Consider the following 144,179-nt stretch of genomic DNA (forward strand, 5'->3'; position numbering starts at 1 on the left):
CGATGAATAGAGCTGTACAGTTAGTTATTCTGTGCGTTAATGAGGTATACATATGGTCTTTGTTTATTTCGTCTGCTAAATTTAGATAGCCATGACTGGCTAAATCTTATTTTAGTATTCCAGTCACCTTGGTACCTTCGGAGAGTGTTTTCTGCCGCGGGAAATATAGTTACCATCAAAAGATTAAATCTGAATCTCGACACGGTCGACCATCTAATATTGCTACGTAAGGTTTTAAAAAACAAAAAACTGTACCTAGTTTGAGCCAGTAATCAATTAAAACTTGTTGTTTGAACAGTTCATGTGTGTTTCCTTCATATGGTGACATTTGTTACGGCTTGTTATATAAAACTTTTTGTGGTAAAGTTTTCCTCACGATAGTTTGTTTATTTTAAGCTACCCCTGTCTTTGCAATGTCGGCATTTTCTTACGCGGTCACGGGTTATTTTTATAAATAAAAGAATTGATCATTTCAAATAAATTAGTTCTGATAAATAAAGTTAAAGAAAACTCAAGAAATGATTTTCCTTGTTATTTAGACAATGTTTCAAAATAAAACTGTTCTGGGTATAAAAATTTGACGAAAGCCTTCTCCTTCTCCACATACAGCCATATTTGTCCTCCGCCTTTCGAAGAAAGCAGGGGACTATGAAAATGGGTACGTCCGCCTGTCTGTCTGTCTGTCCGTCAGTCCCTCACACTTTCGGGACACAATAACTCTCCTTCTAATTGAGCTAGAATGTTCAAACTTGGTGTAGGTATTTATTAGGTCAATCACTTGATGGAGTTCGAAGATGAGCATTTTCTGCTTATGGTAAACAGAGATAAGCAATTTGATTGGTTGATGCTTTGGGACACGTGTAACAGAGTGATTTATACCTGAAGTTGACGTTTATATTATGTTCATTATTTATTGTCCCCCGCCTTTCGAAGAAAGCAGGGGACTATTAAAATGGGTTCGTCCGTCTGTCTGTCCGTCTGTCTGTCTGTCCGTCTGTCCGTCACACTTTTTGGGACACAATAACTCTCTTCCTAATTGAGCTAGAATGTTCAAACTTGGTGTATGTGTTTATTAGGTCAATGCCTTGATGGAGTTCGAAGATGAGCATTTTCCGCTTAGGGTAAGCAGAGATAAGCAATTTGATTGGTTGATGCTTTGGGACACGATAACTCTCTTCCTAATTGGGCTAGAATGTTCAAACTTGGTGTATGTGTTGATTAGGTCAATGCCTTGATGGAGTTCGAAGATGAGCATTTTCCGCTTAGGGTAAGCAGAGATAAGCAATTTGATTGGTTGATGCTTTGGGACACGATAACTTTTAATTGAGCTAGAATGTTCAAACTTGGTGTATGTGTTTATTAGGTCAATGCCTTGATGGAGTTCGAAGATGAGCATTTTCCGCTTAGGGTAAGCAGAGATAAGCAATTTGATTGGTTGATACTTTGGTGCACGATAACTCTCTTCCTAATTGAGCTAGAATGTTCAAACTTGGTGTATGTGTTGATTAGGTCAATGCCTTGATGGAGTTCGAAGATGAGCATTTTCCGCTTAGGGTAAGCAGAGATAAGCAATTTGATTGGTTGATGCTTTGGGACACGATAACTTTAGTTCTAATTAAGTGAGATTGATGAAACTTGGTGTATAGTTTCATTACAGTAATACCTTGACTAAGTTTGATAATGAGCATTTTCTGCTCAGGGTAAGCAGAGCGATACGCAATTTGATTGGTCGAGACTTTGGAAGTAAAGATATACTGTTTGATTGTTCAATACTTTGTAAAAGATAATTTGTGATAAATTTATATGTGTCCTCTAATTATTTTTCTATTTCGGCGGGGGACATCATCCTCACTGTTGGCTTGTTTTTAATAAGTAACCTGGTGTGACAAAACTGATCTATAACTGAAGTTGACGTTTAAACTCTCGACAACTTCTTAATAATCATCTCGTTTATTCAAGATGTTCTTTAACAAGCTACACATGATCCGCGTGTAACACTAGACTGAATTTCAAAGAGAATGTATTAGTGGTGATTTCATTATACCATGACCTGACAATGACTTTCAAAGAAATATGCAGTTTAATTACAAACACCATAATTGATAATAAACAATACCATATATGATTATCACTCTTGTCCACCTCAGCTAATTGTTAGAGGCTTTATAAGCAGACGTTTACTGACAGCAAGTCAGACTTGGAATAGAGCTCCTCTCGATTTATGTCTATTTCATGTTCTCAATAAAGGTCTTCTAATTATGCTGATATTCTGTTATCTGTAAGAGAGTGTTACACACGATAACTTTAGTTCTAATTAAGTGAGAGTGATCAAACCTGGTATATATTTTTATTACATCAATACCTTGACTAAGTTCCTTAATGAGTATTTTCTGCTCAGGGTAAGCAGAGTGATAAGCAATTTGATTGGTAGAGACTTTGGAACACCATAACTCTGATTCTAATTTAGCTAGAATGTTCACACTTGGCATAGGTGTTTATTAGGTGAATGCCTTGATGAAGTTCGAAGATGAGAATTTTCTGCTTAGGGTAAGCAGAGATAAGCAATTTTATTGGTTGATGCTTGACACGATAACTTTAGTTCAAATTATGTGACAGTGATGACACTTGGTGTATAGTTTTATCACATCAATAACTTGACTAATTTCGATAATAAGCATCTTCTGTTCAGGGTAAGCAGAGCGGTAAGCAATTTGATTGCTCGAGACTTTGAAACACCATAACTCTCCTTCTAACTGAGGTAAAATGATCAAACTTGGTGTGGGCGTTCATTGGGTGAATGCCTTGATGGAGTTCGATGATAAGCAGAGAATGATAAGCAATCCGATTGGTTGATGCTTTGGGGCACGATACCTTTATAGTTTTAATTAAGTGAGACTCCCAGTTAGGTTCATTATATCATTACCTTGACTAAGTTCGATGATGAGAATTTTTTTCTGCTTAGGCTAAGGAGCGATAAGCAATTTGATTGGTCAAGACTTTGGAACATAACTCCTCTTTTAATTGAGGTAGAAAGTTTAAACTTGATGTAATGTTCATTAGGTTAATGGCTTGACTGAGTTCAGTGATAAACATTTCGACCTAAAGCTAGACAAAGCTAAGCAATTTCATTGGTCGATGCCTTGGGACAAGACAACTTTGATTTAATCTGATAGAGAGTAATGAAACTTACTGTATGGTTGATTATCAGTTTGATTGCTTGATACTTTACAGAAATATAAATATGTGTCATCAATTTATTTTGGGATTTCGGCGGGGAACATCAGCATCACTGTTGGCTTGTTTTGACAGTAAATTTGACATGGGCAACCATATATGGTCTATCTGTAAATCAACAAATTTTCAAAATTGGCCGGATAAGAAACTTCATTAACATTGAAACTAGCTACAAGAACGTAGCTAAAAACGTTGAGATATACTGATGTGTTTGTTTTTAGCTACGATTGGATGCCTTTAGTTCCAAGTGACAAACTCAGTTTCTTTATTAATGCATGCACGTAACATCTTAAAAAAAAAGGTAATTTTATACTATTATAACGAATTAAACTTACAGAGGCACAACTATCGCCTAACTCCAAATATTCGCGTTTAAATTAATGAAGCGTTGTTTTTATCCGACATACACCGTCATATAAATCTGGTCTGCCCTCTGTTTGCCCCCCCCCCCCCCAATAATTTTAGAAAATAAAAAAAAGTATTTGTGATATGTTTCAGTAATCAATACCTTCTACGGTGAATGAATCCCACATCCCCACTCCGTCATAGACTTGCATCTTGTAGAGTATTTCCGACAGTCTATTTTTCAAAATAGACCCCCACAAGGACCTGCTACTTTGGCGCTCACAAGGGGAATTCATTGAGGTTCGGAAGTCCGTTCGTTTGACATTTTCTCTGGTCGGATAAACTAGTGATCAGGCGACGGGCGGTATCTGGTCAGATCTATTTATCTCAACGATCGGTACCTGACTGAATACTGTCAGACAGCATTTCCATCAGTCTATTTTTCAAAATTTTCTGCGGGAGCCCCCCCCCCCTCATACCCTCCGTAAGGACTCTCTACTTTAACGCCGTGAGTGGGCTTCGTCGAGGTTCGCAAGTCCATTCGTCTGACACTTTACCTCAACGATCAGTGCCTGAAATACTGCCAGGCTGCATTTCCGGCAACTTGTTTTTCAAAATTTTCTAGGGGAGCCCCCTATACCTAGTTGAAGCTCGTCCCTTTGCCCCCTTAACCTTGGACTTGCCCCCTTAACCTCCAGCTTTGCCCCCTTAACTTCCAGCTTTGCCCCTCAAACCACCGACGGCTGGCGCCGCCACTGTTTGCTACGTGAAACTACATGTATGGATAGGACCATCTCTTATCTCGAAACACGGAAGGTTGAGAGATGAGGTTTGTTATCTACAATGAAACTTGTAAAATGCTTGTGAGCAGGGGCGCGGAACGGCGCGAGGGCCAGGGTACCAAAAGGTAGGGGGGTCCGGGAGTCTCCCCCCGGCCTCTAGAAAATTTTGAAATTTGTCAATTCTGAGAACGCTGTTTAGAGCGCATCTAGCATTCCAACATAAAACCCTTTAAAATACATGATAATAAAAGAGACAAAAGCCGGATTATTCACAATTTTCGTATCATGAGCAAATTTGACATTCAATACACCAATGTTCATCAAGAAAATAGAATAAGCTTTTTGAACGAGACAGCTAGTATATTTAAAGACATGATTCTTGCAAGAGCTCATATTCTGGAGCTAGTGTTGACGAGACAATACAATGAGACTATAATCGACCGAAATAATTGATGCCAGGCAGGGGCGCAGATCGGTAAAAATTAGTGGTGGGGACAGTCCATGCGCGGGCGACTATTGGCAGAGAGTGGGGTTCGGGGGTCCTCCCCCGAAATTTTTTGAAAACTAGACGCGTGGGTATTTTCAGCATCATTTTCTGGCAAACAATTCTAATCCCTCAGGCAGCAAATGATACGAAATCTAATCTAAAGACAAATCTTCAAGCCACCGTTCACGATTTATTCTCTCATGTACACTACAAGAACTAGAAATACATGTATTTACACTACTGAGATTCCAGCTCCGCATCCATTACCAGTAGTGTTCGATCCCAATAATAACTTAAAGAATATTTTCTCTAGAAATTTATAAGCGTTCATATAGAGTCGGGCCCGTAGGCTGGAAGCAAGGTGAGCGGGTTCGTTTGTGAAATAAAAGGACCGACTATATAACCAAACGCCAGTGCTAGAGGTGGGGTGGGGGGGGGGCTTACAATTTTTTGAATTTTTGTTGCAAAATGGTGTCTAAATATGCATTATCAGCGATTCTGAGGAGTTTTTACCAATAACAAAATAGTTCAGAGAGCAATTTTTTAATAGAAAAAAACATTCAAAAAAGTGTTTAATATATTTAAAACTAAAGAACAGTAGGCCTACACTTATATCCACTCTGTCCGGTTCTTTTCGCTTTGTCTTCTTTCTCGACGGCCCATGACAGGTTTTAAAAAATGTCTTTTCCGATAAATTTCCTAAATTTCTAATCCATCTTCATAACAGCAAAAACATTTCACTTACTTGTAATAATAAGTACACGATTCTTGGCTCAACTTACTGTACTTCTCAGTTATTCCTTAACCCTTTAATACCCAGCGTATCAGATATGCACACCTACATGATATACATATTATAATCCCTATGGAATATTTTAATTATTTACTGTTATAATACGAATTATCACTTATTCCCTGTTAAATAAAAATCGGTCACCGGGTGCAGCTGTACAACTTCAAGGACCCTGTCCTCAAGTGCCTGGGACCAACTCTACACTTTCTGAAATGTCAATAAAAGCTCTGGAATGATTTCAATTTAAAAAAATAAACAGTAAGCAAAACATCGGAAATAAGTGGTGGGGACCGTCCCGGTGTCCCCACCGGGATCTGCGCCCATGATGCCAGGCGCGGATCCAGGATGTTTTGCCGAAGGCGCTAAACGTTCTAACGGGGGGTTGGGGGGGACCTCCCCCAGAAAAATTTGGTAAATTAGATTCAATTTGATGCATTCTGGCGTATTTCCGGAAGGTAAATTCCAAAATTACAGGTCTAAAAATCGCCAATAAAATCGCATAAAATCTCCTTAAAATAAAGAATGGGGAATGCTCCCTTCACAGGTGAGGAACAAAATATCTTCAGATACCATATTATCGTTGTTCTTAAAGTAGCTAAGTCCGTAACTCAGTATCATCCAAAATCTTCGACATTGAAAACACGAATTTTTTTGCAATTTAAATCAGCATTGGTGTTGTGATCTTACCTGGAAAAGATGGGCTTCTGATATCCAATATTTAAGATAAAATAAACATTTTACCATTGGTACACGAATCGTGTACCATAATGCGTTTCAGCGCCATTTGTAACAAGGTGCTCAAAGAATGGGGCTAGACATATTCCACAAGTCATGTCAAACGGTGATATCATGTTCTTATTTGGAGAGCATGCGCAATAAATAATATCGATGTTGACTGGAATAACCAGACGCTAGAAACTGACTTGCGGTTGAGACTTCTGGCGTATTACGCCGAACATAACTGATGACAATTCACAGTAAAACGGACACGATTGAATGTAAAACAGTTTATATAAATTCATATTACATTATTATATGTGTTGCGAACCATTTGTGCCAATTACTTGGTCCAAAATATTAGCGATTTAGCTCCTTTAACAAGCTTTATTAGCAGTATCAATTTACTATTAGAGTAACCAGTCCATTTAAGTATAGGAAAGTTGGTCGGGGTTTTCCAGAGCACAAACTTTCACAGACGAAAAGTCTATAGACTTGGTTTACTGTTTTTACTTTCAGCGCATAAAAATAAATAATATAGCTTTCAATAGTTGCTTTGTGTACGAGAAAAAGGAGAAACGAAAGGAAGGGAATTCGACGGTTAGGATCCTTGACAATAAGGCTAATAAAATAAATCGATTGATGATGAATTTAGTTTATTGTTAATCTCTAATTACCCGATTTTAAACACACGTGGTCTTTAAATTTCAATAAACGTATATTTTCATACAGTACGGTATTTAAAAATTGCCGTCGTCAATAGGCGATTTGCCGTGGGGTCAATTAATCCCGACGGCAATTTATGCTGTACACGTTTTTGGCTAATTGCCAGAGCTGTATGTGACTATTTGTTTTTGCCCACAATGGAATGAAAGTCATGACTCAACTCAATGTATACAAACTCGCAATTTTTGGATCAGATTTAGGCTTTTAGATTTAAGTTTCTCGGACCCTTTAAATTTTGAAGCCTGAGCGGGGGGGGGGGGCGCCCCCCCCCCCCTCTGGATCCGCGTTTGGATGCGCTGATCAGATTTCACAATAAATTCAGATAATATTTTCACAATGTCTATTTCTTCCATTCTCAACTTGTGAATTTTGGCAAATAGTCGATTGTTCAGAGAATTCTGAGATATTGTGGACCTAGTCCAGGGCCCTGTTTCTCGAAATCTTAACTAAAGATAAAATCCATATTTTAGTAGATAATTTTGATTGGCTAAGCACTAAAATCAGTCTAATATTATCCAATCAAATTACTAAAATCTGGATTTTATCTTAGTTAAAATTTCGTGAAACAGGTCCCAGGTTTTTTAGATGTCGCATCTGGCCAAGGCGTTCATAGCTGATAATGAGAGTTCGCGACCGACCAGACAGCAATTACATATCTATCAGTTAAAAATGAATAGACTAGTAAAAGTTGAAAACTTTCATCATTATGGCATGGGTATACATGTATACCCCAGAAAACCCCAGAAAAGGGCAGGGTACCATTTGTATACCCTGGTACCCGGTTCCGGCGCCCCTGCTTGTGAGTACTCTTGGAATCTAGTAATTTGAAACGGTTATTTATCCGGCCCAGATAGGTAAACTAGAAGTAATTAGTTGTGTAAAATTACAATTTATAGAAATTCTAATTTGTTTAAATGAGGGGGGCTGCCAATTTGCTATTTTATCGGTAAGACATGAATTTGGAATTTCGCATTTGGAATTTGGAATTTCGCATTTGAAATTTGGAATTTGGAATGAGCCTTATGGGCTTTCGCACGATCGAGGCGTTATGCGAGAATCTGCTCCAAAATACAACGAAAGCATACAGTTCCTATTAACACTAATCAACACAGCTCACCAAATATTCCTACACCGTCATCCACGAATGAAGGGCAAAAGTTATTTTGAGTCTTTCTCCCCCCCCCCCCCCGGCACTTTTGCATGGCGATTTTTGTTGACTTATTGGTGTAGAATCGAAGAAAAGGGTTTGAAAATACATTTTCTATTATGATTTTGAGGCAGAAGGATACAAGAGTTGAGAGGATAGTCAGTTTGAAATTTGGGTCGGAAAATTGCATGTTTAGGCCACATGTTGCTCCATCTGTGGCAGAAAGAGTTATACCCAACGAAAATTTGGGAAAAGGTTAGTGCCGGTCTAAGAGACGAGAATTAACATTAAAGTCAATATAATGGGGAAATCGTTAGTGATCTGTGGTCAAATGGAGGCAGACCAAAATTTCACTGTCTCAAAATTTCACCAATTGTAGTTCGTCTATTTATAGCAATTCTCTCTCTGTCTCTTTTCTCCCCTTTTGCACGCTAATTTTTGTTGATTTTTTGGCTTAGAATGGACAAAGAGGGTTTGAATTAACATTTTCTGCCTGGTTTTGGTACATTTTGAGGCGGAAGGATAACAGAGTTATCAGGTGATATGACGGCAACTACATGCTTCTTCAAGTTTGTGTGTCTCAAAATTTTGGTGGTGAACCTCATACAAATGTTAGTGCAAAGACATGACCATTTTTTCCTCTGTCTGTAGTGAAAAGCATTCAGCCCAATGAAAATTTGGGGAAAAGTTGGAGGTGGGCAGAGGCCAGAATTAACATTGAAGTCAATGGGGAAATTAATGGTGGTCTGCATCCAAATCACATACACGAGTTATCTCCCTTCACGCTAAACAGACGTGTCTTCAGTTGTTAATTTGTGTTTCCAAAGTCAGCATTTTGAGTTATTGGGTGTTAGTTTGGAGTTATTGGGTAGTTATTATTGTGCAGATCTGTATGAAAATAAGACTGAACTAGCTAATCGCACTGATCTCTATATATAGAGATCAGTGGCTAATCGACACTGTATTTTTAGTCGGCCGGATTTCCTCTCACACCACGTGACAAGGATGGGCTTGTGGGTAGACACTACTGGCACCCACTGCCTGGAAGTTTACTATTTTGTACGTACAATTTGGTATCTTTTGGTTGACTTTTTGCAGTAATTGATATTTTGTAGTCCTGTAATGTTCTCGGAAACTAAAAGGGCATATAAGGCAAACTTTGGCTGATATTCCTACGATTGATTGTGATTTTTTTGTTTTTGTTTTTTGATATAGAATCTAGCCTACTAGTACGAGCGAATAAGTTACTAGTAGAACTTCCATCATCTCATCTCCCTGTGGCACAGCACCGACATATAATTATTTCGAGTGCCAATGGTGGACAGTGTGAAGTACAGTAGAAGAAAATTTCTTATGGTCGTTTTTGTTTGGAAAAGTTAAATTATGTGATGTCTATTATTATACTTAATACGGGTGAGTTTCTAGCGAGTTATAGTATAGTTTGGGCCGGCTTAAAAAAAAGTTTGTTCAATTGTTGATGCCTATTATTATTATAACGTTCCAGAATGGTATGGTACAACTCCTTGAAAGAATCATTATTATTCTAGTTAGGCTTTTGTATCAGTTCATGAAGGAAATAAATGTCACTACCGTTATTGTTCAGGTTGTGCCTAGTTCTTATTAAAGCCAAAGGACAATATTGGTGGCAGTCATTATCCCATTTGTGATAGAGCTGGTTAAACACATTCTAAATATAATTTAAACACAGAGATCATTGCTACGATAGCTGAGTAATACAGGTTTCCTGAATCGGAAGTGACAAACGCCAAAGGAAAACACGAGTCATACCTCTATATAACTGACTGATGTGACGAGTGATAACAGATACACGGCTGAATTTCTGCTCACTAATAATTCCTTCGAAGACCAAAAGTTGTTATATGGGACTGTAAGAGGATACCTGACAATTCAATAAAGAAATTGAATGTCATTAGATAAGAGAACACAAGAAAAATGGAAATAGTCTGTACATTCCCTTGTTTATATTCATTCTATACCTTATAAAAACATGGTAATGCACAGACTTTTCTGCTTTTCTTTCGTGTTCTCTTATCTAGAGGCAGTCAATTCTTTTTATGAATTGTCAGATATCCTCTCACAGTCTCACAAACAACTTTTGGTCTTGGAAGGAATTATTAGTGAGCAGAAATTCGGCCGTGTATCTTTTATCACTCGTCACATCAGTCAGTTATATAGAGGTATGACTCGTGTTTTCCTTTGGCGTTCATCACTTCCGATTCAGGAAACCTCATTATCCTTGTCTTTAGCACAGTTCTCTGAATCAAGTTCCGTTTGTTTTTTTGTTTTTTTCAGTAAGTTGTGATATATAATAATATTTTTATTACTTAAAAATTTATATAAAGCGCCTGACTGTAGATATTTAAGATATGCTATTAGTTACTATACAACTTGGCTATTTAGTTTCAGTTATTTAATTAGTAAATTTATATCACATGACTATGTCACGTCACTGAAAATGATTAAATTTATAAATTCAAATTCAGTTGAACTCCCCCCTCCCCCTCCCCCTCCCCCTCCCCTACTGTTTAATTTTTGTTTGCTTGTTCCCACAATGTTAGTCACTGTTTCAACTCAGCGTCTTAGTATATTTCCATTAATCAAATATTTATATTTTTTGTATATGTACTGCATACATGTGTATTGGTTACTGTTTCAACTCGACTATTTTGTCAAAGTTGATTAACTATTACTTTGTAAAATATTTTGCATCGAGTGAATGTGTCACTAAAATTGACTAAACTTATTAATTCAAACCTCTAAAAGTATTAAGGTGCATTAAGCACAATTTCAAACTAATTCATCCTAAGTTACTGTGTTTAGTTTCGAGTGTTGTGCTGGTCTTTAAAGTAAATGACACTCAAGTCTTTTAATTGGCACAATACACTAGCATGTATACTTTCTGATAAAAAATATGCTCACTCACTCAAAAACCAATTCTTTTAATGTTGTAGATAAAGTCTTTCTACAAAAAATGGTAAAACTAAATATAGAATTTCTTATATTTTTAACATACATTTTTAATTATTTTTTCCCTCTACATTTACTTAACAAAATGTCTTTGGTACCTAAGAAAACATGGTTCTTTCAAGGTTATTGTCTGTTATTAACAAGTCATTCTCTTATATTACATATTAATTTAAAATTTAAGAAATATTTTAATGAGTAATCACATAAAAATAATAACAATTAATACTCAAGGTCTAGGATCAAAAAGTAAAAGAAACGATGTTTTTAATTTTTATAAACAACACAATTATAATATAATCTGCTTACAAGACACTCATTTCAGCACACAAGATGAAACTCAAATTGAATTACTTTGGGGTTATAAATGTCTATTTAATTCTTATTCCACTAATTCGAGGGGTGTTGCGGTACTTTTCAGAAATAATTTTGAATTTACAATACATCGATCCAAAAAAGATGAAAATGGTAACTTATTGGCAATTGACCTTAATATTGAAGGAATACGACTGAGCCTTTTAAATATTTACGGCCCTAATCAAGACCGCCCTGATTTCTATGACGTGGTAAGAAGTATTATACTAGAATTCGGAAATAACTCTAATATAATTTGTGGCGACTTTAATCTGGTTTTAAAACCGGAAATAGATACTGACAATTACTTACATATTAACAATCCTAAAGCAAGGTCCTGTATTTTAAGCGTAATGACGGAATTTAATTTACTTGACTACTATAGAATTTTATACCCTGACTTAAGAAGATACACTTGGCGAAAAAAGAGTCCAAAGAAACAAGCCAGATTAGACTTTTTCTTAACTTCAGAGAATCTTACTAATTTCATAGAAAATATTAAGATTAACGCGGGGTATCGATTGGATCATTCAACTGTAGTTTTAGAACTTTCAGTAAGTAAATTTGATAAAGGCAGAGGGTTGTGGAAATTTAATAATACTCTTTTAAAAGATGAAAACTATTCAAATATTATCAAAAATACAATTAACCAGGTTAAACAACAATACGCCATTATTATTTATGACAGAGACATGATACCTAATATTGACGAACACGACTTACAATATAGTATCTCGGATTCAGATCTTTTGTCAATTCTAATTATGGAATTACGATCAAATTCTATGTCGTATTCTATACACAAAAAAGGTGAAACAAAAACTAGAGAAAAAAATTTGATTGATAAAATCTGTAAATTAGAATCTCTTTCAGACCAAAACAAACTAAAATCAGAAGAACTAATGAAACTAAATGAACATAAAAATGATCTTGAAAATATTCGGAATGACTATATGAAAGGCGTTGTAATTCGATCTAAAGCTCAATGGATTGAGGATGGTGAAAAACCTTCAAAATATTTCTGCAATTTAGAACTAAACAATTATACGAATAAAACAATTCAAAGGGTGGAAATGGGAATATTATTACAGACCAGAAAGAAATTCTAAAACAAGTCAGGCACTTTTATGCCTCACTTTATAATGATCGTGAATTAGTGCTAGATAATTATGACCTTAACGAACTGCTGAAAAATTTTAATTATACTATTTTGGACGATACACAATCGAACAGTTTAGAAGGACTAATCTCTGAAGAGGAATTACTTATAGTTTTGAACAAAATGAAATTAAACAAATCACCTGGGTCTAGCGGATTCCCGGCTGACTTTTACAAGCATTTTTGGGGTCAGTTGAAACCCTTTATCCTCAGAGCTGCAAATGACATTTATGACAAAGGAATACTTCCTATTGATCAGCGATTTGGAGTAATAACTTGCATCCCTAAAGGTGATAAGCCAAGACATCTTCTTACCAACTGGCGACCCATAACCTTACTAAATGTATTTTATAAACTATTATCTGGTGTCATAACAAATAGAATAAAATCGGTTTTAAATATTTTAATATCCAATTCTCAGACTGGTTTCTTAAGAGGGAGATACATTGGGGAAAATACTAGGCTTTTGTTTGATTTACTTCACTACACCGAAAATAATGACATACCGGGACTACTAATTCTTATTGACATTGAAAAAGCTTTCGATTCAGTTGCTTGGTCCTTTGTTTATAAAGTCCTAGACTTCTTTAATTTTGGCGATACAATTAAAAATTGGATTAAGATTTTTAACAATAATATCATATCCTCTTACACAATGTGGACATCTGTCTGAATCCTTCAATGTTGAGCGCGGTTGTCGACAAGGTGATCCCATTGCCCCTTACATTTTCATATTGTGTGCTGAAATTTTGTCCATTTTAGTTAAAAATAATAAGCTCATTGGAGGAATAGTTATAGGAAAAACAGAACATGTCATTTCGCAGTATGCCGATGATACCACTCTTTTTCTAGATGGATCAAAACAATCATTTCGCTCAGCATTAGATACCCTAGACCAGTTTACAAGCATATCTGGCTTAAAAATAAATAGCTTCAAAACTAAGATTGTGTGGATAGGTTCTAAAAAATACAGTAATCAAGTCTATCATCATGATAAATGGAAATTATATTGGAGTTCTACTTCCTTCTCTCTATTAGGCATAGACTTTTCTATTGAACTTAACAATATCACAACGTTGAATCTTGACAAACAGCTAATTAAAATTAAAAGCTCAATAACACAATGGAACCGGCGAATTTTGAGTCCGATAGGTCGAATCACTGTTATAAAAACTTTACTACTACCAAAGTTAATACATATATTTATCTCACTACCAAATCTTCCTATTAATATCATTAAGGCAATAAACACTGACTTCTTTAAATTTTTATGGGGTTCTAATGTCGATAGGGTTAAAAGAGATGTACTTGTGACGCCATATCAGTACGGAGGTTTAAAAATGACGAATCTAAATTTATTTATTATGGCTCTAAAATGCACATGGATAAGACGAATCTTACTTAATTTTGATACTCCGTGGCTTGATATTATCCATGCATGCTACGGAAATAACTTTACTAAACAGTTAATAGATTCGGTGACCAATTTTTAGATTCGAAAATAAACACAACTAATCCATTTTGGAAAGACGTTTTTACTTCCTGGTCACATATATCTCAAAATATAATTAACACTGACTTACCCAAATCTCCTCTTTGGTATAACTCAAATATTGAAATTGATAACAAACCTATATATTTCAAATCATGGTACAATAACGGAATTACAGTTTTAGGCGATCTGTTCAATGACAATGGTACAATACTATCAAAAATTGAATTGGAAAACAAATTTAAATTACCTCAAATTTGTTTTTTGAAATTTCAAAGCCTACATTCTTGCTTAAAAGAATTTTTAAATAAAAATGAAATAGACACTTTAGGTATAAAATTAGAAAGGCCGTATGTTCAAACAATTGTTCAAAAATTACAAACAAACCTAAAAGGATGCAACTATTTCTATAAACTTTTACTAAATACAAATGTTATTCCTACTTCAACAATAAAATGGCAGGAACTTTTAGATTTGGAACCAAACGATTGGCAAACGACATTTAGCAATGTCTTTTTACTAACAAATGATACAAATTTACAGTGGTTTCAGTACAGACTATTGCATCGAATTTTACCTCTCAACTCTTACCTAAAAAAAACTAAAATAAAAGATACAGACCTATGTTCGTTTTGTCAAGATTCAACGGAAGACTTAATTCATTTTTTTACATCCTGTAAAATAGTCCAAGAACTATGGGAAAGTCTAAAACTATTAATTAAAAATAATCTTAATATTGAAGTTACTTTTGAACCTAAAACTATTCTTTTTGGATTACACACTTACAAATATAAAGACGCCCTGAATTTAATAATACTTCTATCTAAATTTCATATATATGTTTCAGCAAAGAAAAGCCAAACTTTGAACCTATCCTCACTGCTATCTTATTTTGGGTACCAATCTGCTATAGCTCATTATACCTCAAAAAAATTAGAAAAATGGTCAGTAATTGACTCTCTATTATCAGACGAATATTAACTTTTTAACATATTAACAGAGAATGACTACTCTACTTCTTTTATTATTAAAGTTTAGTGTTACATACATACGGTTTGGGGGGTCCTTGCTACCGTCCTGTCATGATGCCCCCCCCCCCTCGTGCCTAAATGTCCCGGTTTTTAAATCCGCTGTTTTTCAATTGAAAATAATAACACAAAACAAAACACATAAACTAGTGCTTAATGTACATGTATACTGTATGTGACTCATGCTTCATTATAAAACATCTGATCCCAAAAAAAAGTTCAGTACATAATTCTACAGGCCTAAAACTGGAATATCGGATTGTGGTGCCTCTAGAGGTCACAATTATTATCTGATTTAAAAAAAAACCAACGTTCGAATATATTACCCTTACACCGTAATGTTGGTTGAGTTCGAATTTTAATCAAAATCGGACCAAAACTGCCGGACAAAATGGACGTCCCTTGTATGCAAATAGTGTAATCATATGGTATATCAAGATTGTGGACCCTCTAGAGGTCACAATTTTGATCCGATTTTGATGAAATTTGAAATACATGTTTATAATAACCCAAAGATCTTGGATTGTAACTTCCTGAATTATGGCCCTTGATTGTATGAAAAATCACTTTTTAGCTTGTGTTCCCTCTAGAGGTCACAATTTTTATCAGATTTAAAAAAACATGTCAATATGTCACCATTCCACCAAAATGATGGTTAAGTTCGAATTTCGTGAAAATCGGACCAAAACTGCATGAAAAAATGGCAGCTCCTCGTAAGCAAATAGTGTAAAAGTTAAAAGTATGTCATACCAAGGTTGTGGACCCTCTAGAAGTCACAATTGTTATCAGATTTTGATGAAACTTAAAATATGCGTTGTCCCAAAGATCTTGGTTCCTTTCGGTATTTGAGCATATAAGACCGTAACTTCCTGGATTATGGCCCCTGATTGTACGAAAAATCATGTTTTTTTAGCTTGTGGATTAGAGGTCACAAATTTTTATCTGATTTTAAAAAATGTTTAAATATATCACCATTCCACCATAATGAAGGTTGAATTCGAACTTCGGAAAAATCAAAACGAAACTGCCTAACAAAATGGCTACTCTTTGTACTCCCTTTCAATATTTGAGCACTTAAGACCATAACTTTCTGGATTATGGCCCCAGATTGTATGAAAAATCGATTTTCATTTTAGCATGTTCTCTATCCATCTCTTGCAAAATGTGGGCGTATCTTGCCTGATAAGCGCTGGCAGTTAAGACTTGTGAAACAATCACAAAATGGCAGAAAACGCATCTTCTGGCTTCTAGAAATGAAAGATTTCTGGTTAATTCGCACACTTATAATGGGCACTCCAGGCTGAATTTTGATATTGTCTGATCATGATAACAAATGTCCCAGTTTCTTTTATTGATAATTTGGTAATCCTATATTTGAAATTTTTACATTGCAGATTAACTTAGCATTGGAGTATGGAAAATTGTACAATATATTTAACAGTATTGCTGATATGGCTCAGTGCTAAACATGAAGTCAAAGCTTCCTATTGTCCACATGGTGAATTCCTAAATGCAATACTTAACAAATGCCTCAATTGTTCTATTTGTCCTGATAACCAAATCTTCCGAGTCCCTTGTACCAACATTTCGGATACTGTTTGTGGTCCGTTTGAAGAATTTATCCATTTTAAACATGGAGATCGAACACAAGTTGGTGTTTTTTTAGATGAAGAACCAGGAATAGAAGTTGAAGGAATACCAACAAAGAGTTCAGAGGATCATTACTGGAAGAAATTAGCTTTTGCTTTAATTGGTGTGTTATGTGTGTTGATTATAGTTGCTACTATGGTGGTATGGTATGCTTGCCGTAAACTACATACATCAGTTCAGAGGAAGAGAGCAGACGATGAAGATTCAGGTATGTGTGGAATGTGGTAATGTATTTTAAATTTTCAAACTGTCATTTTTTATGTACACAAGTTGTCATGGTGTAACATGCCTGTAACGGCTCAGATGCCTGTGTGAAGGGATTCTGCATGTGCTCTCGCACAACATGGTGGACTTGTCACCTTGTGGTAAGCCTTGGTCTACCAGTTTGGAAGCGATAATCTGTAGTGTTCCAAGTGCCTAGTTCCTCTGAGCTGTCGTGAGTTGTGGCATGCTGCCGACATTGTAATGTGAATGATTCAACCAGATATGGGGGTGCATTTTATAGGGCTGGTCCCGGTGAACAGCACGTGCAGCATGAGTTACATGAAAATCATGGAGAACACATTACCATCTCAGAAGTCAGGTTGCGTTTTTGAGAACATTTCCTGGGTTCAATTCTGTGTTTGGGCCTTATTGCTCAGGTAAAGTTGGAAATGTCACAAATATACAATAAAAACATTTGGCTAGTTTTATGCAATGCGTCTATTTAGAGTAACATACCAACCTGACGTTTATTTTGCTATATGTAAATATTGTGGTGTGATGGTCAAAATGTTTGGAGATATTTGGAACTACCTACATGTATTTATGGTGAAGCATCCTAACATGTACATGTGTAGAAGACAAATTCATTCTATTGTTGCAGAAATATTTTAACTTAAACATTGTAATTACAGATGATGCTGATAATGGATATGTAGTTATACGTTCAATAAGACAAGCTCCTTACCCTGTAACAACAGAAACAAATGGGGATGGTTGTCTAAATAATACAACGTATCAGTTATTACACCAACAACGCCTTGTGCGACCTTATCGTCCTAAGAGGAGACTCTTAAATGAATATGCAGATGATGTTTTTGAGTCAGAAGATAGTGCTGGATCAAAAAGTAGTCGGCGTGTTTTATCCTCTATCCCAGAACATACTGAAACAACAAACAATCTACCCATTGTGTAATTCACCATTACTTCTTTATTTTAATTTCATATAAACAAATACGTGTTCATTATCAATGTAGCCAGACATGCTTCTATTTTGGAGAACTTCTTCTACCAGAAAGTATATGTAGCATGCTGTGCTTGCTTTTCGCAGTATATAAATACAGTAATGGAACACCTATGGTTTGGGGACAAAAGCTTGTTGTCTGTGTTAGCATCCCCGTCCAACACTCATTTCATTATAGCGTCTAGTCAATTTTAACTGCCCACTGATAAAATTAACATCTACATGTAATTAAGAACCAAAATCACCAAATTACAGTTTTATCCTGTACTGGTACATGTATGTATATTGTTTTTAAAGTGGAATAGTCTACACTAATATGTCTACTAATATTTCTTTCAGAGGAGGGTCCAGAAAGCTCAATGACAATTATTGATACTTGATAGAAATTTTATCTTTACATTTGGTACATGTTTTTTGTATGTATATGTAAATTTATAAGTGAATCTCATTTCATAGAAATATTATATACTTGATATTATTATTTTGTGATAGATTACTTGATAATTATTGACAAACAATTAGATTATGATGTCTGCAATATGTTGATTAGAACATTTTGGGGTGAAATCTAAAACGTGTAAAAATGAATCATCTAATCATTATGGAATATTCATTTCAACTACTGGTTGTCGTATTCACATCATTTATTCTTAAAAAAATGTGGCTCCTAATTGTTAAGAGTTTCTTCACTTTAATGGATTACTGGTAGTCCTAGATATATTTAAGGGAACAAGCATTTTGAGAGTACTGCTGAAGAAATACATGTCCCCTACCGACCACTATAAAATTTCACAATGCATGCATCTATACAAGATTGATACCACAAATATATTTCTGTGAATATATAATCCAAATACGTATTGATGGAATAAATTCTGTAAACCTGAATTTTCACTAAATTGGTCTGTGTAGCGAGTGCACTAAATTTCTATCAAATACCTCAAAGTTAAACCTTAAACAGAGCTGTCCCTTGGTTTTTTATAGTCAATACGGTAAAAGAAAATGAAACCACATGAAACACATATTTGATCTGTAACTCTGCAATATATAGTATTGTACCAACCTTCAATCAAATAACTGAATATTAAACTAAAGTACTTAAGGAAAATATCATTTTCATTGATTTTGATACGGCCACATGGAAATGTGGACATATATTGCCGTCCTGTCCATCCGTCGGTCTTTCCGATCCTGGTCCACAATTTCTTGTGAACGCTCTAACGTCAAAAGTTGTCATCCAATTGTTTTAAAATTGATATATGTTGTTAACATTAATGAGATGAAGAAGCCTATTTAATTTCAATAATTTCCATTTACATGTATTACGTCTAGAGTTAAGGCCCTTGTTTCACTTGCCAAAAGTTAACCTCCGATCTTTGTGAAATTTATATGCAATATTTAAATTAGGGAAACGAAGAAGCCTATTGAATTTCAGCAATTTCCGTTTATTACTTCTAGAGTTATGGCTCTTGTTCCACTTTGTTGCACCTTGTGAACGCTCTAACATCAAACGTTATCAGCCGATCTGTATGAAATTGTATTGTAAATGCCCCCAATTACTTACGAAAGAATAAAATATGCAACAACCCTTGTCGACTGCTCTGACGATTTAGCTGCTGTGGGCGTATGTTTCGTTGCCTGGCAATCTATCTTTTGGTGAACAAAGGGACATAATTCAGAATCCAATGAAGCTCGAATCGACTCAGCTATATCTGAAATTTGAGTAAAAATTATTTCCAGATAACAGAATATGCTAATATTTAGCATAGCACATACATTAGAACAGCCAGAAATATCTATACATTACGCAGTAAATGCTGGACTGTTTCTTTAATGGTATGAAGGTTATAGCTATTATGAATACCAGGGAAAAAAAGGTATCGTAGACCATGTGTATGTGTTAATATCCATTATGGACCAATATGGATCTGAAAGAATGGAAATGTGAAAACAAATCTTCTGCTCAGTTTTTTCCACAGTTATACTATCTTGTTTTATATATTTAGATCGTTTGGTTAATTAAATAGTTCTTTACGAACTACGAGTCTTAAAATCAGGTTTTTCTGGTGCATTCATACTTTACTGTTAAAACTCCTCATTGTGCTTGTGTAATTAAGGTATATTTATCCTGGTAATAGATGTTTTAAATGATTTGAAATATAGATAAATCCTGTGTAATAACAGTACATAATTTTACAGACTGTTTCTCGCTAAATAATATTTACTTATAGACAGTGGTTCTCAAGCATTTGTATACAAAAATTGTTTGTATTGAAGGTCATTTAATGTACTACTTACATTATTACAAGTCTTCCTCTGACGACATTATCAAGAATTGTACATTAAAATAATTAAATTATATTTATGTAACCTTGCTTTGTTAAACTTGAAGTCCAACATATGAGCTACTATTCATTCACACCATTCTTCTTTACATCATATGTTTTTTTATTTGTAATGTTTGATGTAAATTATTTGTACGTTGAACTCTTATCTAAATCTTGCAATTAAAGGTAATTTTTTATATATAAAACAGTTCCATTTAATTTCTCCCCCTTCTTCTAACAAATCTTTTAATGTCCTACTTGCATAACCGTTTATTGCAACATATATGCAGGGAAAACATTATTTGTTTCTGAAAACAACATATCTAACTGAATACTACATATATTCTATTTAAAGTAGCTAAGTCTCTAACTCAATATCATCCAAAGACTTACACGTTGAAGCCACGAATTATTTGTCAGGCTTCCGATATTCGATATTTAAGACAAAATAAACATTTTACCATTGGTACACGAATCGTGTACCATAATGCGTTTCAGCGTCATTTGTAACAAGTGACCAAAAAGAATGAGGCTAGACATATTCAACAACTCATGTCAAATGGTGACGCCATATCTTATCTGGAGAGCATGCGCAATAGACTGGAATAACCAGACGCTAGACTTATGCCATATTTCGCTGGACATAACTGATTTGAAATAAGAGTCAAAATGGAAACAATTGAATGTAAATAAGTTTATATACAATCAGTTTACTTTATTATATGCGTTGTGACCCATTTGGGTCAATTTCTAGGTCCCAAATATTAGCGATTTAGCTCCTTTAAAATTGGACAAGAAGTCATAATCGCCCATGGGCTAAAATGAAGAATGAAGAGCCTTCCCACTTACAAACTGTTTGATTTGATGATATAATTAGACTAAAAATATATTCTAAAGTTTGCTTCAAATTCAAAACATTTTAATTGAAAGAAAACAACTCCAACCTATTTTAAGCAGCCTTGATTGAGGGAAGGGTCCATTTTCAGCTTGTACACTTTATCATTACTCACTATCCATTTACCATAAATATCAAAGTCTAATAAATTCTTAAACACTAATTTCATTTCCTATGTTTAATCTCAAAGTCTACAGTACGTTTTTTTAGTTTCTCACTGTTCTCAACATTTCTAGCCATGCGAACAACAGAACCAAATGTTCCCTATGTTATTCAAGCAGACAACAAACGAACAGGCTGTCTGTTAGTGATCCCATTATGTTTTTGTCCTGTTTGCACTCCCATCAGTTTTTTTTTTCAGGGAATCCAGTATTTTTCTCTGGTTGAACGTGACAAGGAGTAGGGTCGCCTGTCCAACCTCGTGGGTTTTCTCTGTGTCCTCCGGTTTCCTCCCACTGCTAAAGACCCTTATGTGCAAGCAATTATTAAAATAAAATTGAACCATATATTAGTCCCGAAATGACCTAGTTTGTGTCGAGCGGGCATTAAACACCATTTCTCTCCCAGTATTTTACTAGTAAGATTGGGTGTCTCTACATATATTTTTATTGGAAATAAGTACCCTATAAATACTTTCGTAGGAATGTGTCTCAAGTCATATTCATATTAAAGATTTACAGATACTAATCAACTATGCTACTGGACAGCAAATAATTAATGAACTGCATTAAAATTATGAGAACTTATGGAAGAGGCTAATATAACCATATAGCAATACTGGCTCATTTCAGGTTACATGCACCTCTTAATTTCAATGCCAAAATTAGTTTCCTTTTCCAAGGCATTGAATTTGAAGTGGTTTATTATTGTGACAATTACATGGAAATATGTGTACTGAAATGCTGATTCAGAACAAGTAGAAAACATAACAAATTAAAGAGCAAATACTGTTTTTTATTAATGTAGTTTAACAAGTTTTTTTAAATAAAAATATTTTAAAACTTCATTATCTATTGAAGCCGTATATTTATTTGTTTTCAAAACATAGCTGCAGAATAACAAACTTTTACAAGAGTTGACTAAAAGGTGTACCATGGACAAAATGAGTAGAAAAATACTGGAGAATAATATCTTCAAATGCATATTGTTTTCTTTATATAGATAGGCAAAGTTATTGTCTAATGAAGCTGTATTCAGTCACAAATTGCTGGCGTACTGCAGATAGTTCAGGAACTAGAACAGTTTAAAAGCAATGCATCAAAAATGTTAATATTGGATGTGTTAATATTACTCTACTCCTTAAATAATAAAGCTAAAAAAAAAAACGTCTGTACAATCAATTATGTTCGGTTATAAACCTTAAAACAAAATACACTAAATTCTACACAGATATGAAATGTTAAAGAATCCCCAAAAGTTCTTTATCACACCACTGAGTTAAAAGCTGATTGAATCTCATACGTCCATCACCATATATATTATTTAAATCATTCTGAAAATAAGCCTCTGTGGCTCTCTATAGTTATAATTACCATGACATACCCAATTAATAACTAAGACACATTGCAAAGATTTAAAAACATTTCTATACATCACGACTGTTCATCACTACTATTGTTCAGTTCATTTGTTTCATGAGCACTGGAATGTGGAGAATCAGATTCTTGTAAAAGTTGGATTTGATTGCGAGCACTTTCCAAAAATAAATCTAAGCTGGCAAGGTGCCTTTGGCGAACTCCTGAATGAACCTGAAAAAAATATTCTTAAAAATGATTAATTTTATCATGAGATTATATAATTTATTAATCATGTACTACTGTCTGATCATGGCAAATAGTAAGGTGGAATACAGATGAGTCATATGTAAAAATAGGAAACATCAGAAAATGTTTTCACAATATGCCCCTTGTTTGTTTTTATACGCCCACATTTTCATGTGGACGTATATTGTCGTCACCCCTGTCCGTCCGTCGACAATTATTTGCGAACAGTCTACAGATCACAATTTTTATCCGATTTCAATGAAACTTGAAATATAGGTTTATCACCCTAAGATCTGGGTTCCTTTCGATATTGGCATGTATCGGACTGTAACTTCATGGATTATGGCCCCTGATTGTACGAAAAATTACGTTTTTAGCTTGTGAACACTGTAGAGGTCACAATTTTTATCCGATTTGGTTTAAACTTGACATGTATGTTTATAAACCACAGATCTTGGTTCCTTTTGATATTCGCGTATATCGGACCATAACTTCCTGAATTATGGCCCCTGATTGTACGAAAAATCGTGTTTTTTAGCTTGTGGACCCCGTAGAGGTCACAATTTTTATCCGATTTAAAAAACCGTTACAATATATCACCGTTACACCCTAAGGATGGTTGAATTCGAATTTCGTAAAAATCGTACCGAAACTAACAGACAAAATGGCCGCCCCTTGTTCGCAAATAGTGTCAAAATATGGTGTATCAGGGTTGCGTACCCTCTGGGGGTCACAATTTTCATCTGATTTTGATGAAACTTGAAATGCATGTTTATAACCCACAGATCTTGGTTCCTGTAGATATTTGCGCATATCGGACCATAACTTCCTGAATTATGGCCCCTGATTGTACGAAAAATCACGGTTTTAGCTTGTGGACCCCATAGAGGTCACATTTTTTATCCGATTTAAAAAATCGTTTGAATATATCACCATTACACACAAAGATCTTGCTTCCTTTCGATAATCGCGGATAACTGAACTTAACTTCCTGAATTATGGCCCCTGATTGTTTGAAAAATCGCATTTTTAGCTTGCAGATTCTCTAGAGGTCGCAATTTTTTTCCGATTTTAAAAACCCTTTAAATACATCACCATTCTGCCATAATGAAGGTTGAATTCGTATTTCTGGAAAATCGAAATGAAAATGCCCGACAAAATGGCCGCTCTTTGTACACAAATTGTGTAGAAGTGTGTAATATGAAGGTTGTGGACCCTCTAGAGGTCACAATTTTTATCTGATTTTGATGAAACTTAAAATATATCTTTATATCCCAAAGAACTCTGTCCCTTTTGATATTTGCACATTTCAGGCCATAACTTTCTGGATTATTGCCCCTGATTGCACAAAAAATCCTGTTTGTTTTTAGCTTGTTCTCTACCCATCTCTTGCAAAATGTGGGTGTATCCTGCCTTGCAGCCGCTGGTCATGCATACAGGGCGACCTTTGGTTATCGTGATTTCTTGACTGGTCGAACTGACTCATTTAACCTGGATCATAGTCCGAAAATACTGAACCATGCTATTGTGGCATGTCGGAGTAGTTCCAAGATGGTGGGTGTCGATGAAAGATAAGTGTAGAATAATTAGGAAGAATCTATTTTTGTTTAGCATATGATTTTAGGAAAGAATTTCAAATGGTTGCTACTTCTATGAGCAGATATTTTTTGTCTCGTATGTTATATCTGAATTTATGTAAGTCTAAATATTACGCATTATTTCAATATTTGCGCTATGCAAACAGTAGTCAAATTATAAGGAATTTTGTTGTCTCTGAAAATTAATTTGAGTCGCGCAAGTTTAATTTCATGGAAGTATTATTTGTTTATTAAACTATATAACATCATAAAGCATAGTGATTCATTCGCCTCCATAGAGAGATGTATACCTTCATTGAGCTTAAGTTTGTTTGTGGACAGTCTACAGGTCACAATTTTTATCCGATTGTAACAAAACTTGAAATATAGGTCTATCTCCCAAAGATCTCGGTTCCTTTCATTATTGGCATGTATCGGACCATAACATCATGTTTTTAGCTTGTGGACACTCTAGGTAACAATTTTCATCTGATTTTGATGAAACTTGATATGCATATCGGAGGATCATAACTTCCTGAATTATGGCCCCTGATTGTACGAAAAATCACGTTTTTAGCTTGTGGTCCCTCTAGAGGTTACAATTATTATTTGATTTAAAAAAAAACTTTTAAATATATCACCGTTACAACGTAATGTCGGTTGAGTTCGAATTATATGAAAATCAGACCAAAACTGCCAGACAAAATGGCAGTTCTAATTTTGATCCGATTTTGGTGAAACTTGAAATACATGTATATAACCCAAAGATCTTAGTTCCTTTTGATATTCGCGTATAGCGGATTGTATCTTCCTGAATTATGGCCCTTGATTGTACGGAAAAGCGCATTTTTAGCTTGTGGTCCCTCTAGAGGTTACAGTTTTTATCCAATTTTAAAAAACATTTAAATATATCACTGTTACACCATAAAGTAGGTTGAGTGAAAATCGGACCAAAACTGCTGGACAAAATGGCCCTCCCTCGTACGCAAATTACTGTAAAAACATGGTACAACAACGTTGTGGACCCTCCAGAGGTTACAATTTTCATCTGATCTTGATTCAACTTGAAATGCATGTTATTAACCCAAAGATCTTGGTTCCTTTCAATATTCGTCCATATCAGATTGTAACTTCCAGAATTATGGCACCTGATTGTACGAAAAATATATTTTTTAGTTTGTGGATTCTCTATAGGTCATAACTACATGTTTCGGACCTCTGGTCGAAACACGTATTGTTTTCAGAAGAGTTTTTATTATTATTAGTACTCCTTCGGAGTTCTAGTTTTTATCCGATTTTTAAAAATCATTTAAATATATCACCATTCCACCATAATGAAGGTTGAATTAGAATTTCGGGAAAATCAAAATGCAACTGTCGGACAAAGTGGCCGGTCTTTCTACACAAAATTTATGTAATACAAAGGTTGTACGAAAATTGTGTAAAGGTATGTAATACGAAGGTTGTGGACCCTCTATAGGTCACAACTTTTATCCGATTTTGATGAAACTTAAAATACATCTGTATATCCCAAAGATCTCAGTTTCTTTTCGATATTTGCGCATTTCAGATCATAACTTTTTGGATTATGACCCCTGATTCTACGAAAAATCACTTTTGTTTTTAGCTTGTTCTCTATCTATCTCTTGTAAAATGTAGGTGTATCTTGCCTGGCATTGAATAATATGCATATAAAATATACCTGTCTTTGTTCCCTGATAAATTCAATCGAATTTTGACGAGCTTCCTGCATAACATTTGCCATGGCAACTCGACTACTTTCTTGTTCCCTACTCATTCTTTCTTTGAACTCTTTCTGTAAAATATAGAGGTTTAAGTCACATTCACAAGCATTCTTAATAAAACATAGATATGTACCCAACAGCAACAAGGTCGACCACTCTAGCTCTTAAAGTCAATAACAATTTTCCTGACCAACTCTTAAAAATTGGATTACATCATAATTGTACTATACTAAAAAAAAATTAATTATGGAGATTATTCTGTGGTTTACTATCACAGACAAATGTTTGGGTGTTAAGGCCTATTGGAAACATTTATCTTCATTGAGAATGTAATTTTCATTGCTTTAGCTTCAGAGCATATTCAGTCTTAAGAATTATTTAATTTACTGTACTGTACCTCCATTTTCTCTTGCTCTTCTTCTAAAGCAGTTTGTATTTGTTTGCTACACTCTGCTTGTTGTTCTTCTAATTGTTTTTTAAACTGTATGTGCTCATCTTCTAGCTTGGCTGCAGCAACATTTTGAGTTTCTTGTAACGCCAAATCTAATTTCTCTTTACTAGCTTGTCTTTCAATCTGAAATAACACTAGTAATATGACTGGAGCTGCTGTATAAATGATTGCTATAGTTCAAGCTGTATTATGTATGGTATGACAATGAAGCTGGCTAGATGCTAATAAAGAGTGTTATGTGATTTTATTAATATATTTTGATAATTGGATGGTAACAGGTAAATATTTTACCTACGTATTGTGGGAATAGAAGTTAATTTTGCTGCAGACCATACCATACATTTGCAAAATATTCACTATATATCACACTATTTATATAATTCACACTCTTTGTGACAAATCGACTGGTTCTATTTTATTTCGATAATTCTCCTGCACTTAGGGGTCTTTAGCAGTGCCACTTGACTCAATAACAGATCTTATGATCTAAATCATACAGAAGCAACACATATTATGGTCATATATCAAATAATTGGAATCAGATTGGTGTGAAATTTGTGTAAGGTATATATAATCACACTTGTTTCAAGTACATATCACTTTTATATGGTCATATTTTGTGCTCTTGAAAGGTTTGTTAACACTTTTTTTATTTTATTTTTCTTACAAGCCTTTTTAAGTAAACTGCATACTTAAAGATACATTATGGGAGATAAGATAAAGAGATGGCAGTTCTCGCTATAATAGTTAACAAGCGGTTGCCATGCAAGATACGCCCACATTTTGCAAGAGATGGACAGAGAACAAGCTCAAAAAAAGAAGTGATTTTTTCGTACAATCAAGGGCCATAATTCAGGAAGTTATGATCAAATATGTGCGAATATCGAAAGGAACCAAGATCTTTGGGTTATAAATATGTATTTCAAGTTTCATCAAAATCGGATCAAAATTGTGACCTCTATAGGGTGCACAACCTTGATATACCATATTTTTACGCTATTTGAGAACGAACGGCAGCCATTTTGTCTGTCAATTTTCGATCCGATACATGCCAATATCGAAAGCAGCCGAGATTTTTTTGGGATAAAGCTATATTTCAAGTTTCGTCAAAATCGGACAAGAATTGTGACCTGTAGAGAGTCCACAAACAAATTGTGGACGGACGGATGTCCGGACGGACAGGGGCGACGACAATATACGTCCACATGAAAATGTGGGCGTATAAAAACTACATAGTGTAAAGGTAATTTGCTGAAAATTTCAGTCAAATTGATCCACTATGAGCCGAGAAAGAAGCGGGTGAAATTTTTGCATAGTCTCGGTCATCATTACTAAAATCATTAATATAAACAGCATAGTCTCGATTATCCGCTTTTATTGATTTAATTATCAATAGCCGTTAGCGGCATATAGGAATCTAATCCAGCCAACATCGAAGGCTAGCCTTGACATCGAGAGTTTATTATGGTCTAGATAAGTTAATTAATGTCTGATTGATAATTTAGATAACATTTCAGGCCTAAAGAAAGACTTGTAATAAGCAGATTTTGCTCTTGCATAATGCATGTTTAAATGCTTTCTCCTTTTTCAGATTTTACATATGAATTCATAAAATTATGCAAATTATACCTCTAATGTTTTCCTGATTTCCTCCCTATGGTTTTCTCTTTCTTCAGCTAATGCCTCCTCAAATTTTTTCTGTAAAAGAAAATCTCACTCAATCACCTTCATAAATTTGATTATATTGTTCTCTATGTTATCCAATAAACCTCATGCATATTTTGACAGACTGTTTCGATATATTTCATATTTTAATTAGAGATAGAGAAATGGGATTTAAAGTCTACTCAACACAAACTAGATCATTTCCGGACCAACATATGTTTCAGTGAACTATATTTCAATTATTCGCTTGAGCGTAGGTTTGTATTTGCAGTGGGACAAAATTAGATGACCCAGAGAAAAATCATGAGGCAGGCAGGCGACCCTACTCCTTGTCACGTACAAGCGTGGGATTGAAACTATGCCACTTGACTCAATGACAGACCTTATGATCTAAAGCTTATGCATTAGACCATTTAGTCACCCAAACTCCCTACCTTGTTTAGACAACATGGATTTCTGGCTGGGTAATGTAGTGATTTCAAAATTAAATATATCAATACTATTCTTATTCATTGAAATAAACTGTGCAGGTCTATATCTGGGGATACAAGAAATGTAACTTATGTTTCTCTTCCCAGATCCATTAGTCATCTCAAACTAAATACAATGCTCAACACAAAAAACCCATACGTTTTGGCATTTGTGGTTTCCAAAACCATCTTGTTAAACTGTGTACAGTGGACGCTGTCACATCCGACCTCTGAATACTCTGGCACTCTGTGAAATCTGACATCATTATCATGTCTCGATTTATTTCCTTATTATTTCAGCCAAAAAATCTTTGAGTAATCCGTACTTTGAATATTCTGAATTACGACATCAATCAGCCGTCCCGTCACATTATTTCCATTGAATCAACACTGTATAATCCGGCCTTCAATAGGTGGGTGTGAAGCCACAAAAGATTAACAAGCAATCACCAATCAATTATCGATGAGATTGAAACTCACTGGCGTAGGTCTTTGTTGATTACTTTGATAATTTTATAATCTCTTGTAAGACAATTGTGACAAATACTCAAGAATACCCACGAATTTTCCCACGAATTATTCACAGTCGTAAAAATATTACTAGCACCTGTTGGAAACATTCGTTGCGCATGCCGATTGATCCTGAATACCTAAGTTTTTCACCCTACAGATCTACCCGAACCGTGTGGCGACGACCTGGACATAGAATGACAGACTATCAATGAACAGGTGACACCAAAGACAAGTGTGCGATCAACTGAAGACGATGAAGAAGATAAATTAACGACAGACTTGACCTATTCTAAATGCCTACGCTGTTAAATGAAATAAAAATTAATGTAATAAAATTTTGAATGGATTGAAAGGTTTATCATTTTTAAAGGGAATAACATTCTGGGGATTCGAAGCTAAATTATAATAACACTTCCGGTTTTCGAAGTTACAATAATACTACCGGTTTTGAGAAAACTGAGTATTCCGACACTCTGCGTAATCAGACATATTGTAACGATCCCGTACGATGTCAGATTTGACAGAGTCCACTGTATATAGTAAATACATAAAAATACCTGTTGATCCTGTCTATATTCAGCTATAGCTTCTTTTATCCTTGTTTCTTCTGATGCTTTCTGAGATTCTAGTTGTTGTGTAAATCCTTCATTTCTAGTCTTCATCATTTGATGAAAATATTCTGTAAATTCTTTTAATTTTTCCTGTAAATATCGTGACGAGGTTTCTTGCTGTTCTAGAATGGCTGTTTTGGTTGTTTCCTATATCAAGTATTAAATATATCTTTCACTTATTTAATAAATGTGGGATAATAATTTAAACTCCAGTAGATCACATTAAATATGTATTATCTTTAAACATGTATGGTGCAGTAAAGCCAATTTTATAAAAATAAAATATCCCATAATGATCACATATATATATGTGAAGTATGTGCTTTTCAAACTTGAACAGAGCTAAAATATACCAAAGATATCATGTATAACGCAACTGAACAGCAGCTATTCTGAATAAACATTTAATCTGCCAGTAATATATAGTAGAAAATCAGAATCATAAAAATAAAACCAAATAAAGATACAATTTTAATCAGATTGCTATGAGACTCAAACTAGCCAGAGAGTGTACAGAGGTAAAAATATTCCTACCAAATTTAGAAAGAATGGTAATATAAGAATATTAATGGTTAGCAGTTTTAATATTATATAGATACACACTGTATGCAGTTTTTTTTAACATAAAAAAAAATTAACTGTTTTTAAAGATGAATATTTTTATACCTTATACTGTTCAACTACTACAGCTAGAGTATCATGACCCGCACTGCGTATATTTTCCAATTCACTTGAATGCCGCCTCTATAATACCACAAAAATTATTACATTTAAATGAATTTTGGTAAGGGAGACATTGCTTGGACTTATATTGTATCAAACAAACCACTAAAGTTTAAAAAATAAAAATTCATTGAAAACTCTGCATGGCACTGCATTTATAAAAGTCAAAACATTAATAGCGAAAATCTGAATTTAAATGTAGCAGACCTCAATATCAATAAATCTTTGTCTTTGTTGTTCTAACTCTGTTCTACTTCTTGATAACTCTTCCTCTAATCGTCTACTTAAACTTCTAAGAGTCTGAAGTTCCTATAATAGATTGAAATAATATATACAATAGATTGAAAGTATATAAAATAGATTGAAAGTATATAAAATAGACTGTTTCAATGGCATTTAGTAATTGAACTAGAGTATACAGGTCACAATTCTATGGAATACAATTACTGCTTTTTACTGAGCGACGTTTCGACTAGGCTTCTCTAGTCATTATCAAGCTATGATAAAAAATGAAAATATGACAGGACAATATATACATGTACACCACAATGCTAAGTTAATGATGACAAACCAGGGATGTAACTTAATTACGTGTACCTAATGGTAATCTGGTTTAATTGTACGCTAATAAGTAATAATACCAATTAACCTAAAAAATTGACTAATTGATTAATGGATAAGTATACTCCACAACAACTTATCCATTAATCAATTAGTCAATTTTTTAGGTTAATTGGTATTATTACTTATTAGCGTACAATTAAACCAGATTACCATTAGGTACACGTAATTAAGTTACATCCCTGGTTTGTCATCATTAACTTAGCATTGTGGTGTACATGTATATATTGTCCTGTCATATTTTCATTTTTTATCATAGCTTGATAATGACTAGAGAAGCCTAGTCGAAACGTCGCTCAGTAAAAAGCAGTAATTGTATTCCATAGAATTGTGACCTGTATAATATATAAAATAGATTGAAAGTATATACAATAGATTGAAAGTATATACACTGGATTAATTGAAATTATATACGAAAGATTAAAATTATATACCAAAGATTGAAATTATATACAATAGATTAATTGAAATTATAAACACTAGAGTGAAATTATATAAAATAGATGGAAATGATATACAATAGAGTTTAATTGATATAAATATAAATAGTACTCATGACAGATAACTGACAACAGAACTTGTTGCCATCCAACAAAACATACGCCCACCAGCAGCTTAGTTGTCCAAGCTGTTGTGAACTAAACAACTTCAAAAAGATCAGATAATAATTTAAACTCAAGAGATTTCTTGACTAACTCTGAAAGTTATTATCAAATATCATTTGAAAATCAACAGGATTCTTTCTTTCAATAGGATAGATGATTGCAGCCTATAAAGTTCTCTCAAAATATTGTAACAAAGAGGCATAACCCTTGAGGTGATTGTTGAAACATGGTGAATATTAATAGACATGGATTTTTATAGCTCTAGTGTACTAATGAGAAATGAGTCATCACTATGGAAGTTAACACAAAAAAAATAACTGAAAATAAAAAGGATTCTTAACTTGATCGAGTTAACCAACTCACACAAATTTCAAAAAGATCTGATAATAATTGTAGCCTATGGATTATTATAACTTCAAGTGTATCAATGAGAACTGATGGATGCAGACTTCATAACAAAGGGACATAGTTATAAACTTTATTGAAAATCACTTGCGATATATAAGCTTCTTCCTTTGAAGATTTAAACAACACATTTAAATTTTTTAAAAACCAGATGATAATTGGTACCTTAGTCTGGAAGTTTTCAGTGAAAAAAGTTTAAAATGAAAGACCACCAATATAAGTTGTAGAGAGATAGGTTGATAATTGTAGGGCTTACATGATTTCATTACAAGGTGGACTAACTCTGGAGGTCATCATTGAAAAATTTTGAAAAATAGTTATGATTTTTCCTCTATTGTGTTAACAAGAAATGTGAATGACAGACCAAAGGAAGGGAAAGGATGGTGGTACCAAATGTTTACTCTAACTGGAGGACTGCATTTATTTTTAGAAAGGATGCATAAATAGTGAACTTTGCCTTATAATCAATTGAGCGGTAAAAATAAACTATGAACCCAATTGTTAACTTTTCTATTTAAAACAATATGTACTACTAGCGGATAACCAGGCGCTGCTTGAATTGTGCCCACAACTCAGAAACAGGAAGCGGTAAGCCAATGCCACATAGCTTATGTTATTCCCTGTCCGAGCTACCACTATACACCAAATTTCAGCCTCGGGACAGCCCTAGTGTAGCCATCAACTCTGAACAAACGAACATCAAAGACAGTCACAAATATTACTTAATTAGTATAGATTTTACCTCTGATTCTAGATTTTGACCAGTAATACCATTTGGTGGTAGTGAAATAGATATATCACCGTTGTTACTCGCAGATTCTCTCTCATTATTCACACTATCAATATTGTTCACATTATCATTTACAACAGCTTCTAAACTATTTGTATTTGTCTCTAGATTATTGTCTGTCCTATCAATACTTGTAGCCAGTAGAGATGATCCTCCTCCTACACCTAAATCAGGTAATACAATAGAAGGTTCTCTTGCTTCATCTGTATTTAAACATATATCAGCTGGGTTACTTGTTCTCTCTGTACCTGCTGCTAGATCTAAACCACGAACACCAGCTGCTAGTGTCCCATCTAAAACATTCTCAGCTTGTTGCCTCACATCATTCTAAACTCAACAAATAATTAATATACTTTTTATACAAGCAAGAAATTAATACTTTCTATACAAGCAAGAAATTAATACTTTCTGTACAATCAAGAATTTAAATTTTTTATTACAAGCAAAAAGGTAAATGAGACCTTTATGGTCTGTATTGAGTTGTAAATCAGCTGAAATGTTAAAGACAACCCTCAAAGTAATTAAATATAAACTCCATAGCAATGACTGATAGCTTAGCAGGCAGTCATTTCTTTTGTTAAAATTATAAAAAGACATTTCGTAGGTGATATGTCATACACTCATTTGCATTAACTTTAATCAGCATTTATGTTGGACCTCATTAATATTATGATGTATAAATTTCTTTTTATGAGCCATTTTTAAAACCAGTATAGTAAAAATATACTTACATGATTGTCTATCTGATCTCTACTAACAGAATCCTGATCAATATTGGGTACATTGTTGCTGTTGACACCACTAATTATACCAGATGGATCGAGATATGTTGGAAAGGTATTCTGTGCACAAAGCAAATCTGGTTGAGATTGTGGCACAGCTGGAAAAAAAAAGGAAAATAGAATGAAGAGACAACAGTCAATTCTACAAACACATCAATCTAAAGCTTAGTTCTCTCAAATTGTGTTTATTTTGTAGAAGCAATGGTACATCAGTAAATATCACTTATTGCACTTGTTCTTTCTGATAATTTTTCAAATAATACAAATCAAACAAGTTAAACAAAAAAAAAAAACCCAAATAGAACCTATAGATTTGCTCCAGTTTAGTATGGGAAGATTTCCAGTAAAGATTCAGTCGACAAAGAATATGTAAAAAACAGTTTATCAGAATTTTAAGAAGATTGCTATTAAAACAACATAATAGCCATTTATGAAAGAAGATTATCCATGTTGAGGCATGTCAATAAAAAAAAGCTGTATTGCATGCTTGTAAAAGTAGAACATGTTTGGGTAAACTTTTATAATTTGTGAATCATTTATTAGCACTGACTCTTTGGAAATGAAATAAATTTTTCAGAACCAAACAGGCTCATGAAAATGATTGATTCTTTGGATGTGAACAAGGTACATGATTTTCTATTTTGGATTAAACAAATATTAATTTTAGCTCTAAAGAATACTGAAATTTAACAATCATCAATTTCACTATATATCAGATAATAAATTTAACTTCTAAAGATGCACCCATATTGTCAGGACCATACCCTGACAATAGAAAATTATTAGAAAATTAAAGAAGAGTCATGGGCTTCTAGCCTTCACAGATGCATACAATATTTCAAAAACACTGGATGAGTATTGTTGAAGGAAATCTGGATAGACCTACTCAAACCCATAATAATATAAGTTTTTATCTTGTTAATAATATTTTAATATTATGAATCATACTTTAAATTATATAAAAAGTGAAGACAATAAAAGAACAATAATATTAAAATAAAGAAATGACTGTGTCTACCAAAACAAATTAGTTGCTATATAACAAAATATTAAACAACAGTTGAAAAATAAGATTTATTTACCAGGAGGAAAGACAGCCCATGGTGATGCTCCTGCTTCTACACCAGCAGCTGGCACAGCATTTTCATCAGCACCCTTTAAATATAATTTATAATGGATAAATTACATGTAGACAGTCCATTCAGTTCTATATTGCATGTAGTTTAAAACTTATAGTTACGAGAAAGCAGACCAGTCAGTTTACATAACTAACCATTTATATCAAAATAGCTGAAAAATATACTACACTAAAAATATGAATATATCTATGGTGATTTAGTAGAACACATCAAAAAGCCTCAATTATAATAGTCAGTACATTTCTACTATGTCGGACACCACATACATGCATCAACAAGCTCATGCTTATGCCCCTAGAAATTTCGATAATGCTTACATCCCTAAAAATTTCGATAATATAAGGTATTTGAATAACCAACCAGTGGCTGCCAGGTAGGATACACCCACATTTTGCCAGAGATGGATAGAGAAAAAGCTAAAAACTCGATTTTTCGTACAATCAGGGGCCATAATTCAGGAAGTTACGGTCTGATATGTGCGAATATCGAAAGGAACCGAGATCTTTGGGTTATAAACTTACATTTCAAGTTTCATTAAAATCAGAAGAAAATTGTGACCTCTAGAGGGTCCACAACCTTGATATACCATATTTTTACGCTATTTGAGAACGAGGGATGGCCATTATTTTGTCTGTTAGTTTTGGGCCGATTTTCACGAAATTCGAACTCAGCCGTCCTTAGGGTGTAACGGTGATATAATAATACGTTTTTTTAAATCGGATAAAAATTATGACCTCTAGAGGGTCCACAAGCTAAAAACACGATTTTACGTAAAATCAGGGACCATAATTCAGGATGTTACGATCCGATATGCGTGAATATCGAAAGGAACCGAGATCTTTGGGTTATAAACTTACATTTCAAGTTTCAACAAAATCGGATAAAAATTGTGACCTCTATAGAGCCCACAAGCTAAAAACTTGATTTTTCATACAATCAGGGGCCATTATCCATAAGTTTCGATCCAATACATGCCAATATCGAAAGCAACCGAGATCTTTTGAAGATAAACCTATATTTCAAGTTTCGTCAAAATCGGATAAGAATTGTGACCTGTAGAGTGTCCACAAACAATTGTGGATGGATGGATGGACTGACGGACGGACATCTGGCTGGACAGGGGCGACGGCACTATACGTCCACATGAAAATGTGAATCCAAATATATAAAGAGAGAGGAATCCAAAACCATTTGAATAACATAAACTTAGATGGGATCTAAGTCATAATAAACTTGATACGGTGACACCAGTAGTAGGAGTGGTTAAAAACAAAGTTATGGATATCACAAAACCATCTTTTATAGTATCTATAGTAGGTTTTTACACTTACGAAACGTTAGATACTATAAAAGATGGTTTTGTGATACCCATGACTTTGTTTTTAACCACATGGAAATGTGGGCGTATAAAAAGGAATATTTCATTAATAAATAATTATTATACTTTATCACCCTATAATACATTCTACAGTAGATATCGCTTGTGTGATATATTTCATATTGTTTTACATGAATTTGATTGGTCAATCAAAAAGGAACTACTTTTTTTATTTTCAAAGAACAGTTCATTTTTTATTAAAATTAACTTATTTCTTATTAAAAAAGAAATATTTTTATTGAATTGACCTTGATGGAAACACTGGGTCAATATAAAGGACTTTGCAATGGTTGAATTGCTGTCAAAAAATGTATCACTACGCCGTAATGTAATCAGGTTCAGTAAAAGTGAAATCTATAGCAAAGAATTATATTTATTTATTTGTGCATGTAAGAAGGGATTGTGTGATAAATAAAATCGCTTACTTGTCTTTTTTGATATCAAAAAAGACTCGTAGGAGATTCTCTATAAAATCTAATTTCTTAGTTGAATATATACATTTTTTGTGTACAATACTGACAAAGTGGCATAGATATGTGAATTCATGCTACAGTACCATAAATAAAAACATGAGATGTGAATTTAATTTGCAACGTTTCCAGGGGTTATCAAAAATGATCGTCATTCAAAATTTGGAAGTCGAAGCCCTGATTATGACCCTAGTTTCTCAGAGACGGTGGCTATGGTGGTCCCTAAATTTTGGGGGGACATTTCATTTTCTACATCTTGTTAAGTTCTTAGTAGTAAAATGTTTCAAATTAATCCAAAATGTAGCTCTAATTCAATAACCTACATATTATGGGGGTGACCAAAATAGGTCACACAGCAGGGCAGAATGAATTTCATACTATAGGGTCACATTAGGCAACTAACTTGTTTACAAATTTATAGAAAGAGAAAATGGGGTTTAACCTCTAATCATATTCAAGATGTCAACATGTAGCTCAATGTCAGGAAGCTAGATAGTGCTAAGCATCAAAACAAATCTACAGAAGCTTCAATCGTTTTTGTTGACATCCATTTAGTAATCAATAAAAAATGTGAAAACTTTCAAATCTGTGCGTTTCACATGCAAGTCATTAATAACTAGATATATGAACCAATAGGATAACCAAATTTGTGTGAAATCATAGCTGTATATTAGGTGAAGTTGAAACAATAGTAATAACTATAGGCAACACTAAATGACATCAGATATGGGTTAGAGCTGGCATTTTTTATAGTTGGACACATACATGTACTTGTAGGCTTACATGTTTATGGTTATTCCTTAATATTATGAAAATCTTTCAAAACAATTACTGCTTTTTAGTGAAAACTGTTACTTGACACATGTCACTACAGGCATATTCTTTCAAACATATATCTAACAGTTACAGGGTTGTTTTCCTTGATATATGTAAGCTTTTAATGGTACTTCGTTATAAAGTTCATTGGTAATCACACTTGTATGTGATACTGTTAAGGATTACGGCCTCTATCCAAACCTCTCTGGATGGGACGAAAAAACGAGGTCCTGTGTATACATAGGTGTGCCCGTAAAAGATCCCTTGGCAGTTGGAATTCGATATAAGAATAGGTCATAGTGTTGCTGCCCGGGCAAAATGTCCCTCATAGCACACTGTATGGTGTATCGCCATATTCAGTTTCCTAATACAGTCAAAGTCTGCTACGTGGAAGAAAGTAATTGAAATAAAATTGAATCATATGTTAGTACCGAAATGTCCTAGTTTGTGTTGAGTGGACATTAGACTCCATTTCTCTCTCTCTTTTGTTAAGTAGTAAATACATGTAATAGGATTTATTCACACCACCTGTTGGACATACATGTACTATGTTATGTTTTTATAGCCTACCATTGATCAATATCTATTGTAAACACTCATAAAAAGGCATTAATAAAAGCTACTGACAATAGTTAATTAATTTATCAGATAATAGAGAATTGTTTTCCCTCTGCTGTGTGGCCTAGAAATCAACCAACCTGATACTGCCATTGGAAGTTAAATGATCATAAACCATAGTAAATATTGTTATTAAAGGGTTCCCGCGGCTTCGTCAAACATTTTTTCAAGGATATTCAAGGATAAATATACGTCAAATTCAAGGATTTTCAAGGACATTTTTTAGCCTAAAGTTACAATTTTTCATCTTATAAAAATAACCAAAACATTACCAACTATCGTTATAATCTCATATTTAAAAGGAATTCAAGACATTTGAAACAAAATTAAGGATCTCAACTGAAATTCAAGGATATTTTCCTATTTCCGCGAAATTCAAGGATATTCAAGACCTTGAAAATGAAATTTTAAATTTAAGGATATTCAAGGATTAACATATCTGCTTAATAATGAAGAGAAATTTATATCGTACCTCAAAACCACCAAAATCTCCAAAATCATCATCATCTTCCATATCATTTGTTCTAAAATGCAACAATTCCTCAAATACAGATTATTACGTCTGAAATAAAAATCTTAGTTCAGAAAGGTTTTTTTTTCATTAAATGTTTATTCTGTGTAAAATCACCCCCCAAAATTTGAAAAAGTAAACTGTATCCCCTTTGATCTTCCTGTAATTGGATATATATGCTCCATTGCTCCTGTTGGCTGACAAAGTTGATATGGCCCATCGAAATATGGCGATTTTAGCAAAAATGGGCGTGTCTCCTTCTATTCAAACCGAATGGCCAAAATTGCTGAATTGTCAACATCCAAGATTTCCTTTCAGATAACCTGCTGTCTATGACCATATTTTCTTCCAGACAAAGATGCTGTGTGGGAGTATTTCTATGATTTGTGTGGTTATCTTTATACACAAGATGTACATTTACAACTGACGATTTTAAAAAAAAGACCTGTTGAAAGACTTTTCTTTTTTGAAAAGACAGGGCCAGAAATCCAGTGTACTGCTATTTGTATATTTCTAACAACCCTTCGCAATGTAATTCTCAGCACCTGGTTAAAATCCTTTCCATCACTCTCCATAACTCAAATCACAGAAATCGAATACAGAAAAAAAAGTATTACTGTCACAAAACAAATGGGCAAATTCTACTTCACCGGACATTTTTAATGGAATGCACCAAATTTGTGGACCACCTTTCTACCCCTAAGTGATATGCAAGAGTCCAAATTTAAATAGGTGCAGTGGTAATGTTTCAATTCTTAACATTAGACAATGTCAAAATATGTTAAATTAAGTCTCCACAAAGAAAGAGAAGGGGTGGCAATTCCAGGTAAGTCTCTCAGTTTTAGCCATCTTAATTAAATACTGAGCAATGGCAAGACATTTTCGAGTAATAATGTCACCTGGAATGTTTATAAAAAAGATTAGGAGGGAACGAAATTAAGAACGAAAGCACGTTTGAAATACACTTCATAACTTCTGCTGTGAGCTTTATTTTGATTGTAATATTAGTTTTAAAGATTGAAAACTTTTCTTTTATCTGGTATCTCGTCCATCAGAGATACATCAAAACAAATAATTTAGATGACTGATGAACAATTGTTTCAATATAAATTGCATAATTAATACATGTAGTCTTAAGTTGTATGATTTTGTTGTCCAAACTTCAAAGACAAAAGAATTGATGTTTGTTTTTATTGTAAGACATGTTGTCAAAATATGACAAACTTTAGCCCACAATTACATCTTCCATTGGTTTTGTTAAACTCTGTCAAAACTTAAAAGATTAGCTTACACTGTGACTGTAGTATAATACAAATTGATTTTTCAAACGGTAACTTCTGTTATCCCTTTGAATAACCTACATCGTAATGGATTTTATTTTACAACAGGTGATTTCAAGCATATGCCATATGGGAAAATATTTCAATAAGTATAGTGTCAGATTAATATTACGTCTTTAATATGATTATTCTCATTATGAATGAACTCTATTATTTAATAACTATGACTATATGAGTATATGAATACTTATACTATGATTTACTCTTGACAACTTTGTCAATAATAGGTAAAGCATAAAGACTTGGTAAAAAAAAAGAAAGATTGGGGATTAAGCTAGGCTATAATTGGGACTTATCAATAAGTTATAAATATTCAATGACAAATGGGAATACCCTTATGGAAATTATTGCTCCTTTCCTTGTCAGAGGAGCCTAATTCATTTCTAAACAAAAACAACTATGGAGGCTGACATGATGAATATTGCATGATGGGTAAACATTTGCTAAAAAAGTAATACTGATGATAATTATGAGAGAACATATTAATATAGTTTTATTTTTTGAAAAAAATACGAAATAAATTGGTTATAAAATAATTGAAGAAGGTAACCGATAAGTTTAACATTGATGACGTATTAGTTCCACATCATCCACCAATAAAATTGTGCGCACCGGTGCCTGCAACAAAAAGAGTCTTGATGATTAGGACTATTCCTTAACTCTTTCGGAGGCTGCAAAACGTTGACGCTCTAATAGCTGCGGTTTTATGACGAATAAATGCAATGATCTAAGGATATATTCAGTTTAAATGGTATAAATATAATTTGTCAATCAGTCTCTGATGATGTCATTTTTTGTTGAATATTATTAATTATCACAATTGTGAATTTGTCAGCTTTACAATAGATCTACCATTCCGGAATCCTACTATTTCCTATCATTTTGCAATACATCCATGATACAACATTACAAACTGCACAAGCTTTATATTATTCTAAGCGAACAATCAGTTTTTAGTTGCTGTACTATTTTTAATGTTTTGAATGTTGATTGAAGTGGGTTTATAACCCAGTCCCCGAAAGATAATATATTGTTTTAAATTACAATGGGTAACCATCTTTGAAACCGTTATTTTATGGTCATGGGTCCTCAACTCCAAGCCAGGAGGGGTGGATACAGGAAATTAAAAAGGAAAGGAGGAGAGGAGGGTAATATTGCCAAAGAAGGTGTTATCTTCATCCAAAGCTTTCAATTTTTTATATCATACATGTACATGTATTTGTTGTAGACTTAAAGATAATATCAAGTACAACAAGTCCTATGGGATGGGCTATAATGTACTATTACAAGTAGGATGTTACACCCAATTTAATATTTTATGCCAATTATTTTTACATACTGCTGTCTTTTTCTTAGCAAAACTACTTCTCGGCCAATTTAAAGTTAAATTTTGTTTCATCAACTTTTCATACCTTGTTCAGATTTGATTGACTACTTCAGTGGAGTAAACTGCAAAAAATGAAAATATTATGAAATTAACAAAACCTGAAGTGGAATGCAATCACCTGTATACATGGTGATATACATGTAGTTAGTGAGGAAGGAGGTCTAACTAACCAGGAAAGATGTCCTGGTGTTTGCTGAGAAATTTTTCCAGGTTTCCCCATGTCAGTGGTGCATGACAGAAGGCCTGGCAAGGAACAGTGTTTAGTCATTTAGATGGGATGGAAAACTGAGGTCCTGTTAACACATTTAGATACAATTTAAAGAATCCTTTACAGCTGGAATTTGATAAGAAGTAGGGGTAATGCTGCAGTCCTGACAAAATTTCACACAACATGGAGTTGTTGTGTCATTTCATTAGCCCCGTTAGTGCACAAAAGTAGGATAAACTCTATTTCATTTTAATTTGAACATTAAGTAATACGTCATTTAGCAGATAATGTCATCATTGTTACATGTATCTTATCAACTACACATTGATTAATCTGTCATCTGATAAATTACAGCTGATTATTATATTGTTTAAAGGGTGTTACAAGCGTATGTTTGAATGATAGAAGCACTGGTTTCAGGTAACTACTATATACTTAAGAGCTAAATCGCTAATATTTGGACCTAGAAATTAACAAAAATGGGTCGCAACGCATATAATAATGTAATATGAATGTACCGGTACTTGTATATAACTTGATTTATATTCAATCGTTTCAGTTTTTACTCTAATTTCAAAGCAGGTATGTTCAGCGAAATAAGCCAGAAGTCTCAATCGAATGGCAATCTCTAGTGTCTGGTTATTCCAGTCTACACCGATAGTATTTATTGTGCATGCTCTCCAGATAAGAAAATGGCGTCACCGTTTGACATGACTTGTGGAATATGTCTAGCTTCGTTTTTTGAGTCCTTGTTACAAATGGCATTCTCTAGTGTCTGGTTATTCCAGTCTACACTGATAGTATTTATTGTGCATGCTCTCCAGATAAGAATATGGCGTCACCATTTGACATGACTTGTGGAATATTTCTAGCTTCGTTCCTTGAGTCCCTTGTTACAAATGGCACTGAAACGCACTATATTTTGTCTTAAATATTGGATTATATCAGAAGCCCATCTTTTCCTGGTAAGATCACAACATCAATGTTGATTTAAATGGACAAATAATTTGTGTTTTCAATGTCAAAGACTTTGGATAATATTGAGTTAGTGACTTAGCTACTTTAAATTACTTCATTTAGAGAAATAAATGTATTATAATTATATATATCTTGCTTGAACTAATTTTTTATTTAACACTATTGTGTATATTGTATATGTTTTTAAGTGTCATAAAATAGAAACTTCAATTATGTTTTATCTTTTCATCAGTGGAATTATCAAATTTTAAAGAGACATTATCATTTGCATAAAAAAATAAATGTTGTTTTGTTTATTAATATCATAGTTAAAGTTAACTGATGCTCATCTTATATTTTTTAATTCTGCTAAAAGAAATATATTTTAGAATGTGAAAATTGACAGTTTAAAGACGCAATATGTAAGAGCTAAATTTGACTATTATTGCAAGTAATTTTTGTCTTTTGAAATGTTATGTAAATTATTATTTAGACATTAACATAACAAGCCTATAATCAACTCTCTGGGACATCGGATGACTCTGAATTTAAGTAGATTAGAACATTAAAGAGTTCAACGATAAAATAGTAATTGAGACTTAAAGTAATTTGACTGAACTTTTCAATATATTCATTTTTCATTACTTATTTTGGAAATATTATAGCAAGAACAACCACCTCCTTATCTAAACCTTACATACATGATATCTTTAAAAGATATTATGGCATTGGCTCATTAACCAGGAGGACCAGGGTTCTATCACACAGTGTTGGCTGAGAAAGTACTTCAGAATTTCTCCTTGTCAGTGATGTAGGATATAGGGACAGGAAAAGTGTCTAGTAATTTGTATGGGAGAAACACAAGGTCCTGTGTGCACATAAAAGAACCCTTGGCAGTTGAAATTTGAAATAAGAGTAGCCATAGCACTGTTGTAGGGTCAAAATTTCCCTTTTAGCTTACTGCATGGAGTATGACTGTCTTCATTGCAGCAGAATAGTAGGACATAAAGCACCATTTCATTTCATGAATTTTTTTCTTAATTTCAAATTGTCAGATAGAAAATTGTTTCTTTAATTCATATAGGCCTAAACAAATACACATGTAATGGATGTAATATGCAAATAAAAAAGTTGAAAAGTTGTATGTCGAGCTAATCATAAAATCACAAATACAAGGTAAACTAATTATAATGTATAGTTGTCTACTTGAAATTATAGATTGATTTAGTGAGTTACTTTTAGTCTTTAACAGGAATTAAATGTTTGGTCGATTAACCAAATGATAACTTAAACAAGCTTCTAGAATAGTTTAATACAAGTGAGGTGATAACAATGACCCTGAATATATAAAAAATTCCTATTTATATAAGTGTACTTGTATAACTAGAATGGCTGAAATTACAATTGAAGGTGTATTGAACAAATATGAAATATTAAGGCGATTAAAAGAAAATCATATTCAACATGATGTAGCTCAGGAAAAGTAAATACTTTATGCGATATTTCACTGAACTATTCTGCCATCATGTGTGTTTAGTATTTTGCCCTGAAGTAGACCTATCATGCAACAATTATTATCCAGTCGTAAATCTTAATAGGAAATAACATCTTCTAGTTTCTGGGTTAACCTTTCTGCCTACTTCATGATGTCCCAGGAAATTTTTATACACCCAAATTTTCATGTGGATGTTTATAGACCCTGTACTGTCCATCCACAATTTGTTTGTGGACACTCTACAGGTCACAATTCTTATCCGATTTTAACAAAACTTGAAATATAGGTTTATCTCCAAAAGATCTCGGTTCCTTGCGATATTGGCATGTATTGGATCAAAGCTTCATGGATTGTACGAAAAATCATGTTTTTAGCTTGTGGACACTCTACAGGTCACAATTTTTATCCGTTATATGTCACCGTTACACCATAATGATGATTAAGTTTGAAATTCGTAAAAATCAGACCGAAACTGACGGACAAAATGGCCACTCCTTGTATTCAAATAGTGTAAAAGTATGTAATACCAAGGTCACAATTTGTATCTGATTTTGATGAAACTTAAATATATGTTTATATCCCAAAGATCTTGGTTCCTTTCAATATTCACGCATATCGGACTGTAAGTTACCGTGTAACTTCCTGAATTATGGCCCTTGATTGTACGACAAATCATGTGTTTAGCTTGTGGACCCTCTAGAGCTCACAATTTTTATCTGATTTTAAAAACCGTTTAAATATATCACCATTACACCATAGTGGTGGTTGAGTTCGAATTTCGTAAAAATCTGAACGAAACTGCTCGACAAAATGTCCGCTCCTTGTATGCAAATAGTATAATAGCAATGTTGTGGATCCTCTAGAGGTCACAATTTTTATCTGATTTTGATGAAACTTAAAATATGTGTTTAGATCCATATGTTCTCAGTATTCACACATATTGGACTGTAACTTTCTGGATTATGGGCCCTCATTTTACGAAAAATCACTTATTTTTTTTAGCTTGTTCTTTATCCATCTCTTACAAAATGTGGGCATATCTTGTATGACAAGCGGTTGTTTGTATCACACTCTGGAAATTACCAAAATTTATCAAGGAATGTTGATAGCTTTAATGTACATGTATGTAAACGCTATACTGTAAAAGATGGGCAGATATTGTGATTGATTGAATTGTTTAAATTGTTTTATACCAAACATGAACTAATTTCCCGCCACTGTAGGTCTGTAATGGAGGTGTGGGTGAAGCCCCCATCTATGGTTTTATATTGCAATAACACCACATGGGCACAATTTTTGGAATAATCCTTGACCAGTACGTAGGTCTTAATGTAGTTTTTCAATCTTTTTCAGATCAATGATTTTCTGAACTGATGATGGATGGTAGATGGACAAGAAGTATGGATGTGGACTTGGATGTAAATAACTTGGCTAACGATGGTTTAGGTATTGACAGAGGTTCGGTACCAGGATTTTATAGTGGTAAAACAATATTTGTCACTGGAGCTACAGGGTTTGTTGGCAAAGTGTTAATAGAAAAACTTTTACGTTCATGTCCAGACATTGGTGTCATCTACATTTTGATCAGACCTAAAAAATCTCAAAATATAGAAGAAAGAAAGCAGGAACTAATGAAATGTAAGGTAAGAAATTTAAATGTGGATTGGAAGCTATTGTAACTTGTATCGTAAGTAAGGACAGTTGCCAAAATGGCTTGCTTATGTTATACACCCTAAATTACTGAACAAATATACTTTAATCTAAATTAAAGAAACATTAAGGGAGATCAGATAAAGAGCTGGCATTTTCACTATAAAAGTTAAAAACTAGATAATGTAAAGGCAATTTGCTGAAAATTTCAGTCAAATTCATCCACTATGAACCGAGAATTGAGCGATTGAAATTTCGGCCTAGCCTCGATCATTATCACTAAAGCCTGTAGGATAAAAAACATAGTCTTGATCATCCATTTCATGATTAAATTATGAATGGAAGTCGAGCAGCAAATGGGATCATAATCCAGTAAATGTCGCAGGCTAGCGAGATGATTATGGTCTTGATAACTTAATGATTGTCTAATTAATAATTTAGATAACATTTCAGGCCTAAAGAAAGACCTGCAATTGGCAGATTTAGCTCTTGCATAATGTATGCTTAATGTTTTCTTTCATTTTATTTTATTTTTCAGTTATTTGATAAATTAAGAAAAGAACAGCCAAATTTTGAGAGGAAATTACAAGCAATAGAAGGAGATATAGTTTTACCTGAATTAGGCTTATCAGAGAAAAATAAACAATTACTGATAGAAAAAATAAATGTGGTATTTCATAGTGCTGCTACAGTTAGATTTGATGAACATCTACGGTAAATATACTTTTAACATCAATCTCACTGATACACGTCTAATACGTTTTAGCACATTAAATTTCTAACTGTCGTCATTTGCATGATATTCACCCTGAATAATCAATCCTGTAGAAATTATCATGATATTGATGTGGGGTAAGATTGAATAAAGGTGAAGGAAAAAAAAAGACAATATGGTCATTTTCCATGTCCATATTGTTAAGTCATTTTTACAGCCATTGTTTTCTTAATTTAACTGGTGAACTGTAAAATACTGTCATTAATATGCAATAGTCAAAAACACTCTTAATTCCTTTTATTCACAAGTCAGAGGTAGTGAAGAGTACAACTTAGAATTAGGACCTTTTAATCTTCAATCTACAATTACACAGCGGCTTTTGATCTTTGTGAATAATATAAACTAAAATATTGATATTACGGAAAGCAATTTTTAACTGCAAGGTGCTTGAAGAAAAATCCTCTCCTCAATCAAGATTTTGGGGCTCAATTACTGGCTTTACACTGCTGTGTTTGTATCAAACTCAAAAACATTCTGATGGCATATATGTTGCATTTTAATGTCAATTTCAGTAATAGTGTTTCAGTATATCGGTCAGGGAGCCACGGTGGCTGAGTGAGTAAGATGCTGGCTCGCTAGCCTGGAGATAGCTGGTCGATACTGGTGTTGACTGAGAAATTTTGTCAGGATTTTCCGGCGTGGTTTTGCCTTGGCTTTGTGCATATTCTCCCCTTTTTGTACATTGTTACAATACGTATAAAGTTAGCCTATAACGTAACATGTGTATTATGTATAACTTATTGTGGTTATGAAGCCAAAGTTTGAGCTGCACAAAGTTTTATTTTTTTAATCTCATTCTCTTTGGGTGCAGTATTTGAGAAGGGGTTTGCTGGGTCCAAAATGACAGAGGACCTGACAAGGACAGCTGCGTAGTCGTTCACGTAAAAGATCCCTTGGCAGTTGGAATTCAATATAAGAGTAGGCATTAATGACGCTGTCCGGGTAAAATTACCCTCATAGCAGTACAGTAGGACGTTAAACCATATTTCATTTCCTATATCGGTCAAAAAATAAGCAACTGATGGTAGTGGTAATAAAATTTATATGGTATAAAATACTGGTTTATGATGGGAAAAGATAAATTTAACTGTAATAGTATCTTGGTAACCCGAGTATTATTCTGCATTTCAGGACGGCTGTAGAGTTAAATGTCCTTCCAGTTAGAAAAATTATCCAGTTATGTCGACAGTTTAAATGTTTGATGGTAAGCCATTCTGTTATTTATTATTCCTTAGATTATAACTGTATTATAGAGAATCCACAAAATATTTTGGGCAATGTGAATTCCAAAATAAAATTATCTATTAATGAAACAGTTATCTTGCCTACAGTACTTGTCTTATACAAATTGTACTCCACACAAATGAAAATGTATTTCTTACTTGTAGGTTTTAGTACATGTGTCTACAGCTTACGCAAATTGTGATCGACCTTATATAGAAGAATCCATCTATGAACCTCAAGTTCAACCTCAGAAATTAATTGATTCTTTACAGTAAGTTTCTCATTTTATTTCTCCAAACAAACTTTTGGTGGTCTCCTTTCCATACATTCTGTAATTCAAGCAGGGTACCATATTGAGAGATATGGTTTAAGCCTTTACTTGTGTTTATTGTTGGAAATAAAATAAATTGCATGGAATCAAATAATCTTCATCAACAACAAAAGGTTTTATATTGAAAAGGATAAGATATACAGTGAACTCTGTCACTTCCGACATCTGAATACTACAGCATTCTGTGAAATCCATCATCATTATCATGTCCCGATTTATTTCCTCGGAATTCTGATTATTCTGAATTAAGACATCAATCAGTGGTCCCTTCTCATGATTTGCGTTCAATTAACATTGGATAATCCGGCCTTCAATCAGTGTGTGTTAGCCAACAAGCAATCACCAGTCAATTATCTGTGAACATAGAACATGTGTCGGTCTTTGTTGATAACCCTGATAATTTTATAATCTCTTGTTAGAGAGCACATGGTATTTGATTTGAGTTAAATTGCCTAAATGAAGAACCACTGTCATTATAATATTGTGTTCATAATGTGTGATCGTCCTGCAAAGCGTGCCCCTACGGATTTGACATCGTATGTCAAGCAGCAAATTATAGCGTTATCATATTTTAAGTTCTGGGTGTTCAAGGGTGCATTATAAGAATACTTCCAGTATTCGAAGGCACACTAATACTTCCGGTAAATACTTCTGGTATTGAGGCAATTGAGTATTCTGATATGCTGTGTAATACGGCATATTGTATCGATCCCGTATGATATTGGAATTGACAGAGTCCACTGTATATTATATCTGGGGTGTGTAGTGTTTACAAACTGCTGTCTGTTGCAATATAACATTGGCATTTGTGGTTGCATTTATTTACACTTGAATGAATCACTTTAAATTTAAAATTGAGCCAAAATTGACAACAGCATGAGGACAGAGTAACAACAGTGTCATTTTTTTGAATGACAGGACCCTTTAAATTGATGACTGTAGCATGGTACCAGTGTGAATGAAAATGAATTTGTAACGAATGGGACAATTTTGATTGAATATCATTTGCCATGATCACCCCAGAAAACAAGTAAAGTTAAACTCGACTTTGGAAATGATATACAGGTTCAGAAATGTTCTTTCTCTAAAAAGTTGAACTGTTGTATAGGTGGATGGATAATGATATGGTTGAAGCTGTTACACCCAAGTTGCTGGGAAACAAACCAAATACATACACATTCACTAAACAGTTGGCAGAAGCCATGTTAAAAACAGAGGGAGCAGGGTTACCTATAGCCGTAGTTAGACCATCTATAGTAGGAGCAGCCTGGAAGGAACCCGTTCAGGTACCAAAAAGTTCATCATTTTTATACACCCACATTGAAATGTGGTCGTATATTGTCGTCACCCCCGTCCGTCCGTCCGCACGGCGTCCACAACTGCTTGTGGACGCTCTAGAGACTAAAGTTAATATCCGATTGACTTTAAATTTATACACAGTGTTTAAGGTCATGAGACAAAGTAGCCTATTGATTTTCAGCGGTTTCCGATAATGACTGCCAGAGTTATGGCCCTTGATCACTTCAAAACATCTTGTGGACGCACTAGAGGCTAAAGTTAATATCCGATTGACTTTAAATTTATACACAGTGTTTAAGGTCATGAGACGAAGAAGCCTATTGATTTTCAGCGATTTCCGATAATTACTGCCAGAGTTATAGCCCTTGATCACTTCAAAAATTCTTGTGGACGCTCTAGAGGCTAAGGTTAATATCCGATTGACTTTAAATTTATACACAGTGTTTAAGGTCACGAGACGAAGAAGCCTATTGATTTTCAGCGATTTCCGATAATTACTGCCAGAGTTATGGCCCTTGATCACTTCAAAAAATCTTGTGGACGCTCTAGAGGCTAAAGTTAATATCCGATTGACTTTAAATTTATACACAGTGTTTGAGGTCATGAGACGAAGAAGCCTATTGATTTTCAGCGATTTTCGATAATTACTGCCAGAGTTATGGTCCTTGATCACATTCAAAAATCTAGTGGACGCTCTAGAAGCCAAAGTTAATATCCGATTGACTTTAAATTTCTACACAGTGTTTGAGGTTATGGTCCTTGATCACTTTGAAAAATCTTGTGACGCTCTAGAGGCTAAAGTTATCATCCGATTGACTTCAGATTGATACACTGAGTTTAAGGTCTTGAGACGACAAGTATATTGATTTTCAATGAATTTTTATGACTTGAACAACTAAATCCATGATGTTAAAAGTTTCGTATACTAAACATTAGCATGGGGCAGAACTTTATAAAAACCAAACAAATTCTAATGGTTTTCTGATAATTACTTAATTAGTTGTTACTCTTAATCAGATTTTAATGTATTATAAATGTTTAATTACCGAAAAAAGTAAAAATATGCGACAACTCTTGTTGACTCCCCGGACGATTTAGCTGCTGTGGGCGTATGTTTCGTTACCTGGCAACCTATCTTTCATTCTTTTCTTTTATATATATATTCACTGGATCAGCATGCAGACAACAGAACTATTTAACAATATTTTGAAATATCTTAAAAATGGTTTCATAGAACATAGCTAAGTTATTAGAACTTTACTTATTGGTTTGTTCCAGTGTTTTCTTTGAACCAATAGCAAACAGGATTCAAAAACAGTAGTTGTATTATAATTTTATATTTTACATGTATCAATATGATTGTGTATTTCAGGGATGGATAGATAACTCTAATGGTCCTAGTGGTTTATGTATAGCAGTAAGTTAGTTTTAAAGTGATAATTATATTTTTTTTAAGTCATGTTTAAGATATGTTAAAATAAAGCCTTAAAATGCATGGCATCTATACACAGTTCTACCCTGTTAAAGAATAATCCTATTAATCCAATAATTCACTAGTGGGGGATCACGTGGGTAAGACGCTAGCTCGCTAGCCTGGAGGTCGGGTGTTCGATCCCTGCATTGGCCGAGAAAGTTCATCCAGATTTTCCGGCGTGGTTCTCCCTTGTCAGTGATGCAGGACGGAGGGGCTGACAAGGAAAGCTGTCTAGTCGTTTGGATGGGACGAAAAACCGAGGTCCCGTGTACACATTGGCGTGCACGTAAAAGATCCCTTGGCAGTTGGAATTCGATATAAGAGTAGGCCGTAGTGCCGCTGTCCGGGCAAAATTTCCCTCATAGCACACTGTATGGCGTATGCCCGTCTTCATTAGCCCAGGTTAGGAGCAGAACAGTAGGACGTTAAACCCCATTTCATTTCATTTCATTTCAATTCACTAGTGTCAGTTGAGAAATTAACAAATATATCATTTTCGTGTTGAAAGTAAAACGTTGACTTGAAAGTATCATGTTGGACCTCAATACAAGGGAGGGTTAGGTTTGGATCAACCATTATGTAGACTTACATTTCCATTGAAAAATGATCAAATTTCCAAGTAACTTGAACAAGTAGAAAATAGTTCAAATTTTTATGTAAAATTATAACTTTAAATGTGTATTAATTATTATATTGGTAGGCTGGTAAAGGATTATTACGCTCTATGAAGGGTGATTTCAAAGCTGTAGCTGATATAATACCCGTAGATATACCAGTTAATATGATGATCACAGTAGCCTGGTATACAGCTTGTTTTAAACCTAAACAAACTTTAGTATATAACTGTACTACAGGTGCTGTTAATCCAATTACATGGGGTGATTTACGTAAGTACAGTATATATCTATAAAATTTACACTCTTTATTCTCTTTATTATAACTTATTATAAGAAAAGAGGGACCACTTGCAATCAGAATTTTTAACTTTTTTGACTGAATATCTTTTTTAGTCATCTCCTGTTCTAGATCCTAGGCTTTGGAACATTATGCACAAAACACCTCTTAATAATGACTTTAATTGGTTTCAAGACAGACCTCTTGATATTGAGAATATTTCATTTGTAAACCAAATAGTTACTATGTTTACTTATTGACTTCCAAAGCTCATAAACCTACTACAGAAACAATTGAATAAAAAGGCTTTGCCGGTTCATTAGTTTAGAAATCAAATTACCACCTTAGCTTACTCACTTACAAACAGAATTCTTATATTTTGCAGAGGAAAAAGTCATGGATTTCTTCAAGAAAACTCCACTGGATGCATGTTTTAGAAGACCAAACACTTCTTTTACTTGCAATGAGTAAGTTTTGACATAATAAGATTTGTTTAGTTCATCCAATTCTTTAAATGTTAAATCATCCATTGTATATCCACAATTTCTTGTAAAATTCTCTTACTTTTATCAAATTACCATTGATTGTTTATTTAGTCGTTGAATTTTACAATTTGCAGAGTTATCTGCCCCTTTCTTCAAATTTATGAAAGCTTGTGAATAATGTGATACATGGGAATTTTCTTGACAAAATGTTTTAAAACCTGATGGGATTGCTCATTAGGATATAAGGAAGAACATTATGAAATTGTGAATGTTTTTTGTAGAGTTATCTTTTAAACTTTTTAATATGATGCAGAACAAGAAGAGTTTAAAACATGTTATTTTAAAACTTGGTGAGATTGTTTTGTGGGCATAAGGAAGAACTATATTTAATTTCAAAATTTTGAGATCTTAACTTTCCAAGAGTTATCTTTATGTTCAGATTTTTATTTGTGACATAGTTCATCTTGAATTTAAAAAACCCAAACAATCTGTGGGATTCGTTAACTGTGATTTAAGAGGATACATATTTCAGGGTCTGGTACGGCTGAAAAAAAAATACAACATTATATATAGTTTATAAAGGTTATACTATAAAATGAATATTCTATAAAGCTATGTAAAATAACCAGAAATAGAATGTTTTGAAATTTTGAGAAAGAGCAATAATCACTTGTTTATTGTTCATAGACAGGTGACTTTTGAAAACCACTGTTCTAAACAATCTCAGATTCGTGTCGCGGGAACTAGAATTCGTGAAAATATGAACATGATTGTTACTTTGATATCTGTTTCAGAATGATGCATGACTATTGGGTGTTTGTTAGTCACATGTTACCGGCATATGTGGCAGACGTTGGTTATAGGTTGATTGGAAGGAAACCAAGGTAGAATTTTAATTATTCAAATAAATACAATATCCGAGGAAATCCAGGATTGGAATAATCTAAATGAATATACCATACTGTAGTTCTACTCTACACTTTTAGGTTGGGGGGGGGGGGGGGAAGTAGTTGAGTCATCTGAAATGTGTGGTTTAGAAAAAGGTCTCTCATGGAGTTAAGTGGCATTGTTTCGGTCCCCAGGTAGCTTGTAGGTGCCAAGGAGTAGGGTTTTCTCTGGGTTCTCTGGTTTCTTTGAGAAAGCAAATTAATTATATGAAATTGTACCATGTGTTGGTCCTGAAATGACCTAGTTTATGTAATTTGGGGTTAAATCTCTCTCTCTCTCTCTCTCCCCCTCTCTCTCTCTCTCCCCCTCTCTCTCTCTCTCCATTCATTATATGTGTTTATTTTACACTTAAATCTAATGTAATTAATAGCTTGAATTGTTTTATTTGTATATATATTTATAAATCTTTCAGGATGGTAAAAGTTTATAACAAATTACATCGTTCTATGGAAAGTTTGTCCTATTTTACATCTCATTCGTGGGAATGGACAAATGGTAACCATGATTTATTAAAAAGTCGGCTATCAGAAGTGGACAGAAAGGTAAATATCTTTTTAATAATTTGATGCTTAATAGATTTAATACACATATTGAAATATATTGCTACATTTCATTTGATATTTAATATTGTTTAATAGTAAGTAAACACTAAGTAAAGGGGGACCGCACAACAAATAAACAATTACACAAGACAAACCCACGAACAAGACACAATATACACAGAGATTTCAAACAATGAACAACAAACGTATATATCAGATCAAGTGAATCAATCCAGGTTCCAGCCATAAGCATCCATTGTGCTGTACAGTGATACAGTTTAAAACTTAGTACTTGTCAAATAATGGTCTTCTGAACTCTTGTCAGTACTTTGTGTCATAGATGTCTTTTATTTTTAAATGAATTGTATGTCTAAAAAAGCTACAAATTAACTCTGTATCATCCAAAGTCTTCGACATTGAAAACTCGAATATTTGTCAATTTAAATCAACATTGATGCTGTGATCTTACCGGGAAAAGATGGGCTTTTGATATCCAATGTTTAAGACAAAATAAACTTTTTTATCATTGGCACACAAATCGTGTACCATAATGCATTTCAGCGTCAATTGTAACAAGGGACTCGAAGAACAAGGCCAGACGTATTCCACAAGTCATGTCAAACGGTGACGCCATATTCTTATCTCGAGAGCATGCACAATTAATACTATTGATAAAAAAATGGAATAACCAGATGCTAGAGATTGCCATTCGATTGAGACTTTTGGTGTATTTCGCCGAACATAACTGATTAAGTAAAAACTGAAACGATTGAGTTTAAATCAGTTTATATACATCATATTACAATATTATATGCGTTGCGACCCATTTGTGTCAATTTCAAGGTTCCAAATATTAGCGATTTAGCTCTTTTAACATAAAACATAAGAATTTCCCTTGAAAATTCAAAAAAGGAGTTTGAAAAAAGAAAGAATGCATTTTAATCATATTTTTGTTTGAAAAGTAACAGAAATACCATATCTGTTTGTTTTATTGTAGATGTTCTTCTTTGATCCTCGACAAATACATTGGCCAACTTATATAGAAGACTTTTGTTATGGAGCCAAACATTATGTTTTAAATGAAGATGAATCCGGATTACCTGCTGCTAGAGCACATCTTAAAAAGTAAGATATATTAAATACAGAATCATAGACTCTTAAACCCGTTTTCATTTCATTTATAACTAACATTATGTAACACTAGATTTTCAGTCAGTTGTTAACCCAGTCAGTCTATTTAATAATTAATTTTATGCATTTCCTCTATCACTGAAACCTTGCGAACATGTAAACACTCTACCTATCAGAATTGTGGGCCCCTTTCTCAGAAAGTTTTCTGGGATTGTTGCTGATTATTATTGCCCTAGCCTCAGCAACCTTGTAAAAGCTTTGCAGGAAAGAATAGTGTAGATTTTTTCTTTTAAATATGCAGTTCTGTTCACAAGGGGGAATGCAATCAAAATTCAGATTTGTGCATCTATTTTATGCATCAATCTTGATTCAGATCAGTACATTTTGGCTTAATTTTATTTTGTTCCTGTCCATGTAGATCCTTCTACAGACTTAACATTTGTATGTTATTTCTACAATAAAGAGATGTTTCAGCAATTTTTGAAAATAGCTTACAGAGTTCTTGAGCTTTTCTACTTTTCTTGTGGGACCAAGACTCCTATCAAATGTCAACAATTTCAGTTGATTATATATAGAGTTCTTGCCCTTGATTTCTTTGAAGAATTTTATGAATGCTTTAAATTTATCAGCAATTGGTCAGTTATTGATTCGAAGAATCCTATCGAATTTCATTAATTTCTCTTTATTGTTCTTGATTACATCTAGGCGGTACTCGATTGAAAGTTCCGGAATTGGATTATCTCAATCCCAAAAATAGTGAGAATCGAGTGAAAAGGGGTATTTGGGGCTACAATGCATGCATCGACTGGATAAGTATATATCTCAACCAACCATGCAGCCGAAACGCATTTGTTGTGTTTGATTACGTGTCACTCGTGTCACTCGATTGCAATTCTGTCAATTCGAGCATCCCCCTAGGGTCACTGCTCTTGATTACATGTAGAGTTATTGCTCTTTATTACATTTAGAGTTATTGTACTTGATTACTTTTTAGAATATAGCGATCATAGGAAATTCATCCGGGCAACTCCCAGTGGTACAGATTCTGGTACAGGCCTATAATGCGTTTGCTAAAATTTCTATTTCTAAACAAAAACAGTTGATTAAAATGGTTCGTCAATCGTGTGGCCTATACCAGCATTTGTACCACTGAAAGTTGCCCAGAACATGTTCGTGTTACATCACACCATCTTTTTCTAAAATAGCTATAATGGATATAAGTCATTATTCATGTGTAGGATTGGCAACTATAAATAGAACTTTCACTGGCATTGTTAGGTTCCAGTGAAATGTAAAAATTATGTATGTGCTCGAACAGCTAGTAGTGGGTAAAGCCTGATATATAGTATTCAGTTATAGACAAGGATATATAAAGAATTATATTTCAGTGTTTATTATTTTGAATGTAATAAAGATGTGTTCTTATTTTCAGACTGAGAAACATTCGATACATGTTTAATACATGTATTGCTGTGGTGTTCTGGAGAGTTCTAATTGCCCGGTCCCAGATAGCTCGCAATGTGTGGAACCTTATCCTCAGTCTTGTTTTCAAGTTTGTTCGGTATTTCAAAATAACCAGCACAATTCAAAAGCCATAAAATAGAAATTGTTGGTTAAGCAATTTTAGAAAACTCTTTTAGTGTAATGTTTTTATATGATTATTCCTACATGCATTAATTAAATATGTTACAAGAAACATTTTTATAAAAAATATCAAATGGATTCAAGATTAACATGTGATAAGGGTATGCATAATATATGGCACGTTATAAATAAGTCCTGACAGTTGTTAAATTATAATTGATTATCAGATAGGCATACATTTAAATCCCAGGACTATTTTGAAAATTCCGTACCTTTTATTTGATAAAGATGATGGAATGATCATCTAAATGTCATTTGGAATAATACTGTTATTGTGTAGGTAATTTTATCTTTAATAAATATCACAGTTACTGAGAAAACATCTTGATAAATATAGGAATTCTGATAGACTCCGGTTTTACTTGATAATATGAGTTTTGATAAAGGAGGTTGGGCTATTTTTTTCATGAACTTCTTTTACTATGTTTCATATTGTTGTGTCCTGCCTTTCGAAATGGGTTAGTGTGTCTGTCTGTCCGTATGTCTGTTTCTGCTTCTAATTGAGTTACCGGTACAATGTTCAAAATTTGGTGTAGATTTTTGTAAGGTGAATATCTTGACTGAGTTCGGTGATGACCTTTTTTCTGCTTGGCCAAGCAGCTGTCTGTCAAACCTTTTGGAACTCAAAAACTCTGCTTCTAATTTAAGTAAAATATTCAAACAAGGTTCATAGATATTTGACTGGCTATTTCTAATTGTGGAGAAGTGATAAAATTTGGTGTACAGTTTCATTACGTCATTACCTTTAATAAGTTTGATAAGCAGCATTTTCTGCTTCAAGTAGTAAATAAGTAGATCACACCATACTTTATAAAAAGATAAATGTGCAAGTAATTAATGAGTGTCATCTATTTATTTTGGCTTCGAGGCAGAAGACTTTAGCCTCACTGTTGGCTTGTCCATTTTGTAGAATTTTCATGTAGTTATTTCATTTATATTTTCTACTTCTGTCTTATCATCAATAGACAATTATTTATTTGTCTTTAAGCTATTCTAATTTGTTGAAATTATTAATGCATGAAATGCTTATGATATTCATTAAGCTCAAATTAAGAAAACATTCTAAGGCTGATCATACAAAATGATATTTTTTTTTTTTTTTGTGCTTTATTTTATGTTTCACCCTACCATGTAATTTGATTTTTAATTGTGTGTAAAATTATTTTTTAAATTATTGACATCATAATTAAAATCCTATTTCATTTTCATTATTTTTCTGAACTTTAATATTCATATTTAATGTTATTAATTTTGAGTACAATTGGCTAATGACTGGCATTGGGTTGAAATCTAGTAGTAAGTTACACTGATTACTTCAGTCTGTTTTCTTATTTAATTATGCAAATTATTTGTTATAGTTATATGAGTTATTTATGTTAATGATTTTTTTATTATCCAATTATTATTATTAGTGATACTTATCTTATTACTAGTAGAATATTATTACGTTGAAGATAATGTCCCACATTAGAAGATGTATTATTTGAATATTACAAGTATACATATTCAACAGCTATATTAGATTGTTGTAGGTCACTAGGTGCTGCCACCTATAGATTAAGATAATAAACATCTCTAGCTTGTGATTATTTTTGATAACAAAAATTGTTTCATTGTGGTCTTCGCATATTTCATGAAATTCATTTTTATACGCCCACATTGAAATGTGATATACAATAATTAATAGAACACAATATCAAAAAAACAGCGTTTTATCCAGTGTTTCGTCAATAAAAATACTAATATTTTGTGTTTAGTTCTTCATCCCTGAAAAATTTAGTATTTTTACGAACGAAACGTTGGATAAAACAACCGTTTTTTGATATTGTATTCTATTAATTATTGTATATCATCTTATGTGAATATCAAATACACAGTGTTTAAGGTCATGAGAAGAAGAAGCCTATTGATTTTATCCGATTTCCGATCTTTACTGCCAGAGTTATGGCCCTTGATCACTTTGAAAAATCTTGTAGACTCTCTAGAGGCTAAAGTTTTAATATCCGATTGACTTTAGATTTCTACACAGTGTTTCAGGTCATTAGACGAAGAAGCCTATTGATTTTCACTAATTTCCAATAATTACTGCCAGAATTATGGTCCTTGATCACTTTGAAAAATTTTGTGGACGCTTTAGAGGCTAAAGTTGTCATCAGATTGACTTTAGATTGATACACAGAGTTATTAAATGTTTCGTATACTAAACATTAGCACGGGGCAGAACTTTATAGAAACCAAACAAATTCTACTGATTTTCTGAAAATTACTTAATGAGTTGTTAATCTTAATCAGATTGTAGTGTATTATAAATGTTTCATTACAGGCAACTCTTGTTGACTGCTCGGACGACTTAGCTGCTGTGGGTGTATGTTTCGTTGCCTGGCAACATATCTTTTCATACTTAAGAATCATTATTTCATTGCACATTTTTACCTCTAGTCATATTTATATCACTTTGCTGACAATTTTTGTTGTACTTTTGCATTAAAGTTCTTTAACAGGCTTTTGATAGATTCCGTGTCAAAATTGTGTTAATGGGTAGTTTCGAAAAGTAGAGAAATCAACAAGTGAAAATATTTTATTTCCATGACAGAATTACAAGCAAATCGAAAGTAGTCATTATTGTTTTGTGCATTTATATAGTCATATACATTATGTTGATAATAACATGTTAATAATTAACTAGTCATTTATGATTTTGTTTAGTGGAGTATTTCCTGCTTCTATTTAACTCTCCCAAGCTACGCAGAGAAGTGTGCTATTAAATGGGTTTGTCCTTATGTCATTCCATTGCACCATTGGGAACCATAATTCTGCTTCTGTTAGCAGTAGAATGTTCAAACTTTATGTAGATGTCCATTAGGTGAATTTCTTGACTATTCATTAGTTGCTGAAGTTAACAGAGGTAATACAACTTGGTGTTTCATTGCATCAGGACATTGACTGAGTTCGATTATGAGCATTTATAAAATGATGAATGTGCAAGTAATTAGTAACTGTCATCTATTTTTGGATTGTTGTTCTGTACATAACCTCAGTGTTGGCTTGTTTATTTTCTGTTACTTTCTGTATAAATGTTTAAATGTTTTATGTGTGTAATTTGATAATACAAGAACTAATTAAAGATACTATTAACTTAATTTATACATGTATAAATAAGAAGCTTTTCCTATTTAATTGAACATTTATTATTTGAAACTAAGAATATTCTAGACTCATTGTTTTCAAATAATTTTTAAAGCATACCTTGTATATGATCTGTGTTTTATGCTTGTGTTTGGAAATTTGTTGACTAAAATGATCAGATTAGATACTATTATGTTGGTATGATGATTTAAATAAAAGGTAAAACATATCCCGGTAATATTAACAAATTCTTATTATAATTTTGCCTTGCTCAAACTAGTGATTTATAGTTATTTGATGTTTTCCATTTTCCATTGTTCATATAATTGTCCCCCGCCTTTCGAAGAAAGCAGGGGACTATTAAAATGGGTTCGTCTGTCTGTCTGTCCGTCTGTCTGTCCGTCACACTTTTTGGGACACAATAACTCTCTTCCTAATTGAGCTAGAATGTTCAAACTTGGTGTATGTGTTTATTAGGTCAATGCCTTGATGGAGTTCGAAGATGAGCATTTTCCGCTTAGGGTAAGCAGAGATAAGCAATTTGATTGGTTGATGCTTTGGGACACGATAACTCTCTTCCTAATTGGGCTAGAATGTTCAAACTTGGTGTATGTGTTGATTAGGTCAATGCCTTGATGGAGTTCGAAGATGAGCATTTTCCGCTTAGGGTAAGCAGAGATAAGCAATTTGATTGGTTGATGCTTTGGGACACGATAACTTTTAATTGAGCTAGAATGTTCAAACTTGGTGTATGTGTTTATTAGGTCAATGCCTTGATGGAGTTCGAAGATGAGCATTTTAGCATTTTCCGCTTAGGGTAAGCAGAGATAAGCAATTTGATTGGTTGATGCTTTGGGACACGATAACTCTCTTCCTAATTGGGCTAGAATGTTCAAACTTGGTGTATGTGTTGATTAGGTCAATGCCTTGATGGAGTTCGAAGATGAGCATTTTCCGCTTAGGGTAAGCAGAGATAAGCAATTTGATTGGTTGATGCTTTGGGACACGATAACTTTTAATTGAGCTAGAATGTTCAAACTTGGTGTATGTGTTTATTAGGTCAATGCCTTGATGGAGTTCGAAGATGAGCATTTTCCGCTTAGGGTAAGCAGAGATAAGCAATTTGATTGGTTGATACTTTGGGGCACGATAACTCTCTTCCTAATTGAGCTAGAATGTTCAAACTTGGTGTATGTGTTGATTAGGTCAATGCCTTGATGGAGTTCGAAGATGAGCATTTTCCGCTTAGGGTAAGCAGAGATAAGCAATTTGATTGGTTGATGCTTTGGGACACGATAACTTTAGTTCTAATTAAGTGAGATTGATGAAACTTGGTGTATAGTTTCATTACAGTAATACCTTGACTAAGTTTGATAATGAGCATTTTCTGCTCAGGGTAAGCAGAGCGATACGCAATTTGATTGGTCGAGACTTTGGAAAACAATAACTCTCCTACTTTGATTGTTAGACTATAAGTAAAGATATACTGTTTGATTGTTCAATACTTTGTAAAAGATAATTTGTGATAAATTTATATGTGTCCTCTAATTATTTTCCTATTTCGGCGGGGGACATCAGCCTCACTGTTGGCTTGTTTAGTTCTATTATTTTGTTATATGTTCATCTATTAATGACGGTTATTGAAAAACTTTCCATTAAATTGACAGACATTTTTATTTTCAAAAGTGTTGGTGAACCGACTGCATATTGTTTCATGTAAAACTTTTCTTGCTTTTAGTTTAGTTGAATCTAAGAGCATAAAATTTTGTATGTGAATCAACGGAGTAAAATAGATCCACACTTCTGTTTAAAAGAGATTTTGTCAACATGTAGTTAAACTTTTTTATTTATACGCCCACATTGAAATGTGGTTGTATATTATCGACGCACGCGGAATTGTGGACGCACTAGAGGCTAAAGTTAATATCCGATTGACTTTAAATTTATACAGTGTTTAAGGTCATGAGACGAAGAAGCTTATTAATTTTCACCAATTTCCGATAATTACTGCAAGAGTTATAGCCCGTGATCTCTTTGAATAATCTTGTGGATGCTCTAGAGGCTAAAGTTAATGTCCAATTGATATTAAATTTATACAAAGTGTTTAAGGTCATCAGACGATGAAGCCTATTGATTTTCACCGATTTCTGATAATTACTGCCAGAGTTATGGCCTTTGACCACTTTAATATTAAATGTTTTGTATACTAAACTTTAGCATTTGCCAAACAAATACTAATGATTTTCTGATAATTACTTAATGAGTTGTTACTCTTAATCAGATTTTAGTGTATTATAAATGTTTCATTACCGACAAAAGTAAAAATATGTGACATCTCTTGTTAGCTGCTGTGGGTGTATGTTTCGTTGCCTGGCATCCTATCTTTGTTGATTTTATGATCAGCAGAGCAGAGTAATATAAATAAATATATTATCACCACATTCAATTAAAGAATTTGTAGTCTCCCGCCTTTCAAAGAAAGCAGGGGACTGTTAAAATGGTTATGTCTGTCCGTCGCTCTTTCTGTCCGCCTGTCTGTCATTACACTTTTTGGGACACGATGACTCTCCTTCTAATTGAGCTAGAATGTTTAAACTTGGTGTAGGTGTTTAGTTGATGAATGCCTTAATGGAGTTTGAAGATGAGCATTTTCTGCTTAGGCTAAGCAGAGATAAGCAATTTGATTGGTTGATGCTTTGGGACACGATAACTTTGATTCTAATTGGATGAGAGTGATGAAGCTCAGAATATAGATTCATTACATCACTACATTGACTAAATTCAATGATGAGAATTTTCTGTTTAGGCTAAGTAGCGACAAACAATTTGATTGGTCAAGACTTTGGAAGACAACAACTCTGCTTTTAATTGAGGTAGAATGTTTAAACTTGGTGTGGGGAAGGGATGGCTGAATGGTTAGCCTGGTTTTCATTCCCCGGTTGTTCGAGACAAGGAGTAGGATCGCCTGTCCAACCTCGTGGGTTTTCTTCGGGTCCTCCGGTTTCCCCCCACTTCTAAAGACCCCTACGTGCAAGCAAATTATTGAAACAAAATTGAAACATGTTAGTCCCGAATATGTGGAGTGGAATTTAAACCTCCTCTCTCTCTCTCTCTCTCTCTCTCTGGAGCTGAGGTGCCATAAAACCACATTTCATTTCATTTCATTTCTCACTCTCTCTCTAAACATGGTGTAGATGTTCAATAGGTGAATGTCTTGACGAGTTCAATGATTAACATTTTTCTCTAAATAAGCAGAGCTAAGCTATGTCATTGATCGATGCTCCTTTGGAAGAAGATAACTTTGATTCTAACTGATGAAAAGTGATGAGACTGGGTGTAAACTTTCACTACCAGATACTTCAAAACCTTGACTGAGTTTGATCTGAACATTTTCTGCTTAGACTAAGTATAGATAATCAGTTTGATTGTTCGATACTTTTCAAAAAGATAAATGTACAATTAATTAATATGTGTCATCTATTTATTTTGGTGGGGGACATCAGCCTCACTGTTGGTTTGTTTCATTTTATTATAGTTACTCAATTATAATGACTTATTTTCACATTACTATATTTACCATTTGTAATTAACAGTTTAATAATTGTCTCTTTAACAGAACTTGGTTTAGGGAGATTACAAACTTTCCATTCACTTTATGTTTTCTAGATTGTTAAATAATTTTTAGTGCTGTTAAATAATTTTTAGTGCTGACAATATTATTTATATTCATTATTGATTAGCTTATTTTATAATCAGTAATTTATTTATTAATTCTGCAATATCTTCTGTTAAATGTCTGTTTCTCCTTATTTCTAAGATATGTGTTTTTATGACGTAATATCCGGTGGCCATTTACATTCAAATTCTGACTGAACTATAGGTTTGTCCAATTATTGAAAAAGATACATACTGTGTTTATATAATCAAGTGGAAGATATAAATACTGGGCAGTTGTAATCCAAAATATATAACCTTCCCTTTAAAAAAAAAATACCAGAATTTTCTTGCGATGAATGTATTAGGTATGTTACTATGAATTATAGGATCGGTTCAGAATAAATTCTACAATGGAACCTGTAATTGCTGAAGAAACACATATTTTATAAACTGTAGTCAATAACTACTGTACATTCTATGTATAATAAAGGGATTATAAGGATATAATTGTTTTGGTTTTTTATACGCCCTCATTAAAATATAGTCGTATATTGTCGTCGCCCCCGTCCGTCTGTCGGTACTCCGGTGTCCACAATTGGTTGTGGACGTTCTAGAGGCCAAAGTTAATATCTGATTGACTTTAAATTTATACACAGTGTTTAAGGTCTTGAGACGAAGAAGCCTATTGATTTTCAGCGATTTCTGATAATTATTGCCAGAGTTATGGCCCTAGATCACTTTTAAAAATCTAGTGGACGCTCTAGTGGATTTTCAGCGATTTCTGATAATTATTGCCAGAGTTATGGCCCTAGATCACTTTTAAAAATCTAGTGGACGCTCTAGAGGCCAAAGTTAATATCCGATTGACCTAAATTTATACACAGTGTTTACGGTCATGAGATGAGGAAGCCTATTGATTTTCAACGATTTCCATTAATTACTGCCAAAGTTATGGCCCTTGATCCCTTTGTGATGCTCTAAAGGCTAAAATTATCATCCGATTGACTACAGATTGATACAGAGTTTAAGATCTTGAGACGAACAAGTATATTGATTTTCAATGAATTTTTATGTCTTGAAAAGCTAAATCCATGATATTAAAAGTTTTGTATACAAAAACAAATAAATTCTAATGGTTTTCTGAAATTACTTCATGAGTTGTTGCTCTTAATCAGATTTTAGTGTATTATAAATGTTTCATTACCGAAAAAAGTAAAAATATGCAACAACTCTTGTTGTTGTGGGCGTATGTTTCGTTGCCTGGCAACCTATCTTTTAAAATATGGTAATTTGGTGAAAATTCCTCAACTTAATAGTATGTAATATGTTGATTTATTTAAAGATGGATTCCCAGAATAGTATTTATCGGGTGGTTATTTCCAATAAAAGTATGGCAATTTTGGTATATATGGAAAGTAGAGATATCCAATCTTACTAGAAAAATACTGGATTCCCCGAAAAACACTCATGGAGCGTATACAGGACAAAAATGTAAGGGTTCCCCTAATCAACAGCCCGACGATTAAGAACTTCTGCACGCGTGATGTCAAAGGTCACAAGCGAACATTGAGCACTTGATGTACAAGTAGATAAACATTATGAAGATTTAAACGTACAATGCTTTGAGATAAAAATGACGGAAAAAGACGCGGGTAGTGGATAATCCGAGAATTTAATTAGGATTCGATATTTGTAATAAATAGTAAGCGATTAAAGACAACATCGTCTTATGTATGCAATGAATTCTCCTCTGACTCCCAAGACATGACGTAAACATGACCTGGTTTGATCGAATTTTAATAGCAGGGCTTTCCTTCGCAATTACAATGTTTGGGACGGATTTGAAGCATAATTATGACAAATTAATTAGTTTGAATATGTTTTTGGTCCATATACACCATTAAATCACCGAGTTTGTACGCGGGAACCCATCTTTAAAGCCTGGAGTGTCCATTCATAAGCAGCTATATTGTACACTTCGGGAAAAGGTCACATACCACACTCGTTCAAAAATGTGGCTCTTTGTGCCAATTCCTGCAAGTAACAAAAAATTATCAACTACATGTATAAAGCAAATAAACTTAGATTCTACATTAGTTGATTACCTTTATGGAAGATTTTCAACGATTTTTGTTCAATGTTACTTTTTCTACCCATGAGCTACTAATGGTTTTTAAAGCAATCCATGTTTCTTCTCAAGGTCATAAAGCCGTGATTGATTCTTTTGTTTTTCAGATTTCTTCTCACCCATACCCGGTATTTGGGTGGGTTCTGGCCATGCTATAGCCATACATGGAAACTTGTGGTTTGCCCCCATCTTCATGTCATCGACGCATGGAATTATACGGAGCACATCGTATGTGTTGATCTAATGGCTAGCAGTTGTGGGAACATTGAGAGAATAAAACGTCCAATTCGGCGATTAAACGACAGAAAAGAAAGTTGGCCGATTATAATCAAAGAGTTTACTTGGGCTTCGATATTTATGGTAACAACAACTACGACAAATACAAGCTAAAAATTGATTCTCCCTCAATCAAATCATGTGACACACAAGACTGCTTGAAATTGATTCTTGCGGCACGGGGTAGTCTTCTGGCGATTAATATGTTTTGAGAGGGATTTGAAGCTAACTTTGGATAGATTAATAATATTGCATGTTTTCGTCCAAATATATCATCAAATCTCACAATTTGTATGTGGGAAGGTATCTCTAAGATATGACTAACTTACCATATCAAATATTGAAATTGTGCTCCGTAATAGTGCCTGTAAGGTTTCGTCAAAACTAAACTTAAAATCGCAAAATAGGATCAACTTTTTATGATTTCAAATTGTCATACACGTCTCCTTGTAAACCATGGTTAATTATGTTTTCTGGGTTGCAATGCCAACATTCGCATAACCAATTATTGTAAAATATATTGTGGGTGTTTATTTTTTTCTTTGTGTCTATTTAATTCCTTTAATTCAAATTGATATAAATTACCGATATTCACATTCATACAGCATTCTAGGATAACATTTCATTTCTAGAACAATCACTCACTCGCTGTTAATGTAACTTTCCAGTTTGAACGTTATGTAAAAGCTAACTTTGCCGTTAGCTGGGCGGCTTTTCTTATTACCATGTCAATCGTCCAACACGTTTTATGGCGATAACTTGGTGAAACTTTGTGTATAATTTCATTACATCAATGCCTTGACTAAGTTCGATAATGAGCATTTTCTGCTGAGGGTAAGCAGAACGATAAGCAATTTGATTGGTCTAGACTTTGGAACACAATAACTGTCCTTCTAATTGAGCTAGAATGTTCACACTTGGTGTAGGCGTTGATGGGGTTCGATGATGAACATTGTCCGCTTACGGTAAGCAGAGATAAGCAATTTGATGATTGGTTGATGCTTTTGGGCACGATAAACTTTAGATTTAATGAAGTGAAAGTGATGAAACTCCGAGTATAGATTCATTATATCATTACCTTGACTAAGTTCGATGATGAGAATTTTTGCTTAGACTAATGAGCGATAAGCAATTTGATTGGTCAAGACTTTGGAATATAACAATTCTGCTTTGAAATGAGGTAGAATGTATAAACTTGATGTAGATGTTTATTAGTTGAATGTCTTGACTGAGTTCAATGATTAACATTTCGAGCTAAAGCTAAGCCATTTCATTGGTCGATGCGTTGAGACACGATAACATTGATTCTATCTGATAGACAGTGATGAAACTTAGTGTATAGTTGATAATCAGTTTGATTGCTTGATACTTTGGAAAAAAATAAATCTGCTATTAATTAATTAATTGTGTCATCTATTATTTTGGGATTTCGGCGGGGGACATCAGCCTCACCGTTGGTTTGTTTTATCTATTACTAGCAGGATAACCGGATTCGCTCGGGGGTCATAACTCCGAAATCGGAAGTGGTAGACTAACGCCACCTGGCCTATGTTACTCCCCGGTCCGAGCTACCCCTATACCCCAAATTTCAGACTGGAGATAGTGTTGAACTAGAGAAGACGGCCAAATAGATTCTTATATACCTGGGTGCCGTATCAAGGATGTGCTAATTACTGACTTGTTTCCAAAGGGAGAAATTTGGGGATAGTCTATCCTATACATCCTTAGATGTTATTGATACAAATGGCGCGAGTTCGTCCCAAAGCTTGTACGTGAAAATAGAGTGCAGACATCAGCTTAATCTCGTGGATATTCTCCGACTGCCATAGATCCGGCTGCGCAAGCGAATAATCGAAATATTATTATTTTTAAAACGGGCTTCGTGCAATAATTATGCCATATACAATAAATCTGAAAGTTAATGTATCGACGGGTGTCATTGCCCATACGGGGTTCTCTCTCTCGACAGTATGATTCGATTGACTTGAAATTTCAGTTGATTGTTTTTTGAGATGAAGATGATTATATTACTGACAACGATTTCCATTTTTGAATTTATATACTTTGTTAATATGTCCGACGTGGTTTCCCCTTGTCAGTGGTGCAGAACGGAGGGCCTGACAATGACAGCTGTCTAGTCCTTCGGATGAGACGAAAAACCGAGGTCCCGTGTATATATTGGAATGCACGTAAAAGATCCCCTGGCAGTTGGAATTCGATATAAGAGTAGGCGATAGTGCCGCTGCCCGGGCAAAATTTCCCTCATAGCACACTTTATGGCGTATGCCCGTCTTCATTAGCCCGGTATAGGAGCAGAACAGTAGGACGTTAAACCCCATTTCATTTTGTTAAATATGCATTATGCAAGAGATAGTTCTGCATATTGCAGATCTACCTTTTGGCCTGAAATGCTATCTAAAATTAGACAATAATTAACTTATCCAGACTATAGTCATCCCTCGATGCCATCGTTAACCTGCAATATTTACTGGATTTGAATACATTTTGTGATGGATAATTTAACGTAAAATTGGATAATCGACACTTTGTTTATTATCACACCAACGTTAAAGTAATGACTAGCCTAAAATTAAATCGCAAATATCTTGGTTTAGAGTAAAGCAATGGAGTTTAACGTCCTCTCGACACAAACTACGTCATTTCGGGACAAACAGACTCGGGCAGACCTAGTGTAGCCGCCAACCCCGAACAGTCCGGCTTCGCTCGGGGGTCATAACTCCGAAACCGGAAGTGGTAGACTAACGCCACCTGGCCTACGTTACTCCCCGGTCCGAGGTACCCCGATACCCCAAATTTCAGACTCGGGGCAGACCTAGTGTAGCCGCCAACCCCGAACAGACAGACAAACAGATACCCGCGGCTTCGCTCGGGGGTCATAACTCCAAAACCGGAAGTGGTAGACTAACGCCACCTGGTCTATGTTACTCCCCGGTCCGAGCTACCCCTATACCCCAAATTTCAGACTCGGGGCAGACCTAATGTAGCCGCCAACCTCGAACAGACCGGCTTCGCTCGGGGGTCATAACTCCGAAACCGGAAGTGGTAGACTAACGCCACCTGGCCTATGTTACTCCCCAACCCGAGCTACCCCTATACCCCAAATTTCAGACTCGGGGCAGACCTAGTGTAGCCGCCAACCCCGAACAGACAGACAGACAGATACCCGGCTTCGCTCGGGGGTCATAACTCCGAAACCGGAAGTGGTAGACTAACGCCACCTGGCCTATGTTACTCCCCGGTCCGAGCTACCCCTATACCCCAAATTTCAGATTCGGGCAGACCTAGTGTAGGCGCAAACCCCGAACAGACCGGCTTCGCTCGGGGGTCATAACTCCGAAACCGGAAGTGGTAGACTAACGCCACCTTGCCTATGTTACTCCCCGGTCCGAGCTACCCCTAAACCCCAAATTTCAGACTCGGAACAGACCTAGTGTAGCCGCCAACAGACAGACAGACAGACAAACGACAGTCACAAATATATATAGAGATAGATAGATAGCAAGAATTGGCAACTCATTTATCTATGATCTTGCATATTATTGTATCTTAAAGATAGGTTCCCAGAAAATTATTTATCGGGTGGTTATTTCCAATAAAAGTATGGCAATATTGGTATATATAAAAATGTGGAGATATCCAATCTTACTAGAAAAATACTGGATTCCCTGAAAAACACTCATGGACAAAATTGTAAGGATTCCCCTAATCGACAGCCCGACGATTAGGAATACCTGCACGCGTGACGTCGAAGGTTGCACGCGAAGATTGAGCGCTTGGTGTACATGTTGATAAACTTTATAAAGAGTTAGACGTACAACACTTTCTCAGATAAAAATCACGGAAAAAGACGCGGACAGTGGATAATCCGAGAATTTAATTAGGATTCGATATTTGTAATAAATAGTCAGCGATTAAAGACAACATCGTCTTGTGAAAACAACGAATTCTCCTCTGACTTCGCCCCCGTTGCTATAGGTACCGAGAGAGGTAAGTCACGTGACACAAACATGATCTCATTTGATCGATTTTTATAGCAGGATATTCCTTGGCAATTACAATGTTTTGTGAAGGATTTGAAGCAAAATTATGATAAATTAATTAGTTTGAAAATGTTTTAAATCCAAATATATCATCAAATCACCCAGTTTGTACACGGGGATGTATCATTAATTTTAATAATAATATAAGTATTACTAATAAAGCAATTTATAAGTAAAAATAAACTGTAACGATTGTCGTGTACTTTTGTCATACCAAATGGCATGATATATGTATAATGTTTATTTCCCTCAAATGAAACGCATACAACAGCTGTAATGTGTGCAAAGTCCGTATGTACCAGTTTTAATGTAATTTTAATAACATGCATGTCTTTTAAACGGTCGATTGATAATGATTAAACCTCACCAACTTCATAAATTTTAATAAAGTGTCAGCATAGATTTGTATGCAAACAGTGCAATAACCTATTAATCACAAGAACGCATTTTTATTTTATTACATTATTTATTTATTATTACATTATTTAATAGACAAAATCATAATATGGAACACAATACTGTTTTAATCAAAACGATGAGGGTTCTCTCAAGGCTATCAAGCAAAGTATGTTTTTTTTTGTTTATTGTGTGCCAATTGATAATTGCCACTCAAAGAAGACATTATTTTTTATTACATCATTTATTATTACACTATTTTCAGAGTATTTAATAGTATTTATTTGATTATAAACTCTCAATATTATGACGATCTCCATCGACTGTGCTAGCGAGTGTGGTACTTTCTTTCCAAGAATTCTGTATGTTCCTAGGTTCTGACGCCCCCTGATGTCGGTACCTGCTCCAGTCGTTAAACATACATTAATGCAAGAGCTAAATCTGCCTATCGCAGGTCTCTCTTTAGGCCTAAAGCCTAAAATGTTTTCTAAATTATCAATTAGACATTAATTAACGAACCAGACCATAATCAACTCTCGATGTGATCGCTAGTCTGCGATATTTACTGGATTTGAATACATTTTATGATGGATGAATTAACGTCAAAATGGATAACCTAAACTTTGTTTTTTTATTGTACCGACTTTAGTAATGATGATCGAGGCTAGGCCTAAGATTCAATTGCTAATATTATCTCGGTTCAGAGTGGAGCAATTTGACTGAACTTTTCAGCATATTCTATTTACGTTATCTATTTTTTAACTATTATAGCGAGAACTGCCAGCTCGTTATCTAATCTCCCATGCCACTTTAAATTGTTTTCGGATACTGGTAATATTGACTGTAGGACAAGTGGGACACTAAAATTTTCTCATACACCAACAGTCAATAATTGGCCTTGAGAACTCTCAAATGTTTTAGTAGCTTGTAAATTTGGAGATAGTGTTGAACTAGAGAAGACGGCCAAATAGATTCTTATATACCTGGGTGCCGTATCAAGGATGTGCTAATTACTGACTTGTTTCCAAAGGGAGAAATTTGGGGATAGTCTATCATATACATCCTTAGATGTTATTGATACAAATGGCGCGAGTTCGTCCCAAAGCTTGTACGTGAAAATAGAGTGCAGACATCAGCTTAATCTCGTGGATATTCTCCGACTGCCATAGATCCGGCTGCGCAAGCGAATAATCGAAATATTATTATTTTTAAAACGGGCTTCGTGCAATAATTATGCCATATACAATAAATCTGAAAGTTAATGTATCGACGGGTGTCATTGCATAATGCATAATTTAACAAAATGAAATGAAATGAAATGGGGTTTAACGTCCTACTGTTCTGCTCCTATACCGGGCCAATGAAGACGGGCATACGCCATAAAGTGTGCTATGAGGGAAATTTTGCCCGGGCAGCGGGGCACTATCGCCTACTCTTATATCGAATTCCAACTGCCAGGGGATCTTTTACGTGCATTCCAATATATACACGGGACCTCGGTTTTTCGTCTCATCCGAAGGACTAGACAGCTGTCATTGTCAGGCCCTCCGTTCTGCACCACTGACAAGGGGAAACCACGTCGGACATATTAACAAAGTATATAAATTCAAAAATGGAAATCGTTGTCAGTAATGTAATCATCTTCATCTCAAAAACCAATCAACTGAAATTTCAAGTCAATCGAATCATACTGTCGAGAGAGAGAACCCCGTATAGGCAATGACACCCGTCGATACATTAACTTTCAGATTTATTGTATATGGCATAATTATTGCACGAAGCCCGTTTTAAAAATAATAATATTTCGATTATTCGCTTGCGCAGCCGGATCTATGGCAGTCGGAGAATATCCACGAGATTAAGCTGATGTCTGCACTCTATTTTCACGTACAAGCTTTGGGACGAACTCGCGCCATTTGTATCAATAACATCTAAGGATGTATATGATAGACTATCCCCAAATTTCTCCCTTTGGAAACAAGTCAGTAATTAGCACATCCTTGATACGGCACCCAGGTATATAAGAATCTATTTGGCCGTCTTCTCTAGTTCAACACTATCTCCAGTCTGAAATTTGGGGTATAGGGGTAGCTCGGACCGGGGAGTAACATAGGCCAGGTGGCGTTAGTCTACCACTTCCGGTTTCGGAGTTATGACCCCCGAGCGAATCCGGTTATCCTGCTAGTAATAGATAAAACAAACCAACGGTGAGGCTGATGTCCCCCGCCGAAATCCCAAAATAATAGATGACACAATTAATTAATAGCAGATTTATTTTTTTCCAAAGTATCAAGCAATCAAACTGATTATCAACTATACACTAAGTTTCATCACTGTCTATCAGATAGAATCAATGTTATCGTGTCTCAACGCATCGACCAATGAAATGGCTTAGCTTTAGCTCGAAATGTTAATCATTGAACTCAGTCAAGACATTCAACTAATAAACATCTACATCAAGTTTATACATTCTACCTCATTTCAAAGCAGAATTGTTATATTCCAAAGACTTGACCAATCAAATTGCTTATCGCTCATTAGTCTAAGCAAAAATTCTCATCATCGAACTTAGTCAAGGTAATGATATAATGAATCTATACTCGGAGTTTCATCACTTTCACTTCATTAAATCTAAAGTTTATCGTGCCCAAAATCATCAACCAATCATCAAATTGCTTATCTCTGCTTACCGTAAGCGGACAATGTTCATCATCGAACCCCATCAACGCCCACACCAAGTGTCAACATTCTAGCTCAATTAGAAGGACAGTTATTGTGTTCCAAAGTCTAGACCAATCAAATTGCTTATCGTTCTGCTTACCCTCAGCAGAAAATGCTCATTATCGAACTTAGTCAAGGTATTGATGTAATGAAATTATACACAAAGTTTCACCAAGTTATCGCCATAAAACGTGTTGGACGATTGACATGGTAATAAGAAAAGCCGCCCAGCTAACGGCAAAGTTAGCTTTTACATAACGTTCAAATTGGAAAGTTACATTAACAGCGAGTGAGTGATTGTTCTAGAAATGAAATGTTATCCTAGAATGCTGTATGAATGTGAATATCGGTAATTTATATCAATTTGAATTAAAGGAATTAAATAGACACAAAGAAAAAAATAAACACCCACAATATATTTTACAATAATTGGTTATGCGAATGTTGGCATTGCAACCCAGAAAACATAATTAACCATGGTTTACAAGGAGACGTGTATGACAATTTGAAATCATAAAAAGTTGATCCTATTTTGCGATTTTAAGTTTAGTTTTGACGAAACCTTACAGGCACTATTACGGAGCACAATTTCAATATTTGATATGGTAAGTTAGTCATATCTTAGAGATACCTTCCCACATACAAATTGTGAGATTTGATGATATATTTGGACGAAAACATGCAATATTATTAATCTATCCAAAGTTAGCTTCAAATCCCTCTCAAAACATATTAATCGCCAGAAGACTACCCCGTGCCGCAAGAATCAATTTCAAGCAGTCTTGTGTGTCACATGATTTGATTGAGGGAGAATCAATTTTTAGCTTGTATTTGTCGTAGTTGTTGTTACCATAAATATCGAAGCCTAAGTAAACTCTTTGATTATAATCGGCCAACTTTCTTTTCTGTCGTTTAATCGCCGAATTGGACGTTTTATTCTCTCAATGTTCCCACAACTGCTAGCCATTAGATCAACACATACGATGTGCTCCGTATAATTCCATGCGTCGATGACATGAAGATGGGGGCAAACCACAAGTTTCCATGTATGGCTATAGCATGGCCAGAACCCACCCAAATACCGGGTATGGGTGAGAAGAAATCTGAAAAACAAAAGAATCAATCACGGCTTTATGACCTTGAGAAGAAACATGGATTGCTTTAAAAACCATTAGTAGCTCATGGGTAGAAAAAGTAACATTGAACAAAAATCGTTGAAAATCTTCCATAAAGGTAATCAACTAATGTAGAATCTAAGTTTATTTGCTTTATACATGTAGTTGATAATTTTTTGTTACTTGCAGGAATTGGCACAAAGAGCCACATTTTTGAACGAGTGTGGTATGTGACCTTTTCCCGAAGTGTACAATATAGCTGCTTATGAATGGACACTCCAGGCTTTAAAGATGGGTTCCCGCGTACAAACTCGGTGATTTAATGGTGTATATGGACCAAAAACATATTCAAACTAATTAATTTGTCATAATTATGCTTCAAATCCGTCCCAAACATTGTAATTGCGAAGGAATGCCCTGCTATTAAAATTCGATCAAACCAGGTCATGTTTACGTCATGTCTTGGGAGTCAGAGGAGAATTCATTGCATACATAAGACGATGTTGTCTTTAATCGCTTACTATTTATTACAAATATCGAATCCTAATTAAATTCTCGGATTATCCACTACCCGCGTCTTTTTCCGTCATTTTTATCTCAAAGCATTGTACGTTTAAGTCTTCATAATGTTTATCTACTTGTACATCAAGCACTCAATGTTCGCTTGTGACCTTTGACATCACGCGTGCAGAAGTTCTTAATCGTCGGGCTGTTGATTAGGGGAACCCTTACATTTTTGTCCTGTATACGCTCCATGAGTGTTTTTCGGGGAATCCAGTATTTTTCTAGTAAGATTGGATATCTCTACTTTCCATATATACCAAAATTGCCATACTTTTATTGGAAATAACCACCCGATAAATACTATTCTTGGAATCCATCTTTAAATAAATCAACATATTACATACTATTAAGTAGAGGAATTTTCACCAAATTACCATATTTTAAAAGATAGGTTGCCAGGCAACGAAACATACGCCCACAACAACAAGAGTTGTTGCATATTTTTACTTTTTTCGGTAATGAAACATTTATAATACACTAAAATCTGATTAAGAGCAACAACTCATGAAGTAATTTCAGAAAACCATTAGAATTTATTTGTTTTTGTATACAAAACTTTTAATATCATGGATTTAGCTTTTCAAGACATAAAAATTCATTGAAAATCAATATACTTGTTCGTCTCAAGATCTTAAACTCTGTATCAATCTGTAGTCAATCGGATGATAATTTTAGCCTTTAGAGCATCACAAAGGGATCAAGGGCCATAACTTTGGCAGTAATTAACGGAAATCGTTGAAAATCAATAGGCTTCCTCATCTCATGACCGTAAACACTGTGTATAAATTTAGGTCAATCGGATATTAACTTTGGCCTCTAGAGCGTCCACTAGATTTTTAAAAGTGATCTAGGGCCATAACTCTGGCAATAATTATCAGAAATCGCTGAAAATCCACTAGAGCGTCCACTAGATTTTTAAAAGTGATCTAGGGCCATAACTCTGGCAATAATTATCAGAAATCGCTGAAAATCAATAGGCTTCTTCGTCTCAAGACCTTAAACACTGTGTATAAATTTAAAGTCAATCAGATATTAACTTTGGCCTCTAGAACGTCCACAAGCAATTGTGGACACCGGAGTACCGACAGACGGACGGGGGCGACGACAATATACGACTATATTTTAATGAGGGCGTATAAAAAACCAAAACAATTATATCCTTATAATCCCTTTATTATACATAGAATGTACAGTAGTTATTGACTACAGTTTATAAAATATGTTTTTCTTCAGCAATTACAGGTTCCATTGTAGAATTTATTCTGAACCGATCCTATAATTCATAGTAACATACCCCAAACAATCAAAAAACAAAAACAGATTTATTGACATGTTGCCATTGATCAGTACAGGAAACTAAGTGCCGCGTCGCTGATACGGGTGTATGTTTCGTTGCCTGACAACATATCTTTAGTTTAGGTAGATAGCAGTTATTTCATGTACTTTATTTTATGAATGATAATGATTCATCATATTCTGCATAATTGTTCCGTTGTAGTATTCTATTACAACAAATTCATTTTGATCCTCCAATAAAATTTACTTCTACGTGATTCAATGGCTTGTCTACAAATTCCAAGTTTTCAAAAAGGTCTAACCTAGTTGCTGTTTAAGCCAAAATTAAACGACTATTATATTTTTAAAGCCAACATTCCTGTTGTACTGTTTGTTTATCGATGTCAATCTCATTAACGGTCACAGCGTATACGATTTGTGCTCAATACAGCTATAGAAACCATAATAGTCACACAAATTCAATACCTCTATTCTTATACGGTTTATTGATACTTAGTATAGAAGGTGTTTAAATAATAAAAGGCACTAGAGAAAAACTATTTGTCAACAAGGCCATGTTATAAACATGTCAAGTGGCTGTGTCATGGAAGGATTAGTATCCACCGTTTGCTTACTTTTTCTACTAATTGGAATACAAAATGGAAAAGCCGAAAGTAATACTACTTTATTTTTGTTTTTGAATTTACTAGAAATAGTTTTCTTTAAAGTCGTATCTCAGTACATGTTTGACATTTTGACAAAGTGGTGTAATACGGACAGGAAAGCAACGTAGCTTACACCATACAAACAATTTTTATATCATTCAATAGCTGTATACTCAGGATTGATATTATATTAGTTTTACATGGATGGATTGAGTATGGTGGACCCGGGGTTCTAGTTTGGGAGACTTTTTTTTCGTTGAGGACCATTTTCTTAGGTTAGGGCCATTTTAGTCTTGAATTTACCTCGTTTTGATGTTCATTATCTGGAAACTTCAGAATATACTCAACAGTAAGTTTTCCAAATTATTCTCGACCCAGGAGGTAGAGAACAGTCTATCCCTCTATATTTATACAACTGTAAACTGCAGTAAATAGTTATAATAATACATCTTTAAAATACCAATATCCACTGCTTTCTTTTTTACAGAACACTTTGGGAATATTAAGATGCTGCCCGAGCATGAGGATTTATTACTAAAATGTAAATTTCCTGATATTTTACCTCTTAAAATGAATTTTCAAGATAAGACATTGGATATAAATCTGTTAGTTAATCACGCGGTTTCAGCAAATGTACCTGTGTATGTAATGTCTGAAAACGGAGAAGCTGTTGAGGAGGATTTACGTACAGATGAGGTAAGTTTAAACAAAAGTTGCCGCCCCCCCCCCCCCCAAAGAAAAAAAATTTCACTGAACAGAATAGCATACTAATAGCGACATGGCGTATAGAACACGTTATTGTTCGTATGGTTCAACGTCCGCTTCCACCGATGGTGATATTGAAAACAAGTTGTCTTATTTTAGTATACGCTGGGAATTTTCCTGGGTGAGCAAACCCACTAGGTTGAGAAGGCTCACTTATGCACAAGTGTAAGAAGATTGGTAGAACTTTTGTTCCTTAAATTAATAATATCATTATATTGTAGAGAAGTCATATCTCACGCACTCAAGGTAAATGAGTGATAGGGTTATACACAAAAACAGCTTAAATTTAGTAAACATTTGTTTCTGGATTGAAAACAAGGTAACACTCCAGCTGGTGGAAAGTTTCTACCGTCCATATACGTCATTAGGCTTAGTAGCTAATCATCATAATTAATTACGTAATATTTGACCAATTAGATAATTGAAAGCCGAAACCCAAGGGTAGTTATAGGCCAGAAGCTGGGCCAGATTTTATTACTTTTTGTTTCACCCATCGGTTTTGTGGCTAAAACTACTATTAGAAATTCAATAAATTATCTAAATCGCCGAAACCAGCTCAAACCCGCGAAAATCCTGCAAAACAGATATCCAAATTATTTTCTTAATTTAGTATTTTATTTTTTCGCGGATTCAGTGATGACAACTGGCAAATAAATGCTGACCGATTTATCAGCCAATGATATCGCTGCAATTTGCTATAATACAGAAACTCTATTGAATACCATTATCTATTGTACTGGACCATTAACACATTTTGAATTCTTGTTATTAATGATTGTGAGAATAAAGTAATCATTATAGTTTATAAGAATAACGCCATGCTTAGTTTGTATGAAACCGAAAAGTTTTAAATGTTGCCGTTCTTGTCTTTTGAGATATGGTATTAGCAATGTGAAATTGCAAGTAAAGTTACACGAAACGATGGGTGGAACAAAAATCTGGCCCAGAAGATAACTAGAACAAACTTCGATGTTCACTTCAAGAAATACAAACAAATTTTAATTTATCATGCGTAGGGGTGGCTCCAGCAATGAGATCGATCGTGTAAAACGCCGAATGACGTCATCAGTGTGCAGCAGAGTAACTCGAATTCTATTACGAAAATCGTGAACAGAAATATGCATCCCATACCCGATTGATTCTATTTTTCTAGTCAATGGTTGAACTCTTCTTTCATAATCAGTAACTTACTGTCCTCGTTTTGAAGGCGTGGAAAAATATCGTCATTCCCTACCGTATGGGCTGTCGCTGAAAAGTAGTAGGCCTACTCCCGGAATTTGAAATGTGTCGCTGCGCGATTATGGCTACTCGCCATGTGGGGTAAGGCGTCCATTCGACGGTGCGGTATGTCTGATCACACTTTAATTTGCTGTCCCTAATCTAGTGGCTGACTGGGTTTTACAACCGACCCGCGTATCTTTCACCTATTAGGTTTAGTATGAACATCGAACAAATTTAGAATTTTCACACTTCTGCCTAGCAACCATCGTTATGAAGTCGTTTGGTGTCGCCACTGCGTGCTCATTTGGTGATTGCGGACCTGGTCGGGCCCATTATTCATTATGTTGATAAACGACTCGCTTTTCGTCTGGTAGAATGGTTGGACGGTGTGCTAAAAATGAAAACAATATCGAACGTAATAATATGGTTGGCAAATACTATTTAAAAAATATAAGCTAAACAATGTTTGTTACGGTGGCTGATAAGGGACGTGAAAAATAATATAATTTGTTTTTTTGAATAGCCTATTCACCCAAGTCAATTTTAATATAATTTGTTTTTTATAATTTTCACCCAAGTCAATTTTAATATAATTTGTTTTTTTATAATTTTCACCCAAGTCAATTTTAATATAATTTGTTTTTATAATTTCACCCAAGTCAATTTTAATTTCCACCCAAGTCATTTGTAATTTAATTTGATTTTTTATAATTTTCACCCAAGCCAATTTTAATTTCCACCCAAGTCAATTTTAATTTTCACCCAAGTCATTTGTAATATAATTTCAATTTGGAGAATTTCATTTGATATTTTTTTTACAGTTTAAGCCAATATTAAATATTTATATACAGTTATCTGTATTCTATTACTGCCTTAACAAAAATATCACTAATATAATGATAAACATTTTCTTGCAATGGTTCAAAGACATAAATTTGGAGTCTGTTTATGTGGATCGCAATGAAGTTTCTATTTCTGATGTTTTCATTATGATAGGTTTTTCCCACTAAATATTATTCAAGTTGGATTAAGCGATACAGAATTTTATAGATAGTGATGTTCTTGACGAAATTAAATCAAAATGAAATGGGGTTTATCGTCTTACTTTTCTGTACCAAATGGGCAAATGAAGACGGACACCTTGAAATTTTTTGAGAAATATAAGGTCTCTATCGTCATTTTGGCGTATAGACATACCCACTGAGCTTTTTAAAACGAGAAATCCAACACCCCGTTTGACGTCAATTTTTATTATGAATTAATACGATGACATTGTGATTCAATTTCATTCATTCATATCATTAATTGTGATATCACATATGCCTATATCATTAGCTCGCGCTTTGAATGCCCATCCCACTCCATCACCTGACGTTAAAGGATAAAGCATACGACCTGACACTTTTCTCATAAAAAGTGTTGATTTACAAAAAAAATATGTGAGTGGGAGTGTGTGTGTGTGTGGGGGGGGGGGGGTATGCAATGTTGTTTTCAATTCTAACACTCCAACAAACCATCCAACCTGACGAAGAGTGAGTCATTTGGATCAATGGTCTCATTCATGCATGGCGGTATATAAGATTCAAATTTATATCGTGCTATCGTGTAATTTCTAATCTATGTATAATCAAATCTTTTTGATTTGTTTTGCGTAGAATAGGGCTTCTAATCTTTCAATTTTTATTCTATTTCATGTTATTTTTTATTATTGTAAAGAAAAAACTATCCTCTCAACTACGCTTTACATGTTTAGAATAAACATCGAACAAGTTTACAATTTCGATACTTTCACCTAGCAACCATCATTGTGACATCGTTTGGTGTCGCCACTGCATGCGCATCTATTCCTGCTATTACGGAGAACGCTAGACCATCGATATAACTCTGGGCCGTAGTGCCGCTGTCCGGGCAAAATTCCCCTTATAGCACACTCTTTGGCGTATGTACGTCTTCATTAGAACTATATATACCTATCATTTGGGAGCCACGGTGGAGGTCGGGTGTTCGATCCCTGCATTGAAAGTTCATCCAGATTTTTCGGCGTGGTTCCCCCTCTTAAGTGGTGCGGGAAAGACGGCCTGGCAAGGGACAACGTATAGTCGTTCGGATGGCACGAAAAACCGAGGTCACATTGGCGTGCACGTAAAAGATCCTTTGGAAGATGAAATTCGATATAACATTGGGCCGTAGTGCCGCTGCCCGGCAAAATTCCCCTTAAAGCACACTGTTTGGCGTATGCCCGTCTTCATTAGGCCAGAACAATAGGACGTTAAACCCTATTTCATTTACCTGTTTTTGAAATTGGGCTTGCAAAACATATGTATAAAGAAACAGATTAGTAATAAAATGGGACACAAGATTGCCTGCCCATGAACAAAATATGTTACGTCTTTGACACTTTGGGTAGCATGATAATTAGTGCGTACTTTTGTTTTCTGTATTTTACTTTGAAATTATTAATAAATGATGTTTGTACATTATAATATATAGTCCACGATGGCTTATCAAGACAGAAACAACATGGCGGCAATGGTAATCACATGTTCCCAATATCATCTTGCAAAGAAACCATTATCAGTGGTAAGTTTAATGTATCTGTCTGTATCTGAGTGGTTCTTTACATGAAATAAACGAGACCAACGTATGGGATAATTAATTTAAAGATGCATTATGTAATTTTTAAATAAAAAACAAAGAACTAACGGGTCTTGCTATAAAAGTTCAGAAATGGAAAATAAAAAATGAATACATTGAAAATTCAAGTTACTTTATGCTGATCTTAGCGAAGTTACTGGTGTTTGAAGTTTTGACAAGATAGTATCGATTGTCAAGAGTTATACCATTGCATGGATAATAAACAAAATCTTGATTATCAATTCTAACGTTAAATTATTAAATGGCACAGGTGTTCTAATCCTTTCAATGTTACAGCCATCCGATAATCTAGAGAGTAAATGGATTTGTCATGCAAATAAATGCCTAATTAATAATTTATATAACATTAGAAGTCAAATTTGCACAGCGTGTCTTTAATTGAAGGATATTGGGCCATGATTTATCCTTATGTTAGTTTGACATTATATCCATCATTTGTTTCCAGGAAGGAAAAATAATCCATAAAGGAAAAGCCTACAATGTTGAACTTGTTGATCAAGGCAAAGGTGAATATGTTTTTACCCCATCCAATTCACTCGACGAAGTAGATTCTGTTACATCTTTGGGTGAGTAAATAATATAATTCACCACATAATAATTCACTCAATTAAATATTATTACTACCTAGAAGGGTACATTTTATAACGAAATAAATCGTCCCACGAGGAGGTTAACGGCAATCCATTGTACTGTTCGTAAATTTATAATCTTCATTATATGGATTGCCGTATGTGGATCGAACCGTATGTGGTTTGTGAGTCAGCGCCTTACTCACAGTTGCCAATTCTATCACTGACGAGAATAAATAATTACAAGTGATAGACGAGTGTCCAAAATTGACTAACTGCCAGATTGCAATATATATCTAAACGTATATATCGCAAGGAGCCGGTCACCAGACTAAAGTTACAGTAAAATGTAGAAACTTTAATTAAAGGGCATGTGGCTCTGTTTTTTAGAACATTGAAATAGAAGAAAATAGGTCTGAAAGCATATATTAATGTATAAATATGCATGTATACTAAGATGATTTACATACAATTGTTAGCATTTTTATTGTAATTTATAACTAATAATTATGTTCGAGAAAAAATACGCGAACAATCCAAATTGAACGGCAGTGGTTTTAGCCTGCTTATTATTTTGTCGTTTGTGAATTAGCCATTTTAATTACTATACGCATTCTGGCATATGTTTTTCTTTCTATCGTTACAAATGGTGCTCGAAATCATTCTGTCCATAGACTACACAGGACATCTTGCACTGATTTTGAATTGTACATTATGACTAAAATACTGGATATTAGGATCCCATATTTTCAAGGTAAAATAACAACGCCAATATTGATTGAACTGGAACAATATTTTTAATTTTGAATATTATGGATAATATTAAGTGAGAGGTTATCTGCTTTAAGTATAAACTCAAAGCAGTTTAAAGACATAAAACATTATAGATAGATACCACTTCGAACTTTTGAACTATAACTGAAATTGAATAATAACTAAAATGCCTATAAAGATACACTGTAACATTATCGTAAAATATGTACGGGCTCGGTGTTGGTGGGGGCAGAACCTGAAATACCCCAAAATATTTCGAATTACAGACGGCGGCACCCTAAGAACATTTGAGAAATGAGTTTTCCTGCTATTCCAACCCTTGAATACAGCAACTTGAAAGTGATCTAATACAGGCTATGGTAGCTGACTCGAATTCCATACCTTAGGTGGCTTATCTGAATCAAGAGAGAGAGAGAGAGAGAGATGGGGTTTAACGTCCACTCGACACAAACTAGGTCATTTCGGGACTAACATATGGTTTAATTTTATTTACATAATTCGCATGCGCGTAGGGGTCTTTAGCAGTGGGAGGAAACGGGAGGACCCGGAGAAAACCCACGAGGTTGGACAGGCGACCCTACTCCTTGCCACGTACAACCGGGGATTCGAAACCACGCCAGTCGACTCAATGACAGACTTTATGATACAGCGCGCGCACGCTAACCATTCAGCCATCCAACCCCCCTATCTGAATCAAAAACAAAAACAACCAATCAATCGTCTCCTGGAAAATTCTGACCCGACCTGAATTCCTATCACCCTGTTGCAGCTACATTCACAAATATTAATCGATGCCCGAAAAATGTCGCACAAAGTAGAGTGACTCAAGACAAAATGTTTTAATCCAAATCAATTCAGTACAAATTTTTGGTATTAAAAAATTAAAGTTGAGCTTTTATCAGATTTCGGAAACTTTATGGAAGCTCGAAGACGATTTTCATTTATTTGTTTTAATTTCCTGTGCAATAAAATTTTCAACGGGGTGAATCTTACCACCATCTGTTAAATGTTACTGTAATAAAAGAATAAAATAACATGATATTTGTTATATTGCTATTCAGTCCACCGACATATAAAGAATCCAGAGATCAGATCACATAGACGATTTAAGAGAAACACAAGAGAATATTTAATAGATGTACTTATAATGACAGATTATACAATATATGACCAGTAAGTATTTATATGATCAGCATGTCTTGCAATTTTCTTGGATTCGTGTATTGGTACAGTATTGAACAAGTTTGTATGCTCGTATACACTAAGATAATTGTGGACAAGATTAAAATTTGAGCCAAAAATGTTTTTTACAAACGTTGACCCTTAGACTCATGAAACGTATGGCTTGACACAATAATTATTGTCCAAGAGTTTGAATTCAATTTAATTCGGACATCTTCGGTCATATCATTTTACCTTACTCGGTAAAAGTTCGACCTTCAGTCATTTTCTCTTACGTATTGTAGTAGAGTGATCCAATAGTAAATGTTTAATATATCATGCTAATCCGCACAGTATTACTTTTTTCAGTAAACTATATTTTAATAGATCTTAATCCACCTTAATTAGCCCCCATTTATATCTATTTCATATTGTCTTATATATTTCCTTAAACATACATTATGCAAGAGCTAAATCTGCCTATTGCAAGTCTTTATTTAGGCTCCAAATGTTATAGAAATTATTAATTAGACTTTTATTTACACGACAAGCTCAAAATCAACTCTGTAGGCCCGCGGATGGCTTGGATACAGTTTGGATTTAAAAAATGGCGGATCAAGCTAACCTTTACCGTTAGTCGCTGATGTCACTACCGGAAACTGGCGACGAAAGGCCTGTCAAACCAGGCTACCATAGCCATTGAGCATGTTACTTGATAATCGAGAATATGTGGGTGGAGTTATCGTCTGTCAATCAAACGATCGTCAATTCTCATAGACGGTGCAGACACAATTGATGCCTATTTCTAGCCCAAACTTCCAACAGTGACAATTCCGTTCAGAACAAAGTAATTGGACTGAAATTTTCAACATTTTCTCTTTTTTTATCATCTATTTTTGAATCATTATAGCAAGAATGGCCAACTCTTTATAAAACTCTTGTCCTGTCTCCAGTATTCTTTGTTTTAAACTTTAAATTGATCTTATGAATTGTAATTATCGTCTAAGGGCTATAGCGTTTTAGTTACCATGGTATATTGTTTGTATAGACGATAAATTTATATAGGATTAATGCCATAGGCGATGCATGGGGATATATAGACCCAAATGACAGAATTAAAGGCGACCACGTGTCATTTGGGAGATCAAGTTAGATCACATTCCTAAGGACAGAAGTTTATGTCAATTCCCATATCCATATTGGAGTTTATCTAGTATTAAGCATTGAACCAACATTTGTTACATTAATTGTTTGCTGTAGTTGATTATTTGTTAACCAAAAAATATAGTGATATTAACAACAAGATTCCTGTCTTCATTTAGTCAACAACGAAGATTCACGAAAATACACGTTTCCACTTGTACATTATAAAATACATTATTCCCTTTAACACTTTTAAATATCTGGGCTCATAATTAATCAACAACAACCACCGCAACACTACCCTCCTATTCCTTGGGTTCAACTCTCATTGGCCAGTGATTGATATTATATTTTTGGTCATGGAACTTTTCCAACCTGGCAACCTCTACCCATCTTTTTCTTGTTTTAGGGGTGACGCTCTTCGAAAACAGAAAATATGATCGACATGAAACTTACCAGTACGCGAAGGCTGTGATAACGCCATACTGGTCTTGCGCTGATACTTGTTTAAACAAAACGTTTGATTCTATTTCAGGTGGTTCAGCATTGGTGGTCATCCTAATCCAGTGATAAAAAGAATACAAACTTTAGCTAATATAAGAAAATATTATACAGTCTCGTATAACTGGGTTTGTATATTTTCACGTGGCGGAGATATCTGATAAAGTATGCAGTGTTTACTACGCGCCGCCAAACTAAACTGGTTATTAGAGAGATGTAAAATTATTTTCGGATATAACAGACTTTAGATGATTCTCCTTTTCCTTAATATACCGGACTATAAATATACGTACTATATCAATTCGTCATATTACAGTGCTGATGAGCCAACCACTGCATACAGTACGAGACCCCAATTTCATTATATTTAAAGCCTTGATTCGTCATTGGTGCTATAGGAATCACTTGAGCAAACTACAATATTGTGAAACATGAATCTGTAATATGAATACCAGTTAAAAAATGGTTCAATTCCGTTCTGTATTTACAAGGATATTATGTAGAATGGAAATTTCATCGATCTATGCTGCTCGCTATGTAATAAGTTAAATCCGATGCCGGGACATTGTCTGTTATAGCGATGTCTTTTAATGTTGTTTTCTTAAGGATTCATATGTATGATTTAGATAAAGAACTAGTCGTTCTTGCTATAATAGTTCAAAACTAGATAATGCAAAATTAATATATCAAATTTTTTATTCAAATTACTTTATTCTGAGCGAAGTTTCCACTGTTTGAAGTTTTGATAAGATGTGACAAAGACTGTCTATGATCGTAGCAACTGTATATTTATTAATTAAATTATTAAATGGAGATCGTGTTTCAATCCTTTAAAATCTCCGCCATCCGATGAACTAGCTACTTGATTATGGGCTTGTCATGTTAATAAATGTCTAAATAATAGTTTATATAACAATTGAAGCCAAAATAAAGACCTACGCAGATTTAACTCTTACAAATGCATCTTTAATTAAATGTTAAATAATCAACCGAAGTAAATATTACTGTGGACTGGGACGTGAGAAATTTGATTTTTAGCGAAAAATGCAAATGACGAATCGATAACGAAAGTCAGATAGGATTATAGTGAACACTTACAATTGACGTATTGTTACCAAATTCAGACTTACAAAGTAATCAAAGTAATGGCGGGTTAACAACTTAGGCCCTAATACCCAGAATATTTCGGCACTAATTTCGAGAGCCTATCAGATTCCTCGATCATCGCGATCATCAAGTCTCGCACTTTCCAGCTAAAATGTCTACCTGTGATAATCGAGTTGCAAAGTTCAAGGTTCGTTTAATGTCAAGGTTTCCGTGGAGTTCGCTATATTTGATTTGAGTGTGTTTGTGCCACAACCTCTGATTGGGCGCTACTGTTCAATTGTGTGCCGTAAATGGAGATAACGTAGCTATAAGTAAGGGCATTGTAAAGCAATCTAGCAACGTACAGATGTGGTAGTACTCGCAGTCGTTGCTTCAGGAACATTTTATTTTTGTCAATACCGAATTGTGTTAAACAAGCTTTTGATTGATATTCTTAGTAGATTCAGTCATCGCAATATTGATGTTTGCAACACTCCCTCAAATGACATTCACAGACTTCATGAAATATTAATTATGTTATCGATTGGTACATTATCACTAGGCCCGTAGTCAGCTTGCTAGCTTCGGAGGGGCAGTGAAGTTTTTAGGGGGGGGGGGGGGGACACCCGGCACAGTCTACAGTAGGTATTTTAGAGCTATGGTCGGCAAAAAACATTTTCGGGGGGGGGGGGGGGGCTACGGGCCTGATTATCACACTATTAGATTATTTTGCTTGGGGGATCAACACGAAAACCTGTGCAGCGTTCGACAGGGTATTATTTCACTAATTAATGAAATTAATGTTTATTCGCTTTTTTTTTGAGAGATACATGCCGGTTATTTCCCTTTTATTTTATTGTAGGTCAATCTCATCTTTCAAAATTTTCCCGCCAGGGATTTCCAGATAACAGTTTTTGTGACAGGTTTCATCATTTCTGAGGTTAGAGTTCAATGTATTTAGAATATTTCTATGTATACATAGTGAGTCGCAATGGGAGAGAGAGAGAGAGAGAGTTTAACCTCCACTCGACACAAACTAGGTCATTTCAGGACTAACACATGGTTCAATTTTATTTCAACAAATCGCTAGCGCGTAGGGGTCTTTAGCAAAAGGAGGAAACCGGAGGACCCGGAGAAAACCAACTCCTTGCCACGTACAACCGGGGAATGGAAACCAAGCCAGTTGACTCAATGATAGACCTTATTATGATACAGCGCGCACATGCTAACCATTCGGCCATCCACCCCCCACCCCCTAGTCGCAATGAAAACGCACCACTAATTTACTTGGACCTACCGGCGAGACATAATGTGTGTTGGTTCGTTGCTTGAGTTTTACGTCCACTTCCACAAAGGGTGATATCGAAATGTAAGTTTTATACACCCACATGGAAATTTGGTCGTATATTGCCGTCGCCCGCGCCCGTACATCCACAATGTCTTATGAACACTTTACAGACTATATTATTTATCATCTGTTTTGAAATTGATATATGTTGTTAAAATTAGTAAGATAAAGAATCCTATTTAATTTCGTTAATTTTCATTCATTTCTTCTGGAGTTATGGCCCTTGTTTCACGTTTTTGAACCCTGGAACGCTCTAACGACAAAGGTTATCATCCGATCTGTATGAAATTTATATGCACCATTTATATTAGTGAAACACTGAAGTCTATTGAATTTCAGCAATTTCCATTATTTAAGTCTAGAATTATGGCCCTTGTTTCACTTTTTTGAACCTTGTGAACTCTTTACGACAATAATTATCATCCGACCCGATCTGTATAAAATTTATATACTCGTGTTTTCCTTTTGCGTTCGTCACTTCCTATTGTTGAAACATTGATTACTCATCTATCGTAGCAATGATCCCTGTGATAAAATAATATTTGGAACGTGTTTAACCAGTTCTATCACATATGTGATGATGACTAGCACCAATATTGTCCTTTAAACCATCTACTGAAACATTTGGAAAAGCCAAACTGGAAAACTGTGTGGCTGAAATTCGTCACTGGATGAAATCAAACCTGTTAAAACTAAATAACGATAAGACTGAACTTATAAAACTTGGTACCAAACATATTTTAAATCAAATCGGCGACGACGGTGTTAATATATTATATTATTATTATTATTACAAAATTTATATAGCGCCCCTTTCACAGATGTGTTCAAGGGCACTTTACAGTGTAACAAAAACATACGTTCAAAAAGTAAATAACATCAATATGTTAAAAAATACATTAAAAAAGCAATTATTTCTAAAAATACATACAATAACTACAATAGACAAAATAATGGGTGTTAAAATTTGTTATAGGCCTTTAAAAATAAGAAAGTTTTAATCTGTTTTTTAAAATTAACCAGTGATGATGCAATTCGAATATTAAAAGGTAATTGATTCCATAAAATAGGCGCTTGATAACTAAAAGAACGTGCCCTGTAACTAGAAATATTTACAATTTTTTGCTTTAAAAGTAATTTATCAGATGAACCTTGGGTTCTGTCTGGGGTGTATAATTCTAAAAGTTCAGATAAATTCACTGGTGCTAAATTATGAAGGCATTTAAAAGTTAAAAGTAAAATCTTAAATTCTATTCTATATTTAATGGGCAACCAGTGCAGCTGAAAGAGAACAGGGGTTATACTTGTATATTTATTCGTCAAGGTTATTAATCTCGCAGCAGTATTTTGAATTCGTTGGAGTTTGTTAATAAGTTTAAGGGGTAAGCCAGCTAAAAGAGGGTTAAAATTATCGAGTCTTGACGTCACAAGGGAGTTAATAAGAGTTTTTGTTGCATCTCTTGATAAATAGTTCCGCATTTTACCAATATTGCGAATATTAAAATAACAAACTTTAGATATATGATTAACTTGCGCTTCCATATTCATAAAATTATCGAACATCGCACCAATATTTCGACTAAAAGCAGTAGAGTTAATCTCACAATCACCTATAACAATGGATAAGTTAGAATGTACATATTTATTTAATTGATATTTCGATCCCAAAAGAAGAAATTCGGTTTTATCGTCATTTAATTTAAGAAAATTCTTAGACATCCATAGTCTTAATTCACTAATACAGTCTTCAAGTTGTTGTTTAGATAGGTTAAAAGAAGATGGATATTTGGAGTTAAAAGAAATATATAGTTGAGTATCATCAGCATATAAGTGAAATTTAAGGTTATATTTATCAACAATATTGCTAATAGGTGATGAATATAATATAAAAAGTATCGGGCCTAAAACCGATCCTTGCGGAACACCGAAAGATAAAACAGTTTCTTTTGATAGTTTGCCATCTAATAAAATAGATTGTGTCCTACCCACTAAATAACTTTCTAACAGTTTCAATGCATCACTCTGTATACCAAATCTAAAACGTAATCTATGAAGAAGAATAGAATGGTCAACAGTGTCAAATGCTGCAGATAGATCCAATAAAAGCAAAAACACACACTTCTTATCATCTAATTCAAGAAGTATATCATTGGATACCCTAGTTAGGGCAGTTTCAGTACTATGGAACTGCTTGTATGCACTTTGAAATGGCTCACCTAAGCAGTTGTCTTCTATTGGAGACTGTGCTATACCCGTCAGTAAAACTGTTAAAAACCTTGGAGTCACATTTGACAGCACTCTTTCTATGCAAGATCATATATCAGCCGTAACCAAATCCTGTAATTTTCATATCTACCAAATTGGCAAAATCAGAAAATACCTAAACCTCGAAACATCGAAACTCCCAGTAAATGCACTTATGACCTCAAAATTAGATTACTGCAACTCACTTCTGATCAATCTTCCGGCAAATTCTCTTCGACCATTAAAATTTATTCAGCACAAAGCAGCAAGAATTGTTTCCCGATCAAAACGGCCCAGTAGTATAACACCTGTACTCAAAGAACTGCACTGGTTGTCCTTAGAGTATCGCATTAAATTTATAATCTTATGTTTCACATACTGCTCCCTTTACTCTACTGAATTCCCTGTACATATCCACACTGCTACAACAATACCAACAAACCAAAAGCCTTCGCTCAGAGAACTAGAACCTAGTAGTTGTACCAAAAGTAAAAAGTAATCTTGGTCTCCGAAGCTTCAAAGTCGCTGCTCCGACACTATGGAATGAGCTTCCATTTGAACTGAAAAGTGTGGACAACATAAACATTTTCAAAAAGAAACTAAAAACTCATTTTTTTAACGAAGCTTTCGTGATTCCCCGGTGCGATTTTTAAACTTTTCCCCATCATTATGAATATTGTAACAGCGCACCAGAGCAGGTAATCTATCCGGATGTTGGCGCTCTATAAATGTCCATTATTATTATTATTATTATTATTATCATGTGGTGAGGTCGTGATGTCGACAGCGGTGTTTCGCCCTGTCGATAGTGCAGGAGAGGGTGTCTGGCCAAAAGGTGTCTAGTTGTTTAGATGGGACAAAAAACAAGCTTCTATGTACATATTGGCGTACACATTAAAGAACCTTTCACTCTGCTTCTAGCTCTCAGTACGCGCAGAAATAAAGATCTGTAATAAGCAGATTTAGTTCTTACATAATGCATCTTTAAGGGAGCTGAACCCTTTGAAATAAAATAACCTTTGTTTTTGCGATTAATGATTAAATTTTTATTTGGAATGGTTAAGGGGAAGTAAGTCTTTACAGATTTCATTTTCATGTTCATAAAATCCAATGAAATAGACAATAATCATTTCTTATGCAGATCAAAATAAAATTATTTTAAATGTATATTCCTTAAATTGAACACATGCTTTCATATTTTTGTAAGCATTTTTTTTTTACAATATTTCTAGAATAAAACCTCTTCATTCTTGACAGAACCTTATAGAAGTGGTAGGTATGTGTATGGAATGAATGTTCTAAATGCTATGAAACTCTGGATAAAAAACAGTACAGAAGGGCAGATACCACCACATGATCACATTCAGTTGTATTCAAGGTTGGTGTCATTATCTTAATCAGATCTAATCCACTTAATAGCAGTATTGCGAATTAAACTAATCCATCTACTATACGTATTGTGACTAATATTCACATAATATTAGGAATTGACTAATTCACCTACTAGGAATATTGTGAATTAGACTAATTCACCTATTAGGAATAAAGTGAATTAGATTTATAATTTTGCTTCATTATATCTATTTTATCAATTTGAAAAACTTCCAGAATGTGAGTTGACGAAAGAGTTGTCTGTGTGATTTGATTTTATTTCTGACCATTACCCGTTTATTGAATCATTATTACGACAGTTGTTCTTCTTTGCACATGTAAATTAACGTTTCAAAATTAAAGATACATTATGGGAGATTCGATAACGAGTTGGCAGTTCTCACTATAATAATTAAAAACTAGATAACGTAAAGGCAATTTGCTGAAAATTTCATTCAAACTGATCCACTATGAACCGACAACTAAGCGAATAAAATTTCTGTCTAGCCTCGGTCATCATTACTAAAGTCAGTACGTTAAACAGCATAGTCTCGATTATCCATTTAATCGTTTAATCGAGAAGGAAAGTTATGCAGTAAATCTGATCACAGTCCACCTAGCGATGCCATCTAGAGTTGATTATGGTCTGGATAAGTTAATTAATGTCTAATTAATAATTTAGATAACATTTCAGGCCTAAAGAAAGACCTGCAATAGGCAGATTTAGCTCTTGCATAATGTATCTTTAAGCATTTTTCTTTTTTTTTTATCAGAATGGATTTTACTTCAGACGCAGCGTTACGATTAAATGGAAATAAAGGTATATTAAGTTATCTTTAATGACATATTTACACCTTTTAGAGTAGTTGAAAACTAAAGTAACGGTGCGTAATTGCCCACGACTTAATCCACACTGTAGTCAGATAATTGAATATTAATTAAAGATACATTATGGGAGATCAGATAAAGAGCTGGCAGTTCTAACTATTATAGTTAAAAACTAGATAATGTAAAGGGCATTTGCTGAAAATTTCAGTCAAATTTATCCACTGTGAACCGAGAATTTAGCGATTGAATTTTCGGCCTAGCCTCGATCATCATTACTAAAGTCGGGACGATAAAAAACATAGTCTCGATTATCCATTTCATGATTAAATCCTGAATGAAAGTTGGGCAGCAAATCGTATCCTAATCCAATACATATCACACACCAGCAATGACACCGAGAGTTGATTATGGTGCAAACAAGTTAAATGACTAATAAATAATTTAGGTAACATTTCAGGCCTAAAGAAAGACCTGAAATAGGCAGATTTAGCTCTTGCATAATCTATGTTTAACATTTAATTAAGGAAGAAAATTTCACTGCTAGGATTCAGTCGGATATAAGACAGGCCCATCAATATTTTTCACTGCAAATATAGATGGTGCGATATCACCTATGGCGGAAGCATGAATCAAATAAAGCTATTCACCATATATACACATGGGTCCCGTGTATACATTGGCGCGCACGTAAAAGATCCCTTGGCAGTTGGAATTCGATATTTGAGTAGGCCATAGTGCCGCTGCCCGGGCAAAATTTCCCTGATTCCACACTGCATGACGTATGCCCGTCTTCATTAGCTCAGTCGGAGCAGAACAGTAGGACGTTAAACCACATTCCATTTTCATTTCATTTATTTAAGATATGACTGATTGATATACACAGAACTGTCACTGATCGGGACTATCAATGTTAATAGAATGTGTGTAAGAAGTCTAAAAGTAAGACAAAAAAAAAGAGTGGGAAAGAATGTAATAAGAAAAATAAGAGTAAGAAAGAATACAATGTAGTGTAAAAATAATATAAACAAATAGAAATGGAAAGCTAATAATTATTAAGTAGATTGCCAAAATAATCAATCAACAATCTCTGTTTGCGACAGGTAGAGCGTTTACTGGCACCGTTTGTGCTGGTTCTTCGAGTGTGTCATATGTGGAAGAGATGGGTGGATTTAATTCAGCAGATGTAGCAGCACATGAATTAACTCACAGGTACACCCTTACATTACTGTCTCCATTAATTCGCTTTATCACTGTAAATCTTAAATAATGTCATATTTTGTTATTTAGCTTTTTTATGATTATTTTTTATTTGAATTTTTTTTATTTGGATTTTTTTATTATTATTTTTAAGTTGGATTTTTGTTTTAGTTTCTTATCCACAAAATTCTTCAGTAACATTGCGTTGTGTACGGAAGCGTATAAGGGTCATGCAAAATTTTGTAGAAGATCTCGAGATCCTGTGGACCTGTGATACTTTCTCGAGATCCTCTAAAAATGTTCTCGAGATCCTCTAAAAATGTTCTCGAGGTTCTCCCATCCTGTGTTAACGATCTCGAGAATTCAAGTTAATATTCTCGGGATCTTGACATCCTGTGTAGTTGTGGTAATCCCGGCTGTATAAACTTTTCAAACGACTTTTTTACTATAGCAATATTATAATTTCTTACTACGAGCTATAGCTTTGCCAAATATATCAATAATATTATCTATATCCATCGCTTTGGCGTCTACATTTTCGATGATAAAATGGCTAATTCACTCAAGTCTTTCTTGTGACATGGTCGACCGCAAGTATGTCCATGGTATGTCTTTATACATGTAAGTTTCGAGTAGCAACGATTACGGGTAAGACAACAAACAATGCACAAACTCGGGCATTGAAGACATTAACCGAGAAGAAATCAAAAGTTCTCAAACGGCAGTACATCTTTAAATATAACTTCATCTTATTGTTCACTTGATTGATTACGGGTATGAACCTTGTGATTGTTTGTACATTAAATTCGGTGGAAACGCCTAGGAGGTCCGAGGCCCATGGTATTTTACCACCCTCGCCCAATGGGTATGACACCATTGTCCCCCCCCCACACCCCCCCCAAAGTATTTCGTTTCGATGGTCGTTCTATTGATTAGCCATTGAAATTTGTCTGTTTCGTCCATCAACAGACATGTGGATAATATTATGTCCAAACTTCTGTACTGTTATGTCTGGCATGTGGGATTTCAAACATACTCTTTGGAACGGTTCGGAAACACTACGCCATTCATCCTATGGAGTGAATGGGTGCTATTAGGTGTTTTAGAAGCATATCCTGTCTCATGGGGTCACCAACAGGGTGCTGTAAATATACTAACAAGCGGTTGCCATGAAATTTACGCCCACATTTTGCAAGAGATGGAATATGAACAAAAAAATAAAATAAAATAATAACTAACGATTTTTCGTACAATCAGGGTACATAATCCAGGAATTTACGGCCCATTACGCGCAAGTATCGAGCGGAAACCAGATCTTTGGGATATAGGCCTACACGTGTATTTTAAGTTTCATGGAAATCGGATAAAAAATGTGACCTCTATGGTCCACAACCATGGTATTACGTACTTTTACATTATTTTTTTTTAAACAATATTTTATTCAGAAATTGAAAGGGGTTGAGGAACAGGCACACCCTATATTACATCTCTATATTATATTATTTTGTCGAACAGTAACTGTTTCTGTCCGATTTTCACGAAATTTGAACTCAACCGTCCTTAGAAGTTTATAGTGACACGGTTTATTAAATCGGGTAAGAATTGTGAGTCACACTTGTGACCTCCAGATGGTCCACAAGCTAAAAACATAATTTTTCGTAAAAGGAGAGGCCATAATCCGACAGGAACCGAGATCTTTGGGTTATAAACATACATAAGTTTTATCAAAATCGGTTAAAAATTGTGACCTCTCAAGTGTCCACAAGCTAAACATGATTTTTCGTACAGTCCATGAAGTTGCGGTTCGATACATGACGAAAGGAACCCAGATCTCGGGGTTATAAAGCTGTATTTCAAGTTTCGTCAAACCCAGATCTTATTTTAATTATAAATGACCTGTAGAGAGCGTCCACAAACAAATTATGGACAGACGGGCGTCAGGATGGATAGAGGCGACGACAACATACGTTCACATGTGATCTCCCAACTCATTTCTCAGTCAATTTTGAGCATTGTACAGTTTTAATCAGCGTTAAATACGAGTATAAAACGTTTCTCTTAGTTTTGGTTCCGACCATGATGGTGAACAGAATTGGTGTGACTCTGCTACCCGGCAGTTGATGTCAAATATATTTGATCCTACTGTAGCACGTTCTAATCTTCCATCAGACTGTACTATTTATTTTGTGAAACAGTACATGAGAAACCAAGTTAGGAAAACGTAAGTACCGATTTATTTAAATCATAATGTCTGTCACAGAGTCAATGGGCGTGACAAGAAGTACTGTCGCCAGTATTATTGAAATATTGTACCACATTATATAAGTCTCAAAATTACACAGTATGTGAATGTTAAAATCCATTTTGTCCCTCTTTTTAATTAAATTATAAGTTTAGTAAATATTTTTATATTTTATTACCTAGAAACAAAGTCCAGTTGATGGTAATTATGACTGTAGGATTTCTTCCGTGACTTTTGAATTAAGAAACAACTGTTTGTGACAATGTTCCTGTCAAATCGTTTTAGTTTGACATATCATTATTTCTGTTCAGGCCTGACTGTGTGCTAAAGCGATTAAACACGTCAGCAGACGTACCGAACATGGAGAATAAACTTCCAGGAATTGTTTACGAAGCAGACGCACAATGTCAACAGGTCCATGGGGCTAAGTCGTTTCATTGCAGAGTGAGTATATACTTTATACGTACACCTAATTTGACGGCCTAGAGAAGTATCAAATCATTTATAAGTATATTGTTAAAGTAGCTAAGTCTTTAACTCGTATCATTCACGGTCTTTGTCATTGCAAACACGGCTTATTGGTCAATTTAAACCAACGTTGATGTTGTTATCTTACCGTGAAAAGATGGGCTTCTGGTATCCAATATTTAAGACACAATGAAAATTTTAAACTTGGCACACGAATCGCGTACCAGAAGGCTTTGTAATGAGCGACTCGGCGAATGAGGCTAAACGTATCCCACAAGGGAAGACTACCGGAGTAAACTGAAATACACAGACGCCAGAGGCTGCCATTTAATATGCACTTTTCTCGTATTTCGCCGAACATAACTCAAATAACTGATTAGAAATTAGAGTAAAAACAGAAACGACTGAACGTAAATCAGTTTATATAGATTCATATTACATTATTATATGCGTTGCGACCATTTGTGTCCATTTCTAGGTACCAAAGAATAGCGATTTAGCTCCTTTAAAATATTAGAGCAGGAGCCCAGGGGGGTAACCTAGCTGAAAAGTGTACCAATTTTCTCCTATATGGTATCAATGTATGTATATCTGGTATCATCAGAATGTAAGTCTGCCGGGTTTCTGGTGGTGGGTGTGGTATTCCACGCCCAAAACGCCATGCCCCCCAACTAGTCTAGATTAGCTCAAAAGTGTACCACGTGAAAATCGCACAGCAATGTACCATACATCTTAAGGTATTACAACCAACGGCTGCCAGGCAGGATACGCCCACATTTTCGAGAGATGGATAGAGAACAAGCTAAAAAGAAAGTGATTTTTGGTACAATCAGGGGCCAAAATTCAGGAAGTTACGGTCCGATATGCGCGAACAACGAAAGGAACCAAGATCTTTGGGTTATAAACTTATATTTCAAGTTTCAACAAAATCGGATAAAAAATTGTGACCTCTTTTGGGTCCACAACCTTGATATACCATATTTTTACGCTATTTGAGAACGATGGGCGGCCATTTCGTCTGTCAGTTTTGGGCCGATTTTCACGAAATTCGAACTCAGCCGTCCTTAGGGTGTAACGGTGATATAATAATACGTTTTTTTAAATCGGATAAAAATTAAGACCTCTATAGGGTCCACAAGCTAAAAACGCGATTTTTCGTACAATCAGGGGCCATAATTCAGGAAGTTACGTTCCGATATGCGCGAATATCGAAAGGAATCGAGATCTTTGGGTAATAAACTCACATTTCAAGTTTCAACAAAATCGGATAAAAATTATGAGCTCTATAGGGTCCACAACCTTGATATACCATATTTTTACGCTATTTGGGAACGAACGGCAGCCATTTTGTCTGTCAATTTTGGGCTGATTTTCACGAAATTCGAACTCAGCCGTCCCTAGGATGTAACGGTGATATAATAATACGTTTGTTCAAATCGGATAAAAATTATGACCTCTATAGGGTCAACAAGCTAAAAACATGATTTTTCGTACAATCAGGGGCCATAATTCAGGAAGTTATGGTCCGATATGCGTGAACATCGAAAGGAACCGAGATCTTTGGGTTATAAACTTACATTTCAAGTTTCAACAAAATTGGATAAAAATTGTGACCTCTACAGTGTTCACAAGCTAAAAACGTGATTTTTCGTACAATCAGGGGCCATAATCCATGAAGTTACAGTCCAATACATGCCAATATCGAAAGGAACTGAGATCTTAGGGTGATAAACTTATATTTTAAGTTTCATTGAAATCGGGTAAAAATTGTGATCTGTAGACTGTTCACAAACAATTGTGGACGGACGGACGGACGGACAGGGGCGACGACAATATACGTCCACATGAAAATGTGGGCGTATAAAAACACGCTGACAGACATTTCTAGTGGTAGGGTACCCCTGACAGAGCTATGTAATTGCCAGACATTTGTAGTGATGGAGTATCCCTGACAAGAGTTATCTAATTTCCAGACCAAAGCTAGGCTAGATTAGTTCAAATCTGTACCACCTAAAACAGCTTTGCAGTTGTTCAGTACCATCACAGGAATCATGAATGGCCACTGCCAGACAGTTTGTGCGGTGGGTTGCCCCTAACAGACACGCCCAAAATAACACGACCCCCAACTAGGATAGATTAGCCGGCACTGTTCCTGTGGTCCAAAAAATTAAAAATTGTGCCAGGATGTGTAGAATACTAATACCTAGCACATATGGAAGAGGCGATAAACTGTGGTTGTAGGAACAATTTTATTTTTCAAAAACGCATTTTTAGCCCCATAAAATGTTTTTTGCCCAAAAATCAATTTCTTGCAATCGCAGTTTATCGCCTCTTCCATACGTGCTAGGTATTAGTATCCTACGCATCCTGGGTAAAAATCTAATTTTTTAGAACACGGGAACAGTGCCTGCGAAGCTAGCCTAGTTGGGGGCGTGGCATTTTGGGGCGTGTCTGTTAGGGGTAACCCACCGCACAAACTGTCTGGCAGTGGTCATTCATGACTCCTGTGGTGGTACTGAACAACTCCAAAGCTGTTTTAGGTGGTACATATGGAAGAGGCGATAAACTGTGGTTGTAGGAACAATTTTATTTTTCAAAAACGCATTTTTAGCCCCATAAAATGTTTTTTGCCCAAAAATCAATTTCTTGCAATCGCAGTTTATCGCCTCTTCCATACGTGCTAGGTATTAGTATCCTACGCATCCTGGGTAAAAATCTAATTTTTTAGAACACGGGAACAGTGCCTGCGAAGCTAGCCTAGTTGGGGGCGTGGCATTTTGGGGCGTGTCTGTTAGGGGTAACCCACCGCACAAACTGTCTGGCAGTGGTCATTCATGACTCCTGTGGTGGTACTGAACAACTCCAAAGCTGTTTTAGGTGGTACAGATTTCAGCTAATCTAGCCTAGCTTTGGTCTAAATATTAGATAACTCTTGTCAGGGATACTCCACCACTACAAATGTCTGGCAATTACTACATAGCTCTGTCAGGGGTACCCCACCACTAGAAATGTCTGTCAGAGTGTTTTTGTAATATCTGAAGATGTACCGTACACTGCAGTAAGATTTTCGTATGGTACACTTTTGAGCTAATCTAGCCTAGTTGGGGATCATGGCATTTAGGGCGTGGAATACCACACCCACCACCAGAAACCCGGCAGATTTACATTCTGATTATACCAGATATACATACATTGATACCATATAGGAGAAAATCGGTACACTTTTCAGCTAGGTTGACCCACTGGGCTCCCGGTCTATATCGCCGTAACGCGACATTCGTATTTTAATTAGGGTTGTTATATCAGATTTGCCAAAAACTGTCCGCCGAAAAAGGCAACACTCATCTTGATTTTGATGAATTGCTGTCAGTGTTCATTTGACAAACTTATAAAATACTTGTTGTGGATTTCTAAAGAATCGGATATACCCCCTTTTTCATTGGCAAGTTTATGGAGGATAATGGAAACGTTTTTTATTTTGATTAACCATGGCGGTATGTCATATACACTTGAATGGGATTAACACTGTTTACAATTATTATCATTATACACTTGAATGAAATTAACACTGTTTACAATATTATTAATATACTTTTGTCGCTAGTTTATTGTTCAGTTGTGTATAAATTATAAGTGAGAAATCTGTGCATTCACATAAACTATTTTTAACTGCATAAATAAAGAAAACGCATTCCGTAAAAAATTGCTTTTCATACATCTTTTCTGTCAGGAATGGGTGGGTGGGTTGCGGAATGGTTTTGATCATATGGTCTATCATTGATTCAAGTGAGTAGTTTGGATCCGACACTTGTACGTGGCAAGGGTTAGGGTCGCCTGCCTAACCCAGTGGGTTCTCTCCGGGCCCACCGGTTTCCTCCCACTGATAAAGACCCCTATAGTAAGCGAATTATTGAAATAAAATGGTAACATTTGTTAGTCCCGGAATGACCTAGTTTGTGTGCAGTGGACGTTAAACCCCATTTCTCTCTCGCTTTCTGTCGAATTTTCAATGGTTACTGATTTATTATCTTAGAACAGTTATGTAGATAGTCCAGATGCTTTTTGTTATGAAGACCTGTACTGTTATGATCCTATCCAAGATGTATGTGATTTTCAAGTACCAGCACTCGGGACACCATGTGATAATAAAGCTGTACGTATCATTCAGTTCTTCTAAATACTTATAAATTTTAAATTGTGTTTTGGCCCGTTATCCTGTTGCAAGGAAGACCGATGTGAAGATTGGTTATAACTTATTGCCAGTATGTCCCCATCCTTGTCGTAGGTGGTGAACACAGGTATACAACAGCTGAGGACAATGCTTTCCACAGGCGCCTAAAAAACACGGAAAACGTCTTTCAAGAACCCCCCCCCCCCCTTCCAATTCAGGACAAAAAAAACGTCTGAAACTAATTCTGTATCATATAGAAAGGTAAGAAACCCACTGACAAAGAAAGTTGCGGAAGGGACTACCTAAGAGGAGAATCTTTATTACAATGTTTTGAAATAAAATATTCCCCTTTTCTCTACAGTGGTGTATGGATGGAGAATGTCACTATGATGACAGAGCACCAGAAAGAGACAGTGAGTTCTTACTCATCTTATTATTTACGCATCAACTTCTAAGTTAAGTTGGAGCCACGGTGGCTCAGTGGGTGGGACGATGGCTCGATAACCAGGAGCTCTCGGGTTCGCTCCCGGTGTTGACTGAGAACGTTTCTCAACCAATTCCGGTGCGGTTCCGCTTGCCAGTGGTGCAGGGCGGAAGACTGGCAAGGACAGTGTCTAGTCGTTTGGTAGAGATAGAAAAAAAGCAAGGCCCTGTTTACACCTTGAAGTGCAAGTAAAAGACCACTTGACATTTGAATTCGAAATAAGAGTAGGGCCGTAGCGCCGCTGTCCGGGTACATTTTCCCTGATAGAACATTTCATTAGCAAATACCATTGCTACGATATTAAACGAAGTCTGGATTTTCCCTTTTAACGAAGATATTGTATAATCTACTAGAAATCTCAGTTACCGGATAATCTAGAGGGTAGATTATTCGTTTGCCATGTAAATCAATGTCTAAATAATAATTTGTAGAACATTTGAAGCAAGAAAAAATATTTGCAGTTGACAGATTCAGATCGTACAACAGGCCCGTAGCCAGCCTGCGGAAGGGCAGTGAAGGTTTTTTAATTTTTTTTTTGGGGGGGGGGGGGGTATATGAAATCGACCTGAAATTGTGGTCTGTGGAATATATCCCGGGCGGGAAATCATATACTTGTTCTCTAAGCAGAAAAAACTATCCTAGAGAGGGAACAAGTGAGAAGGGGGTCCCACTGCCAGTCCGGGCCCGATGATATCGATTTTTGTCAAGTCAGCTGGTTGAGTGACAAACGGGAGCCTGACGGAAATATTGGACAATTAACAAGACCGCTACCTGTCAACCAGAAATAATATGGAAACATTTCTGATATCTATAACCTAATAATTTCAAAACTCGGGCACTATGTTTCACGATTTTTGGGAAATGGATCTTCATTATTTTTTCTAAGTAATATAAAAGAAATATTATTTTGACACCAAATCGTCGGATCCGGGCCAAGGCATTTGCATCTGTTGCCCTCGCCATGATCCGTCACTGCTCCTCCACCGGAAAATACTGAAAATTTGACGGCCGCAAATGCGTTTTCCAGCCCAGAAAATCGTTCTCTAGCAAACTCTGAACAATGAACATAGTGACAAGACAGGGACCGTACGACAGTGTGCCATTGGGAAAGTCAGTACAAAATATATGGCAGATAGATGTCAGAACATAACCAATAGGCTAATATGAGACTGGGTGCAAGGTGCCACGTCCCCAAATCAATACTCCACATGACCATCCCCGACTGCTGTCTATTATTACAAACAGTAGGTATTTTTTTTAGAACTATGGTCGGCAATATTTTTTTTCGGGCGTGGGGGGAGGGTGGGGGGTCATTTTGGCTACGAGACTGTCTTACAATATACATCATTAACATGGTTTCTTTAAAGAACAGTATTGGTGTCAGTCATTATCACATATGCGATAGAACTTGTTGAACACATTCAAAATATAATTTTAACACAGAGATCATTGCTACGCTAGATGTGTAACGAAGATTTCAAGAAACGGAAGTAACGCAAAAAAATAGAAAACAAGAGTTATCCTTCTATCATTATAACTGACTAGCGATAACAGATACACGACCGAGTTTCAATCACTGATAATTCCTTGAGAGGATATCTGACAATTCAAAAGAATAATTGAATGTCACTAGATAAGACAAAACAAGAAAAATAGAAAAGGCCCGTACATTCTCTTGTTTTTATTCATTCTTTAATAAACACTTGGTAATGCACGGGCTTTTTCTTTTTTTTTTTATTTTTCTCTTATCTAGTGAGTCAGTTCTTTTTATGAATTGTCAGATAACCTCTCACACCAATATTGTCCTTTAAACTCCTAGATAACAACTAAAACAGTATATATTTGTTATTAATTAAAACTAATTATCGAGACAAGATGTTTTGTATGACAAGCGTCTGAAGCATCTACATACCGCAAACATAGAACTATATCTGTTCTCAATCATGTGTATACTATAAAAATACAGCATACGTTTAGACGAAGCGTGCATTTAAGCCAATTCTCAATAAAACTGATGTATATTTTTTAAAGGTGATTGTTTATTTGGTGATACGCCCTCTGGTTATTATAATATAACAGACACAGGAGAATCATGTGCACAGAGAATTCTATCAGCACCCTATGATTGTTATGATCATTTCTTTAGCTCTGTATGCTGTAAATCCTGTGCAAAAATAAAAAGAGACGTTCAAGGTAATCTATTAATTGTATTTAGTTGTTGAGGATTTTTATTTCTTACGTGATTACAGTAGGGCTAACTCTAGTAAATATGGTGACATTTTCATACTATATTATATTTTCATATAAAAAACTATATTAATAAAACCATGCCATTTCTATATTTATTTTCATATGCTTTCATTAATTAACAAATGTTAGTATGGGGACCGTAAAATCTAGGGGCTTTTTCTAATTGGAATAGGCTACTTAGTTCTTCTTAATATGCCATTATGTAAAGAGTATAGTAGATAGCTTAGTCAGATACAGTGCAATGGTAAGGATAGGGTGGATTATAGTCAGTTACTCTAGTTCCTTTCTTTATGGCGATCAAATACAATCGGACGATACACTTGCCTGATCCCTATTTGCGGAATTATAGTCTTGAGGCGAACTGATATACTCACATTATGTATGGATCACTTAATATTCATGGTTTAAAGGCGGAAGGATAACAGAGTTAATATGTTGGTTACGGATGTATACGGCGGATAGTTACATGTTTTCAGTATGCTACTTTTAGTTTGTGTATCTCCAAATTTTAGTGAACAACATCATACAAATTTTAGAGCAAAGACATGGTAATTTAATGCCCAGTCTGTAGTGAAGAGCGTTCAGTCCATCAAAAATTTGGGAAAACGTTGGAGATTGACAAGGAGTCAGAACAAATATTGAAATCAAAGGGGAAAAAAATTGTAGTCTTCCACCGAACGGGTTAACAGTAGTTGTTTCCCCTGTAGGCCTATGTTTTCCGGGTCCATTTATCTATAACATTTATTGACTTAATTTGACTTAGTTTAACTTTCTACAGGTTGTGAATATGGTGATCGACTTTTTGAATGTTTTGATAATATTTGTGGAAAATATGTCATTTTGAAGGGTGTGTCTTTCCTTTATGACATTAAATGTTGTGAAACCTGCAAGAATCGGCAACATGGTGTAGAAGGTCTGGGTTTTAAAAATGGTGATAACAACTCAAGCCAGGAAAACGTTGTACCTGTATGATTGCCACTCGTTTCATTAACTAATAAATAAAATATTGAATAAAATGATTTAATTAAATACTGCGTATGTCAACACCTAAAATGGATTTCGTCATTATCACGATTTTCTATAGTTCACTAAAGTATGCACTAATGCAACAATCATAACAATACACCTATTTACATATGTATAGAATTAGATTTCGACTGCCGCCGTTACAACTCTGCGAATAAATGAAAATGGAATGTGGTTTAACGTCCTACTGTTCTGCTACGATTGGGCCAATGAAGGCGGGCTTATTTCATTTATTATGCCATACAGTATGCTATGAGAGAAATTTCGCCCAGACAGCGGCACTACGGCCTACTCTTATAACGAATTCCAACTACCAAGGGTTCTGTTACGTGCACGCCAATGTTTACACGGGACTTCAGCGTCCCATTCGAATGATTATACTTTGTACCTTGTCCCTTGCCAGGCCCTCCGCCCTGCACCACTTATATAAAAATTCGTTCTTTCCATCAACAATTCAAGACTGGAAATTATTGGATTCATCAACAAAGAAACTAGAAAATATCAAAACGTTTAAAAATAATTTGTCTGAGAGATTCATGACAATAAAAGCCACGAATTATTATGCGAGCGATAATAGAAAATTGAGTATTTTACACACAAAACGTCGTCATGGGAATAGTTCCGTCAACTCAGATATGTCTCGGATAAACTTAATTGAAAAACCTAAATTTTCTTGTGGACCCCCTATTGAGCGCTTCGCGCCTTCGGCACAAGCAACGCGCGACTTCGCCTCCTGTGCGACTTCGCCTTGCCGTGCCCTCCCCCCTCTTCCGTGGTCTCTGGGTCCGCCCTTGCACAGCACTATTTTATGGAATGTAATTTGTTTGATAATGAAAGAAAGGAACTTTTCGATTCTTTACGGAGCATCAGCATCATAAATACACTTCTTTGGGGCGATTCTAGTTTAAATACGCACAGTAACATTAATATCTTTAATCAAGTACAAAAATATATAAAATCAACTAAAAGGTTCATTGGATAAGTATTTGTAGTTTTTTTTTCGTTTTGCACCACAGTAAATAAGTTTATTTGATTTTTTTGTGTTCATAATACTATTGCATTGTGAGATCTTCCTCTTGCAACTTTCGAGTTCGATTTTTTATTTATATTTATTCGTAACCTTGTATTCTCATATTGAAGTTCAAAAGAAGACACTAAATCCTTAAGTGAAATTCTTTGAATATGTAAAAGAAAAAAATACTTTCATAATCAAATATTTCAGAATTTTACAATAATGTGATTTTTAACTATTTATATCGTTCATTTGTTTTTGTTCTTAACAATTGTACTATTTTAACTGTCAAATATATCCTATGTGGAGAGGGCATCGGTAAGTTTTCGTAACTTTTGTCGTAATTCGTTTGTACTGTATTTATGTTCTGGTACAATAAACTATGTTTAAACCTACCAAACCACTGACAATGGATGACCACGCCGGAAAATCCCGATGAATTTTCTTCTCGGCCAACATCGGAATTGAACACGCGTCTTCAGGTTAGCGAGCCGATGTTTCACTCACTGAGCCACCCTGGCTTCCAACTCTGCAAATAACTGATGTGTAAGCGATAATAAGACGAGACACACAAAGAAGAGCATTACTACACGGATAGTCATACTGCCCATTAATTGATATTTTGCTATTATTTGCTAACTTATAATCTTTGTAAATTTAGCGAACTCAAAACAGATTTACTACAATAACGTTACATCAACCAGCATCAACCGGAATAGCTACAAAGCTAACATGACATCGTATGCTAATTAACATCCATGTAACTAAAGTTTCCATTAGAAATAGCATGTATGATGCAATACATGTTATATGCTTTTTTATTGTAATAATTCGCTTTGAAAAGATAAAGACGAGTTTACTGTATATTATGTCCAGACGTATGACTTGGTTAGAAGTAATTCGAAAACTCTTGATTATAAATCATAATTTTCGGTTTTCGGAGACTTTTAAAACCGGTTATGACTGTTATATCGTCGTTGAATTCTTTACAAATTATTTTCAGATTGCGAATTTGGAGATCATGAGGAAAACTGTTTCTCCTTTTTATGTGGAAGAAATCGTACTTTTTATGACGATGATGATGCGTCGTATGAAGCAGTATGTTGTGCAACATGTTTCGTACCAACAACATCTTCGACAACAATCATTCCAACTACAAAACTAACAACAACAACTCCGTCAACAACCACAAAACTAACAACTTCTCCAACAACAACTACGAAACTAACAACCACCATCAAACCAACTTCTGCCTCAACAACAACCACTCCTAAAACAACTACCAAATTAACTACAGCCACACCAACAACCACACCAACTACGACTACTAAACTATCAACAACCAACCCAACAACAACCATTCCGACAGCAACTACCGAGCTGACAACAACCCCCCCAACAAGCACTCCGGAAATTTCGAAATCATCAACAATCAAACCTGCAATAACAAGGACAACTGGCCAGCAAACTACAGTCCTATCTGAAACAAACCAAAGACAAGGTAATATTTAGTTTATGCTGGGTTTACATTGTCCATGCTTGACTGTAAATTCTTATAGTTTAGCTCACAGAAAATCGAAGTTGTGGTCACCCAGATAAGTCAAATTAGGGATTACGTCCCCTCCACCTAGAGCTTATATCAATTTATTTCACTGAAACAAATCGTAATGTAGCAATTACAAGGTTTGGTCATCTGTTATTTTATATAAAAGTGTGAAATTCACTTCTTGAGTAAAGCATGTAACTTTGCACATGGGTAAAATGATACCCAAGGATCATGAAAAATCCCCCCCCCCCCTGTGAAAAAATTGTCAACCATAAAAAACCCTAGATATACAGTGTCCGTCAATTATAAAACACTCCTGAGAACACTTCCCGCCCATCTCCTTGCTCTGAGCTAATTAAGACCCTGGATGGGCCATAGACAGCTCGACCAGCTGGGCCCTTTGCGGAACTGATTTGCCGTAGTAAAACTATAACCGCTGTAAGAGAAACGAAATTTCCGAGGATATACTGATGGAATAATGTCAAGCACTACAACTTAGTCAAACATTACCATGTCAGTCGGCCAGTGAGAATCAATTGATGTTCCGCCAATTGCTGGATAAAATGAAAACAAACGTAATTTATTATTGCTTAAAATAAGAGAAATATATTCTGTAATTCACTTTCACACATCTGAATTGACTTTCACACATCTAATTCACTTTCACACATCTGAATTGACTTTTCAAACATCTGAATTCACTTTCAAAAACTTTCAAACCCTAACGGGTGACAGCTTTCTATTTTTATCGCTCAAGAAAATGTCTATAAGTTCATCACTGTCTATTTTGCGAACGATATCAGCGTTCATTACCATTAAATACAAATAATTCAAGCTCATTTGCCCTATTGAACTTCTGTTAAGTTTAGACGTGAAAAAGACCTCCGGCCGAAGTATTGGAAACCACCATACTGAGATAAATTCTGAGAGCTAAGCTGTTTTTGTGAATAAGTGTAAGCATTTCATTTTTTACACTTAGTTTACTATGTTGATTCACTGGGAAGGTTTTCATTAACATACGGAAATGGCAGAATTCCTCTGGGGCGGAATTTATGTCGATATCATTCGGATATTTTCTAGCTAGTTGCTCAACAGACGATATTACTTTATCCCTAGTTTGAGAACCATTTCTCAAACTAGCTAGAATTCCGAACCTTTCCACTAGAACCTTGTATTTTTCGATCCGTTCAGACAGTGACGCATGTAGCTTATCACAAATGGGTATAAACTGCGTGCGTGATTCTAAACGATTCAGAAGGGTTTAAATTAGCTTAAGGACCACTACTGTCATCCCACAGTTTATTACGTTTTCGTTTAGGTGTCTTTTCTTCGCAGTATTCGTTACAACTAGTTAGCTCCTTTGCCTTCATTTCGAACTGATCTTGGCTCGTTCACAATTCTTTGATGTAATTTAGTAAGGCCTGTAAATGTGTCACAGCACTATTTAGCCCTAACGTGGAGGTTTGCAATATTTTGCCGGTTTTGTTCGTGGTCGATAGGACAGAGTTCCAGATTACAGTCATCAGACCCTTTTCCAACTTAGCCATGTCTTTCGCAAAGCCAGCTGCCGTTGCCTGGGTATCTTGTTTCTCAGTCGGACTTTCCGAAAGTGAGACTAATAAAATATATCGGATTTTCTCGTAGCCCAGACGCACAGTATCACTGTGGGCTGACCATCTAGTATCGGAAAGTCTTTTCAGAGTATGCGCCTTTATTAGTTTTTATTCATCAGTGAGAAGATTCCACCGGTGAGTCGAGTTTGTCATACAAGTATACAACCCTTGTACAAACATAAAGAATCGGCCAGCGTATTCAACACAGTCTGCTGCACTTTGTCCGACAAGATTTAACAAGTGCGCACAACATGGTACGAAATCAACGAGTACATTGACCCTCTTTACGTGAGCTTGCATGCCATTATATTGTCCCGACCTGTTTGCCGCATTATCAATCATAAGACTGTCCACGGCAGTCTGATGTGCCAATCTGGTTCTCTTTGAACCAATACGCTCCTGTATGATTCCTGATCGGTATAAACGTGAGAAATCTCTCGATTGGACCATCACATGTCGTGTACCGAAGAACGATAGCAAGTTGGTCTATATGTAATGTATGGTGTCGAATCCGCTGTAAATGGCTAATACTTAGATTTCTGTACTTCTTTCACAATTTCTTTTTTCACACGTTCGCCGAATAGTTCGATAAACTCCTCAAATGTGGTTTTCGATAACATAGAAAAGGATCGTATTCTGACAATAGATCCATAAGACCCAACGACGATCAACTGTTACCAAACAACTTGCAAATAGAGCAGTATAATCTGCTGCCAGCTCCATCTCCATGCCCAGAAAGAGAGTAACACAACCATTTTCGTTCTACCATTTCACCATTGACGAGTTTCCGATAGAAAAATTCCATTGTTATTTTACGTCCATACTTTTCTTTTCCTACTATCTTCTTAGAAGTGGTTAGGGCACTTGTTATATTCTGACAAGCTGTAATTTTTTCACTTTTAGTAAAGTACTCCCTCATTTCATCACTTATATGTGATGGGAATAGACCCACATCAAAAGGATAGGCATTTCTAACGCCTACTCTTTTTTTGTCACTAGGTATATGCCCATACCCACCTTCATTTTCATCTTAGTCAGCTAAGCTGTTATCATCACTTTCAGAAATCACTCCCCCATGGTCGGTCGGCGACTCATTATTCTCGATGATATCATTCGTGTTTTCATCGACTGAGTAGTGACCCTGTCCCAGCCGTCGAAAAATAAGCTGTCATCACTTTCAGAAATCATTTCCCCATGGTCGGTCGGCGACTCATTATTCTCGATGATATCATTCGTGTTTTCATCGACTGAGTAGTGACCCTGTCCCAGCCGGCGAAAAATATCGTGATTTTCGGCATAGTTTTAGCCGCTTTTTTCAGCATTTCAGCTTCTTGTTTTTTTCTATTCTCTCATCTCCCATCCACACCTTTGCCTACGTTGAAATCGCAAAAACTTTTTTAAAACCGGATACCAGGCTAATGCAAGGCGAGTGAGTGACTAGTCTCCCAGTTGGAGTGATCGATCACACTAAAGCTCATCTCGAGCGCTATGGTGTTCCCTCATAGTGAACGGCGGACACAAACGTGTGAGGTTCGCCGGAAGCGTAGTCCACTAAATTAAATAATGTAAAACATCAAATTTAAAAAGGTCGATATCCTGTCCGAAATGCAGTATAATTTGAACAAAAATAAGTTATTTCGGTGACAATTTTGAAATTCAAGATGATCCTTAGTAGTCATAGTACCCCTGTGCAAAGGTTCTTGCTTTACTCAAGAAGTGAACATTTTTGTATGGTTAGCCGCTCAACTAATTGTATCTGCATCACAGATCGCTATATAGGTCATGAACAAAATAGTTACAGTATAATATTCATTAAAAGAAGCTATGGTACGTTCATGAGAAGAAGCTATAACACGTTACGGAAAAATAGTTATACCATTTTCATGTCAAGTAGCTATATTATCTTTATGTCATGTAGCTATAGTATATTCAAGTCACATAGCTACATTATAATCATGGAATGCAGCTCCCTCAACTTACATTGTACATTAATTATAAATATTTAATCGACTACAGTTCCTACAGATGGAAGTATAGATTTAATTTTGTTTTAACAGGATGTTCAGGACCAGATCTTTTCCCAGAAGAATGTGCTGTAGTGGTTAACCATGGCGCTGATTGTTCCAAATTTGTTGATGTTTGCTGTGTAGCGTGTGGCAACAATATTTCGGACAGAGTCTACGTATTCTCTTATTTAACGTACTTATTAATATTCCTTAGTTATATAAGCTTATTCATATTATGTTAAAGCTTCTTATCAACTTTGTTAAACCTGGTACATTTCAAATATTCTAAAATATTTTCCCGCTTAATTTCATTTTCATAGTATTGATGAGACGTCCTATCAGTCATATAATAGAAATGTTTTCAAAAAGGGTTCTGTTAAGAGATTTGAGCATGTATATATATTTATATCTTTAGGGATTTTGACTAATGTCAATTTCATCGAAACTAGTTTTTCCATCTACTAATCGGTGTATCGATGGACTTTTGGATATTGCTTAAGTAATGGTTAATGCTGCCACCTGGATAATGAAGACGGAGCAATACCAGCTCATTAACCACTGTTGCATAAAATACAAATTATTTGTTGGTTATTTTCATTGGCCTAACAAGTTACCGTGTCTACTAGACAAAAAAGGTACTTAGTAAAAGAACTTTGATTGGCTGGCTGACTGATGGTAGGCCTAAATATACTGTCACCAGAAGTCCAACTTTTTATTTAAAATGATCAAACCATTCAATGAAGAAACCCTTGCGGTTACAACATTAGCTGAAGTTACACCTATATATATTATAGGAATAGCCTAGTCCTACTTGTAAGCCTATAGAAGTCTGCACAAATGAAATAATTTCTATGATGCGACAAATTCAGATATTTACACGCACAACCTACGTGCACTGCAGTTGATCCATGATGTGACCGCTCACTACTACAATGCTCGCAAAGCTGTAGGCGAGCCCAAAAACAGACGCAGTCGGATATCGATTGAAAGTAGTTCAGCTCTGAACGTAGGTCTCATTACACTCGTCCTGTACGTTCAGGAACCGTCCTATTGAATCCTTGTTGAAAAACTTTCGAACCCCAGTCAATTTTACTGGGCAACTGTTTGCTGCTAAACGGTCGCGTGCCCTGTGAACGCCTGTACAATGTAAAGGAACATTATAGTGAAAAAATATGACCTTGCTTACGGTACCTCGTTAGATCAGAATGCGCGACACATCATGCTGTTGTCTCCCTTCAACTATTAGGCAATAACAGTCAAATCTAATATTATCTTCCCCATGATTTTGATTCACCGGACATGAATAGCGAATAATAGCGAAGTTCTATGGGTACCTTTGAATTACAAAAAGATACTATAATTAGCTTAGTTACAATTTCAGTTTTATGTAGTATGATTTTTCATTTTCTATCTCTCATCTTCTCTGGGAATCGAGTGAAGCAAATAATAACACTGATTATTTCAAACAATTTGTCATCTTCCTCGCTATCCTTGGATTTCCTTCTTCAACGGACATGATAGTGCAAGATATTCTAAGTTCGGATTGAAACGATAATGATTTATTTCAATGAATCATCGCTTTAAATGTATGGAATGTTGATTTTACTGATCATTTTCTAAGAATAAAGAAGGTATCCTTCAACAAGGGCAAGATTTTCGTTGCTTGGTTGTTTGTGTTTGCTTTACCATGTATAGATGTATCTCTCGGACATTGACCCAAAAGGCAATGTTTTATATAGTAAGTTAGGATACAAAAACAACCCCTGACACGCTAATTACCCCACTTGTATTGAGACATAATAAGACACATGTCTATGGGTAACAACTACAGCTTCTACTTATGCCAGCTGGAAAAAATATCTCTGAGAACATTTTTTTGCAGTGTTGGGTGGGGTAATTTACATTTTAGAGTGAAGTACAATATTTCGTGTGATATTATGCCGCGGTGACCGATACCTTGGGGATGCTAAATTTGCTAGCTTCTACAACTTTCTTAGAATGAGTTACCCACTGTTCCTTCCTTCGGCTATTTCTGTACAGAATTTAGTCATCTGGTTTCTTTTTAAAGAGCAGCAAAATGTTACCTTATTTGGTAGACGTCGAGTTAAAGGTAACGTTCAATGCGATAGATTACAGATGACCACAATGCTAAAAGACAGCTGATGTAACTACACTGTACGATCCAGGATTTATTAAACGCTTACAATTATAGCCAAGCTTTAATCTAATTATTTTACGTATTTAAATGCTGGCTATTTATTTGTTTATATAACTTAGACCAGCGCGTTTTTCCCGGCAGTTGGTTGAGCGATAATAGCTATTGTAGAAATATTGGGCTTAAAAGTTTTAAACGTTAAATCCTATAAAATAGTTACTGTGTTTTAGTTGTAGAAGTTGTAGAAATTATTGTATAAAGATAGTTTTGCTTTTATCCTACTTTTGATCTTGATCTTATAACGATTTGAAGTGATGCTGTGACACAGGTCGTTGCCTTTACCCAAGTTGCTGTCGCTCGTGTAGCGTAGTGTCACATACCTCTTTTCGGAGTTGGGACGCAGGATTGTGCCCCAGACTGACAAAATGACATCACAGTGGCACATGAGGGATTGGATTCCAACACAAAGGAGGGTATGTGGTGTCACATGCGATAGTCTTTTGAGGGCCTTGTGACGGTATTGTCACATATACACTTTTTAGTAGACGACATGCAACATGAAACCCAATTTCTCGTATTCACCTATTTTTCATCATTGGTTACTTGTTGAACCACCACACATATAATATAGTGCATCATGCCTTCTTAACTGCAATGGTCAGCCTCATATGTAAAACGTCGGTTAAAGACACATGTCCACCTGTTATGTTTCTGGGAAAATCAGATTAGGTTTGTGCACACATAAAGGTCAACTGTGGTTATTGGCTAGAATTAAATAATGCTATGGGTTTAGTAGATAAAAAGCAATAAACATGATTCAGATAATATTCTGAGATTTAACTGATTTATATACCACTTTCTTAAACTGTATATAAATAGAAACAGTGTGGGATTTTGTACAACGCTTCCTGTATTCAGTTTGTACCAACATTGTTTGATGTCTCAATAAGATCATGTGTTCTAAAAGATATTAAATAGGGGATGCTTCCAAATAACCGCCGTTCCCATGGCTAAGTAATATAAGGTGTATTGGAACGAGTAAACTCCCTAAAAACTATTTCACGATTTAATGAATACATTTTAGTCTGCGAGACATCTGTAATCGCATTTGCAGCACATTTCCTGCGATATAACTCGCTATTTTTGAAAAAAATTCAAGTAATATGCCTATTTTGCATCATTATGTTGTAGTATTGGGTAATAGCCTATGTGGTGATATTGGGATGGTTTTGGGTGGTATTGGGTAATCGTCCTGGCCCATTTTAGGTGCACTATTACATAATTAGAAACCGAGACCTATAACCCCGGAAATTTCAGTAAAATAGAAGATAGATAACAAATGAATAGTTTCTATGTCAGTGCTTCGAGGATTTATTATCACATTTACAGCCCAACGGTATAAATCTAGCCCTTGAAATAAATAGAATAAAAATTCTAATATATTAAGCGAAACACTTTCAACTGAAGTTTTATTACAACAAAGCTAGGAAATGAACAGTATGAAAATTCATATCTAATGGGCCTAACGATGGAATAGTAGTCCTATAGAAGTCCCCCGACCATTACCACATTTCATGTTGCAGGAGGCTCATGATAAACAATAAATGCCCGACATTTAAAAGAACTTCCTGGTTGGACATAATGGGCACGATCTATTTATATGTGGAGATCAGATTTCGTTGAGGAAACATTTAAATGAAGCGGATTTATGTTTAACAAGATAGCAATGTATGTAGTTTAACGAGATATAAAGTTTAATATTATATAATAAATGAACCCTGATAACATTCTAGCAACATTACAAACTATTTCACAGTGGTAATGCCTTTAACTGTACACGATGACTGACCTTTATGTTCATACCCAGTATAGCTCTACGTCTGACGTCACATGATATGACGTCGATAACACGTGTGTAGTTAGTACTTATAAATGCGGAATTTAGGTGTATAAACCACACCAGATCCCGTTATCAGAAATCTGAAAATAGTGAACAATCAACGTTTATAAAAGGTGCCCGTATGAAATGGATGTAATAATAATGGTGCATCTTGTAATACCGTGCTTATGTTCACATTGCAAGAAAAGGTCAATCTGATTAAAACGCAGATCCTATTTCGTTTCGTTTGTTTAGAGTTCAAGGGGTGTGGGGGATTGGATGGCCAAATGGTTAGCGCGTGTGCGTTGTATCATAAGGTCTGTCAACTGGCTTGGTTTCGATTCCCCGGTTGTACGTGACAAAGAGTAGGCCCGCCTGTCCAACCTCGTGGGGTTTTTTCGGGATCCTCTGGTTTCCCCCCACTGCTAAAGACACCTACGCGCAAGCGAATTGTTGAAATAAAATTGAACCCTATGTTAGTCCCGAAATGACCTGATTTGTGTCGAGTGGACGTTAAACCCCATTAACCCCATTGGTTAATCAAATGTCTGATGTCATAGGGTCAAAACCCGCTCGTTTGACCCCTGACGCGACCTCCAACTACAGCTGGTTAGATCTTCCTGCAGTATAGGCCATCAGATTGAGAAAGTGCATACAGAGTATTAAGAATACAGAATATTATGGTAATTCGGGAGAACCGCACTGTCTGACTGGTTTTTAAGGTCTGTTTCCACAGTAGGGATATCACACATAACCGGAAGACATAACCGTAGACAGGACAAAAACATGGACATTGCAAGCCATCAAAGATTCATAAAATTGTGAAGATGAGTAAGAACACAAAGATCAAATCTACATCAAATACATCGATGCCATAGTTCTGAAAGGTTGTAAGTGCCACTTATGACCTAAATAGCTTTTTTTTCATAGGATCACCAATCACATTGGCGGGGGGAGGGGGTGATCTCTATGAAAAATTCCCGAACACTAACTTCCACAGTGTTCTAACTGCGTTATGAAGATGGGAATAGGTTTTCTCTCATATCTCAAAAACTAAATCCGACAATTTTTGAGACTTTACACTTTTCAGAACTATGACATCGACATCAAAATTTAAACTATAACATACTTGGTACCCTTTTAATCAAATTTATGTTTATTTGACGTAACAAAGGTTGAAGCTAATTTCATAACTGTTCAGTAGGTCAGAGAAGGCGGATGACAATAAATATCTAAGATACTATATTATTAACGTTGTGTTATAATTATTAACAACACATATCATTATGAGCTCATAAATCGTGGGTTCGTAATTTCTTTATATAAATTATCTTCATAATAAATGTGGGGGGGGGGGCGAATGGTTAGCACGTGCGCGCTGTATCATAAGGTCTGTCATTGATTCAACTGGCGTGGTTACGATTCCCGGGTTGTACGTGACAAGGAGTAGGGTCGCCTGTCCAACCTCGTGGGGTTTTTCCGGGGTCCTCTGGTTTCCTCCCACTGCTAAAGACCCCTGCTAAAACTGAACCATATGTTAGTCCCGAAATGACATAGTTTGTGTCGAGTGGGCGTTACCCCCCTCTCTCTCTCTCTCTCTCTCTCTCTCTCTCTCATAATAAATGCCCGGATAAAATCCACTGTTACCATGGAAATTGAGGACAAAACTACATAAAACAAGACTGATAAAAAAAAGTTGTGACATTTGAAAGGTATAAAAAAGACAAATAAAACACACAGTAATAGCCTTAACAACCTTTACTCTTTTCAATTAAAAATAATTGAACAATTTGTAGCCTATAATACTAGGTCTGTCTAACCCATATAAAAAAGGTGCAGTAAACAATATTAAAATATAAATGGAATCAATAACATAATATCTATTGTACGTATATAATTGATATAAGATATATGGCTGTGTTGTACAAATGACAACAAATTCACCTATATCATGTTCTGTGCAGCAAGTCGGGAAAATTACCGTGATTAAAGAAAAATTCCGGACTTGAACTGTTATTGGAAATATAATAACATATTGACAGGAAAAGTTTATTCCAAATATTACATGAGTCAACTCACAAGATTATTACACAAGTATGTGATACGTATTACAGTATTCAACTGTATAAAAATATATTTACCTCTAGTCCAAGGTTAGCACTGCGGTACTCAACCAAATAAAAAAATAAATTTATTAGTTCACCACAGTTAACGAAATAAACACGAGCGCATTATAGAAGTTCATCAATCTATGCGCAATTGTCCATGGAACAAACGTGTAAAGTTTCATGTCAGTCATACTTGAACTCTTGAATTAGCGAAGCCTTGGACTTTTGTCGACGAGCCTCTCCTCCAAGATGACCAATAAGATAAATAGCACTTGGGGACAAGTTCCAGATCCAAAAATTGACTTTCACTGTGCATTCTCATTTAGGAAATCTAACAGTTTAATCTTCAGGACTTTCAATATTCTCAAAGGTTCATTCCCATATCGCCGACTCACCGAGTTTTAGGGGAAAAATTTTGGTCGACGTTATGGGAATGAGTGGCCAAGAACAATGGACCCAAGCTGAAGGATAAACCTCATTAAGTAGATAATTTTGGGAGCATTTTTTTTTTTTTTTAATTATTAATACATAACATAACACAATTTTAAATTTTTGCACGCAGTCCAACATAGTCCAAAAATTCTAATAAATTCAGTCTTCCTTGTTTATATCTATAACATCGTTATGCACTCTAAGGAGTGCGGTTTCAGTGCTATGCCCCTCTCGATGGAATTTACCGAGCAGTAAGTTTCGAGTGAGATAATCTATTATTTGAGATAAAATCATCTTTTCAAGCAATTTTGCTAAAAATGAAATATACTATTCAAAAAAAGTAGGGGATATTTGATTTTTAAGTGTTATTAAAGTCACCTAATGAAACTGACGAAGAAACAAATGACAAAATGAAATGAAGTTCACATTCATCGATTTATTCCAAATGATCGTTAGACTAAGTAAGGCACAGACTGACCATTATAAGGGTAAAATGATACCCGGGGTCAAACAGCAAAGTTACCACAGCATCACAACCAAGTCAGTAACGGGTAAATCCTCCTCTGTTTGCCAAACAAGCATTGATCCGACGTGGCATACTCCTAATGAGACGTCTAAGGTCATTTTGGTCCAGATTGTCCCATTCCTGTTGCAACGCAGCAGCAAGTTCTTGGACATTGGCAGGACGTTGTTGACGTTGACGTAACCTCTGTCCAAGCATGTCCCAGACATGCTCGATGGGGGAGAGGTCGGGACTCAGTGCTGGCCAAGGTAATGTGGTGATGTTCTGTTGTTGGAGGTAACCTGTAACGATCCTGGCCCTGTGACATCTTGCGTTGTCATCCTGGAAGATGAAACGGCGGCCATGACGTCGTGCGAACGGCACAACATGGACTGCCAAGATGTTGTCCCGGTAGTACTGGCCTGTAACACGCCCTGCAACAACATGTAAAGCCGTTCTTCCAGCAACAGTGATGCCTCCCCACACCATAACAGAACCACCCCCAAATCGATCATGTCTGATGACGTTAACGTCTTGGAAGCGCTCGTTTCGACGACGCCACACCCTCCTACGTCTGTCCAAAAAATCAACAGTGAACCTTGACTCATCTGAAAACATCACATTGCTCCAGCGTCGATTATCCCAGTGTTGACGATCCCTACACCAACGACGTCTTGCCTGAATGTGATGATCTCTCAAACAAGGGATCACGCGAGGACGTCGGGCGCGAAGGTGACCCCTATGCAGTCGATTCCGAATCGTCTGGCCACTCACTCTCACACCAGTGTCTGTTTGAAGACAAGCGCTGATCTGATTTGCTGTGATGACACGATTTCTCAAGGCCAAGGTACGGATAAATCGATCCTGGGCTTGAGTTGTCGCCCTTGGTCGACCTGAGCGTGGTCTGTCCTGTACAGATTGTGTATCACGGTATCTGGACCATAGCCTGCTTATGACAGACTGAGAAACATTCATCGTCCGCGCCACAACCGCCTGTGTTGTGCCGATCTGTAGCATGCCAAGGGCACGTAACCTTTCATTTTGGGTAAGCCGACGCATATCAAAATTTGTTTTCTGGTCACTAAAACAATTAAACTGATGTTTCCACCCTGGAATTCAATGCCACAATGACTGTAACATTCAAAGTCAGAGTCGTGCAAATCTTGGGTTGGACCCCCATGATGATCCCAAGCATCACCTGCATTCCATGCGGTAGCTATTGGTGCGTTTGGGTGTCACATGTAACTGGAAATATTTGCATATTTTAGTGTTATGCCCCCAAAATCAAATATCCCCTACTTTTTTTGAATAGTATATTTGACACTGGTCTATAACTTTTGAGTGCATTACGGTCAAGACTTGTTTTTTTAATCAAAGGTCTTACAATGGCCTCCTTACAATCAACCGGAAAAATACCAGAGGAGAGCACATCATTTATAATAATCGTCAAGGCTGGTCCTATTTCATCCAGACACTCCTTTAGTAGTTTTGTAGGAATTGGGTCCAGAGCACATGACTTACACTTCATTCGACGCACCACTGATATTACATCATCAACATTCAATGGCTCAAAAGCAGAGAAATTACACTGGGGTGGGACATTAATGTCAGTGTAAGGGGGTGGGGGGAGTCAACAAACTTTTCACGAATTTTAATAATTGTTTCGGCAAAAAAGTCAATAAAGGTCTGTGGTAAAAATCAATTTCAGTGAACTATATTAATAATGAAGACCCCTTCTCAAATAATGTCAATTGCGATAAACTCCCATAACGTCACTTACGGTAAACGACCGTTGTTTTGATAGCAAATTAAGATTTAGAATTGTACAAATGGAATTCTTGTGTATTTTTTTTTTTTTTAATTCTCGTGCTTGAATCAATGAAGACAAGACTTTTGTTGGATGTTAATATTTCTCAATGCTTTGGTTAACAATAATCAACATAACTTACAGCAGAAAATTAATGTAACAATTATTGGTTCAATGCTTAACAGTAAATAAGTTTCAATGTGGATATGGGAATTGACATAAAATTGTGTCTCCAAATATCCAAATATAGGTAAATCAAGTCTGTCCTTAGGGATGTGATCTGAAGTTTCTAGAAAGCTCCCTTTTATTCTGTTATTTGGGTCTATATATCCCCATGCATGGGGACATCTCACTGTGCCCCCTGCTATTGTTCTCATAGGGGGATTAATCAAGCAAGGGGATTATCGAATACAATGGTGTTAAAAGTATAGTCTGTTTTTTTAAACTACTAGGTTTAAACTAATTAACAACTTTATTCACAATAAATTTCATAAAAGTAACAACAAATACATGTATCAAACATAAATCATAACCCTACTAAATGTGATATGGCGTCAGTATATTCAATTGCACTTTTTACTCCATTTAACAGTTTGATTTTTAGATCATTAATAGATTCTTCTACTCTTTTATATTTTCGTCTTTTAGGGGGCAGTCGTCCCCCGTTATCCAATTGAACTATTGTATTTTCAGTAAAAGTCTGCTGGTGCTATTGGTTTTCGTATTTTTTACTCTGTACTTATACCCCAAATTAACTAAATTTTGACCCCCTTGAGAATTAGGAATAAACCCTATGCGAACTTGAGCCATTTTAAAAGATATAATGTAATTGGGGGTGACAACTATCCTTATATAATGACAGTGAGTTTCTAATCATATATTTGATTGATTTATGAGTACTGTCTGAATGAAAGGTAGGTGAATAATATTTAAGATACTCGTTTATCGATGACACGTGAACTTAACTTATATATTTTAATCATTAAAATAATTAAATTTTAACTAGGTGAACAGTACTAATAAGGATACAGTCTATAATCCTTTGTTTACTTAAATTTTCACACCACTACCCTATAACACCAGTTGATTGGGGGGCACAGTGAGATTAAACCCCATGCATCGCCTAGGGCATTAATCCTACAAATCCATCGTCTATACAAACAATACACCATGGTAACTTAAAACGCTTTAGCCCGTAGACGTTAATTCATAAGGTCAATTTAAAGTGTAAAACAAAGAATACCGGTGATTAAAGAAATATATAAGACAATATGAAATAGATATAAATGGGGGGTGATTAAGGTGGATTAAGATCCATTAAAATATAGTTTACTGAACTGAGAAATACCGTGCCGATTAGCACGATTAAACATTTACTATCGGGTCGTAATTCACCCTACTACATAATTGTGTTTGGGAAATGTTGAGGTTTGTAAGATTCAATAAGTTTTAATTAATTTATTACACGAAATTTAAAAAAAGGGTTACACATTTGATTTAATCTTCGATCATACAACACCAATAAGGCGTTGTATGATCGAAGATTAAATCAAATACCAATAAGGCCCGTCTTCATTAGCGCAGTTTAGGAGCAGAACAGTAGGACGTTAAACCCCATTTCATTTATTTCCAATAAGGCATCTATCATATGATTGGTGATTTATCATTTCTATTTATGAGTAAATATACGCCGGACTCGTAGTTATATGGGAGTCGCGCGCCCGTCGGAAGCAATTTCATATAAGGATGGGTGGGGCCGTCAGAATCCCTTGCAAGCTGCAATTGTGAAAGTTGAATATCAGTACAAACATGATTCAAAGATATGACCAATTAGATATTCCATCGTAATATGTGCTACTCTCATGTAACACGACGAACACCATCTTTATTTGACTTGAACAAAATTGACTGGCCTGTTTTAAAGGGACTATCCAGATTTGAACAGAGTCTCGAATATAAATGTCCGAGTATGTATGAAATTTAAGCGCCAAAATATAGAGGAGTGGTGTATTTACTTTGTCTCAAAATTTCAGCTCAAAATATTGAGTCGTTTGGACGTGAACGCCAAAACAGCTTATCCGGGCACGTAACATTTTTAAGATTTCGGGTCAATTTCTTCTTTGGTGACCTGATATTCAATTCCCGTTCCTTTAGAGGTATATACAGTGAATGACCTATGTACTGTACTTGATAACGAAAGGTAAATTTCGCCTACATGTTATTTTCATAAAATAAAAGTCTGGTTTTATCCAGACACCGTATAATACTGCTTGGGACACCAGTCTCCATTCCCAGATGAAGACGGACAGATTTAAGTTGTTTGGAAACGTATTACGTATATTGAGTTAGTTGCTAGGCCCAAGATAGAGGATTGTAAGGGGTTTTAACACAAAAATTAAGCAGTTTTATTCTCCAAAATATTATCGGGATTGGCCATTTAAGTCCGAATGAATCCAAACCGGAAGCGTTGGCGTTGTGATTTTGTTTTGTTAATCAAATGTTAAATAATCAATCTGAGTACATATTATTAGCGTGGATTAAGCCGTGAGAAATTATATAGTTTTCGAAGCAAACAAAATCACACATGCATTGTTACTTTAAAGGGACAATAACACTCTTGCTGGCTTGACACCTCCAGAAATTAAATAATAGCCTTATTCTAAGTACTAGATGTTGTCTAAATTATCCATTTCGCCTTATTTTACTTGTCCAGAGGGTTCGAAAATATTTTTAAACCCAAGCCACATTTGAAAAGGTTTACGTTAGGCTTTTCAAACCATTTAGTTGGATTTTCCAATTTTTTAAATTAGGTGTGTTAAGATGAAATTTGTATCATCAATTAATTGGAATATTGTAAAATAGTACAATTTGTTGACCAGAATAAAGATTGGGACATATTATTCAGTTACAACAAGAGTGGTATTGAGCCTTTAAACAATGTCATGATATTGACAATTATTGTATAAACCATTAAAAATAATAAATCTATGTATTATACACTAGAAAGTTAGAACTAGGCGATAAAGCCAATGTTGATGTGCATTCATCAATCTACCTTGATTTCCAAGAAAAAGCCTAGGTGAAACTTTCTCGGAATCTCGTTAAGTTAAGCCTAAGGCTACTAACTGTCACAACGATCAGACATGTCAATTCATCTTCTTCCGTGTCGTCAACCGCAATCTTCGCGTAAAAGTATACAATGCTATAAAACTCGAAATAATATACTTGTATTCACGTTGATGCTTGTATTTATTTACAAAAAAAAAGAAAAAAAAAAGCTCAATTAGACAGGGAATGTAGAATCTAATTGTCTTTATAAAACCATTTTCCCTGTTTACCCCCGTCTACCCGACTTCAAGAATGGTCAAGGTAAAAATATCATAAGTATTTGCGTGAAGTATAACTGTTTCAGAAAACCAAACTCCCAAGAAAAGTGTGGACATTACAATATGACTAAGAACGAATACATTGTCAAGTAATATAACTTCTGATCGCCCCTGCCTCACCCCCCACCCCAAATCAGTTTTTTTTTCTAGCAGACGGAGCGATAGTTTTCGGGAATCAGTCACTATTTGTGTCATCAATTATTCGGCAATCGAAATTTCTTTAAACTGAATGTTATGATATTTAAGATATTTAAAATCAGTATAAACAATGTCATGCGCCACTCTGGCATCATTATTATTTGTTTCAACAATTTTTGAGGAAAGTGAAATTTCCTGTACCCTGTGACTGCAACTGCAACAATCTGATTGATTGGTTTTCAGATAGGCATTGGGTGGAGTGGGACTTCGGTTTCAAAACCATATAAATAAGAGTGTACCACTTTCAAACTGCTGTATTACGGACTGAAAGAGCAGGAAATTTCTTGGGAAGGCCTTTTCATTTGTTCCCCATCAAATTCTGGATTTCGGTACAAACCCATATAAATAGTGCTACATTGGATAATTTTCAAGCTTCGGTACTCACGGGCCGCAATGACAGGAATATGTGTTTGTGGTCGGAATATTTTAAAAATTGTCTGGAGGCTCTCAATGTCTATCGACGCCGCACTGGAATTCAGATGGACACAATGTGGGATTTCGGTTGCAAAACCACATAAATAAGGCTATATTGGATTGCTCCCTGGTTGCAGGACGCATTTACGTTCTTCTAATTTGAATTCCACGGCTCCACATAACCATTTCATAACAAAAATATACCTTACACCAAACACAAGCTTTTATCCTAATTAAAAATTAGAAAATTATCGCAATATGATACAAGAAACATTTTAAAATATGTTTCTTGTTATTAATAAATCAAGAGCAATAATCTATGTAATAAATCAAAAATAGTCAAACATTGACTATACTAAACAAATGATACATATTATAAAGGTAAATAATTAAACGATAATAGTTGCCTATTGATCGTCCATAAAAAAAAATCGACATAACAGACAGGGATTAAATATGAGTGTAAATCGGTACAATAAACTGGTATAATGCTAAGTACATAATGGTAAGTACATAATTGTATCGTCACTGATATACGATGCTGTAATTGACACATATGCGTAAGTAGACAATACATGTATAAGTATAGTAGCTGACCTTGATAGTGCGTTTTTTTGTATGAACGGAACGCGGTAGTAACACGGATGAAAGCAAGCGATACGGTATTTTCATTGGTCCTAGTTTTACTATTTCTTAGAAATCTAGCAAATGATTACATTATTTGTACAAATACTTGAATTCGACATATACTCTTTAAAGGAAAAGTTCACCCAAGCAGGTTATGTTGCTTTTAATTACATCCCACTTCTACTCGTTGCCACCTTTGATAAAACTGTCCTGTTTAATTGCAATACATGCTTAAATGTATCCGTGTATCAGAAATGTACAGAAAGAGTACTGATCATTTCTGATACTATTATACCGTTTTAGATATCTATCAAGCAATAAGCAGCGGACATTTAGTCCGACCCAGATCGCAATTGTTAACGAGGCTCTAACCAATGTCCATGAAACAACTAGTCAAAATCATAGTAACAAAACAAAATGGGGGGAACTACATGGCAGTTCAAAAACATATACAATGATATTAAATTAACATAACAACATATTACAAAAATAAATTATTATACATACCAATTGGCATCTATTTCATAATTTGGTTTGATTTATATTAATATGCAAAATATATAAATTAGAATATTGAATAATTATTTTAATTAATTGTGATGATAGAAGGCGCAGTTCTCTTGCTGGACACTTCACAGGCATTGAAAATAAGCAGGATGAAAAAAAAAACGCCTAGAAAGTCATAAACTTTATTACAAATAAATTTCAACGGAAGAACTATCCGCCGATGCATACTTTTACCAGGAATGACCCACGTTTCGCATTTCCTTTACACTACATTTAATAATATCGCAGTCCTCTACGCCATAGACATTGTTTTGACGATGTGGTCTAAACAAACACGTGATTGTTTTACGCTCAGAGTATCATAGGAAGACGCACGTGTATATACTACTCAGGTCGTCTCTCCACTGCGAAATCATTCTACCATGAAATGTAACGTGAGGCTCAGAAAGGGATAAATAATGAAAGAACAGAAAGTATTTGTCACTTTTCGGTTGAAACGACTCGATAATAAATACTATTTTTCACATTTTGCTTCACAATACTCGATAGAAATGTGATGTAAGTAACTTATTAGCACCTTTCCTCGGTGTATCGGTGAATATCAGGACAGTTTTGGTCGGGAGCCGCCTCGGCTCCGCCTCGGCTGGGCCCCTCGACCAAAACTGTCCTGATATTCACCGATACACCGAGGAAAATGTGCTAATAACTACTACATAAACACTCTTAAAAGAGTCTAATGGTAAATGATCTAGATGACGAAACACGCAGTTAAATATGACGTCCCACATTTGGATACAATGTCGGCGGTCACAACTAATTTGTATCTTCATGATTAAATGTAATAATATCTTTTTTTCAGTGGACAAAGCATTTTAATTATCAGAATTATATTATATTAATTAATTTTTCGGAGAGTAGGCTATCTCGTATCAACCTTTCCTTTAAAGATGCAATATGTAAGAGCTAAATCTGCCTATTGTAGGTCTTATTTAGACATGTATTTTACATGCCAAGTCCAGTCATAATCATGTCTTAGATATTGAATGGATTAGAACAACTTTGAACTTCGCTAATTAACAGTTTAACGCTAAAGTGGATAATCGGGAGATTGTTTATTATCATAGCAGTTGTACTTGACCAAATCTAGACTATCTTGTCAAAACATCAAACACTCATAACTTCGCTAAGAATAAAGTTTTATCGCATTGTGAATCTTTAAATAAAGGGAAAAATATTAAGTAATTATCATTGTTGAACCTATTATCCAGTGCAATAATCGAAATAAAGGACATAAATTAAATTTAGACCGCCATTCACACGTTTCTAAAAAGCGAGGAAGGGTCATAATTCTAAAAGTAATTAATGGAAATGGTTGAACTTGTTCGTTTCATTTATTTGAACATTGCATATATCATGTAGGTTAGAAACAATTGACTTTCAATTTTAACAATATATATATATGTACATTCTGAACATATCGTTGCTAGAGTATTCACAATATTGTACAAACAAGGGCCATGACTCTAGAAGTTATTATCTTGAATTTAAATGTAGATGATAAAAGTAGTTTGCAGAAAGTTGTTGCGACATTATAGACGTTTATGTAGACGTTTACAAGTCACCACTAAGCTTTAATCTCCTCGAAAATATGGTGGGTCCATTTTCTAAGACTCGCTACAGGTATATATAAGATAAATTCTTTACAAATTAATATGATCTTCATATATATGTGTTGGATAATTTGCGTTTCGCCAAAACTACCGAGCGCAGTAGATTGTATTTATATCCAATCTAGTACTGAGTAACCCTAACTATCTTTATTTAAAAAAATATCCATGATAAATTAATTTAAAAATTCGCTCGAGATATGAAAGCGTAGTCGTCTATAATGCTAATTATCGGGGAATATAACTATACTATGACCAGAAGACCGACTTTCTCGGAAAGGCAAGCCTGTTAAAAAGAAAATGTAATGTTTTAAAAAAAACGAAGACAACGTCGGAAATATAACGACATCTTGTTAGTTTCATAAGTGTCGCATTCCTCAAGTAGTTGAATATGTCGACGGTTTTAAAGGTAAACAGACATATTTCTGGGATGGGCGTCGTTTTACAGTGTCTGCAAGCCTTTGAAAATTCTCCGTGAATTCGCCCGTAAAAGCATGAAATTATTTAGGTTTTATTAAATTGTTAAACTCTTCACTGAGCAATATGGCGACAAAATGAAACTCTTTATTAGATAAGATTTAAAAAAACCCTTTAAAATAGAATTTGCAAAAACAACACAAAGGGCGTACTGTATATTGAATAATATGTTTAGTAAATAATTAAAAAAAATCATTTTGGACGATATGAGTGGCAGGACATTTTTTGCATATTGACTGGCGGGCCAAGTGGCAACAGTATTTAGCGGATTGTATTTTCAAAATAACTGTGAAGCAATGGGGTTATGAGAGGTCGAGTTACCTAATAGATAGTTAGCGTTCCGCGACCTTCTATTCCGGAGTCCCCCCTCCTTCACAGCCCCCCTCCGAAAACCTTGTTTGCGAGATAGGATTACAGTTTTTACCGGATTTCTTTGAAAATTTGGTGTTAAGCACTGGGTCATGAGAAAATGAATTCTCGTTCTGCGGTTACCTCCTCTTTTCCCAAATCTTTGTTAACGCGATAGAGGCTACTGTTTTTAACAGATTGTTTTCCAATTTGATGTGAACCATTCGGGTCACGAGAGGCCGGGGGTTGGATGGCCGAATGGCAATCTGATTAAAATACAGTTTTTTATAGATTAAAATTTCATTTTACTTGTCTTTACTACACTTGAATCTGGAAGAGTTGTTATCATTGACGTGTTCTGGATGGTGTGAGGGATTAGCCAATGAAACGATCTGTTACGGCGAGCTTTTGCCGTGAGCTGCATGGAACTGTGCGTAATCGACCAGAAACATCATTGCTGATTGGTTAATCAAATATCTGACGTCATATGGTCAAAAGTCCCTCGTATGGCCGTGTAGTATTTGTACCCCTAGGTATAATTACTCACCAACATTGTATCCGACATTATAATCACTCAAATAGATTTTAACTAAAATCAAAATGAAATATGCGTTTCACGAAGATCGATTGTAACTTAAAGTACAATTTTAATAGATTTTAGGTAAAATTGCTTGTGCTCGCGAAGTGCACAATTCCGGCGAGGGAACTCAGGGTGTAAGCTTAAACGCTTTGGAACTGAAAACTGTTGTCAGGTTGTACTAACCGTTACAACAATGTCTGCACATGGCCAGACAGCCGTTGAGAGATGAAATAAATAAGTTTATTGCGTATTATTCGTTTTGAAATGTATCAGTTGGTTGGCCTTGAACTTGCATGTCGCTTTCGTGACCTTGGCATTTGATTTACTCGCAGGCTGTAATGGAAATAATGCGTATCGATAAACTAAATCGCTTGAATTTCGTAGTTTTATGGTAGGTATTTTGGATAACAGAAACTATTGACAATTGTCACAAACATGTGATATTTCTGACAATCTAAACTAAAGTATTGTCGATTTTAAAAAGTATTTTACAATACTTAAACTAATACACGAAATAACCAATGTTCCGATGCCTAAATTTTGTTCTTGGGGTTTTAATTCATTGGTGGCGCCATCTAATTGCTTATTGCCTTACAATAAAATAAACAGGTGGGCCGCAGCTATATTTCCCAAGCAATGAAAAGAAATTGAATGAAAATTATTTTTGTGAATGATAGTATGTTTAAATTATATAACGCGGGCCATTGGCAATATTATCATTATTCCAAATATATCTATATGTCGCAATAGATCTTACAACGTAGCTCTAATCAATGTGTGTTAATGTCGTGATTTTAAGTTAGGAGAGGGTGACGGCTGTCCTAAGTTAAAATTGATTGAAACGCCACTATTTTAAGTTAAGATACAATTTTAACTTGCAATATTATTTTAGTGGATTTTATCTAAAATGCTTAAAACGCATCTATCTTAAGTTAGGATGGAATTTTAGTTAAAGACGATTTTAAGGAAACAGGGCCCAGGGTGACATACAACAGTCTCAAATTGAATGAAGCTATGTTAGGTGGAACCTCTAATAACCGAAAAGAATGCAACAAACCATTGGTGTTTTCCTTGAGTTGACACTTAAATGGAAACACACGTTGCTGAATGTGCCGTATATGATTCTATCATGTATGTTAAATTAGAGACATTTGCCACGTCATCACGACAGATCATGCTAAAACATTAGTCCAGGCACTAATATTGTCCCGTATTGATTATTCAAACAGTCTGCTTTTCGGACTTACCCAAGCTCTAAACATACAAATTACAAAGAATCCCGAACATCGCTGTCAAGATTGTAACAGGAATTCATCCATAACATCGATGTTAAAGTCTCTTCACTGATTGTCCGTCGAACCCCGGATTAAATATAAAGTTCTGTCATTAGTGTATCAGTGTCAAAATGATCTCGCTCCCGTATATTTGTTTGAATTTTTGACAATCTATAAACCTACACGTACTGTAAGGTCGCATAACAAAAATATACTTGCTACACCTCGCCTTTGAAATCAGTTGCCAGTAAACATTAGAGACTCTCAAACTTTCACAATTTTTAAATCACCACTAAAAGACATTTGTTTAAACTCTATTATTCAGATTAGAATCAGATTGTTTTATGTGTGTTTTAATTGACGAGAGATTCCCTAAATGTAGAGCTTTGGGCATGCGTTCATCGGAATTTTCCGGCGTGGTTTCCCCTTGTCAGTGGTACAGGACGGATGGCCTGAAAAGGACAGCTGTCTAGTCGTTCGGATGTGACGAAAAACCGAGGTCCCGTGTACACATTAGCGTATGTAAAAGATCCCTTGTCATTAGCCCAGTCGGAGAAGAACAGTAGGACGTTAAACCCCATTTCATTTAATTAAAAGCATAATAAATATATTATTATTATTATTACACTGTTAAAAATGGGTGTAATTAAAAACTATAAGCAGTGTTAATTAAGTGTAAACTTTGCACCACAGCTAGCATTGTTTAAATGTAATACCTTTCCAAGGGTAACCAACTAAAAGAACTACACCTAACAAGTGTAACCGATATTCATTACTACTGAACACCAGAATAGGTGTAATTGTGGCCGCTAAGGGGTGTTTGGTTTGAGCTACCCCTATACAAGCGTTACATTGCATTTACACCAACAGGTGTAATTATTTTAGGGAAACATTTCTACGAATAAGATACTTTACAAAAATATTTGTGTACTCCAATTTAAGTGGGTTTTTTTTTGTAAAATATGGCTTTAATTGCACTAGTAACACAATTATAACTCATTTTAGAGTGTTTACTCATAACGAGTTAAGTATAGATTATTTTAGCTTGTATACACTTAAAGACGTGTAAATGTTCCAAAATATTACCAAGTACAAAATCTTAATTAATAATTCTTGATTCAGGTGAGGTGCATAAATAAATAAACCACATTATTCAGCCAAGATGTAAGGATATGTGCATTGATTTTTCCTCATGATTTATATTCATTGTAATTTGATGCAGATTGTCTAATTGCCCAACAGCAGTTGAATTTGAATCAGTCTGATGGGTATTTGTCAATTTAATGTCATTAATAGGGTGACCCATGTACTCACAGAAATACAGTCCACCGCTGATAGTTCGAGACTACCACTGAAGCGTGCACATTCGCCCTGCCGAGACCAACCTTCTGACAGTATGATACTGCCATGGCACGTGCAATTCTCTACAAATCTATCAACTATTACAGCCGTAAAAAATTTATTGTTGACGATTTTGAATAGCAGTAAAATTAAGCTTCTTGATTATTACAGCAGATTTAGAAATTACGTTCGTTTCATTTTTTAAATCGCTTTATCATTAACTGTACCGTTAAGAGCGGCATCTTTTGGTTTAGTACAAATAATATCTATGAATCACTCGGGTTAGACAGGAACATGATACTAGCAGTAGTTTCATTTTACTTTTACAAGCTTCTTAAAACGATTGTTGAGCTACCTAACGTGCTTATTTCTAAATTCAATTTCTTGTTCTAGCTTTCTGTTATGTTTCGTAAAGAAGTAGTCTTGATTATCCCGACCTGTCAATCCGACGTAGAATGGTCGATATACTGGTTAAGCGAGACTAATTTCAAAACAAGGGCACGTAACCTATCTTTTACTCAAAAGTGTCTGGATGTTATGGACGACTCTTGGAACCAGTTTTCAGTCTATTATTTATACGTGATTAATGGTCATAGCTTATTAAGTACAACATGATCGTTTATTTAGTGACTATAATTGTGTGAAACTGATTTGAGGCTTGGCATATATATAAATATTGTGGCGTAATTGTCGAGATATATGGAGATATTTATTTATGGTGGGTCACCCTATCATTGTAAAATGAAACACAGTAGCCGACGGGCTATATGTAATCTGGGTCGGGCTAAACGCCCTTTACTAATTATCCTGGAGATCAATAGCCAATTTCATGTTTTCTGAACTTAGAAATCGTTGGCTTGAAATAAATATCCAACAAAACAAATTACACCCGTGTTGGTGTAATAATTAAAATGGAAGTGTAATTTACAAATCATCCTTGAGGGGATACCCACGGTGTAAACTATTTATATGTAACATTACACTGTCTGAGTGTATCAGACAGGTTACACTACTGGAAGTTGCAATTAGTTTACACCTGAATTGGTGTAATGTTCTACACTAGTTGGGTGTTATCGGTTTACACCACTAAAGGCTAGGAGTTACCCCTACAAAAAAAAGGCGAGTAACGGTTAGCAACCAGTTGCTGGTGCGAAAAAATGTAATCAAAAGTGATTTCTATGATGACAACCGGTTTTCACATCAAATAAATGTTTTAACAAATTCGACTACATAACCACCCAGTAGTTTGCAGTGAGCTTCGACAAGTTGTTGTCATGAACGGTTCTTTCTGGCGACAAACGAACAACATGAAGCAGAAGAAGAAGATGAGAAAACGGGTGGTGTCAGAGACCAAGCCGGGGCTGCTGGCCCGAGGCTAACTCTGAGGTCAAAGGCCATCATGTAGGAATTATCAACCCAGTGATTTGAATATAATTGTTTTAGAACTTCTGAATATATATTCCATTAACCTGTTATTCATTTCAAACCCTGGGTTACCTGTATGAATGGTTGAATGAGGTGGTCACGATGTATGATATTTGGCCACTGACTGAGATATAGATATTGCTATTAAGGAGATCGGGTCTTGTCCATTGACTAATAGATAAAAATAACATGTACAATACATTAGTGACCCTTAATGGTTATAATATATACATGATACAAACTAGACCAGGTCATCGCAGGTCAATGTAAAGTTTACTATATAAAGAAATACAGAATTTACCAAAACTATATAGTACAACATGATATAAAATTATTGTTCGCTGCTAATTAGAATTTAGAATTAACATTCCTTTTCCTTTGTCGGTGGTTATGCTTCCAGTCTGATTCCAGATGACTCCCACCGAATGGAGTGAATGAATGGATGAAATGGGGGTTAACTTCCTACGTTTCTGTACAGCCGGGATAATAAAGAGGGCATTCCGGAAAATTCCGAGGAATTTTCTCGGCCAACACCAGAATCGAACCCAGGATCACTAGGTTAGCAAGCCAGTGCATTACTCATTGAGCAACCACGGCTCCACGGGACAAATTATCAACAAACTAATTCATAACACCCGAAAATAACGAGAATGTTGAAAACAATAATTCCAAACAGAAAATTGGAAGCGGAGTTTTTCGGCAGAGCCTTTTTGAATGTCCCTGTCAATTTCTAGCTTGGTATCTGTAGATAATAGAGGCAACACGAATTATTTCATGTTGGAACCGTAAGATTGACGGTTATAAGACTTTTAGACTTGGACGTAGTTGTTCATTTGGAAAATTAAGGTGTAATTATTTCCCCCTCACTGATCAGTTACACCTATAACTATTGAATGTATTAACAACAAGCTTCAAACGGGTTTAACGGTCATTTATTATACTATTTGTTCGAACGAGCAATTTTCGTCCCACTGAGTAGCCATTATCATTTATATAAGATATTATTAATGCCATAATCAACATAACGTGTCATATTTAAACCTAAAAGGTATATTTGTATATATCAAACTTCAGAGAGAGCTAGAGTAGATCGAATTGGCATGATCCGTTTGGTTGCCTTTCTTTTCTTAAATCTCCTTGTAGGAAAAATCAGGTGTTCCTACCAATAGGTGAGAAATCATATACTGACACCAAGCTCACAATATTCGGCTGAAATGGAAATAAGAATGTAACAAAGTCGATTTTACCATGTTTTATCTTATTCACTATAAATGGTATAAAAATCGAACATGTTGCACCCTACCCCCTTTTGAAAAATCCTGTATCTACCTTCGCATCCCCAAACTATTGCTCCAGTTAGCTACATGTAGTAAAGAATGTCAAGCACAGTTAAGATTGTATTACATATGGCGTGTATGTGTGAAGAATTACGTGTTTATTATCTTTTCCTCAACTGGAAGTAGTAGCACTTTTATTTCTTATAGATTTATTACAATGAATTGTATTACCTCCAAACTCGCCTCCACTGTCATGTGTCCCATCTATCTCATCCCTACGCCTTATCCCACCCCCTTTAAAAGGAACCCAAGATAAAATGACAAACGTACATATTGTTTTTTATACACCCCCCCACCGGGTTAGATGTTAAATTTATATTGTTTATCAAATATGTATAGACAACGACATTGTCTCTATGTCGTCAGTTGTATTTGACGGCTGGAATTCTGCATAGCAAAACGTGGATTATGAAAAGTCATCCAGTCGACATGTTTTTACTTCTGGGTTAATGGCATCGCATTATTTGAGATGTCAATTAAAGGCGACAGATGTGTTAAACAGTTTATAAAGTATGCACTTTAACTGAGTTATTTTTTCTTTTATTCTCTTATTTGTGTGACATCCAAAATAAACTCCAATTTTAGTCAACAAAAGAGTTAAAACCCTCTTTTTGACACCTTGTCATTTATAACTAAAATTAAATTTCACGCGTCAATAGTAGTGAAACGATTGACTGCTTAATGCCTTTTATAGCTTCACCTATATGTGTCTAACTGTAGCATGCCGTTCGTAGCTGACCATGTTCAAAAACATTAAATTATAATTAATTTACTACTACTACTCACTACAAAGGAAGTTTTATAGTCGGATGAGGGACGATTCTTTATTTCATTTAAAACATATTTATTTTAATTTGTAGAGAATAATAACCATTGAACACACGTACGCGGCTTTATTAAAACCAAAGGTATTTAGCAGTAACAGATTTTTTTTATTCTTTTGTGTGTTATCTGGAAAAATCAACCACACAAAAAATCCCGAATGAAAAACGATCAAATGGAATAGAAAATAAATCAACAATGGATATGAAGGTAGAAAAGCAAACGACAATATTAAACACTAATTAATACGTAACACGTTCATTCATAAAAACACCCGCACTTTTTTCAAGCATATTAACAGTCTTTGATATCTCAATATCATAATCAAATATGCCATGCACGTGCACTATATAATGCACGTGCAGCAACTCTATTATTCACAATTATATTTGAAATTTGATTATCATAAATAGTATGTATTGATAATGTAATTACAATCTAATTTGAATAATTTTCATTTTTTTTTTTAAAATAATTATTCAATTTAGATTGTAATTAAATTTAATGTACACGTAAACACCTTTAATCTCAAAAATATTGACTAGTGAAGAAAGTTATGGCCTTTTATATTGTTTTATGGGCATTGCGTACTCACTGAAAGGATCGTTGTATTATATCTGCAGAGCTAGAACAGCAAACGTGGGACCCATTTTGCTTGGGACCTCCCCTGGAATACTGTTATTCAGAATTATAATACATGAAATGAAAAGTATCAGACATATATATGTTTTATGAGGCGCCGTTTGAGACTTTATTGTCAACATCTTTATGAATATGACAAACTTGGTTTATAGCAAGTTGATTTGATTTTTTGTTGTTGTATTATTGGACGGGGAAAACCCTATCCATTTATAATTATTGCAACGATTTGTGCATCGGGTGTTAGTGGTTTACTTATAAGCAATGCACGCATATTTATCATTCAGAAACCCCCTCCAATTTCCAATTATGTCTCATTCGGCGCTTCATGTCTCCACCCCCGCCCCTCTTCCGTCGACCGTTCCATATTTTTGAAAACTTGGGTTGGTAACCATCGGGAGGGGCCACCTGTGGGGATGGAGCCCCAATTTGGTCAAGTAGGTTCCTTGCCCGGTTAGCGGGTCCATGATTGACTGAATGTGAATTTCTTGCCAATAGACATTTACAAACAATATAAGCATTATCTATGAAACTATTCAAATCAGTGTTACAACGAATACTAGAATTGTACAAATTCAGAAATTTGTAACGCCAACAACATAACTTTTTTTTAATGGAAAGCAAAATGACTTCAAACGTTAGTTTAATATCGAATCTTGGGAAACATTAAAGATACATTATGGGAGATTAGATAAAGAGCTGTCAGTTCTCACTATAATAGTTAAAAACTAGATAATGTAAAGAAATCTGGCAGTTCACCCAGTAAGAAAAATACGCTCCATAGTTTTCAATATCGATTTTATTTTTTAACACACAATATATGATGATAATTAATTTTGATGATATAAAATACATTTCCGTTTTATTAATACTCAATGTATACAATTGGCCTCACAGGTCTTATGAATCTCTCTGTGTTTTTGTTGCATTGTGTTTAATATTGTATATTTAAAAAAGCAAAACCAATCGGGGAGATTTTAAATATGTACACCATTCAACAACCGTGTTGTACGTACCGTAAATACACAGGTTGCCTTAGACCAGCTATAGTGTAAGAAATAACGCTTGTATGTAAGGATAGTGGTATCAGTAATGGTATCCTCTCCATAACTTACTTAACATACGGTTGCCATACAAGATACTCCTACGGTTTGCAATAGATGGACGGAGAACTGGAAAAATATGAAAATTATAATATGGATTATATAATTTATGCAAAATGAAAACAATTTAACAGGTTAATAATGTGATGATAATAAGTGAAATGAAATGAAATGGGGTTTAACGTCCTACTGTTCTGCTCCGAACTGGGCTAATGAAGACGGGCGTACACAATACAGTGTGCTATGAGGGAAATTTTGCCCGGACAGCGGCACTATGGCCTACTCTTATATCTAATTCTAACTGTCAAGGGGTCTTTTATGTGCACGCCAATGTATACACGGGACCTCGGTTTTTGTCCCATCCGAACGACTAGACAGCTGTCCTTGTCAGGCCCTCCGTCCTGCATCACTGCACTGACAAGGGAAACCACGCCTAAAAATCGGGATGAACTTTCTCGACCAATGCAAGGATTGAACCCCCGACCCCCAGACTAGCGAGCCAGCGTCTTACCCACTTAGCCACCATGATCCACATCATAATAAGTAAATTATTAAATAAACAGTATGCATACAAATTTATACTAGCAGAGATTTTGTATCAACAGGTTTGATACTAAATTTGTAAAAAAAAAAAAAAAAAAAAAAGCAAACGTTCATATTGCTCACTCACCGACGTTGAATTGGCAACATGTGTGTGTACCTAACTAAGATTATGTAAAACTGTTCAATGAGATATTAAATGTATTATAAGACTAGAAAGAGGGGCTGTGTTCAAACATTTACACTTCATTTAAACATGCAACATCTTGTCAACTTCTGTCAGAAACATACAAATACACACGATAAGCACATCAAGGGCTCTGATTCATCATCATCAAGCCAGATAACTTCCATTATTGATGCTTCATTTCTTTACATATTTTACTTTTCAAAAATCTTACAACGAAACATCTTAGTGAGATTCAACTAGTATAATTGAAAGAATAACTGTTGCTGAAACAACCTATAAGCTCTTAAATAATAATTTACGAAGAAAAAAAAAACTTAGCGAAAAGATACTATATGTTGGGATGATTTGTAAAATGTTGCCTGTTTGAATTCGAAGGACTTAAGGAATTTAGAATCTTTAAGAAACGATGCGCGATTTTAATTTTCTGGAAAATATGTACTCGGATTGATTATTTTAACACTTGATAAAAAAAATCAAAATACCATCCCTAGATAATCTCCCGATTTGGAGTCATCGGGTTTAAAACAGTCTTATCAATTTGGTTCAATGCAAATAAAGATAGTGGCCGCCTAGTTTCAACTCGTCGTATCTCTGTAAATAATTAACGGAATTCCATAAGTCACATGCCCGCACAGGTCCTTAGCAGTGGTCGGAAACTGAGGAATCCAGATAAAGACCACTTTTTATGTGTCTGTAACTTTTTACGATTGCTAAACTGATTTTCCTACTAAGATTAACTGAGATTTTGTAAAATGTAATTCCCTTGAAAAAAACAAAAAAACTCTGTATACTGACTTATTTATATGTAACTTGATACTAATATTGTTTGTAAATAGAATCCAAAAGAAGAAGAATCTTGTACGGTTTTTAATTTGAATTATATAACCTTTCAAGGAACAGTGTCTAGTGTCCATGGCCCGTGTATAGCCTACATTGGCATGCAATTAAAATGATAGTGGAATTCAAAATAAAAGTTAGCTGTAGCGCCACTTTCTAGTCAAAATTTTTCCCTCATGCCAATCTTCATGATTAGTCCGGATAAAGCAGAGAAGTAGGAAGCTGAGCTCCATTTTAATTCAATTCATATATAATATCTTCGTAGGTGTATGTATAGTTAATCAGCCCACGTGTAGCGTGTCATTGCTATATTTAGTATTTTATAATTTCTTATAAACCATGTCTCAGTACCTGTGATTGATGTGGTGTTTAGTCATGCGATGTTCTTATATTATCAATGTGTCAACAGAAGCCCTTGAAGTATACAAGTTCCGTGGATACTTGAGGCACACTTATTGAGACATCTTCCTTTTCGACAAAATAAGTAGATTTAGACGTATCACGCATATGTCTTTATCCAGAACTTTCCTGTTGATATTCAAGGTCATAGACCTTTAATTCAATCTATTACGATTAATGATATTGTGTAAGCGATACAAATAGTAAAATATTTAACGAAAGAAATAAAAACGTCCAACTGTTCTGCACCGACTGGGATATTGAAGACGAGCGTACAGTGAAGGTAATTTTGCCCAGGCGGAGGGTACGGTCTATATACTCTTATTTCGAATTTTCAACTGTCATGGGTTCTTTTGTGCGCGTATTCCAATGTGTAGACCTACACAGGACGTCTGCTTTTGTCCCATCCGAACGACTACACACTGCCCTAGCCAGCCCCCAGCCCCACGTCCTCGACCACTAACAAGGGAAACCACGCCAGTTAACGCGGCAGATTTTGTATTTTGTTTTAGATACGCCGTGTTTATTTAATATTTGTATATGTTTTAGATATAGACACATTCGGTACATCGAACGAATACTCCCCATAGAAAATTCATTACATTTTTAGCAACATATTAAGCCATGTTGGTATAAAAACTTTGATATATTCAAAACCACATACTAATATAAAATGCTTGGTACATCTTTAAAAAAAACCCCAAAAAACCTTTTGATGGTATATTAGTGGAAATTTATGCATATTTAGTAAATTTTTGAGGTTCCTATAACGTACCCCCCCCCCCACACACACACACATGCACATTTTTTTGTATAGAAATATTTTTGTAAATGAACAAACTGTTGACATACAACAAATCCGCCCAAATGTATCCAACACCAATCTCATTTATTTTTACCAACTGGAACATGGTCAGGATATATAGATTTGGGTGAAGAGCAAACGATACCATTAACTATTGTGAGAACCGGGCTTAAAAAAACCCTTGGGTTCATGTCGGCCCCCACCGGGATTCGAACCCAGAACATTGTTTAGTCAAGGGTTCATTCAATCACTTCAGCCCTCTTTAATAAAGAAAATCAGCTGTTTTTAATACCGATAGTAATTTTATAACTGATTTTATTATGTTTGGTGGAGCCACGGTGGCTCAGTGAGTAATTCATTGCCTTGCTAACATGGAGGTCGGGTGTTCGATCCCTGCGTTGGCCGAGAAAGTTCATTGGGATTTTCCCGGGTTAACCCCAGTGGTGCCGAAAAGAGGGCATGGCAAGGGACAACGTATAGTCGTTGGGATGGGACGAAAAACCGAATTCCTGTGTAAACATTGGCGTGAATGTAAAAGATCACTTGGCTGATAAAATTCGATATAAGAGTAGGCCGTCGCACACTGTGTGGTGTATGCCCATCTTCATTAGCCCAATCAGAGCAGAACAGTATGACGTTAAACCGATTTCATTATATTTCATGTTTATGACTGGCCCTAGGATCTATTTATTTGATGTGATATTTGTGTTTTTACAAACCGAGCAACATGATATACATGCTCATAATTTAATCGGTTTCATTGGATGGTTAAATTTGCACATTTCCGTGTGAAAGTTCAAGGCGAATCATATTTTTCCGTAGGTCTATATGTATTGGATTAAATATTTAAAAAAAATATATATTTCTTACAAAACCCCCCAAAAAAAAAAAAAATAAAAAAAAAAAATGTATCTTTATTTTATAATCTGCATACTCTATGACGTACAACCACAATATCACCAGGCCCCTGGGAAAATATAAGCTAAAAATAGCAGCATTCTGCCCTACAAAAGAAAAAGGCAGTATCAGCAAAATTGTCATTTAGAGAAAATCGACTTTAAAAATTGTCGCTTTCCTGCACTCATAGTTTTCAACAAAATAATGCGATTGTTTGAACGTAAGAAAATATTTTGGTCCCTTTTAGATATAACTTGTCGATTTTCATATATACTCTTCAAAAAAAAGTAGGGGATATTCAGAAACAATACAAAACTGCGGAAATGCACTGCTGTTTTTATTAGAGGTAACCAGTGTATGTTAATAACAGGCCAATTGCCTACACATGAACATAAACAGTTCATATGGGTGGCTTATCTGACGGCCCTATTTCACTCGCAAAGAGATACACCGTCAAAAGTGAAAATGGATGTTTTTGATTTTTGTCTTGATAATGAGTAATTGCTCCACCAATCCTCAGACATTCAGCAATTCGTCGTGGCATGCTCCTAACCAACCGTCAAATCACGATTTGGGGCAATCTGACCCACTCCTCTTGCAGTGCCACGGCCAATTCTTGCAGTGTTGTCGGTTGACGTTGACGTCGACGAACACGTCTCCCGATCAAATTAAACGTAACACACTAAAGCAAAGATACGCTAAACAGCAAATCTTATGAAAGCAAACATGGATAGATAAACGAGCACGCGGTAGTTTTCATCAACCCTTCCTTGAAGTGTCAAATTTGACAATGAACGCCTCCCACGTGTATGGCGCTATTGCTTGTTGCATGTGCAGCTCAGTGGTTCTGTTGGGGCGATAAGTTCTGCATCTGTGAACATACTCTCAAAGCATGTCAAGTGTCCATGACTATTTATCATATGACAACCTGCATAGTGCATAGGTATTTGCATTTCAATATCCCCTACGTTTTTTTAAGAGTATATTTCTCTATGGGGCTGCGATAATGCCGATACTGGAGCATTTCTAGTGCCCATTGTAAAACTAAGGTGAAAATAAGTATCTACATATACTCACTAATTGTTTCTGTGATGTACTGACAGTTTACAAACTGTATATTTAAGCATAAATATTGTTCCAGGCATTTCCACATTCAGTTGAGTCTAAACACTTGACATAATTGCTCTTTTTCTCCTTAGTTATACCAGGGCAATTTACATTAACTTTCAACGCCTCGTCTTGGTGTACCAAGGTGAACGGCAGTATCTACTCTTACTGCTTTCCTCCTTAGACCAGGGCAATTTACATTTACTGCCAAAACCTCGCTCTGGGTTGTCATATAGGTGTATCAAGGAGAACGTCAGTATCTAGACTTACTGCGTTTCTCCTTAGTTATACCAGGGCAATTTACATTTACTGCCCAAATTGACCCTGTATATCTCTTAACCTATTGTCTTTTAATATAGTGCACTTGAGCATCAAACCAAAGACGGGTCGACATGCAGATTGTGTAGAATTTGAGCAAAGATAAAATTGGGATCCACTATTGTCAATGATTTGCATTAAAGATTTAGTATTGTTTAATTCAAATAGATTTTATCCCACTAGGGATCTCTCTGTTCGATGTTTCGGGAATATGACTTAACACTAACTCATCCCAAAGAAGATTGTTTTCATTCTGATTATAATGGAATCATTTGCTGTCGAATAGGGTTTGCAGGTTTGTCTTATCGGTTTTATTTGCGCGTGGTGCAGTCCTCCTACATCCGAATAAGGAGATTTAAAAGAAGCAAAGTGTGAGAACAGTAGATTAGTAAAGACATTGCTGTAAAATAATAAGGTTTACTCCGTTATAGAAAATAACGACATCAAAATATTTCAATTATGCGCATATTGATGGTGTACATCAAATTCTATTTTTTAGACATTAACACTCTAATTCACAGAAAGGTTTTCAACATATATTGCTTTTATTTCGTTTTTAATTGTGTCTACATGATTAAACATTTCTTTAGAAGTATTCAAAACGACACATCAAACGTGCAGAAACAACAAAAGTGGCTACGAAGGATGAAAATCCGGCTTAGATATATCTCATACCACAAAAAATGTTCTCTTTACTATTCAACAGGTTTTTATACCGACACCCACACATAAACTCCCACGGTTAATGTAAAATTAAATGGGTTTAACGCCTTACTGTCCTACTTCAACTGGGCTAATAAAGACTTACATACACCACACAGTGTGCTATGGGGCAAATTTCATCCGGACAGCGGCGCAACGGCCTACTCTTATATTGAATTCAAACTGCCAAAGGTTTATCCCATTCGAATGACTATGCGCTGTGCCTTGTCAGTCCCTATGGTTTATACCATTGACAAGGGGATGGGGGGCACGCCGGAAAATCCTGATGAACTCCACCAATACCGGGATCGAACACCCACTGAGCCACCGCGACTTTCCAGTTGAAGGTAGAGCTAAGCTATATGTATAGTAGTCTTTAAAGGATGTAATCTGTCTATTGCAGGGTTTTTTCTGGATTCAAAGGTTATACAAATTATCATTTAGACATTTTCTCCAAAGAAGTCTATAACCAACTCTGTAGACCATCGGATAGCTGAGATATTTAGTGCATTAGACAATGTCGGCCATATCTTCGTTAAACGTCAAAATGGAAAACAGACACTTTGTTTATTATCGTAGCAATAGTACTTGACATTCGAGACTATTTACACTATTTCTTGTAAAACATTCATAAATTCGCTCAAAATAGTCATTTGACTGAAATTCTCAATATATCCATTTTCAATTGGAGGATTTTGCCAGCAAAATATGATTTTCGTTTTGATATAAACTTGAGTATACAGTTAAATGATGAAGGCGTTTTAGACATATTTTTAGTATTCAATAGGCTTATCTACGAATCGGAAGAAGTTTGAATTTGGGGCTATATCGTGGCATTCGTAGTTCACGTGAAAGCAGGGCATAACTGATGACCTTAATAAAAGTCTCGTTAGCTGGGTATCGGGTGGTATCTGACTTGAGGGAAATCCCCAGAAAATTTGGTTAAATTTGTGAAATATTTCGTTCAGCCATAAAGCGCATAGTATTTAGACATCAGAATAGGCTTACTGTTCTCTAGCACACTTAATTGTTAACAATTCCTTTGTATTTTTGAATTAAGTATTTAGCCTACTGTATTAGATCTGGCCTATATGGGAGATTATGTTTATCCGGTTTTTGTACCTGTCCTTAACACGTGACTATATATGTTGACGGAACAAACAGTTGAATAGCTAAAATATACCCCCACCAATCCATACATAATATAATACACCCTCACCCCGACACATCATAAAACACACGCTCAAAAAGGTTATCTAGAATTTTAAATCAGTCATGCGTCGTTCGAAGAGGGTCTCCTGTTTTCAAGGAGGTGGTGAGGTAGGTGGGGGTGGTGGCAATAACATTCAAATTTATTGATGATGGACTAAGACTAGCAACTGCTTTCCCTGATTTCATGACATGAAATGAAATGGGGTCTAATGTTCCACTGTAGACGTGACTAATATAGACGGGCATGCGACATGCAGTGTGCTATACGGAAAAGTTTTCCCCCACTCATATATCGAATTCCAACTGTCAGGGCTTATTTTAAGTGCACGCCAATGTGTACACGGGACCTCGGTTTTTCGTCCATTCCAAACGATTATACGCTATCCTTTGCAGGCCCTTCATCCTGCACCACTGACAAAGGGAAACCACGTCGGAAAATTCCCGATGAACTCTCTCGGTCAGCACAGAGATCGAACACGGGAGACAACGTCTTACTCGCTGAGCCACCGTAGCTTCAATTTCATGTAGTCCCTGCAGTGCTTCCCTTTTCCTTTGGGATTTTTCTTGACGTTTTGGCCTAGTATGGAAGACGAGTGCTTGAAATTACAGTTTCTGTCAGGTTTTGGTGAATATTCATAATTTTAAGGTGGAAGGATCAGGAAGTAAACAGCGTGAATTAGTAAAATGACGTCAGAGCCCATAGATTCCTTTGACCGGGCGTAGCAAGAAATGGAGATAGTCAACCCCCTTCACTATTTTTATCAGATATAAGTATTGTGACTTATTGGGCTTTTTTGTGGTTCTAAGGTTCTATGGGTCACGGAAAGCCACGGATTTTACATCAAAGTCAATGAGGACAGAATTACTAGTCGGAGTCCTGTTGGATAGACCCAAAGACGACTACATTACCCACATAGTCCAGAAATAACAAAACCCTTCTCTGCTCGATACTTGACTCAGAAATTAATAATCTCATATTTACAACCATTCACAATTTTTTCAATCTAACTAAATATTAATATAATTAAACTGTACATCAACACTTCCATTATAGAATAGTCTAAGTACAGGGTTGTATGCAGTAGCGGATTATCAGTGAGGCTGATGAGGCTGCAGCAATTTTTTTTAGACTTGTCTGATACGATTAAAAACGCATAGACAATGAATGTTAGGGGGGTGGGGTTTAGGCCCAACGGGAATCAACATAGGCCCTGACCCGAAATTAATTAGGCCCACGCCATTTTAAATAGGCCCTATTTAAAAACTAAATAGGCCCTCCAGCAACTGCCGACTCAGGCCTTGGTGGAGCTTAATCCGCCACTGGTTGTATGTTTAAACCGGATAAATGTCGATGAACCGAATCCCCCTTGGATTTGATGATTTGCATCGTCATTGTAGAGCAATATGTAGTTTTAATTCATCATATCCTTGAAAATACTGAACGGAACTGAGCCATTTTTAGAATGATATTCAGTTTGGAGATTAAACTTTTACAATATTAAAGTTTGCAATTGATCCAAACTCGCTTAAATCACGCCCAATTAACTCAAATGACAATCACAGCATTCAACATTAGTTTTATTTTAGACGTATTTTTCAGACATTCTCGAAATCCAATAAGAGGGTTTTATTAAAAATTATCAGATTCAGCTGGCGTGCACCTACTTCGCCAAGGGCTAAAAATTTGTTATGTCGTG

At 35.2% G+C, this 144,179-nt stretch overlaps 4 protein-coding genes and 1 long non-coding RNA gene across 8 annotated transcripts; 3 read left to right on the plus strand and 2 right to left on the minus strand.

Moving 5' to 3' along the window:
• Positions 1 to 2,143: 2,143 nt before the first annotated feature.
• LOC126824383 (uncharacterized) lies at positions 2,144 to 9,212 on the minus strand. Its single transcript, XR_007681531.2, has 3 exons — positions 8,997 to 9,212; positions 3,191 to 3,342; positions 2,144 to 2,276 (listed from the first exon to the last, which is right to left on the minus strand). It is a non-coding gene; the product is annotated as an uncharacterized LOC126824383 (long non-coding RNA).
• Positions 9,143 to 22,268, plus strand: LOC126824380 (uncharacterized). The gene is made up of 4 exons (XM_050553602.2): positions 9,143 to 9,290; positions 9,447 to 9,644; positions 16,643 to 17,106; positions 17,795 to 22,268. The coding sequence occupies exons 3-4, from the start codon at positions 16,662 to 16,664 to the stop codon at positions 18,073 to 18,075; spliced, it is 726 nt and encodes a 241-aa protein (XP_050409559.1). The 5' UTR covers positions 9,143 to 9,290; positions 9,447 to 9,644; positions 16,643 to 16,661; the 3' UTR covers positions 18,076 to 22,268.
• Positions 22,269 to 22,283: 15 nt separating this feature from the next.
• Positions 22,284 to 40,770, minus strand: LOC126824376 (coiled-coil domain-containing protein 91). Of its 2 annotated transcripts, none has more exons than XM_050553597.2 (12): positions 40,672 to 40,770; positions 38,960 to 39,049; positions 35,149 to 35,221; positions 34,016 to 34,164; positions 33,237 to 33,611; positions 31,071 to 31,172; positions 30,807 to 30,884; positions 30,087 to 30,287; positions 28,511 to 28,579; positions 26,828 to 27,004; positions 26,388 to 26,501; positions 22,284 to 23,093 (listed from the first exon to the last, which is right to left on the minus strand). In XM_050553597.2, exons 2-12 carry the CDS (start codon positions 38,999 to 39,001, stop codon positions 22,938 to 22,940), a joined length of 1,536 nt encoding a protein of 511 aa, XP_050409554.1. In that variant the 5' UTR covers positions 39,002 to 39,049; positions 40,672 to 40,770; the 3' UTR covers positions 22,284 to 22,937. The 2 variants fall into 2 exon arrangements, with proteins under 2 accessions (XP_050409554.1, XP_050409555.1); XM_050553598.2 differs by lacking the exon at positions 40,672 to 40,770 and adding an exon at positions 39,444 to 39,464.
• A 169-nt stretch (positions 40,771 to 40,939) lies between these two features.
• LOC126824375 (fatty acyl-CoA reductase 1) lies at positions 40,940 to 64,072 on the plus strand. Of its 2 annotated transcripts, XM_050553596.2 has the most exons (14): positions 40,940 to 41,089; positions 42,310 to 42,353; positions 45,739 to 46,028; positions 46,574 to 46,749; positions 47,942 to 48,014; positions 48,199 to 48,305; positions 49,474 to 49,651; positions 51,037 to 51,081; positions 51,839 to 52,025; positions 52,418 to 52,499; positions 53,312 to 53,401; positions 53,878 to 54,007; positions 55,005 to 55,132; positions 56,571 to 64,072. In XM_050553596.2, the coding sequence occupies exons 3-14, from the start codon at positions 45,759 to 45,761 to the stop codon at positions 56,734 to 56,736; spliced, it is 1,632 nt and encodes a 543-aa protein (XP_050409553.1). In that variant the 5' UTR covers positions 40,940 to 41,089; positions 42,310 to 42,353; positions 45,739 to 45,758; the 3' UTR covers positions 56,737 to 64,072. The 2 variants fall into 2 exon arrangements, with proteins under 2 accessions (XP_050409553.1, XP_050409552.1); XM_050553595.2 differs by lacking the exon at positions 42,310 to 42,353 and having other exon boundaries at positions 40,941 to 41,089.
• Positions 64,073 to 76,612: 12,540 nt separating this feature from the next.
• On the plus strand, positions 76,613 to 112,102 carry LOC126824369 (A disintegrin and metalloproteinase with thrombospondin motifs 3). Of its 2 annotated transcripts, XM_050553579.2 has the most exons (17): positions 76,613 to 76,775; positions 77,254 to 77,462; positions 81,243 to 81,332; positions 81,853 to 81,973; positions 83,812 to 83,923; positions 85,590 to 85,683; positions 87,504 to 87,581; positions 91,466 to 91,611; positions 92,378 to 92,424; positions 93,533 to 93,641; positions 95,692 to 95,850; positions 96,183 to 96,315; positions 100,373 to 100,492; positions 100,872 to 100,923; positions 103,026 to 103,187; positions 106,286 to 106,783; positions 110,499 to 112,102. In XM_050553579.2, exons 1-17 carry the CDS (start codon positions 76,688 to 76,690, stop codon positions 110,687 to 110,689), a joined length of 2,409 nt encoding a protein of 802 aa, XP_050409536.2. In that variant the 5' UTR covers positions 76,613 to 76,687; the 3' UTR covers positions 110,690 to 112,102. The 2 variants fall into 2 exon arrangements, with proteins under 2 accessions (XP_050409536.2, XP_050409537.2); XM_050553580.2 differs by lacking the exons at positions 106,286 to 106,783; positions 110,499 to 112,102 and adding an exon at positions 104,023 to 104,273 and having other exon boundaries at positions 76,616 to 76,775.
• Positions 112,103 to 144,179: the final 32,077 nt, after the last annotated feature.

The sequence above is a fragment of the Patella vulgata genome, chromosome 6, assembly GCF_932274485.2.
Source record: "Patella vulgata chromosome 6, xgPatVulg1.2, whole genome shotgun sequence".
NCBI lineage: Eukaryota > Metazoa > Mollusca > Gastropoda > Patellidae > Patella > Patella vulgata.

Bases quoted from the DNA above. Each gene is read 5' to 3' on its own strand.
- LOC126824380 (XM_050553602.2), top strand. From the start codon at position 16,662: ATGGAAAATTGTACAATATATTTAACAGTATTGCTGATATGGCTCAGT. The intron at 17,107-17,794 runs GTATGTGTGGAA...TTGTAATTACAG, and splicing joins AGCAGACGATGAAGATTCAG to ATGATGCTGATAATGGATAT.
- LOC126824376 (XM_050553597.2), bottom strand. From the start codon at position 39,001: ATGGAAGATGATGATGATTTTGGAGATTTTGGTGGTTTTGAG. The intron at 33,612-34,015 runs GTAAGTATATTT...TGTTGAGTTTAG, and splicing joins GAGATCAGATAGACAATCAT to AATGATGTGAGGCAACAAGC. The intron at 30,288-30,806 runs GTATAAAAATAT...TACTTGATATAG, and splicing joins TAGTAGTTGAACAGTATAAG to GAAACAACCAAAACAGCCAT.
- LOC126824375 (XM_050553596.2), top strand. From the start codon at position 45,759: ATGATGGATGGTAGATGGACAAGAAGTATGGATGTGGACTTGGATGTA. The intron at 51,082-51,838 runs GTAAGTTAGTTT...TTATATTGGTAG, and splicing joins CTAGTGGTTTATGTATAGCA to GCTGGTAAAGGATTATTACG. The intron at 52,026-52,417 runs GTAAGTACAGTA...TATATTTTGCAG, and splicing joins AATTACATGGGGTGATTTAC to AGGAAAAAGTCATGGATTTC.
- LOC126824369 (XM_050553579.2), top strand. From the start codon at position 76,688: ATGTCAAGTGGCTGTGTCATGGAAGGATTAGTATCCACCGTTTGCTTA. The intron at 87,582-91,465 runs GTTAGAGTTCAA...CAATATTTCTAG, and splicing joins CAGGTTTCATCATTTCTGAG to AATAAAACCTCTTCATTCTT. The intron at 100,493-100,871 runs GTACGTATCATT...TTTTCTCTACAG, and splicing joins CACCATGTGATAATAAAGCT to TGGTGTATGGATGGAGAATG.